Source organism: Paramormyrops kingsleyae, chromosome 17 (assembly GCF_048594095.1).
Source record: "Paramormyrops kingsleyae isolate MSU_618 chromosome 17, PKINGS_0.4, whole genome shotgun sequence".
Taxonomy (NCBI): Eukaryota; Metazoa; Chordata; class Actinopteri; order Osteoglossiformes; family Mormyridae; genus Paramormyrops; species Paramormyrops kingsleyae.
Window position 1 is genome coordinate 11,480,075 of NC_132813.1, and position 138,734 is coordinate 11,618,808.

The window sequence follows — 138,734 nt, forward strand, 5'->3', positions numbered from 1 at the left end:
GAATTATAAACATGGCTATAAATATTTAGAAAAAGGCATAACACATTAGCCATGTTTATTAAGCATTATGACTGCCTTATGAAGCTCTCATTTATAATGCACTATACAGTATATACCTTTATAATGCAGTACCAAGCATCCTTAATTATTGTATCGACTATTATAATGCATTATAGATGAACGCATCATCGTATAGCTATAATGTGTTTGTAATGGCGTTCGAAATTTATAGCCATGTTTATAATACTTTATGAATACATTATTATGTGTTATGAATGTGTTTATAAATTACTAAAAACATGGCCTTAAACATGGCATACTCCCATGTACTGTTTGATGTATATAAACAAACAATCATCATTTTCCTCTCTGCAACGCACAGTTTCATATAAACTTGCTCTCCACTGAAAAAAAAGTGAGTATCCTCACACCTGCCTGAGGTCATTCAGTTTGTGGATCCCCAGAGTGGGAGACACTCCACCCCGGATCAAGACGTTTGTTCCAGCGGCAGTTCTGGGGGAGGCCAAGGGGGGCCAGTGCCCCTTCACAACATATATGGCTCCCTAAATTCGTATGCTACTAAAGTCTGAAATAAATAAATATTATTGTTATTATTATTGTTATTATTTTTACTACTACTACTATTAATGTTATTATTACTATTGTCTGTATTATTATTATTTGCATTATTATTATTTACATTTTTATATGTGGGCTCAAACTTTGTGCACTGGGTACAGGCGAAACACAAACGTAAACACGTTTTCTTGACGGACTCAACATGGTTGCGCCGGTTGGTCGAGTCGCTTCAGTTTGGTGAAAATCAAAGTTAATAACGAAAAAAAAAAATCAAGCTTGTGGAAGCAAGACCATCTAAAGTTGTGCTTTACTTCTTAATGCCAATCTAGTGTAAATAATACATGGAGGAAATTAAGATCAAATGCATCCAGCCAACAGAACCACTGGCCTTAGTCTAACCCCCCCAGTATGGTCTAGAACAGTGGTTTTCAACCTGTGGGCCGCGGCCCCCTAGTGGGCCGCGACGGTATTGCAGGGGGGCCGCCAATTATTATTAATAGAAATTGTAATATTGTTAATATAATAAAAAATGTCTAGTCAAAATCAAATAAATCATAATTTGATATATAATTAAATAAATTACCAGTTTATTCAATAAAGACAATTAACAGCCTTGCTTCCGAGTACTTAGTTAACCCGACACAAAAAGCGGGATCGTTTAAATTCTTTTGCAGTGGGCCGCGGAAACATATGTGTTTGGCTGTGTGGGCCGTGAGTTAAAAAAGGTTGGGAACCACTGGTCTAGAAGAACCGCCACTGGTTTGTTTCCAGAGCCAACACTGTGCGGAGGTAAGGGATACGAGGAGTCACTCCTAGAGCAAGGCCTGATGTTGATGTTTGCCACCAGGAGCAATGGCTACATAGAGTCATTTTGTGGGCTTACCTCCCACAAGGTAAAATGTGGGGGTAATGTGCTGTGCCACTTGGCTAGCAAGCATGAGTGGAAGGACCCAAATGGATCTGACCTTGGAAAGGAGCAGTGGTTCTGGGAATGTGGAATGTTACCTCTCTGGCATGTGTGGGCCACAAAAGATGTCATTACCGAAAAAAAAGCCATTTGAAAACACATCTGGACTTTGCCAGGGAGAGTTGCTCAAGGTTGTTCAGGTCAGACGACTGGCACATTCTGTCTAGAATCACTAGGTGCCTGAGACTGGGAAAAGATTTTGCTGTCAGATAAAACCAATATGATTTTTTTTGCCTAAATTATTTTAGGCAGCACTGGGAGACCAAGAAATAATACCTTAACCAAGCAGAGCTTAAATAAACTGAGTGCAAGAGTGGGTGATTACATATTTAAATCGTCTGGTGGTAGGCATGGCCACAAGGAGCAGTTAACTTGTTAACTAGATTCTGGACAGTATATGGCAGTCATTTGAACTGAACAACCTGCAGCAATTCAACCTGTTAACCTGTTAAGTAGACTTGGGGCTGCAGACTGAATGGGTGGTTCTAGGTCAAGGTTTATGTAAAGTAGATTCAACGGCAGAGTACTGGGAAAACCAGGAACAGAAACCAGGAAATGAGAATGAAAATAAAAACAAGACAATCCTGCTGGTTGTACAACAAACTAATCAGAACTCCAGGTACCCGACGAGCAACGAGAAACCGATTCAGTCCAACCATAAAACCCGACACAAAATGCTGCCTAATTAAACAGCGAACCCCGAAACAGGACACAGAAAGCTGGTGACAAGATGCTGACAACCCTCTCTAGAACCTAGAAATAAAACACCAACAGATTATATCCAGCCTCACAAACCCAGAAAGACTCCAAGCTGATCCTAGCACTGACCCATACGCTCCATCAGAAATGCCAATGAAACTGAGTGTCAGGTTGACTGGCTCCAGTTCCAGCCTAGGTTTCATAAATTCCATCATGCCTTGTGAGGTATCGCATGATTGTATTGTTTGCAAAACTGAGCTGTAGCATTGTAACTATATCCTAGTTTCTGTTCCCTGACTTTGATTGTAGTACTGTCTGGATTTCTCCAATTTGACCCCAGTGTCCAGCCTTTAGACTCAGTTTAGGATTTTGTCCTGTGTTTTAGTTTTCTAATTAAGTCGTTGTTGACTTTGGACTTCGATTCCATGTTTATCTTGCGACATTGAGCCCCAAGACATATTCACTGCTCGGATTTTGAGTCGGCTAATTCCAGTTCGTGAATGTTGCTCAAGTCCATGACTGAATGTAGTGGCAGTCTAAGGAAAGGTTACAAAAAAAACTATACAGACCAAAAAAATTCCATTGAAATATGTTTTACTTGCCATTACTGGACATCCCGGTGTTCAGCTATAGTGGTTAGACCCAGACGAGTATAGTGTGGGTGTTGCTTTTTACATTAACATCCTCTTTTACTTACTGTTACATACCCATTCAAATATACATGCAAATATTGCATTTATTGCTTAGAATATATTCATAAACTAGTGAACTCATTTTAAACAGTTCAGCACACTAGCAGAGGGGGTATTTTTGTATTTATTCTTCTAAGAGGAAATGCATGTCAATGCTAATGAGTTGCCTGGAATCAACACAGGAAACAATGCTACCTCAAGGCCCTGGGGTGTGGGAATTCTACTGTTTCAAGCCTTCAATTGTCAATTTCTGGGAACCATAAGACAAAGTTGGCTTAAAAATCACAATCCCCTTTCCCCTATTAAAAGTGCTTATTACAAGTAATCTTACAGTGTGGACATTCCTAACTAAATTGCTAAATTTCTAGATTCATAAATAAATGTGCACGATAATAATATGGAAATTTTATTCTGAAATTCTGAAATGTGCTGGTGGGTCTTGAAGTACAAAAACAGCTAGCAGCTGTGGGAGACTGGAACAGACCAGTTGGACAGAATTTTTCATCACAATTTTACCACTTTTTAATCATACTGCATGTCTGAAATTAGACAAGAAGGAACATTAACACATGATGATTTATGAGTTCTTTGTCAAGTAAAAACTGAATATAAATAAAGGATGTAGTTTCGAGGTGCAGGGAACTTCTCGAGCAATTCTGACATTGTTACTCCAAACAATGCTATTCATCTCAGATTGCAGCTGTTCTGGATGAAACAACAGGGTTAAGGTAATGGGATCCCTACACGTAAAGGTGAGCCCTCATCTCAATTTAGCAATGTCTCTTGAAGTAATGGGTTCTGGCTGAAACCTGCTTTTGTAATTGATGCGAATACTTGGAAAATACTCAATATAATAAGCATGGTGGCACTGTGAGTAGCACTCACACGTATGGCGTTAAGGACTCAAATCCCACCCCTGCACTCTATGTGGACTTGCACATATTGTCTATGGTGCTCAAGTTTCCTTCAGATACTCCAATTTCCTCCTTCAGTCTAAAAACATGCACTTAGACAAATTAGCACTCTAAAATGCCCAGAGTGCGTAGTCATGTGTGGGAGGGCCAGGACTGTCTATCTGGCATAACGGGTATTTTCCCAATATGCCGTTGGGTTCGTGAGCTGGTAAAATTTACCATGGGACACCCACCAGACACCCCAGATGGCAGAATTTCTCATAGGTATGTTAGTCTGGTGAGCCTGTTTAGGCGAAAGTCCAGGGCTGATGTTGAATGCTAGACCATCATGAGTGAACCTTTCAGAACACTATCCCTGTATGATTTGTTCTTTCACCTCCCTCTGTGACTTACAATGAATCACTGTATCTTTGAATATATAGACTAAATTGGTTACATTTTTTATCTAACTGTCGATGTGGCTGGAAACTCACTAGACAACCAGGGCAGTTATGAGAAAAACCATGTGTGCTTCCATGTTAAGTGATGGTATTGTTATCGTAATTTTTGCGATCACTCTCAACATGACTGATCATCACAATGTCAAGGTTCAGCACTATCAGGAAATGAGCTCCTGACTAAACCCCTGATTTCCCATTGTTAATTCTGAAGTAAGACATTTGAAAGAAATCTTTTTTCTTTCAATGCAATGAATGACGAATGTGAAAACGTTATTGCAGAATGTTACAGCATCCAGCTACTTGGTGTTTCTTCAATATTCAGGACAACAGTCATTGAATGAACGGGGTGTTCTGTGACTGTGGATAAGGGCTTGCTGGCTCTGCAGGTTAATGCCTGTGATCATAAGGTTGCCGACAGAGTGATGCCTCTGTTGGGCTCCGGAGCAAAGTCATTAAGCCCAATTGATCTGCCATAGCTGGACATTGGCCGACCCTACACCTGGGCTTGCTCTGGCCAGTATGCAGCTCTGGAAAGAATTAAGAGATCGCAGCAAAATTTTCAGTTTCACTCATTTCTAAGTGTTTTGGTATATGCCTGTGTAAAATATACATGTTTGATCAAACTGGCTCTTCCCTGCTTCTCATTGATGAAGGGCTTCTTCCTTGCTTCATATGATTTCAGTCCTGCTTCTAGGAGCACTTGATGTTTCCCATTCTTTCTGAAGATCACTTCAAGTCATCCTATGATGATTTATGAGGCACTGCCGGATAAGTTGACGGTCATCTCTGGCATTAGAAAGTTGCTTCTGCCCTCTGCTTGGCTGGTTTTTGGTTATTGCCAGTGTCTCATGCTTCATCTTGTTCCTGTGTCCTGCTGTCTTAGAAACTTTGCGCCTGGAAGCAGCCTGCCTCGCAGTGCAGCCCTCTGCCAGCAGAAGCAGGACTAAACCAGCATTTGAAAATGCAGAGTGGCCTCTTAATTTTTTCCAGAGCTGTATGTGTCTGTAGAGAGCAAGATGGGATGGATAGTAAAGTCATCCCTATGGGGTGAAAATAAACATCCCTTTGGTAAATAAAGTATCACTATTTTACTCTAATCGGTGAAACTTTCTACCCTTACACAGATGGTGGATAGAGTACAGGAGCACTGCTAGAGATTTTGGGCCCCATAAAAGCATGTCATATTGGGCCCCCAACCCATACCTATCCCATATAGCAAATATTTTAGAATTATCTCAACTTTCCTTGTCAGGTTCAGCACCCCTCTGATCCCACCCTCTGTGACCTTTCCCCGTTAGACAAGCAGCCATTGCTGATCATTCTGCCTTTCCCTCTCTGTGACGTATAGTCCTTCAACCCTTGTGTGTTTTTGCCGCTTCTGGGACTGTTGTGTAGCTCAGTGTTTATTGGTTTTCTGTTCACCCCACGTTTGTTATGTCCTATTTTGGATTCCTGTGGCCTGTACTACCAAGCAGGGTTACTGGCTTATCGGGGTAACTTGTCGGATTTAAGGTAGTCTGGGGGAAATTTAAGTGAGCGAATATGAAGTCCATTTAAACTGTGGTACCTTAAATCCGACAAGTTACCCCGATAAGCCAGTAACCCACTGGTCTTAGGTTTGCCCTGTGTGTGTCTAATCATTTCTGGTCCTGTTTGTTTTATGGTTCTGTGTTAATTATTCTTAGTGTAGTAATCCCCAGTGTGTGATTAGTACGTCTCCGTTTCAGGCCTTGTCCACACACACACGGGTATTTTTAAAAACGGTGTTTTCCTCTTCCCATATTAAAAAAAAAAACTCCTTTCATATGAAAACCCTAAAACACTCTTTTTCAGTAGATTTAGGTTGAATCGACAAAACAATCACTGGATTCTTAGATTTTCTGCACTCGTTTGTTATAAGATGGGTTTCAAAGGCCTTTCATCTATTAAAGCCATTGGCTCAATGTCTCCATTTCTGACACCGCGGCATCTCTAGCTGTAAAGAGAATTTCACGCTCATAACAACCAAAAACCCTTCAATTGTTAGTGGATTTTCCAAGAAACTATTTCATATAACTATTTTTTGTATATAATTGTCATAGGAATGAAACAGATTGAAAACACAGACTCTAAATCAGGCTGAGTTATTTGTTTTTCCATTACAACCAGGAGCCCAGATGGGGGTGTTTACAGTAAGGTACTGTAGTGATGTAATGGGGAAAAAGTGTCAATGATGATCCTAGTCCATTAAAGTATATTTTTTGTCAGCATGGGCATAGGAGCGTGTCAAATATTTGGGGAGAGGGAGCAGGTTGTAGAGAAATACTCTAGAGAAAATGCTTTTAATATTCCTTCACAATGGCTTTTCAGGAAATAAGACAGACACAGCTTGAAGCCAAATATGAGCCTTGTAAATGAGCATTCCTTTTAACAATGGTGCTACTCTCATTTCCCAGTAAAGGGAAACAAACTAAATTCCTTCAATCAGTCAGTCAAGCAACCAGCCAGACTTAGTGAATGTTGGGTAGCTAGCTAAGTACTTTGCTATCCTGATACCATCCAATAGTTAGCAGTCAGCAATGTAAATATAAAATCACACAAAATTGGCACAATTTATATACATTAGCTAAGGTGTAGATTCATATAGTATTATGGTCTGTAGAATACAAACAGTAAAACTTCAGTTGGACTGAATATTCTAAATCCCACTAAGAGAATTGGTGTTACTGTATATTGTTGCAGTTTTGCAAAAGTTGCTGAAATCCACTATCCATTCATTCATTTTCCTTCCCTGCTTGTCGTATGAAGGGCTGCAGGGTTCTGGGAGCCTATCGCAGAAACAACAGGGTGCCGACCCGAACCCAGGGCACACAGACCATGCCCACATACAGTCACATCTACGGACGACTCCCTAACTCCTAATTCACCTCAGCATGTTATAGGACTGTGGGGGGAAACCGGAAAACCAAGAGGAATAACCCACAACATGGGGAGAACATGCAAACTCCACACACACAACCAGGATGGAGACTCCAAGCCCGGTCTCCATTTCATATTTAAGTCTCTTGTCGATTGTATAATTATCACAGAATGTCAGAAGGGTGATTTTTAGTTCCAAAGACTCCTGAGCTGGTATGAGCAGGGAAGAAAAATCGATGCACTGTTATGGGATGTCACATTTGTGACCCATACAGTATGTCCTGTTACAACTTGCAATGGAAAAAAATAATCTCACATAGAATTTCTAGGAATATAATAATAATAATAATAATAATAATAATAATAATAATAATAATAATGATATCCCATGAGAGGTTATTTGTCTTTGGAGGAAATAAGACATCTTACAATTTAGATTTTTTCAAATGTATTTTTATTTTTAATTTCACAGCATGTCCTCTTTAGTGTACAACAGGAATAAATATGTTTCCTTACATCAGTGAAAAGATAGATGCAAAAACAAAATGTCCACTACAATGGACCTAAATGAATGGGTGGGGGCTCATATATATATATTATGTTTTTGACCACTTTCTTACTGGTGCTTACCAACCTGAACTTTTCTTCTTGCCTTAAGTGTATGTTCCTTTTACTGATGTAACTTCCAACTTCCAACTTGCTCTAACATTTAATCAATTTCCCATTCGGATATTTTTAAAATATATAATGTGTGAATTTTCTCTACCCTAACACATTAATCTGAATGCATTACTTACATATTATTTGCTTTTTTTGTGTGTGTGTATTTGCTTTTTAATGCGCTTGTGCTTGGGCTTGTAGAGCTCATACAGGTAATTTCCAAGAAAAGTCTCCAAAATGAAATGGCTGATGTGGCCTTTCCTGTGAGATCTGCATCATTTGATATTGCTGGTTTCCAGTATTTCTACAAGCTAAAATTCCTCAGAATGTGGGTTCACAACCACAAAAACACATGTAGCGGCCACCACAAATATTTATCACACGAGTTTCCAGACATGAACAAAAACTTCTAGCACTGATCTCTAAGCATTGTAGTTTATTGCAAAACTAAATAAAAAAGAAGGACAGTTTTACATGGATTTTTACCATGATGGCCTGTCAGCATGTCATAAACTGTCTGGGGCAGAGCTTTTCAAATCTGGATCTTGATTCCAAATCCAGGCATTGTTTTCAATTCTCATGAGACCTTTGCCACTGTTTGCTCCTCACTGCTCACTGCTGCAGTGAACTTTTGGAGAAAAAAGCTGGAAACAGAGAAATGTGCTTCTTTTCCGCAAAGATAAAATCATGAAAAGATTTAAATGTTTGACATATAATTCAGACTAGCACATGTCTGGTTTGCAAAATGTTCCAAAATACCTTCTGGCTGTTTGCTATTAAGACCATTAAAAGCTTAATGTTTTGCAGTTTTGGGTTTGACCCATTTTCAGTGAATGCGTAAACAAATGGCCAAACACAACTATAATTCCCAGCCCTACACTGTTTTCTCACTAAGTGCTTATAGTCTATATATTGATGTATCCATCCATTTACCCATCCATACATACAGACTACAGCCATCTGGAGGTCGGCATGGTCATGGAGGACAATCTGCCCTATGGCAGGTAGTTGGTGAGCTACATTGTGCACTGGAGATGACAGTATATATCAGGGCTTCCTAATTTCAGTGCTGGAGGGCCAGAATCCAACACAGTTTGCAGATTTCCATGCTCAAACACATCTTACCCGGCTAATTACCAGGTTTTATAGGTGTGTCTGAGCAGGGAAACCTGCAAACTTTGTTGTAAACTGGCCCTTCAGGACCAGAATTGGGAAACCCTGATATACATTATCGGATCATTTGAAGACAGGTGGGTTTAAAATGGATAATTTAGTTAGATGTCATTAGTATAGATTTGTTGTACATTGTTAATAATACATAAACTCGCACACACAGGTGATATACACCTCTAACCATCCATTCATCTTGCAACTGCTTACCCAGTATATGGTGGCAAAGCACTTGGAAAAAGCACATTTCGTTACATATATTTAGTTTTCTTTAGGCTGAGTATACTATGTGGCAAAGTAAACAATTTTTTGGGTGAGTTAGCTCTGGCATTGGAAAATAAGGTTTTAAGCAGTATAACTTTATTAGGGCAGAGTGCGGAGTATACTCTTTTTCAGCGTGTTTTACATCAGTGTTTAAGCCAGTTGAATCTGGATATACTCGGAGGCACAATAAGTCTGGATTCTATGCTTAAGAAATGTCACAGAGTGCCACTTGTTACTCCGCACAGCAGCTATCAAGCTGTGAAAAAGTAAAAAAAAAAAAAAAAAGCCACCAAACCACTTCTTTTATAATAATTGTACACAGAACATGCATATACACAGGAAACAAAGCAAGATATTTCAAATCAGTGTGTTGCCAGTATCATAAACTCACAAAATCGGTGTCAATTTTAGGTGTTAATAATGCTACTTCCAAAGCAGGCATTAAAAAAAGCATTCAGTCAACACTCCAAATCCCCATAATTATAAAGATACATTATATACATATAGATATAGTGCAGTGCGAAATCAATGAATGGATGCATAATTTTTAGCCTTGTCTATTTAATTAGCTGAAAGCATCAAGTGAAAACCGTGATGGCCGTAGTGGGTGGCATCACAAAAGCTTTCCTTACATTTACTCGTTAAACGGTCTATTCCCCTACGAAGCAGGCTTAGCTGTGGTTCTGCACACTAATGTTGTTGCTTGGGTCAGACCAGACAAACCGCAGCCAATAGAATGTGAGTGGGCGGGGCCATAAGGCGCTTCTCCCCTTAAAAGCGCGTCATACTGTGGGTCTCGGGAGCCGCTGTCCGAACGTGCGGTGCGGGTGATGTGTGTGTCTATTGTCTGTTTGTTAGGTGGTCGAACCTTTGGAAATAAATTACTAGTATCTCGCTAGTAATATTCACTAACTATTTTAATGATATCCAGCAGGTAGCCAGCAACCAAGTGTGTAAAATATAAGGCTGAGAGCTAACATCACCATCTAAAGCATAAAACAAAGAACAAAAAATCGATTTGCATATTTTCAGCTGTTGCTTTAACTCTGTGATACTGCGAAAAGTATACTTTATTGCACTTAAAGTATTTACCTTTGCTGTTTAACACAATATTTCAAATGATTGTAAGTTAACACAACATACATCAAAACCACCGTCAACTACTGTAAGGTTTTGCAGTTACGGGTACCTTTTTACTGTGGAATTAGCTTATCGATCTAGCAGGTCAGACAACAAACGAAATTTCTAATAGAGGTGACAGCAATTATTGTTCAGGCAACTTTGACATCGGCCGTGTTATTTACTAGCAAACATCTTTTCCTAAACTAGCCTGTTTATTTTATTTCAAAATAACAGCCAGAGAAGTAAACTGTTGTAGTTATGGTTTGTAACGAATTCAAAAGAGAATACAAAGGAAATAAAAGAAGCAAATATTGCAATCAAAACAAAAGCTTTCTTGGATGTTGTATAATATCATTCAATGAAAAATCCCCGCCGGCTGATCTATTCTGGTATTATTTTTATAGTGATGTTTTTTACTTGTTTATTGATATAACGGCACCCCCCCCCCCCCCCCCCCCCCACCCCCGTGTGCATGTGTGACACTGTTTCTAGCCCATGCTTGAGGGTGGGGATTGGAGCTCCTGCCGTCTCTAGATTCTTCGCCTGAAATGTTTTGCACTGTTCAGGGGAAGTCTGTGCATTTCGAGCACCACGTTTAGCCATCGGATCACCTACTACATGTGCACAGCGTTAAAAATGGGGAGCTAAAGACTTAAAAGTAAGTAGTAAAGTAAGTTTTCTTGAATTATCCTCGCTTAATCGAAATCACCTGTTTTTGTACTGGTATAGTTCTGCAAACCTTTCTGATTGAGTTCTTTGAGAACTCAGAAATTGTGAGGTGGTATTTAGATCGTGACACATGGAACGAGAATGATAACGTGGTGTAATCATGTAGCCTTCGGAATCACTGATCATATATATGCATCTTCGGCAGATCAGAATGAATAGTACTGTAGCTCCGTAAGTTCTCAGGCTATCGGGATTGATATACTAGACTAACATTTCGTTAGTCTTCTCTAAAAGAATGTGGCTCTTTAAAAGGCAGTGTATGTTATCTCATGCACTGTTTCAGAGGTGAAAATGGGGGGAATGCACTGTTCACATGTACGATGCAAGATCTTTTACCCTAAATATTAAATAAATGTTATGCTTGTTGTTGGGTTGGATATTCTTGTTTTTGTTTAATAACAAACTGACACCCCATCCAGGGTATACCCCTCCCTTGTGCCCAGTTCTTTCTGGCCTGTAATCTAGCCCTCAACTCTGACCAGAATAAGTACTTTGAACAAGGATGGATAAAACATGTTGATTTATTTGCTGTTGTTTGTTACAGCAAATCTGAAAGAGCAGAAGTGCTATTGCTCCATGTATGTCTTTTTTTTTTTTTAAAGTCTCCCATTTTATGGAAGAATTTGTTAAAAAGGAATAGAGCTGCCATGAATTCGCTGTTGTGGCTCATTTTGAACTGGTAGCCAAGTCTTTTGTACTGCCAGGTAACACTTTACATGAGGGGGCATAAGTTACTTAGTAACTCTGTTACTACTCAAGTACAAATCATGAACAGAAATAGTAACTGCTTGAAATACATGAACCATTAAGACTGATTAATGATGAACAAACATGGAATCAGCACGTAACTACCACTTAGTTTCTGGTTACTTAGTACATCAATTAAGTGTGTACTGCTACATTATCTGTGCCCCCTCAAGTAAAGTGTTACCTACTGCCACTTGCTAATTTCGGCAGTGCTGTTTAATGGTTTGTGTTGTGGAAAGGTTTATAATTTTATCTACAGAGGTATTGATGTCTTTGTATTATAAAAGGTTTGTGCAAATTGCATCAGTATTGACCACAAGACTTATTGACAATATATTTTGAGCTAAACTTAACAAAATCAGCTAGGCCTCCTACACCTGGATCCATTTTCCCCTTTAAACTTAACAATGAATTTTTAATCTTTGTTACCATGTGCTGAAATGTTTATTATGGTGCATGAAATCAAGTTCAGTACTAAGTTGATCATATTTTGGGAGGTACAGCGTTCTTCTCCCCTCCTTCTCAGCAGAGACACATGAAGTTAGCTGAATGGGTGCCTGTAGATTCTCCATATTGAATGTGAGTGTGTTCTTTGTGATGCATACTGGTGCCAACTGGGAGGATGGGAGAGTGAGAGGTCCATGAGCATGCGCAGAGGGGCTGCTCAGCACTAGTAGTCAGGCACTCGCTACCAGTTTTTCACGTGACACATTTTGTGATTGTTGTACATGCTAGTTTTCCATGTTGTTTTTAGTGATTTCCAAGATAAATATTGGAAAAAAGATTTAGTTTTTGCATAAAGGAACTTAAAGGTTGAAGAGGGAGGCTGGAACTTTTCGATTAATATCAGTTTGTCAGGACAAATAAATAGAAATGCCTGTATAACTCACACGAAGTGTATTTTAATCCTACTGTTTGGCAAACACTGATGCTTAGTGTATTCTCCTCCAGTCAGTGTTGTACGGCCACTGTGCTCATATATGCAAACAGTTTGTCCCAGACCAGTTATACCAAATAAGCCCTCTAGACCTGAGAAAAGCAGAAGAATGGAAGTGCATTATACCATGTGTCATCCAAACAAGTCAGCATGCATCACCTAGAAAAATAAACTTATTGAATGACTGCTCTAGTGTTCGGATTATTAGAAAATGCCTCAGGAGCCTAGGCACTGTCTCTTTGTGTCAGCCTCTTTTCTTTTCCCCATGGACAACCACTCACACCTCATCAAGAAGCCCTTTGAGACATAGGGCACATAGAGATGGGAAGGACCCTCAACTTACCATGTGAAACTGAAATCAATATAAAAAAAATGATGTGGGCAGCAAGTTTAGATCTGCTACTAGTGGAAAACCTTTGGTATTAGATGATGATAAAAATCTGTAGTATACACTGAAACTATAAAAGTAAGACAAACCATAAGCTATGGAAGATTCTGTCGCAAACGTAAAGAACGTTTCGGAAGCAGCTATATTAGGACATGGTAATGTTAATGGTAACTATGGTAACAATTATTTTTCATTTCATAAATAAACTGGCAGTGGGGCTGTACCTCTGTCTTGTGACGCATGGAATCCATTCCTGAACTCCATTCCTACCCTGCATTGGATAAGGTATTGGAGGAGGAGTGGACTGAGGGATAGCTTCTATATGGTAGAATCAGGAGACACATCGGAAGGGGGTAAATAGCAGAAGAACCAAGACCAGGCATAAAACAATGTTACCAAAACAGAGTTGGGGGGGGGTACCAGTTCACCACAAGGAACACACACAATGGGCTAGCTAGAGATTTTCTGTCACCTAACTGCATGTCTTTGAGGAGAGCAGAGTGTTGAATGGACACCTGAGCAAACCATGCAAACTCGACACCCAGAGGAGATTTCAAACCACCGACGCTGGAGGTCTGAGGCAGTAGTGCTGCCCTCTGAGCCACCACGCCTCCTAACCCTTACAAACCCCTGTAGGATTATCTGATGGAATAGCTTCCCGGGATAAGCTCTGGACCCCCAAGCCCTTGCATGGGATAAGCGGGTACAGAAAATGGCTCGATGATGGATGAAATTTGAAAGGTGTTCCGGCCCCGGCAATGTTTTTTGGAGAGCAGTCGTTTACCTTGCAGTATCCTTCAATGAACTATGATTCTTATCATAGACTCATGAACACGCATGTTGACTTGTGCGGGAGATATTGGCATGTCCTTGGTTACGCTTGACTCATTGTGCATTATGATCTTTGCAGCATTCTCGCTCTCAGGGAGAGTGGCAGCAGTACTGAGTTCCTTCCATCTGTTCACCGTCCGTTTGACTGGATTGATGGGGATCCAACACTTTCGTAGCCCTTTCCTACTGTATAAATATGAGCCTTAACAGAGGTACTGCTGAGAGTCGTTGGTTAGAGGGTGTCTCACTTCAGCAGATCTCTGTGGTTTAATCAGATTGTATTTATGTATTAACATAAATGAATGCCACAGCACATTTCAGAAGCAATTAATGCAGGAATACTGATAGTTAATTTTTTTGACAATTTTTGTGTTAAATGACTTTCGCATTTTGACATTTTGTGCGAAGTGACTTTTTGCTGGTTTTCTCCCGGAATGTATGAAAAAAGGTTTTGTTTTTACGTATAGGAATCACCAAATGGAACTATTCAACTAATTTATTCATCTTAGCTAAATGTTAGTATTGTTTTAGAATGATCATAAAATTCTGCTGTTTTCACATGCTATGCTGAGATATAGCATCATTTGAAATCTGTGTGAACACGCCGAAGGGTGGTGGTATATCTGTAGTACATAATCCAATTGTAAGATCATTATGTTTGGCTTACAGCATGGGTGGCCAATCTTATCCACAAAGGGTGGATAAGGATTTTTGCTGCAGCTCCCTAATTATATTACTAATTAGAGGACTGATTGGCTGAGGAGTCCTCACACCTGGGTTTGAACAGCTGACCTAAAGGTTATCCCAAAAACCCGCATACACACCGGCCCTTTGCGGATAAGATTGGCCACTGCTGGCTTACAGACTCAAAGCACACAGTAACTATCAGCAGCATCCATTTGTAATAAATATTCCAGTGTTTATCAATTGCCACCCCATCTTGTGAAGAGTTTTGAAATATTGGTGCTAAATTTAGTTGTGTTCCTAATTACTGTAATTTCTAACTCTGCTGATTAGAGGATACTCTTGTGGAGGGAATGTGTCTTTAACTCTTTATTTATTGACATTCCAAGTTTATTTCAACTAGCACTCTCCTCGCTAAAGAAGCACAATGCAGCACCTAATTTTCAGAATTCCTGCGGAGTTCCGTATAGCAGGACATATCGTGCATTTGGAGAATCCGGATCACAATATCATGAACTGATCTGAGGTGCTGAATTGGTTTGAAAACTTAATGAATATCTTTGCATTTATCCCTGTAAATATGGCCAACTGTAGCAGTCCCACTCACTTAGGCCGACTCGTGATTCTACTAGAAGTAAACAATGCTGACTAATGAGTGCAGTCTCAGTATTTCAGTACAGTTATACTGTATTTAGTTTTCATTGCATTTGTTCCACAGGTAATTACGGAATGTTGAGTATATTAGTTACATCAGCACCCTTTACAGTTACCTCCATCCAGATTTGAGCTTTGATTTTTGCTTCTCTGTGTAAAGAGTTTTACTGTTTTGAATTTAGGTTATTTTAATAATACAGATTTTGTATATACTGTAGATGTTTCATTCAGTTCATGAGAGCTTTATCTTAGGTTATGGCACTTACAAGTGTTGTAACCCCCCCAGGCTGAGAATACTTCAGTTTTATCTGAATGCATCAACTGCTGGCAGAGAAATGTGAGATTCTGAATATGGCAGTTAATCCAATTGTAGTGAAAATGCAGAGAGAAACAGAAAATAATCTTTGCTACCTGAGACATCAGGGATTTTATCTCGTAATAGTGACAAATTTCCCTGAAATGCTATATTTCTAATAGCATAATTAGAAATACAGAACAGTGCATTAGTCTTAGGCTGTCAGCAAAAGTGTTTAAAGCTATTTATCTGGTAGTAAGTGTGTATGTTCAGCACAAAATCACAATTTAACATGATAACATATGCAAATTAAGAGCAACAGTAAAAATGAACTAGAATTTCTTCTGTTCTTCAAAAGGTTGATCAAGAACACAGATTCAGTTGCCAAGCCTCTCCTCTGGGGTACGTCATCCATATTCTGCATTTAACAACCTGCTCATTTATTTAATCAAATAAATTAGTTTAAAAGTCAGTATTGATTCGTCATATGAGGTGTGGTCAAGTCAAAAAATACATGGGTGTATTGGATGGTTGCTACAAATACCAGGGTGACTTTAGGAGAGGTTTGAAATTACTATGCTGGCGTGCTTTGAGAGACATGATATTATAGTTTTAAACCAACAGGAAGGTCATTTAAGCATAATTTTGTTTGACTGTCCAAGACGTTTTGCACAGTACTGTATGTCACATGTATGTGAATTCCAAGAAGGAGTTCATGTTTTTGTTTACCATTAAAACTGTCTGTTTCTGGGGACGTGTGAAAGGAGCCATAATTTCTCATATTGAAGGCAGTCATCTCAACGTGTTATGGAAATAATTTCTTTAAGTCTTTGAAGTTTTTTTTGTTGTGTTGCTCTGTGCCTGTGAATCCTGGGCTGCTGATTCACATATCAACCCAGACACTTAGTCAAAGGTGCAGAGTAAGCTAAGTGGCTGCTTGGAGACGTTAGATAAGCAAGGTTAATAGCGGGGCAAGTGGTTTGGATACTGCTAAATAACAGAGGAAGAGCTGTGTTTTCTTGAAACTCGTTTACCTGATAATCTGCTTCTGAGACAGGTTTAGGTAGAGAAATATGATTTATGGATACAGTTCAGTGTAGCATATATTTAGTGGATGACATACGAAACCTACACACTAAGGAGAACCTTTTTGTTTTTTTTCTTTTCACAGGGTGATCTATACTTAGGTTGAAATAGTAACCTCATTTGTAGTAATGCCAATAATGTTCTTTGGCAAGAACGTGGTATACTGTTGTAATAATAAGAATTAAAAAAATAAGAAAAATCTGCTCTTCCTGTTGTTACCTCTGGACGTTTGCACGTGTTTGGCATAATTTTTGAGAAGATTTATTTAATATTCCTAAGATGAACCTTTCTATTTGTTGCAGCAAATTTCTGATATTTACCATTTTGTTTTTGTGAGCTCAGTCCTGTAAAAGAAAATGGTTACAACGATCACTTAGAATTTTAAGAAATTACACAGGATAAGAAACAATTTGATTTCATTTTTAAAGGGAACTACATTGAAATACTGTACTTAAAAATAACTATTTAAATTGATATAATAATGTCGCCGGTCTGGTGAAGCACACCTTAGTTTGCGGATAGTTAGCTGGCTACCTCAGGAATTGCTCAGGATTCAAGGTTCAGGCTCCTGTGTGACGTTCTTATCCGAAACCCAAGTTTATTTTAGATACCAAAGGAGTATGTGTTAATAGTGGTGCTATTAAAAATGATTCGTTCTAATTAAAGGCAGACATACATTTTCAAATAAAACAAAACACAGCTAATTCTATCATGTATAATAGTTAAATTAATATTCGGTGCTTTTTTATATAGTGTTTTTAGAGTTTGATTTTTCCTAACCTGGAGTACTTTTCTTTGCGTATGGTATTCATGTTAATGTGTATTAATATTCATGGCAAGAATTCTTATGATTAAGGCAATTGATGAAAGAATGATCAGAAATGCACTTCCTAAAACTGAGAAATATAAGATGCTAAAAGTTAACAGATTGCTAGATGTGAACTCTTGAAATAGGTGTACATTTAGTTCGGCAAACACGCTCACAAAGCAGCAATGTACTTTTGTTATCGTGTTATCATGCTCAGTCATGCAAGCGCGAATCCTATTCCGGAGCCAACGACGTCTCGTTTCGCCATTCCGAAAGAGGCTAATCACTTAACCGAAGCCTGCATGAATGAATTAATCAAGGGCGTACAAGTGGGTATGGATTGTAGGTACATGTCCCTATCAAGACTGAGGGAGTACCGTGTGTTTAGGGGGGGGGAGGGGTTCCAGGCTGATTTGGTCCCTACCAGTGTTGAAACCAAACATGAATGAATTGAATAAATGAGTTCAAATCCTCTCTTGCTTTTAGCGAGAGTTCATATTTAAAATATTGAAAGACTAACAAACATCTGTAAGGTTGAGGTAAGCTGCATGGTTTAACTGACATTTTGTATAAAAACAATTATGTGCTCGGAGATTCCACAATTAGATTGACCTTACTACAAACAAAACGTTAGCTCTTTACCAGCAGAAACAAGAGCTCTCTGATTGATTGTTAGAAACGCAATTCAATTGCTATTTGTAATTTGATGCGTAATATTTTTTAAATAATCATTTAAATGTCACTGTGATGGGTTGGAACCCCATCCTGGGCTATTCCCTGACTTGCACTCGTAGCTTCTGGGGTCAGCTCCGGCCCCCCGCGACCCTGACGAGGACAAGTGGGTACAGAATATGGATGGATGGATGGATGAAAATAAATGGACGGATAAATTTACAACTACCCACCAAAATGAAGAGCTCTCCTCAAAAATATCTATAAGTTTTTAACTGTGCAAATTAAAAAAATATATAAAAATTTGGAGTGGCGGCAGATGAAGTCATGCATTGTCACTACTGAATATTAAAAAGTGGATTAAAAAGGTGAAAGGGAAAAAAAACTATTATGATGTTTTGTGGGGGGCGGGGGGCTGGAAGCTTCAGTGATGTTTTTGTGGAAGTGTTATCTGTAATATGTCTGTGTTTTTTGTTAGAGAATATTACATAACATTAGGACTCTCTTAGTGTTTAGTAAGTGGCAGTACTTTCTGTATATTCAGGTCAAATCCTGGGAAGAGGTGTTTAGCATTTAGTGGGTATTTCACTTTTATTTGTCTCTTTCCTGCTCTATTTTCTACTGACACTGACACCAGGAGCAGGCATATACCCTGGATGGGATGTCAGTCCATCACAGGGTGCACACGCATCACAAGTTGGAGAAAGCAGTTAGCCGCTTAGGAATGTGGGAGGAAAACAGAGAACCTGTATCTCCAACTCCAAACTCCGCACAGGCCGAGCAAAGGTGAGGTCCCTGTGCTGGAGGTGCCACCTTCTAAAATTAACATTTCATTTATGGATAGAGGAATCTATACTGATTTTTGTGAGGTGAAGTAAGTCATGATCGTTTTTGTTTTTGCTGTATGTGAGTTCCCCGTTTGGCCAGCAGGTGTCGCTGGCCATCTCATTGTTCTTAGCTCCTTTTGTATTCTCCTGTTCCCCAGCCTGCTGTGTCGCTTAATAGTCTAAGCGGTCAGCTATATCATCCAGGCTCATGTTATGATTCTGGCTTTATTGTTGTGTTAGTTATGTATTGGTGTATTTCCCAGTTTGCAATAATGTTCAGTTACCTTTATTATTCTGATCTTCCCCTGTGTTTGATCCTTGGTTTCTTTTGATTGCTCCACATCTGTTCCTCTGTGTTCTTAGTTCTTTAGTGCTTCTACCCACAACTTTCTTGTGTTGGTCCTGGTCATGTACGTACAAGCAGACTGTATTTGTCTAGGTCTTCTGAGAGCTCTTTTGTGCGAGGCATCGTTCATATTAGGCAATGCTTCTTGAAAAAAGCAAACCCAAAAACTGGTGTGTGTTTTTATAAGGCAGAGCAGCTTTTACCAACACCTCCAATCTCATCTCATTGATTGGACTCCAGGTTGGCTGATTCCTGACTCCAATTAGCTCTTGGAGATGTCATTAGCCTAGGGGTTCACATACTTTTTCCACCTGCACTGTTAATGTTTACATGGTATGTTCAATAAAAACATGAAAACATAGAATTATTTGTGTGGTATAAGTTTAAGCAGACTGTGTTTGTCTATTGTTGTGACATAGAGGAAGATCAGATCACATTTTATGTCCAATTTGTGCAGAAATCCATATAATTCCAAAGGGTTCACATACTTTTTCTTGCAACTGTATTTAAGTGCCTGCACATGCACTAATCTTTAGTCAGTCACTGAGTGTGTCTGTCAGTTGCTGGCTTCGCTGTGTGCTTTTGCTTCTAGTTCCTATGTGTGTTCTTGCCTTTGTTTCCTGCATGTTCCCCATAAGCGTTAGAATCAGTTTTGCCTTTTGTTCACCGTAGGCTCTTTGTGCAACTGTCTTAGTTTTCCTCCACTTGTTTTGATCCCTTGTGGTCCCTTTTTGTTTCCTGGTTCCTTTTGAGTTCAGTTTATTAATAAAAATGTTTTTGCATTCTGGTAGCCACACATATACATGGGAATTAAATTGACGACAAGCAACAAGATCCATCCATCTTCCGGCTGCTTTTCCAGTGAAGGGTTGGAGCCTTTTCCAGGAAGCACAGGTTACAAGGTGGGGGGGAATGAGAACTCCACACACACAGAAAAGGGGGAATCCCTTTAGCCTGGAGGTGAGAGGTGACAGTTCTACTCGTATCTCATTGTTTATCTCAACTCGTTCTCAGCTGGTTTATCCACAGGATCCAGATCATTATTTGGTTAGTTAGTGATGACCCAAATTTACAATACAACTTGTCAATTGGGGGTGGCACGGAGGTAGAGTGGCCAGCCCTGTCTCACACCTTAGGGACCTGGGTTTGGGTTTGCCCCATGGCTCCATGTCTGTGCAGTTTGTGTGTTCTCCCTATGTCATCGTGGGGTTTCCTCTGGGTACTCCGGTCCCCCCCCCCTCCCCCCAAGGTCCAAAAGCATGCTGAGGTGAATTGAAGTTGGCAAACTGCCCATAGGTGTGCTGGCACCCCCTCCTGGGCTGTTCCCTGCCTTGCACCTATAGCTTCCAGGATAAGCTAAGGACCCCCCCTAATCCTGAACAGGACAAGCGGTTACAGAAAGTGGATGGATGCAAATTGCCAACTGGGCAGGGTTTTTTTTTTTTAAACGTACACTCCGTGACCCACTGAAAATGGTATGATAATCCACAAATCTAAACCATATGAAATACTTTATACATAGAATGAATGCAATTTAATGCAATTTAAAACATGTATGATAGCTTTATTTCATGTAATACTGGGCGCTTGTTTTAGGTTTTGTTTCTGAGTGCACATGAACTTAGTAAAAATTTATAAGGTTACACTGCCTCATACATCCAAAATAACATCTGTAACTTTCCTTGTGGTGGACTGACAGTCTGTTCAAGCTGTCCTCTGTCACATCATTTGCTACCAGGCATCAGGATGACTGTAGTCCTGCAAGTCCCATGGATGAAATCAATGCATCCACAATAGACAGTAGTTACTTTTGATCATTTTTCAGTTGTGTTTTTTTTCTTTGTTTTTGGAGTTTCAATGCTTAATTATAGTAAGGTGAGAGAGTATGTTTTGACATGCACGTTTCAGTATTGTTTTAGTTAGATGCCTGCTTAATGATTTCTGTGCATGTTAAAAGATGATATTCTGTAAAAAGATTGTATGAAATGTTTGTATCATCCTGATTAAGAAGTACAACGATCAAGTTGTCTCCCTAAATGCAGGAGGCTAGTATGCCAAGGAACCTTAAATAATTACTGATAACGTCTATGAAGTTACATCCACTGTATGACTTGGTTTAATACCTAAAATGCCTCATAAAAGCATGCAACAGGATGACATAAAAAAACAAGAATTTCCTGAGCTTGTATTTTACACAGTAAGCAGCATAACATTACCTGGAAAAACCAGCATAATTTATGTGCGGGTGGATGGATAATCCACTAATGGCAGCTGATCAAACAAACACTCACGGACACTGTGTTCCAGGTTAGCTGCAGCTCCCTCGCTTTTGTCTGGATGGAATTTGTACCCAACTTAATAATGCCCTTGTTTACTGTGTAGTAGGGGGTTTAGTATGAGCAGGACTTGTTTGTTCTCCTTGTCTCAGTTAGACCTATTCTACCTGCACACTGTGATTTCCAAAATCCATTTACCTTCTCAGTTGTGCAGCTCACAAATGAGACCGGTAGCCATTGTAATATAGTTTATCGCTGTCTGGAAATTGTCTCGTGCCAGAACACTTGTTTTTGTGACTAAAATCAACATTAGCTCTCCTCAACTACGAAGTAAAACGTTACTTTTTATATATTGTTCATAAATGCACGTTTATCGTCTTTCTGCGTATTTTATTATTTTATGAGTCAAGATGAAATTGTACCCAGCTAAGTAACATCATTAAAGCATTTAAGCGTGCTGCCAGGTAATTTCATTTGTATTTTGCAATAAATTACACTTAGATTCACTGATACTACAATACACTCACTAATATTCTGAGCGAAGGTATCAATGTCAAAACAGGACACAAACCTACAAAATCCAAACTAAGACGTCAAACAAGACCAGCGAACAGAAACACAACTATGAATCATGCAGGACTAGACATTACTAGAACCATGCATCAGACTCCAAAATAATTCAGCCAAATGACTGTTTCATGTTGTTAATGTTCCCTTGTACCCCTGGCTAGGATACGTGGAGGTACAAATGGCCCATTTAGTAAGGAAAATAAATAGCTGCATTGTTTTACCTCTTCCTGACCATATTTAGTTCCTGATAATGTATACTGTAATATTTTATACAGTCACATAGGGGAGTTTTAGCCAGCTGAATGCTGTTTGTTATGAAAACAACGGCATATGCGTGTTAACCTATATAGGAATGTCTAAAATGTAAGTAATAATTGGTGTGGTGAAATTTCCATCAGATCTAAGGCTGATTCCAAGGCGCACTGGATTCACTCAGGTGATGTTAAAGGTAGATTTGCTTCAGTCCGTAAGTCGGACATTCTTAACCCAGGGGCTTCCTGTACACTGGCACAAAAAAGAACCATGTTGATTGTTTTATTGATAAATTGAAGTTTAAAGCAAACATCTGTTTTTCCTAACTGCTTAAGCAGTACAGGGCTGTGGTGAGTCTGGCACCTATCCTGGGCAGCACAGGGCAGAAGCCAGGGATCACCCTAAATGGGATGAAGCACATAACCATCCATCTCCTAACCATTTATAGTGGTCAGAGTGATGGGGAGGCCTGAAGCCTAGTCCAGGCTGCACAGGGCACAAATCAGGCGCACACCCTGCACGGGATGCCAGCCCATCATTAGGCAAATACACCCAAGCCCTACGCGTAATGCAGAGACGCCAATTAACCTAGGTACACAGAGGTGGGGTGCCTTCAGCTTCACCCTGGTAGGTATGATGCAACATTGCTTGCAAAAGCTTATTACCAATGCAAGGCAAATAGTAAGAGGATTGTAAGTGTCAACATTGCTGTATAACAAATGTAGAATGTACACAAATATATATTTCATATTAGCATGTTTGTATAATGTAGTACAATTTTGGAGAGAACCTGCGTTAAAGCATCTGTTTCTGGTAATTTACTAAATGATAGTATTAATATATTGATACAATATATTACACATGATGGGTAATCGTTAATTAGCAGCTAAGGAGTAGACCTGTATTTCTCAGGAATAAACGATTAATAAAAAACAGTGAGTACGCTTACTAATGCATTGGTTTTTTTTTGGTTGCAAGTGATTTACAAGCTTTCTAGTAAGTCCTTTGTGAGAGAGGAATAAGATATCTTTGTAAAACATTTCAAAATTTGATTAGCAGTGACTGCACTGGGTTGGCGCCCTGTGTGTTATTCTGTGATGTTCTGTTGTTCCCTGCCTTATGACTGTAGCTTCTGGAACCGGCTCCAGATCCCCACGAGCCTGTATAGAACAAGCAGGTACAGAACATGATGGATTGTAAGTTGCTTTTAAATTTACTAATATATTAACAAATGATTAGAAACAGTATATTAATAGTTAAAGATCAGACCTTAAACTGATATTATATTACCAATATTACTAATATTATTAATTTAATATTAATTCATATGAATATTATATAAATATTATCCAATTTCTAACCAACCTCTCTTGGAATATGATGATGTTATCTGCTGAAGTGAAAAGAAACAGAATTAGTCATTTCTGCAAGTTACTAGAGAAGCAACTATAAATGGCAGAGGATGACAGAAAATTTGAATAATTATTTTGACAGATATTAAGTGCAAAATGGACAAAATGGCATTTTGGTTTTAGTTCCACTTATAATTCAAATCAGTGCCAGTTTGCTCTTTCCTTTGAGAGCATTTAGGTAAAACAGCCCTCAGACAAAACAGCGTTTTTGTTCTAAAGGCCTTTGCTTTTACGAGATGAAGTTGATACTACTTATATTTAAACATAATAATTATATATTTGTATCATTTGTTTGACATGAGACTCCAAACAGATCCATGTGGCACTAAGGGAAGGAACGGGGAACAGGTTTACAATACCATGCGATGAAAGTAAAACAAAACCTCAGAGAAATTAGACTGACTCCTAGATCTGAGAACTGATATAACGTCCAAGCTATTGGGACACACGGGCTGTTGAAAGACAATGCAGAGCATATATTTTGTCATGGGCTTGTCTTTGCTCCAAGCAAATAAATTTAGTTCCATTGATAAAATTAGCTTTTTACTATATTACTATTTTTTCAGTTTTGTTTCCTGTTGCCGTTTAGATTTACTTTAGTTTTATGAGTTATTGACCATTTTTATTTTAGGTCATATTTTTGCTGAGCTTCATAATTTCGGTTTAATTTCAGTTTTTTAATAGAAATTAAAATATACGGCACACAGTGCTTCATGAATAATGACGAAGCTTTAATAAACATTGTAAACCCTAGAGTATATCCATAAAATCTATATTTCTTGCACTTCCTTGACCTCTTTCTAAATGTATTTGTGGTGCCAGCTTTAAATGAGTTGGTTTGCTTCCCTTAAGCTACGCACCACAGACTTGACTTCTTACATGTACGACACACTTGCTCTTACTGGAGTTTGCATCATACCGAAAATGATTCCCCTGTTCTTTTCCGTTTGTGTCCAGCTTGCTGCATGTCCATGTTTAATTCGGAATTGGAATTTAGAGATCGGTGGTCATTGTTGACACACCGCAGCACACAGCGACTAAATGCGTCCTCTGCATTTAACCCATATGTCACATCGTGACATAGCAGGGGGCAGCTAATTCAGCGCCCGGGGAGCAGTGCTTGGGGGCGGTACCTTGCTCAGGGTACCTCAGTGGTACCTTGCTGGTTGGGGATTCGAATCAGCAATCTTTCATAACCATCCACCCACCACTGCCCACCTAATCTAATTAATCTAATCTCTTCAAATCTTGTGGGGACATAAAGAATTTTGACAATTTTATTTGTTGACCATTAGTTTCTTAGGGGAGGGGTATCTGGTAGGTCAGTATAGGCTGACAGCAAATAGGAAAGGCCTCTGACCTCAAAAACAGAACTTTAAAAGGAGAGAAACCACAAATTTTCATTTGTTAGTTTTGAAATTGGTTGTTTTAATTTCAGTTTAATTTTAGTGTCTCACGCTGTTAGTTTGGTTTAAATTTTGTGTAATGAAATGCTTTCAATACCATTGTAGTTTCAGTATTTATTAATGATACAAACCTTGGCTCTAACCCCACCTACCCCTCCCCCACTGCCAGAACCCAGTCATTCCCTGCTGACATCGTCCCTCCCTCGTCCCAGCTGAGGATGTTCACACAGACAAGGTCCCACCCTGGTTGGTGGACCACCTAGAAGCAGAAACAAAGTCAGATAAATATGTGTGCTCTGGGGCTGCTCCTCATGCAGTGGAGTCACTGAAGTGGGCATTTTTTTAAAAGAGGGGTGAAGTGCCGTCACAGGAGGTGGACGTGGAGGGTGAGGAGAATTCACGTGATCACTAGACATTCTTTTTTCTTTTTCACTAACGCTGTATTTAGCCGATAGCTTTGACTGATGTGAAATGCTGGACACTCCTCCTCCTGCTTAAATTATATTCTCCAGATATGCCTTTAGCATAAGCAGCACAGGGGTGAAATATGCAGCCCATCAGCTGTTGGGGAAAAAAGGTTCTGGTTCTTCATGTAAGAGTGTATAATGGGAACAAACTGGATAGAGTGACAAAAGGCTGTTATTTTTTTACTTATTCCCTAATGTTATTGGAATGTGTCAGCAGCCCATGGATAATAAAAGTGAGATGTGCAGATCCTATCCACCAACTTTTCCAAAGTGCATGGCCTATGCATTGGATTTCCACACTTTGTTTGATGAGGTTTCAGCATGAAATCCAGCTTTTATGTTCTTGTTGATGCTCCTGGGCATGGAGAAAATAATCCTGTGAGAACACGCCTAGTGACCGGAGTTTTGCTCTCCAGTCCAGAATGTCCTGATCGTGTGGGATTGGACTTTCCTGCCAGTCTTCTTTAGTGAGGTCTGAGACACCCTGCAGCTACTGGCCCTATAAAACGCAAAGGGCAAGACAATCCAGCTGACGGCTTGGGAACAACAAATAATCAAGGTTCTCTGTGTTTGTAATGATTTCTTGGATCTTTCGCAACAAATTTAAACATGGATGTTAAGCCTTAATTAAAGTGTGTGATCGGGATGTCTATTCATGAGTGATATATGCTAACCTTCAACACTTGATTCCATACAGCTTTATATTACTTTCAGTGTACATGATCCTTGATCATGTACCTGGGAGAAAAAGTGAAACAAAACCCCGACAATGCTTTTATGTAACAAGGAAGTATAAATAGCGCAAGGCAGACACATCCTAGGGATGTAATACCACTGTGCCACATTATTTAATGTATCACTGGGATGATAATGCTCCATTTAACACATGCCAAAATTGCCTGGAAAAGGTTAGCAGATTTATATGAAATTAAGTGTATAACTCAAATGATGTAGGCACAGGGAATTCTCATGCTTTGTGATCATTCTATTTTTATATCAATAGTTAAGTTGATTTTTCAATTTCTTTAATGTGAAATGAGTATTTCCGTCATGCATTAGCAAGCTTTACTTTTTTTTTGTTGTTTTTCTTATACATGTGTGGATTTGTATATATGAGAGAATATACAAGATAAAGAATTGTTTATTTACCCTGATTCATGAGTCACAAAATCCATATTTTGTACATTTTAAACTTCATACAATAACGATAAACAAACATGAGATCAGTAATTCACGTGTTATTCATGATTTGTTCCTTCTGTAGTTCCTTCAATAGTTCACAAAGGTTTACAGAATTAACAGATATAGTAACAAATATAGTAATTGCTTGAGATTCATTAATGATCAAACATGATATCAGTAGGTAACTAAGACTTAGTTTGTGGTTAATTAATACATAATTAATAGCATAATACTGCATCATTTGTGTCCCCTCAAGTAGTGTTACTGCTTTTGTTTTTCACTGTGTGGGTATCTGCAGCAAGATTACTGGAATTAGAGTATATTCCAAGCCAAAGTAACTGTGAAACCTGTAAGGAGTGGAAAGGCCAATCAGAATTTTAAATACCACTCATCTTTAGTATGTCCATATATGGAAGTGTCCGCAGTCGAGTACATGGGAAAATATCACATACTGCTTCGCTCTGTTTGTCTCTTGGGAGTATTTCACCCTGTCTGTTATGATGCACGCACAACTAAAACACACCCTGGGGTTTTTTTTTTCCAGATGGGCTAAAGACGAAGGAGACAAAGAAGTATTGCTGTCGGCTTCTACAACATAACTCCACCAACTCAAGTCACAGAGGCATTTAGGATTATCATGACCTTGACTCCAAATCAAGGAAACTGAAAACTTCTCAACGGCTATGCCCAGTGCACTACTGTCCTGTGATGATGCTTTGATAAAGGCCTATTTTATGAGGGATTTCCTTTGCTTAAAAGTTTGTTAAAACCAGCTATGAAGGACAGCTGAGAAACATGGAATTCACTATGAATCCTATATCATACATAAAAGGTTTCCTAACCTTTTGTCTGATAGTCCTCAGCCAAATCAATGTACTGTAAATTCAGTTTTCTCTGAAAATTATGTATAGTGATAATCGACTGATTTAGAACACCTTGACATCTGGTGCATACACGTGTATCTATTGACAACATCTGACAAAACTTGAATTGACAGGAAAGGGCTTAGAACAAGAGGAAATTTAAGACGAGTAAGCATAATCGATCAGACAATGTGCAACATCTCTTTCTGCAATGTGGACTCAAGGATCGATCATCTTTTTCAGCCTACGTTGTACATAATTGTGATTGTGCTTGGGCTGCCCACGAATTGCATGGCACTTTGGGCTGCCTACTTGCAGGTCCGACAGAAGAATGAGCTGGGTATCTACCTGATGAACCTCTCGGTGGCTGATCTCCTCTACATCGCTACACTGCCCTTGTGGGTTGACTACTTTCTCCATCTTGACAATTGGATTCATGGCCAGGTGTCCTGCAAGCTTTTTGGTTTCATTTTCTACACTAATATCTACATTAGCATAGCCTTCCTCTGCTGTATCTCGATGGACCGGTATTTAGCCGTAGCCTACCCATTAAAGTTTGTGAGGATCCGTTCAATAAAAACAGCAGTGCTAGTTAGCGTGATTGTATGGGTGATTGAGATCGTAGCCAATTCGGCTCCTCTCTTCCACGACGAGCTCTTCAAAGATCGCTTCAATCATACATTTTGTTTTGAAAAGTATCCTATGCAGGACTGGGTGGCTGGAATGAATCTTTATCGCATTTTCCTTGGCTTTCTGTTCCCTTGGGGTCTCATGATCTTCTCTTATCAACGCATCCTACATGCTGTACGAGGAAACATATCTACAGAAAAGCAGGAGAAAGACAAAATCAAGCGACTGGCCCTTAGTCTAATCATGATTGTGCTCTTTTGCTTTGCACCATATCACATACTCTTGCTCTCGCGTAGTATAGTTTTCCTTAGTCAACCATGTGACTGCCACTTTGAAGAGAACATTTTCACTATATACCATATTTCACTGGCACTTACCAGCCTCAATTGTGTTGCCGACCCTATACTGTACTGCTTTGTCAACGAGGGCGCGCGCAACAATGTTACACGGGCACTGGTCACTATGATGAGCATGTTTAGTCGGGTCTCAGCACATGATATGCTAACAACTGGCTCTATCACTGTGGATACACCACTTTCCCTCAAGAAACCCAACTTCTACACGGAAGTCAATGCCAGCAGCTGTAAGACGGAGCTTGTGGCCCTTAGAGAGGAATGCCTTCAAATGACAATCCTGAGTGTTAAGAAATGAATAGCCTGAAATGTTACATTAATTTTACAACATTTAAATGTATGTTCTCTCAAGCTAGTACTGTGAAAACTGTGCTTAACAGGGTAAATAAAAATGTGTATTTTATTAAGTTTAACCCCTTCCATTGTAGGGAGAATAAATCTGAGAAAATGTCTGACTTGCATTATTAATGTTATTGCCACATTTTCTAATTAGAAAATAACTTGAAGACATTCTGCTGAAAATTCAGCAATTTACCTGCTCTTCTGATTGCATGCTGGTGTATCACATGCTGTCTAGGTCAGACACTTCATTCTCAAGTTGGTTGTCTGACAACGTTTTACTTGGGAAGTCTTAGTTTTATCTACATTAACCATATATTTTTCAAGAAGTACTATATTCCCATATGCATCCTCATTTATAAAGTTTTAAAGTCGACTAAGATGTGTATATATAGGTATATATATACATACCTGTATATAACAGGGTAGATTAGAATATATATATTCTAATCAAGGGCACACATTGTTGATAAAGTGCAGAAAAATTAAATCCATCATAGAAACTGGCTGTATCACTAAAACAACTGACAAATGCATTTTTTTGCAATATTGTAACTCACTTGTTTAAGTATTTGAAAATATGTAAATAGTATAAAATTCTCAGGTTTAAGAAATTGCCAATATAATTACATATTTCTCTGTTTTATATTATTGTACCAGCTTGCAAAGTTAATGTATCACATAAAGTTTCAACATGGCAATATGGATATATGATGATGTCACAGATGAAATAAAAATTCAATAAACTAAACTAATGCAGAAAGCCTAACTGGCAGCAGTCAATACTAATAAATCTGAATTCGTATTCTTTATAATGAATGATGGTATTGTGGTATTAATAAAATGCACACTTGTAAGATGCCACTTTATGTATTTATATATGATTTAAAATCTGGGAAAATATATAATATATTCAGAGAAGTTTATATTTAATTCGTAGTGATAACTGCTGTACTCAAAATTAACCAAACTGAATTAATACTACTATTATTATTTTAATTCCAGTATATTAAAGCACATTTGAGCTCTAAAAGATACAGTCTGTATATGTCTGTATAGGAGAAATTCAGCATGTACATAGGAACTGTTGTGTTTAATCACAAACCAGCAAACCACACAATGTAAAAATGACTGAATCATTGATGAGTGACCTGTTGGATGACAAGAATATGATCGCTAGAAGTACCAGAAAATTAACCAGGCAAGTGGTTCTTGGAAGCTATTAATAAATCATTAGTGTCTGCATCAACTACTGACAATATGTGAATTTTGATTAGGTTACCTTGAGTCAGTCATCTGCATCATCTAAAATTCTATGTACACACCAATTCCACCCCTGTGTAAGTATAGGAAACTTGATTGGGTTGAAGAATTTGACTCTTTGCTCTGTTTGCAGGCACACACAATTACAAGCCAGACCCCCCCCCCCCCCCACACACCCTTCAGTTGGTAAAATATACCAAGATAGACTTAACAGTAGAGTTGCTGGACACCCCATGAAATTTAATTCTAGTTGCAGCACTGGTCGGCACTCCATTTGGGTTATTTTGTGTAATAAAATTTTTAGTTTGTTATCATTAGAAGGACAATAGCCAAATATCACTTTTTTAACCAAGTTGCTTGGCTATCTTATAGGTTTAGTATTTTTTTTGTGTGGAAAATGGATAAGGTCATTTGATATGCAGCTCTGTTTATGATAAAGTAGATGGGTGAGTATGGCCTGCATAACAACTACTGTGATAATTAAAATAATTTAATCAATTAAAGATACAAGTACAAAAGTCTACTCAGCCAGAAGGAGTTTTGCGTACAGTTCTCTGCTAGGTTATACCTGGGAAAGTTCATCTAATCTATTTTTAAAAAAGTAAAAATAAAATACTAAATCATACTGCAAAAGAATGAATTCTGTCTGAAAATTTCAACTTTTAAAATGTCCTGCATCTCTAGGCAGTTTCCACCAGCTTTAAAACAACATTCAATAGAACAAAAATAATCCTCTTCTCTGTTATTGATAAATGCCTATAAGATGATCTCGGGGGAAGGAAAAATTGTGGCAGGACATTACTGATCTAAATAATTAAGGCAGATTACAGCTTAAACTCAAATCTCTAGATTTTTAAATTGATTATTCATGAATATCTGATATATAAGCAGGTTGTTTGAGATTTATTCATTTATTTCCACTTCAGGAATTCCTGAACCTCTTGAAAGATTAAGATTTCAAATGCTTTACTTCTTGACCCTTACGTAATATTAAAGGTCTTATCTGTTTTTCTTGTCATTTGTATAAGGAGATCAAAAGATAATTTACCCTTTATAATGATATACGTACTATTTTGTGCATCACATACACTTTAAGACTTTAAATGGACCCTCAAGACCTACCCTCCAATAAATAACTGACAGTTTTATATAAAGACGCAGTAGAAGACTTTTGTCAGCACTCACCAGAAGTAGGTCTACGTATGGAATCTGGACCTGGACCATTAGTTTGTTTATGTAAGAACATAAGAAATTTACAAACGAGAGGAGGCCATTCGGCCCATCAAGCTCGTTTGGGGTCATAGTTGTGGGTCATGATACAAAATAGCTGGCGTGAAATTTTACTTCCACGTCACATTACGCAAGTAAGACCACAGAGAATATTATGAAATATATTTGTTGTGTTGATTCATACATACATTTTAAATAAAAGAAACTTATTTCAATGTATCTCAGTCTGAGCTGTGCATGTGGCCTCAATTACTGGATTAACCTGAGGTTACAATTACACAGGTTACATTTATAACTGTAATACAGTCTTTACTTTTCTACACTTCTACAACTGTCTCATTTGTGAAATAAAGAAGTGAGTGTTTTTCAGATGGAGTGGTAAAATTAGGATCTATAATATATCATTCTTGGTGAGGTAATATGCAATTAGACTGTTCTTTTGTATTTACTGCTGAAGCTTATTAATAAATGCATTTTCATGTCATGACAGAACATTTAACTCATCGTCTCATTTTCTTCCTTCTCGCATGATTGGTATGCTTGTCTTTTGACTTTTGTGCTTGTGTTACTAAGTATACAGTTTATCTTAAATATGCCGTGGTATTTAATCATTTCCGTGAACTCTCAACACAAGGAGCACTATTGACCTAAGTATTGTATAATCATTGTATATGTTAGGTTGTAGATTTTCCCACAGAATTCCAAACAAACAAAAAAAAATACTGATACAACAAATCATTATAAGCAGGAAAGTAAAATTTATATCATTGATTCTCCCATAAAATAGTTCCTTAGATATTGTCTTTATATCATACATACAGGGACTCAGTAGGGGCATGGATGGCCCGGCAGGATCAGAGATCCCAGCACTTTACAGGGGCCTTTGGATACATAAAATCATAAAATGTTATAATGTATGTCTGGGCAGGCATGGGGGGTCAAGGTGACATTTTGTCAGGGTGCACAGAATTTCTAGCTACTCCGCTGCCTGTACAGTATATTTATGTTTGGTAGTGGTGAAAACTTTTGGCAGTTTTCATTATTATTATTATTTGAATGTAATGAAATCCTGTTCATACTAATTAATACATACTTAGTTTATACTAATGTGTGTATATTGCCATGATGACACTGGAATGAGAAAAATACTGAAAGCTTTGTGTGTTTTTTTAATTCCCAAAGACTTGCAATTCAAACCAGTGGACAGAACCGTGTCCATTTAGGGTGCATTTAGACCGATTCCTTTCAAGCAAAGTATCTCTAGTGACCTCTGGGGACTATTTATATAAATATCTGTCCTCTGCCAAATGTGCTGTTTGGATTTTTCCTCAGACTTCAAAGACATAAATTTCTGAGTCACTGTCTCATAGCTTGCATCTTACTGAAAGTTGCATCTCCTTCAATTTTTAACTGTCATTCATTTGTTTGTACCATACAGGTTTCACAACTGCAGACACTTGAAATATGCAATCTATATTTGAAAAGATAAGTATATTCTTGTGCATAAGCTATTTTTAGGAACACAGTTTTCACTATTAAAATAAAAGGTGAGACTTCATTTTCCTTTAAGACTGTCAATAACCTACCATTTAATTAAACTCTTGTTTTAAACTGAAACACTTAAGTTTGAATCCTAAATAATTTTGATTTATTTTTCACAGTAAATAATCCTTCATTCTCAAAGTAAATTAATAGATAATGTTCACATGCTGAGTAAACTGCTATTCCATTATGATTATCAGTTATACATTTACGAATTTTTCCAGTTTTATTACATTGTACAAATTGGTTGCAAATGGTTTCATTATGAGTTATCTATTTATGCAAGTAATACACAGTATGTTACCACCGAAATAGGTGTTCATTGGTGAAGTTGGGCAATTATTTCCCACATATATGTTATGTTAATAAGGTTTAATGTAATGTAATGACTAAACAGGAATATATTTTTTTATTATATTAACCGTTTCATCATTAACCATCTCAGCCACCATTTTAAAACCTTTGTTTACAGCTTCTCTTCCGGCCAGTTTACGAAGAGCATCCGTACGCGAAAACTGTATTATTTCGTAAGCAAATATCACTGTCCTTTCGTCACTGTTGTCGCTACCTGGTTTTTGCATGCGCACTCGGGCTATAGCCGTGACAAATGTGATATGATGTACGCATGCGTTAAATGGTGCGCAAGCGCAGCGCAAATCGGACAGGGAACGCAGTCTACGCAGATCGGGTCAGTAGGGTCGTTTTTTGCTCTACCCTCCTGTACAGTAGGTGGCAGTAAACGCAAAAAGTGAATCACAGGAACACGTGGTTGTAACTAGAGTTCTGGTAAAAGGCATCTTTGCAGTATTTTTGTAAAGGGAGCATTTGTACATGCAGTGTTTGTTATATAAAATATGTCAGTAAAATTGAAAGATGTGTCGTCTTCCAGTGGAGCAGAGTCGGATTCTGAAACGACTGAGAAAGAGAAAAAGCTAAGTAAGTTAAAGTGGATTATTCGTTTAGTATTGATATTGGTTTTGGTATTAACTACCACTAGCAGCAGTATTTATAAGGCTGCAGAAAACAAGTAATCTATGGGTGATAGTTTGGTAGACGCATAGAAAATTGATGTCATCCGCCTGGCGTATTTATGGTGTACAAAGGTACGTGGTATTTTCTGACTTACTCTGTTTTTGTTATAGGTACCAAATACCGTTGCCCCAGCGATTTCGTGCCCTGTACCTACCGGCCATGTGAAAACATTCGACTAGATAATCTTAATGACAACTGTACAGAATTATGGCTCATCAAAGCCCCATTCAGTTTCAGTCCAAACAGGTAAGACTCAATACGGCAATAACTAATACACACAAAAAGGACAGATCACATGTGTGACAACTTCTCTAAACATACAGTATTAGCAAACGGGACACTACAGATTCGTAATACGAAAATGAACACAGCACAGTAATGTTTTTAATGATAAGTTATGTATTTTACTTTTTAAAAACAAAATTTGTTAATTGATTCATGTTTTCCAGAGAGACAAATGAAGGAAATCCTATGAATTCTAAATAAGTAGGTATAAGTGTAGGGAACTAAATGCATCATAGTGATGCATGCAACTCTTTGAAGAGTTTAATCTTAATACAAATTAATTATAATTCATGTGTGTTGACTTTTTTGCTACCTCAGTTGAATATTGCAGTCAAAAGAACAGCAATATCAGTGTTGAACAATTAATCTCCATTGTATCAGCTTCACATAGTATGCAGTGTGACAACAATGACAACGATGATTCATGGATTAGCCTGTCGTTGATGGTATTTTTGATTTAATAAAGAGGGATGCTGTACCCCCAAGAATTGTATATTGAAAAATGCCCTTGAATAAATACATGGTGATGGAATTAGTAAGGAATGATAATTGGAGGCGTGATTCGTGAACAAGTTTCTCATAACCAGATACTTTTGTTCACAACTATGTCCATCCAAAAACGACCCCATCAAACAAAAACATCTAACTTGTCCAAAAAGTATAAGGTCATAGCTGTTTGTGTTGATTAAGTGAACTAACATTTAATATCAGAAAGATTTCCTGCTGTTGTTGCAAATGCACCAAAGACACATTTTACACTCCCTAATCACATCTAGTTGCAATGCTTTGTAAATAATCAAACACTATAGTACAGTTACATGTTTTCTTTAAAATCTCATATATAAAAATTTTATTTATGTATCGTGCATCTTTGTTTTAAAATATCTTAGAATGGATTTATTTTAATAAAGTGAGCTCTGATGGTATGTCTTTTTTATTTATATATATATTTATCTTTTTGAAGTTTCTCTGATTTGAAGATTCCTCTAAGGGGCTCAAAGTCTCTCCAGGCTGAGAGTCAGAAGATGGAAACCTACAGAATTCTAAGCAATACTGTTGGTACTAGATCAATGCACCTCCTTTCAGCTTGTGGCATGCAAGATGGCATTGTCTGTGGACCAACTATTTCTGGACTCATCAACATATGTGAGGACAGTGGGGATATTCTCAGTAACCAAATGATCACGCCTCTCCCAGCATCTCCAGCACCTAGCATACCTGAGGGTTTGAAGCAACGCTTCACTCCCTTTGGGTGCACAAGTCCTCCAACCCCGACCACAAGAAGAGACAAGGGCAACACTTCTCATGGTAGATCGTCCAGCAAAAGGGCAAAAAAGGACTTGGAGGAAACGGAAAATAGAAAAAGCAAGAAAAAGATTAAGTCAAATATCAAAATGGAGGAGGAAGAAGGTCAAATGGATGTGCATCAGAATCTGTCCTGTGAGGCAGTAACAAAGAAAAAGAAGAAAAAGGGTAAAGAAAAGGACAAAAAGAAAGAGAGGCTGAGCATAAAGGAAGAACCCGAAATAAAAACTGAGCCTGAACAATATGCATAATGTACAGAAATGTTTGATACTTAAAACATGTCAAGCGGTTCATATATTTAGAAGATGTAATTTTATGTAAAATGTATTGAATGAAGATTAAAAAACTCTGATGATAAAAACATTTAATCTGATTCTATGGTGTGTTTGTACTGGTGGTTGCGTTGGTCTATAAAAGCTGATTTGTACTACCGTGTGGAATGTACGCCGTTATTAGCCGCGCAGCCGCGTACCCTTAGACGTAGCTTTCATGGCAGCCGAACTCCTGTAGGTACATTTCTGGGGGGATGTGCCAGGCAGTGATGTGAGGTACGCGGCCACACCGTACCAGTGGTGCCGATTCTACACGGAAGTGTTAATTAGCATTAATACCGAAGAGCGTGTAACTTTTAAAATATAGCTTTTTTTCATTTGAAAAATGATCTTTCCTGACAGAACAATGTGCTTTTTTGAAGAATTTTTATATATATATATTCATTAGCACACAGTTTTAAAATGCGGATTTCATTTGCAAATACTGTGAAGCGCCAGGCTCATGTTAGTTTTAGCTTGGCGCTACAGTTTAGCAGAATGCAGTACACAACAGCTGACAGTAGATGGCAATGTATAGCTATTTTTGCGGCCATTAGAGGATGTATCCTATACCTAAAATTACCTCCAAAGAAAGGAAAATTGCTGCTATTTAAGATTAGGGATTTTTTTTCTCAGAACCTGTTTCAAAATTCACATTGGATAGGGCCTTTTTTATGACCTTTAAACATATAACTAAAAAGAGTAATGACATCCATATAATTTAAATGGTTTAAACAATCAAGGTCATTGATGGAAAAGATATGTTGTGCCTGGTCAGATATTTACAGTATTTAGGCCGTACTGTAAGCTAACAAACAAAACTGGTGTCATTTAAAAATGTGAGCAAAATTATTATATAAAATAAAATATAGAAACATCTGTAATACATTCCAAGTTACTGCTTCAGTTGTTATGCTGAATCAAATTGATTACAAATTGACATGTAATTTGCAGACAATCTATGTTCCATTTTAATTCTGCCTAAAGACCTCTGGTTTGCATGTGAGTAGCCATGATAGGCATTAGAAATTAGATAGATTAGATTATTTGATAGCTAAAGAAGCTGCAATAATTTTGGTATTCCTACAAAATCAGTAAATGCCCAGCACGTCTCTAGCAACCATCGTAAATAAGTATTGTAAAGCATAGTTGCTTGAGTGTTTAGATAGTGTGTGGTTTATTCCAGCAACTACACCATAATCACAGATTATGTCCATGATGCGTTATTTTCTTGAATTGCCAAATATATTAAAGCAAAAATATGTCCTTTCAATTATGACAAAATGTCTTTCCTGATGAACACCGGGCACATTATAAAAACATTTATGGTTTTTCTTCTCATCTGAGATGAATACAGTTCAAAGGAGAATGAGAAAATAGCAATAGGTTACTAGGGAGACTGGCCACCGTGAAGACTGCTTTCTTAACAAATGTCTGACTTGGCTCTTAGAGTCCACATAGCAACAGATTCTTTCTTTGTTAGGGGAGCTATCAGGAATAGGGTCAAAATCCAAGTTTAAAACAAATTACAAACAGCTAACAGTATTTAGCATTTTTTTTTTGCCATTTTAGTGGTACTATACTGATACAACCCAATAACAATTATAACCTGTGAATGGGAAATGCTACTCATGATGGGAATGCACTAAATCTCCCAAGAACTACATTGCTTGTCACTCACTGCATCAGTAACCACCATCTGTTTAAATGTTTTTTTTTTTCTTCACTTTGTAGAGGTCACAATGGAGGCTCTAGAAAAGTTTAATTTTATGGAAATTCTGCCGCGTCCAACATAACAGCATAACACAGAAATGAATTTGGATGCTCACCTCAAACCACAAATTTGTCTTATTAGATTGTGGAAATGCTTCATTTTGTCTTGCTCAGTTTCCAGGTTTGGTGCAAATTGGTAACCATGGAAACGCCTTCCTACTTATAACTGGAGTGCAGGTCAAAAGGAGCCCAATTCTGCAGGGTAAAGAATTGCTGCAGAGAAGGGAGCAAGGCTAGGTGAAATTGACTCAAATTTATTAGGCTGCTCCAAATATTTTTCATTTGCATCAATTCAGTTCTTACAGGCCCAATCCTGTCCGATAAACCGGACACATTGTACTCAGCTGCGGCACTGTAATATATCTTGATACCCAGAAAACTGTACATGCTTGACTGAAATATATATTTAAATGACATGCAGAACAATGGCTCAGTGAATCATCGTATGGATAACAGCTAGGCTCTTATTGGAAAAGGGAAGCTGCGCTTTTCAGCTTCTCCTGTCTTTATCCACATGGCTTTATTTTACACGCTAAGTCAAATTACCATGGCTGCTCCTGACAAGCAACGGCAATCAATCCTGGCCATTTCCCAGCAAACAACTTGTACTGGAACCGTATAAAGCCTCTCATAAAAAAATGGGTTAAATAAATATATATTGTATGAATTGTTTATAGATGTTCTCAGAATCAATAACAATAAATTAAGGATTTTAGATAAAGCTTTATGCAAAAGTGAACTAATTTTAATTTTAAAACTCATCTGCAACATGACACTGATTTTCAGTCATTGGCGAGTTCCACACATATAATCGCGTATGTGTGCATATGTGTGTACCAATATTGGGTATAAGCCATTTTTGCCTCTTGAACTGCTTATAGGATACACTTGTTTTACATTTCAAGAAGCCTTTCTGCGCACCACTGTTGTGCTGAGATGTTATTTTTGCATTTGTGGCCTTCCTGTTAGCTGTATTGAGTCTGGTCATTGTCTTTTGACCCCTCTCATTAACAAGATGATTTTGCCCACGGGAATTCTGCTGAGTGTAGGTTTTTTATTTGCACCATCTTCTGTAATCTCCGAACACTGTAAAATCACTGTAAAATCCATGAAAGGTGGCTGTTTCTCAGATGCTGTAAGATCTGAGTCAGTATCTACCAAAAGTGGTCCAAAGAAGGTCAATCAGTGAACTAGTGATGGGGACTTAGGCTCCGAAGCCTCATTGATGCATGACCCCTGACCCCTGTCCATCGCCGGATTGGTCTGATGAGTCCACTTTTCTGTTACATCATGTGGAAGGCCGGGTGCGTATGTGTTGTTTACCTGTGGAAGAGATGGCACCAGGATGCACTGTGCAAGCCAGCGGAACCAGTGTGATGCTCTGGGCAATTTTCTGCTGGGAAACCTGGAGTCCTGGCGTATTGGACTGTACCTCAAGTTCTTTGAGGGATAGAGGAGGTGGAAATCTATTTTGCACTCAGCACTTTAGAGCTTCCCATAAAAGTTCAATGATGATTAGATTCTGTGATTGGGTCAGCCATGGTAAGCTTTTGACTCTATCCTGATGTTCATGAAACCAATCTTTAAATTGTTCAGCAGTAAGTATGGAAGCATTATGATCTTGGCATACAGACTCATCATGAGGGGACAGCGTCTGCACAATAGGGTGCACCTGGTGTGATTATATAGAGCAATCAGAGTACCTAATGTGTCCCATGAGATTGCTTCCCTCCCCATTACAGATCCCCACCATGTTTAACAGCTGGCGGCAGACACTGTGAGTAGCGACATCCTCTTTTTTGCTTAGGATTAAATGTCTTTGTGCATTGGCCTTGGATGCAAATGTTTTCTGGGTCACAGAAGTGCCGACTCAGTTCCGTTGTCATTTTTGATGCCGTACCTTTGTGTTGTTTAGCAATTGTCCTGATAATGTCTATACCTGACATTGACATTAAAACCGTTCCACTTTGCCAGTGCAGTTTGTCCACGTTTTGGCACATGCGGTTGTGACTTTTGAGACATTAAATAATTTAGAAGTTTTTGTTCCTGATATATCTGTCATTTGAATGCAAAGTGTTCGGTCTCACTGGAATTATGTGTTTGAAAATTCACATATCAAAGTCATCATAAACTGACATTATAATCATATTTTCCTCATTTTGTAACTACTGATTAATGAGCAAATTGACATCATCTTAAGTCCTGCATGTGTGCACTTTACATCATTGCTTATCACCTTTGAAATGTCACACCTTTTCCCAGCCAGAAACTTTGCTATGCACAAGGTTTTGTTCAACCCTACCACTGGTGTGATATACTACGTCATGGGAAGCATAAATAATTTGCAAATATCTACGCACAAAAAACTAGACAACCTTTTTTTCCCCCATTATCTTTACATGATAAACACAATAATGCCAACCAATTAAAAAGAGAAAACATCAGGCCACTGAGTGCAATTGCTTGAAATGAATTGTTAAAAGACAAAAGATGATGCATTGAAGGAGGACGGTATTACATGCTTTAACCACACTTCTCTGTATTAAGCACTTATTTATTATAAGTGATTCCGCATGAAGGGGTGAGGAAGATCACTGGCTATGGGAAGGTGAAAGGCCTTGGTAATGCCACAGGGCATGGCGGGCAAGGAGGCCCAGGAGACATGGGTGCAGGCAGATACCCCTTACGGGGCAATAGTCCCAACAGGGGGTCATTCTCCAGGGTTCATATGCAGGAGCACGAATCTGTGGCTGGCCTGCTAATCATCTTTCACCTTGGTTTCTCCCCTGTGTGAGGAAGACTGCCCTGCCCCCCCCCCCCCCCCCCCAGGTTGGGGCAATTATTTGCCAGCCGATACTGTTGGCAGTCCTTGCAGCCAGTGATAAGAAATCTATGTCTCCCGATGGCTGCCATGGTGCTGATCGCCCCTGCTGGTGCGAGACAGATTCCCAGTGGGCTGTTGCAGCACGTCGGAAAAATGAGTTATACCTGGTCTTTAATAGGTTTGACAGCAGAGTCCACAGCCCGGGGGGTGGGGGCTTCATCAAGTATCATCTATTTTGGTTCCCCTGAGCCCCTCCCCCGAGGAGTCCAACTTCACCCTCCCCTATCAGCATCTGCCTTTATCTCAGGTCTGCCCATCTCTTCTGAAACGTAGCTAGGATAGCTATGCTTGGGCAAGGCAGCAGCCCCTCATGGAATCAACCCCAGAGTGAGTGAAGCATGTATTCTAATTGGTAGATATTCTGTAGCACGTTTAATCTATCTTGGTGAATACAAAATGCCCCCCACAATGAAGCTTATGTATAGTCCTTGTGTCCAAAAAGGGATGTTCCAGTGCCCCAATGACTACAGAACGCTGGCAGTAACATCCTGTATAATGAACAGAGTTGGGTAATTCAGGTCCAAAGAGTAGAAGTCCAGACCGGGATTTTGTTTGAACCAGCCAGTTGAATACTCTGTGACTGTGACTCTTTATGCTCAACTGGTTGGTTGAAACAAAATCCCAGTCTGGACTTTAACTCTCTGAACCTGAATGACACAACTCTGATAATGAATATATTTGAGAGGCTGGTGCATTAGCATCATACGCCACAAAGGACTTCCTAGATCCACTGCAGCTTGCATACCGGCCACATATAGCTATGGAACATGTCATCCTGCACCTGCTTCTCAGACCCTACCTGGAGAAGTTGAGCAACATCACGAGGATCATCTTCACTGACGTCCCCGTGGCGCTCAGCACCGTTCAGCCTTCCCTGCCGGGGAAGGTGCTCAAGGTGATGCAAGCTGAGGATGTCATGGCCGTGCCTCATCAACTGCCCAAGGTTTATCTGCATCACACTCTACAAATCGAAAATGGCGCAAACCAATGCAGGGGTGCCCCAAGGGACAGTACAAGTACCATTCATTTTTACTCTTTACACAACTTACAAATACAAGGATTTCTAAAGTCTTCTACAGTTACTTGATGATTCTGGAATTGTGGTATGTATCAGTAAAGGTAAACAAGCACACAGATCTGGTGGACGGCGTACGGAAAAACACTTGAAGCTCAGTGTAAGATTACTGTCATCATCCAAGGAGAGAGTTCATTGCTATAAGTACCTTGAGTTTATCTTTTTTTTACTATTCACTGTTGAAAAACAATATTACATCTGAGTGAAGGAAAGTAATAGTGACATGGTTAAGTAAACATTAAGACAGTATTGCATATATGATACTACATTTGGGTGGTGGAAGAGAAAATATTTCCACTGCAAGATTTTAACCTAAATTTAACAAACATAATTTTACAGATTTCACCAATTATTAAATTTGTATTTCTTTCTTCCTACAATATCTATGGAATGCTTACACTGTTTTGTGTACTGTAAGCTTTTTGTGGTACACAAGGTTTCAGTGCTATAATATATGACATACTTGCAAAAAGTGAGACAAAAATTATGCTCATGTTTCTTAGAATAGGTCACCATTTCCGATCCCTGCTTCGCAGCATATTCTGTCAAATGTTGAAAGTCACCTGTGAAATTTTATTCAAATTAACCATTTTTTAAAACTGTGTTTATTATTTCAAAATAACTGTTTGGCACAATTCAAAAATTACAGCAAGTCCTTGGCTAATTTATTGGTTTAATGTGATTTTAATTAATATTGCTTTAGATTAGCAACAAAATTAAGAAATTAAATTTGATCAAAATTCAAGCCTAATCTAATTAAGACCACTGAAGACTAAGAGAGAAGGTAGAATGTTCTGGAGGAAATCCACCTGTTTTCCTTAAATTGATGATAATTTAAAGGAACCTAATTTCTTTAAGATCTTTTCCCTGGAATGGGTGTCAATCATGGAAAAGGTCCTTCATACCATGCTTCTCTTTCTCCATGCTGTGTGCTGAATCAAGCATTCCTTAGGACTACATTGGAAATAATATACATTTAAATATATACTTATGGTATGTGTCTTGTTAGCTTGCTAATATTTAATCTAAAAATGAAAAACTTGATTCCTGCTTGTATAACTAATATATATGAATATATATTAATTAAACGTTTAATAATCATTTCACCATATAGTTTCATTTTTTTGTCATTCCACCTGGGTAAAGATTTGGATTACCTATAATTGACATACTTTATACAGCTCCCCGTATTACCAGATCACTGTTTCAAACATTTCAGTGTCAAACATTGATTGGATACAGTTGTTTCTCTGTGACAAATTAGAATCACGCATTGTATTTTAATTAGCCACAAACAAAACATATATTCCATGAGAATATTGTAAAAAGAACCTGTCTGTTGCATCAGTTGCCTATGCCATCCCTTCACTTCACAGACGATTCCTTAGTATTGCATAAACAATAAATTGCAAAATAGATGATTCTGCCACTCCAGGCCATTATACTGAGAATTAAAAAAATAAATAAAACACAGTAGCAGGAAAAACAGTATCAGGAACCCGATACAAGATGTCCTTCTCTTGTTTAATTCACAAACAGTTTCTTATGACAATTCTTGTCTAAATTGCAAGTGGAATAATACAAGTTCTGTTTATGATTTATTTTAGACAGTAAAAAATGAGTTTATTAAAACATAGGTTCAACAACAAAAAACCAGCTGCAAGATTGCAGAACACATCTTATGTACCATAAAATTGATAAAGAAATCACTGTATCACCTACAGTGTTTAAAATCACAGCTTTTGCATTGCAATTTCAGTTATATTTATTTTATACTGTGTCTATACTTTTATTATTATCTTTACTCATTTCTCCTATGCTGTATTCAAAGAAAGAAATATAGATGATGTTTGTTATGTTGATATATTTGAAGAAACTTAAGAATGCTGTTAATGAAACGTATTTAAAACAAACAATAGTGAATCACGCAAAAATTACACTAATGCAAAAACAGCGACAAACACGAATGCATAAAAACTCGTACAATCATTGTCCAGAATTTTGCTGAACTGTGCAGCTTAAAAACAACTAAAAATAAAAGTAAAACAACCAAATAAATATATAAATAATTTGACCTGCTCAATATAACATTCTGTTTTGTCCCATATACATTTGCCATTTATGTCCATCCAAATTTTTATTCCATTTATCCAGTGAAATTGCTTTTAAATGCATTTAATGTACTTTTAAACACTATTTAGCTGAATTGTTTCATTATATATAACTTTGTTCTTTATTCAACAAATGGAAATATGCAAATGGGTCATTTCAAATAATAAATAATAAAAAGGACTATTGGTTCAGGATTTTTTTGTTTGTTTGTTTTTAGTTCTAGAACTATTTGTTGATATTAACAGAGTGGTTCAAAATAATTATGCAGCCTAGTCCAAGATGGACTACTTCAGTTTTTAGATTGTTTATAGGGTAGATTTTAGATTGTTTATAAAGTACAGATATGTAGACAATAGACCAGGTATATAGACACGTAATAAAGTAAAAACAAACTGGTTACTGAAGTAGCACTTCAATAAAGAAAACTCCTTTAGTAAAAGGACATTAAAGGACCATTTTATGACCTCTAACAATATTGTTTACTTACAGTAAAAAAAAATATATATATATATATATATATATTTAAATGCTGTAAAGCAATTAATGATAATTCAATTTGCTTTAAATGACCTTTTTAAGGAACTTTAATGATTATATGTGCAAACAGAAGCTGAAATTTGCAGCTCGCAAACGTTTTCTATTTGAAAAAGCCAGCTTTCTGGCAGCACTACAAAAAAAAAAAAAAAATACAATAAAATGAACTAAGTTAGGTCTGAGGTGAAAGGGATCCCTTCCTGTTTGGAATTGGAAATTTTTTTAGATTCCATCCATTTGCTTTTCATTGATGATCAGAAACGTGCAATGCTTTGTAGGTGTTGAATGAAATGCAGTGGTATCTGGAGGAAAAACTGGACACTAACTGCAATTTTTTTTCTTAGTTAAGAAATATCTTTCTAGCAATGTATGAACAAACAAATCTGTTAACATTGTTATATGCTGGTCTGTTTTGTTGTTAAAATATTCAATTAATAACAAGCAAATTTAAAAGTTTGTACAAAATCCTCCCCCCTTTTAATAAAATCTCTCCATGTTATCCTCTGTAGAAATGGACGTCCGAAGCATGCTTGGGAGAACTATACAGCCTCCTTTCTCAGTACCTAAGTGTGGTACCAGTGTAAGAAAAATATTTTATATTATTTGCAGGTTGGTTTTGAGGAAAATTCATGAATTATATTGTTAGCAGCATTTTTTAGCTGTCCTTCAGTAACACAAATCTATAATGATCAGACTCCTAAACTGCTTGCAAATTAAATAGGTTTGTGGAAGGCAAAATACTGTAACTAGAACATTATCTTATGATGACAAAAATCCTTAATGCTTTTCTACATTCAGAGATACCATTAGTACCATTAGGCATGAAAAAGCAGACGGTGAAAGATGCATGCATCACCTGCAACTCAAGTTTTTGCTGCGCTTTCATCCAAGAACAGATAGTGGACACACGCAGCATTACCGATTTTCATGATCTAGCCAGATATAGTTATGGTGTCTAGGCAGAATGTCAGAGAAGAGACAAGTGGACAATAAGCATTGAAAGTAAGGTTGTGTAGGCTGCAGGAGTACATTCATTCACTTGACTGTGTCATTATGTAAGACTGAATTCCATTATCTCTCACCTTCGGTAAAGATGAATTGAGATGAAGAGCACATTTGTTGAATTCCCCTGTGTCAAAGTCCCAAAGACGATAAAAGACTGAATTGTTTTCTCATCTAGTAAACAGTCCTGATGTCCAACCCGGAATCCAGTTATACCCAGTTTCAGGACGTGATACACATCTGGTTTTCTTGAGTTTTCCCAATGCCCCAATAAAAAGTCTGAAAAGTCCATCTTGTTTATAATTGCCTTCACCTTTTTTGTTCATTCCATCTCCACTAACACCCCCCACTGAAGTTCCGGCTCCTTATTCCTATCCCTGTGTCGCGTGATATTTTCACAGTCCCATCTGATGCAAGTCTTTCAGTTCAGTACCTTCTATCAAAACTTCGCACCTTCATTATCAAGACAATATCAGTAATACATGCTATGTTGTTTGGATAGTCATTGTAAAATTCACTTATCTCCAGCTACATATAAATGAATTTTAAAAAATCATTATTAAATCATCACGTATTGCTAAATACAGTATTTGTAAACCTGTTGCAGTTTTTTTTCCTGCAGCTTGAGTAAGGTAGAATATAATCTACATAGCCTTTTTCAACTAAATTAATTTATTACTAGTTACGAATCCATTGGTAGCCTTTTCTTTCAAACAATCAGACAATTGTTATTTTGTTTTTTTTTTTTAAGGATAAAGTAGCCAAAAATATTTTTTGTCTAGCAATTCTCTAAAGAGAATGCATAACAATATTGAATTTCAAGTCTAAACATTACAATCATAGTACTGATGAAAATTAATAAAATAACACAGGACAGCTATTGAGGTTCACATATTTGTGTTTTGATATTTTCAAATAATCTATTCGCACTATCGCCATAATATATACTTTTAAGTTGTTCTTTGCATAGATTGTGAAGTAAAAGGTACTGGAAGAAATTTGCTACATTGTGCCATTTGGCTGCTCTCCATTCTGAATTTAACCACATTTCCTAAATATTTGTCCTTTAATATGAAATTTGTTTCCAGACCAAAGTACATTACACAGCAGACCAAGGTAAACAATCCTGCAAAATTTTGATACACTTCAGAATATCAAAATAAAATAAGGCAGGATCACATAGCTGGAAAAATTTTACGCTAAATGCTGAATCCTGAACTGAATTTTTAGTCAGTCATTTTAAAAGTTTTACTATTGCCTATTGATACACTCCTGTCTCAGCACTTATTAGTTATTAATATGGAACTTTGAGCAACAAGAAATTAAGCCCATGCAGCAATATGAGCAGCGTATAGCCTTGGTAAATAAATCACAATGGTTTCCCTTAAAATTCTAAGCTGATCACCAAGGGTCTTAGATTTAAATGAAAAACATCCAAAAAAAAGGGGGGAAAAAAATCAGCCGATGTAGTTATTTGTGTACTGCTCCACAAATCATCGCTTTCGGCATTAAAAACTTACCTTTCCAAACAGCCCATCTTCCATTTTAAAGCAATTCTTTAAAGTAACCTTCATAAAATTTCAAGAAATTGACATTGTCATTTGGTGAAAAAAAACTGCACATCTTGCTAATCAAAAGCATACCTAAGTTGACATTTTTTTGTAAACTCAATTATAAACATTGGTTAGTCAGATACTTTTCTCTGTGAGTGACGGTTAGGGTTATGAATGCATGTGATTGCTATTGACATGTCTGACTAAATTTATCTGTCATAAAATCTGCCAAATTCTCTCTCACCCTGAACCCCCGGACAAGGTGACCTATTGTGTTTGTTGTATAGAAACTCCTCCCCCTGGACATTGTGAAACAGACTTTTTAAAATATGTGTTGCATGTAGTCATTTGCATGCCACTCAGCCAATATATGAATCAGTTGGTTAAAAATTAGTATTAAAATGATTTTTAGATACATTTAAGTGTATGATAAATTATAATTATTGCTAAGGGTTACTTGTAGATAACTGATGTGAATGCAGACTATGAATTTATCTGTTTGGATTGAGCTCTCAGTCAGGGCACAGAAACATTCAACCCATCGACCTACATTTCCCATTTTTAAATCTGCTTGTGACGTTATGAAGGTGATTCTGTGGATTAGTAGGATCTGAAGCACAAGCAGTTAAAATGCCACACATTAGTCGATCCTATGGACTGTAATGCTTTATTTCTATATTAATGAACAGTTTGGCATGTCTGGGTTATATTTATATATAGTTTTGATCTATTATAAAGGCAAAGTGTAAAGTCAATATAGCGATGTTTTCCTTAACTTACCTTTTATATCCATTACATTCAATATTTCACACTCTACAGTGATTCTATTGTCCTAATTTAGATGAAAATTAAAACAATATTTATTGTCCTAATGAAGATGAACAGATTTCACTAATTTTATATTCCTTTTTTTTAAATTCAATGAATATGAATAATTCTGTGAACACTTTTGGCCATCTCAGAATTTGTTTTCATTTTCTCACTGGAGGTAATGTAAACACTGACACCAATATATTTATTATCAACTATTAAGTAACCATTAACATTCAAAAATATTTTGTTTTTTTTTTTTTGCAAAAAAGTAACATCATGCAGTGTTACAAATGCTTCATTTATAAATTCCATATAATGTAAAATCATAAATGTAGGCAAATAATTAAATAATTTACCCCTAAACATTCATTGAACAGCATTGGTCTCATATTTTGCAACTTGTTTCTTTAGCTAGGTTTATATAGTTCTTTCAATAGACTGTAAGCAGTACCATACATGTACACGTAGTTTGTCTTTGGGATCCTAAAGACATATTCGGACAAGCGTAGTAGGAGGCTGCTTAGCACAGGATAAGGTAGATTGATTAGACACCCTGAGAATCCTTTTCTGCCTTTTAACTCTCATTTGTATTGTTTGAGCTTGGCCACAGGAGTAGAAGAGAATGGTTGCGTTTTATGAGGGAAGCAGGCAGGTTGGCATGCGATCAACTCCTTGAGGCATGAATATACAGGAATGCCGGTGTAGTCAAATATGTTAACGATGGAGAATGTTACATGGTGTAGCGGTTGTGACTGGGGATGTCTCAAGGGAGAAGGGAGGGATTTTGGTGATGCAGTGTGGTTATGGACAATAGATAAGACTAAAATCAGACAATGACTTTTAGCTAATATCAGCAGGTTCCATTTATGAATGGAACCCAACAGCTTTTAGCTTGGACATAAAAGGAACACCTACCCACTTGGGCCCCTTGCAGAATTTTCATACACACACTCATTCACTCGATATGGCCCCGCCCCCAGACTGAGCACATGGTTTCAGGCACGGACTTGCAATGTGTTACTTAGATGGGACTGAGTGTCGTAGGAGGGTGAAGAATAAGACAACAGAAGACAGGTGATGCTAAAATGAACATTTATAATGACTCTTATTGTCGGAAAATAATAATCCTTAAAAAACGATTTAATGTATATTACCACTAAAATGCCGACTTCACTGATAATCCACAAGTCAAGAACACACAACTCACTATTTTTTTTTTTTTTTTTTTACAAACACAATGGTACAATTACATTAAATATCCATTACTCATTTAGTCAGTTAATGAATGGTGTTAAAAGAAACCACTAATTTACTAAAAACAAAACAATGATTCACCTTTCCAGTCATTCCCTTTTTGTAGTAGTAGTAGTACTTGTTGTTGCTGTTGTCGTCACTTATTAATAGTTAGATTAAAATAAATAGCTCATGAAGTGTTAAAGAAATACGGCCGGCAGCATAAATTAACATTTGTTTGTTGAGGTTAAATTATACTTATAGATATTTTACCTGCTATAGGGTCATAAATGCAAAACTGACTATCTCCAGGAGAGAGCAATATGTCATTTTTGGCACTTTTAATGCTTTCAGCCTTACAAAAGATCATTTAGTTATCAAACAGTAAAGTGTATAAAGAATGTATAAACTCCCATTTCTATATTGCACAAAAGGTAGGAGCCATAATCATTTAATTGGGAAATATCTGATTACTGTCACTGAATGCCACGAACCAACTACACAGTGTAATAATATGGTTTGTTCTACAAGCTGTGTATAAATTGAAAGCATACAACCATGTAAACTTATTTAAAACCACTCATTTCCAAACATTCCACCTATCGAGATGATGTAATGCCTAATACACCTTGTATCTCACTGTAGTTCTATTCAAAAAGATAGCAGTAGCATTTGTAAACAGTGACTGCTTTAGTCATATTGTCCCTTTCTCAGTTCTCATGAAACCTGCATTCATTAATGTGAAACATGTTTTACAGATATACACCACGTAACAATTGCTAATTAACTACCAGGAGAAGATTCAATAAGAATTGAGTGAGGAATGGAGAGGAATCCCTTTGTATGTCAAAATTCCACAAAGCTGATTTTATGCTGCCGGCCACATTCTGTTGAACACGCTTCTCTTTACAGCTCAACAAAATCAGGACAAAAAATATTTACAATGAGGAAAAAAATGAAGGTGTGGAAAACATTTGTTTGGGTTTTTTGTTTTCTGTATTTTTGTTTTCTTTTTTTTTATTTTCTTATCTCTGAGAATAGTCCAAATGACAAGAAACAAAAAAAATCCAATCAAATCAAACTAAAATTGCACAGTCTCAAAGAGGTGATGGAATGGGGATTTAAAATCCAAACAGTTTGATGAACATAGAAGGGAGGAAGAAGGTCAATAAAGTTCATGAGGGTGAAAGTTCAAAGTTCAGAAGACAGAAGATGGCTGCGCATCTGGCGTTTTCTACTCCTCACACCTTTTAATAATAAAGAAAAATTGTTTTTGTTTTCCCCTTGAAATAAAATGGAGACTCAGGGTGAGGAGAGTGACGTGCCCTGAGAAAGATGGCACACTATCAAGGATGTCCTGGAGGCTGAGGGGATAAAACAGAATTAGGAAAAGAAGTTTATGAGAGGTAGCCAGCCTTTAAGGTGTTAATCCAGGTCTGCTTTTGATTTTTCTTTTGTATAATGTTGAGGCATCATGACTGACATCATGTTATGGAGGAACATGCTGGCTTCATGAGTGCGTCCGATGGATGTCCGACATACAAGAAAACTCAAAAAAGTTTGGAATGGTATTTTTTTTTTTTTTTTGGCACTCAGAAATCTGGGAGGAAGTAAGGGTTGGTGGGGAAGTCGAGGCAAAAGTGGGGGTAGTGGGTGAAAGTGGGGGCAGTGGAAGTGCAGGGAATAGGGGTAGTAAACAAGGTACATATGGATGGCATTTTGTTATAATTGGTCTAGGTTAGATAGCATAGTGTGAACAAAAACAGAAGCCTGAAAATGATATATAACAAATTCTATCTAACATTGCTGGTGTTTTGAGGGATCAAGCTCAACAACTGGACCTTAAAACGTCAAGCAAAGGGGCGTGGAAAAGTAAAGCTTTCTAGAAACACAGACACCAATAGCTATATTAGTGGTAAGTAAGCTTTTGGTTTGTGTTTTTTCTCTTACTCCAAATACGAAGTCCAGCCCCCTCTTTATACAATAACAGCATGAATCTTGCCTCTCATAGGCATGCAGACCAGATGATGCCCAATAAAAAATGAAAACACAATAATCTATCATAAAATGTAAGGAAAATACGTATACCCCACCTCCCCATCTATTTCAGCTGTCTGCTCTTCCTACTTTATTTTCACTTATTACTGGTTATAGACTGCAAACTGATTGAAGTGCTGTCATGCAGTTTTCTGAATTCTTATGCCTAAGCGTCATTAAATGTAGAAATGTGATCTTTTAATCATTAATTTGGCACTTTTTCATATATAGCCCCCTAAAGGACAAGTCTGTTGCTGTTATATTTTATATAAACCACATTGCATTAAATTAAATTCACAAAGGTAAATCTTTTGAAAAACAAATTCTTAACTACAAATTAAAAACTCTGTATTACATATTTTGTAATTACATACTCATGCATTGTCATTGTTTTTTAAAAGATGGCTTGATTTCTCAATCCCTTTTCACCTCTGAAACAAGTTACATGAGAAATCTGAACTATAGAAACATGATAATACTTACATAACATATACAGCAACAAACTAATTACAGGAATAAAATGGTTTGTTCAAATGGAATGCAGTGCTGATCATTCTAAAAAGGAAGCAGCGAAATAAAATTCTGAAATGTCTGTGAATGAATAATGAGAAAGAAATTATTAGATGGAAAAACAAATCACATGCGTGCCTTTGCAGCATTAACCAAAGATCCAAAAAGAGTGAGAAAATTGAACGAGCTGAGCACCAGCTGTAAAACTCTTCTTAAAATTCGCTAACAGGAGACGGGGTATTTCTGATAAAGGTATGACTTGCTGAACTTTAAAGTGCGTATTTATGTAAAAGAGGATCATGTTCAGGGTGAATTAGAGATGGTAAAGAAACACACTCTGAAAGTGAACAGGGCCAGAGTCAATCTATAGCTGTTCACACAGAACACGACACATACGCCTTGAAATCATATCCAAAAATGATAACATGCTTTGACCATGACTCTTTACAAGTTTATGCAAAATTGACTACATTCATTAATTAAAACTGGGTTTCAGTGGTTTAAAAGTATACTTTCAAAACCACATTATCTTTAGTTTAGTAAACAGCTATAGGAGAACCAAAACAAAACAGCAATTAGATTACACACAACATATTAAAATAGCAAAGCAACCAGTGAACGATCAAATTTAAATTTGAATGATTTAAACACTACTTTCAGTATGCTTAAATAACTAGACCCTACATTTTGTGATAGCTTTGTAAGAAAAAAAAAGTCCGGCTTAGTTGAATGTGACTGACAAACTTCGGTATAAGAAAATAATAATTTAAGAATGTAACAAATAAAAGTGCTATATCTTTGTTGACATGCAAAGATATGTATTTAAAATGAACAACACATACCTCCTATTTTTATTATTTTTGTTACTTTGATTTTTTTCCACGCATTATTCGATATCATGCAATACTGACGTGCAAAAAGGTTAACATCTAGCTTCACAAAATACATTTTTATAAGTTTAAAAGACTGTGTAAAGAAAACTAATAACTTATTCAGTCTTAACTATGCTGATCCAACTAAACCTTTTTGAACAACAGCTGAATCCAAAACTAATCAAGGAGACATAGTTTGAATCTTTCATTTTGCTAACGAATTAATTCCCTTAGTTTGCAATCTTTAGCTCTTATGTTAGTTAAGGGGAAAGAAAGCTCTCAACTAAATGACACTAAAACATTTTTTTTTTGTCAATTTTAAGCTATATTTTTTCAATTTTTTTAATTTTTTTTATAAATGCAACACTACTTTTATATAAATCATAAATATGGTTTGTTTGGCACTTTTCATATTTAGTTGTTTCTATAAAAGTAACTTAATTTTGTCTAATGTTTAAATCACACATTTACATTTAAGAAGCTGTGAAGATCTATGTTGGCACAAGTTTATATTTTGTTAATATTATCTTATTAGTAATCAGTATTTATTACACGTTATTTTAGTCTCTTGCAACTTCAACATCCTGCTGACAAACCAGGTGTTTATTTTTAGTTTTAGTACATGTCACAAATTAAATAGCAGCAGTTTCACAACTTAAGAAATTGTACGTATGTAAACCTATTCAACATCTAGGTAAATCCAAATAGCTCCTACAACAGACAGAGTAAAAAGACAAGACAGAACAACATGCTACGTATATTGCTTCCAGTACTCACATTTTTGTATTTCTACCTAAATTACAAAATAAAAAAAATCCTTTTGCCCCTATATCAAGGGTTACCTCTATTATGACATAACAAGGATGCTATTAGTTCACTAGCTTTGCTGGCATCTTCTCCAAGTATCCTATTTTATATTGTTCACATTAAATTGTCACAGTTGTAGTTAAGTCTATATACAGTTTTCTTTTCATAACGCGTTTCCCCTTCCTTTACCTATGCCTGCTTGAAAATGTAGATACTCGATGCTTTTAGTGGGCTTAGTTAAAAAAAAGAGCTAAATCATGTCAGATAAAAAGTATGTTTGGCTTGGTAACTGAACCTCAGTTTCCCATTTAAACTATGTCATGTATACAAGCAGCATTATTTCTTCCAATTCTGGGATGAAAATTGTAAAGAATAATGACATTTGCATTATTCTCTCAAAAACCACCTCAGGCCTGACTGGTCTACTGTATCCTATTAAAAGTTATGACTTCCCCTGATTCCAGAAAAGTGAGTATGACTGCAAAATATCCAAATGTTTTGATGTGTAGAATATTAGTGCAACATATGTAACGACCTCAATGCATATTTTTAAAAAATCTGTAACCCAGAGTTTGGGCAAGATTTGCAGTGGAAGATATTGGCTTCTAAGGATGAGTAGAGTACTTTCTGATGATTACTAGAAATTATTTCACAGCATATTTGAGCAGTCATTAAGGTTAACAAACCAGTTAAGCCAAAAGCCTATTCACTCATACTTGTAATTTCACATGGTTTGCCTTTCAGTAGGACAGAGTATATTGACAAATTTCATGTGGTTGTCAAAAAACTCTCCCATATATTATCTTTCTAACCCAAATTGGTTTTCTAAATTTTCTTTAGAATCCAGGCACTAATGAGCCATACATTCCACTAAGCTGATCGGAGATTATATGATAAATGAAAGTGTCAATAATCTGTGGTCTGATTTATACTCATTTATCAAGCCTTCAGTCATCAATGCTTAACATGTGAAATGCATTTAACCAGGCCTGGAGTACAGTTACATTTAAGAATCACAGCAGGAAGCTACCTTGGCCACACCTACTACACCACTGGATATTACCAGCATATTATTTTCATAACAGTTGAGTTTGGGAAAGGAGCTGTCCAGGATCTGTGTACCTTCTACACTGGCGTCTATGGCACGGTAAAGCTTTTGCCTTATGGGGGCAAGCAACATGCACTTCAACATCAGCAAAGTCTGTTCATGAAGAGATGTGAGGGGCAACTGGAGGGATGTCGTTTGACTGACATGTAAAAATGCAGTGTGTTAAGATGCAGGGTTGAGGGAAGTGGATGGTTCTGGATTGCAATAAAGAAGCCTCCTTACCAAGCTGTTGAAATATGTACTCACTGTAGGTTTATTGGCAATTTAAATATGACTCTACGATTTAAAAATGCTGCTTTAATTAATGATATTTTTATCTATCGAATTGACGATATAATTTTACATCTTAGCCCTTAGGCCAATAAATAAAGCCTCAAACAAGCTAATGCTTCATATATAATGTGAATTTACAAAAAAAGTGTCAATAGTTTTAGAGAAAATTCACACCAGGACGATATGTTGTTCCCATCAATGTTTTCGTTCATACAGTAAGGGCAAAAGTAGAGTTCTGTCTATTTTCCAGCTCTCTCTGACTCCTCCTATTTCATTTAGTCTTCCATAGTTGCTAATTTGTTGATTAGTTGATTTCTGTGCTTAATTCTAAAATTATGATTTGAAGGTTCAAATGAAACTCTTGAAACTTTAAAGAAGGTCAGTAAAATACCGGATCAGATTAAATTTCGAAGATAGGGTGAACGAGTGAAATCAACATTTCATGCTAATGCCCTTTTTTTTCTTGGCTTTTAGCTCACGTTAAAGAAAACTAAATGGAGTGCTAATGTAGTAGCACATATATCAGAGCAAAGCGCTTTATGGAATTTTCCTCACTGCTTCAACTTGGTATAATAATAGAGAGCTACAGATTTACTACACAGTGAAGCTTTTCAGATATGTTTTCCCATTAATCAATGACTAAATTTCCATTCCCTGGATGAACGTACATACAGATAAGCTATGAACAATATCCTACAGCATATAACCCTCATCTCCTGGCTCCAAAGAATGGCACCCATACTTCACAGTGCATTAAGAAGAAATTCAGTGTACTTCGATTGTGAAAACATCTTTAGCAGCAAACGCTTAGCAGGGCAGTACTTATTTGCAAAGATAAACTTATAGGCGGGTCCTTGCCATTTGCCAGAGTGAAAAAAATATATACATTGACGGCTTTTTTGAAATGACATCAGAATGAATTGCAGGTAAATGATGTATGTTAATTTAAGACCTAATTAGTTTAATCAATATAATGCATAAATATTGGTAGATAGGAACTGGCAAGTTGCATGGACCCTTCTATACTTCAAGAAAAGGTGAAGTTCTCACAAGAAGTAACTACCATAATACCTCTAGTACAGTGTTTTCCATCCCGGTCCTCAGGGACCCACAGACAGTCCATGTTTTTGCTCCCTCTTTATACAAAGCTGGGAGGAAGCAAAAACATGGACTGTCTGCAGGTTCCCGAGGACCGGATTGGGAAAAACAGCTCTAGTATGCTAAGTGCCACACCCTCAAGCTTTTAGTGCCTTTTGCTGTCACACACAGTAGGGCTGCATTCATACTGTATCTTGAATGGAGTTTGGGCAAAGAGCAATTAAGCTCAGAGGTAATTGAATTTAGATAAACTGGAAGTGGGGTGTATAATTTCAGGATAATTTAAGGGTTTGTAACACCAGTATTGTGTACTCCATGTGCTCAGGTATATGAAGGCAGCACTAAAGTTTGAGTTAGAACTAAAGTTCATTTGATCTCCTTCAACCTGCCTTACAAACTTTCAGTTTACAGATAAAGTGGGGAGTACGGAGAATCCAAAGTGGTTTCATTTCAGGTTTAAGCGTAGATATGTTTGATTTGTCATCATAGCACCGAAACAGAATTTTAAACTTAAACAACTCAGTTCATGTGTTGTGTGCATGCATGCCTGTTGCTGTATACAAGTCGTTTCAAACTGGATATCTGATCTAACACTTTGACCCTTCATTAACTGATGGTGCTGAAAATGCACGTCCCACCGGGTTTTAAATTAGACATATATTACACTGTTTAACAGACTATCAAATCCACTTAAATAATTAAAAAAGAAACTAAATTAAAAATATAGCATTTACATTCATGTCAACCTGATTTCTCAGATTAAAAAATTAAAATACCACAATCTTAATGAATGAAATTATATTAATAAATAATGATGATGGAAATGACAATAATAATTATGATAGCAAAAATAGTAGTAAAACCAGAATTCGGACCCTGTCGAGAAAATGCCACGAAAATCTACGTGCTCTAGTACTAGAAGCAGGATTCCGGATCCACTAGAAACGTGCGTGTGTGTGTGTGTGTGTGTGTGTGTGTGTCGTAGTGTCTTCAACGAATCAGATTTTTGTTATGCAAACAATAAGAGCTGGATGTGCCTATTTAAATCAGAATCCTGGAGACGTAGCTAAAAGGAGTTTTCATCTGAGCCATTAGCATTTCTGCATCGCACCCCCTTTGTCGTAAGCTGAGGGCAGGTGGGTGAGATGCACGAGAGTGATCACTGACTGGTGGGATTGCCCCTTAGATCTCAGGCGTTTGTCTGCAGGCTCAGAACCCCCAAAGAGGGCGGGGACATGGGAGGGGAGAACTAAAGCCTAAAGGCAAAGTTGGAAAAAAAAAACCTGTGAGCTACGAAGTGATGGTGCGTGTTTGAATTGAGTGATGATAGTTTTCCCGTCATCCAGTGGAAAAAAAAAATAACTAAAAAAATATCCCAAAGATCAGGATTTGAGTAATAAAATCATATTTACATTTTACACATTTTCTTGGTTTTTCTTGGACAGTTATATCCTTCTTGTAGGTAGGTTTGTTTTGCCTTATCCTTTGTTTAAATACTGAAAAAAATGGTTCCTTTCTGCTTTCTTGATTTCCTTCCTCTTTCTTTACCCCTACCCCCCTGGGCCCACCTTACTGCTTTTCCTCCACTTTCCTTTTAGCCCACCTTCTGTGGATTAGTGGCTCGCACGCCCTGCTCGTATGTGATCCGCTGGCTGATGAGATACTGAGCGGCCTGTGTGGCAGCAGGTGAGCCAGTGATAGTGACTTTACGGTTCCGGGTGCCGGGGATGAACTCGCCCTTTTTGGAAATTTGGATTCGGGCTCCTGTTAGCTCCTGGTACTCCACAAGTGTCTTCCCACCCTTACCCAGGATGGCACCAACCAGGTTCTCGGGGACGGCGATTTCCACCACGTCCTTAGCTCCTTCAGCTAGCTTCTCGGTAGCCAGGAGGGAGCTAGCGACCAGCGGCGAGGCGGCACTCAGATACCCATTGGTGGCCCCCGTGGCAGCCGCAAGGGATCCTAGCGTAAAGCCGCCCAAGGTCGCGGCGGGGTGGCCGGCACTGGTAGAGGCATCACTAGCATAGGAGGCCAAGAGGTTAGCGGCAGCTGCTGCAGCAGGATTAGCACTAGCCGCCACGGCAGCTAAGACCCCAGAAGCAGCGGCCGGGTTGAGCCCCAGGCCCAAAGAGTTGGTGTTATATCCATAACTGGCCAATGTATTAAGAGCAGATGTAATGGCCAGGAGGTCATTACCTGAGAAGCTGGACATGGTGGTGGGAAAGGGTCCAACACCAGCCAAGCTGGCTTGGCCAAGAAGGCTCGAGGCAGTAGCAGCCGCGGCTGCTGCGGCCGCGGGCATCACCTCCGCCGAGTTGGCATATGGTGAACCGGTAGGATTGGAGTTGGCAACCGGGCCAGAAATATTAGAGTAGCTAATGTTGAGACAGCTACTGCTTTGGGGGTCCTCTTGAATCTTTTGCACAATGATTTCCACTGCTTTGCGATTTTGCTCTGGCTCCCCACTGATAGTCACCACACGTTCCTGCAGGTTGATGCCCTCTGGTTTTTGGGAGAGCTGGACCCAGGCGCCGGATTGCTCCATCACGGCTTTAACCGTAGCCCCTCCCTTTCCGATGATAAGCCCCGCAGTGCTGTTGGGCACAATCAGCTTGGCCTGCAATCGACACAGAGAGAGAAGAAGGTTTAGCTGATGTTAATGAATGAAAAATTCTTTAGATTTCATATTATTACTAATCCTATTGGATCAGTCAAGATATATTTTGGATTTAATGTGAATCTTTCTTAACAACCTTCTTGAAAGTGCCATGCATTTCTGCATTTCCTGTATAGCTTATATGAATGTTTGACCTTTTCTTTGCCCTTGAAACCCCTTACTTGAAAACGAATGTGCTTTCGTTTTTTAGTATGGTCTGCTTCCTACTCCCATCAAATAGCTTGAAAATTAAAAAAAAAAATCCAATCAAACAGAAAATATTTCATAATTTAAGATGAAACGAGGAAAAAAGGTAAACAAGTGCAATCACAAACAAGTGTTTTTGTTTTTTCAAAAACGTTAGGGAGAAGAAAAAGAAGGAAAAGAAATGAAGTAAAAACCGAATAATTGGGTACAACGGGCCTCATTTAGAAGCATCCACTCCCAGGGGTCAAAGTTGCCATGGAAACCTAGCTCCAGCTTTCAAGAGGGGTGAATGAAAATGTATGGCAACCCCCACTGCCTCACATACAAATGCACAACACCTCAGCTCTTACTCCTAATACAGACATTCTCTCTCTCTCTCTCTCTCTCTCTCTATCTATCTATCTATCTCACTCTCTCTTTCACACACACACACACACACACACACACACCTATTAACCCAATCCCCCGTTTTCCATTTTAAATTGCTGGTGTTAAGGAAGAGATACAGCCACTAATCACTAAATAAAGCACTTAGTATAGTTTTTAAACTTGTTTTACAATTGCTGTCACAGTGGAAATATAGGCAAAATAGTAAAATAATCAATGGAAGAAAGGACAAAGCTGCACCCAAAATCCTTCATTCGGTGTCGGCTGACAAAGGAAACGCAAGAAGGAACAACAAAGCAGGCTGAGAGCGGAGCACTGCAGACAGAATAGCTTTCGTGATATGCACTCCAATCTCACAACTTAGATTAAGTCCAAAGGCACCTGCATGTTTATATATGCATTTATCTGTGTGCATTCTACACTATTCCCTGGGAACCCGTAATGGTTATCCTTCATAATCCTGAAATAAAAATGAACTTGCTACAGCCACAGTGTTATGCTATTTAGTTTTGTTTTTGTTATGATCATACTTGTTTTGTTATGCTACACATAAAAGTAAAATATGCTAGAGACTATTAAAAATGGGCAATGCAGGAGAGAAAGCTTTTTCTGCTACTGTGGAACTAAGGAAGAGCTCTGCTTTTGTCTTGGTAGAATTCTATCACCAGTCATGAAAGGGTCATAAAGTAATGCATAGAATAAAACATAAACAACAGGAAGACTTTTTTTTTCATAAACTTGACTGTTTGTTTTCTTCAGATACAGGTGAAAATCCCAAACGTATAATGGCCTATCACATGCAGAACAAAATCAAGCATTCACACTTAGGAATCCTATTGTCTCTATCATTTATGTTACTTAGAATATTCTTAGGTAGAGACAACACAAATCACCTATAATAAGGATTCTTTTAGATTCTTATGGTTTGTAGTTTGAATATGTTAAATGTTAAAGTGACAAGGACAAGGTTGTAGTGTCACAATAAATGACTGCAGAGATGCCACAGTTATCTTTATTTTATCCTACATTTTTTGTTAATTGTCATGCGGATATTGTTTTCTTGTCTATGCCAGCAGGACTCATTTCATTCTGATGCAATCCTGAGTTATAGCTGAAATTTCTGCAGCAAGAGGAGTACTTTTGGCTACAGTTGCTGATTAAATTTTCACTCCCTGGTGGTGCAGAAAAAGCTGCATTGACTAATACACAGTAATTCTGCTGAATGCATCTGAGTCGAAGACCCCACCCCCACCAGAAAAAAATGCTGATGTGTCATCAGTCATCTTAGACAGGTAATTTAAGAGGGAGTGTGGGTGTAAATGGTGAGGGGAGGGATGTCAGACACTCTGTGTTAGAGTACACGTCAGTTTTAAGAAAAAAGAATAGATGTTATATAGGATATTCGTAATAGTTTATGTACTGTCATTGGGTATAGCAATTATTGTTTTTGGTGGAAGGGGGTCTCTAAGACTTGGTCAGGGTCCGACAGTGAACAGAATCACATTACAGGGAGGGGAGAAATAAACGAGGGGTTTATTGGGAGGGAGGTAGTGAGGTGTTAAGCCAGACATCAAGGTTGGGTCTGTTTACTAGAGGTGAGAGAGAACATAATTCAGTCTCTCATAATTATTGGGACTAAGACGCAGGAGAATTGAATGAATGTGCTCCCAACTCCCGATAATCACACCCCCACCATCAATGTAATATAAAGTCACTGGAATCCAAATAACTAAGTAACAACAATGTTTTGGAAAAGTGAACCCCAAAGAAGTTAAATTTTAAAGCACAGCTTTTGTGTTTTCCACTTATGAAATACTGTTGGATTTATTTTCGATTTTCAGTTATAATTGAAGAGACAGCCCTCCCTTTCATACTCAATTGTATTAATGTTTTCATTTAATCAGCTATGTAAACTGATTATGGGTATTCATTTCTTTACTCAACAATTTGTAAGTAGCATGTTTGTAAAAAAAAAAAAATCGGTTTTCCTGTCAATGAACAGTAAATTATCATACTTAAAAAAATTCAAAAATGCCTTGGTTGCAAGCAATCAGTTCCAAAAAGGAACATTTTTCAATTTTCAGTCTTGTTTTACATTGTTATTGTTCAATATCTGTTAATACTATCTTTCTTGATAATCCCATACAATATAAATATAAATTTACAGAAAACATAAATTTATAATAAAAAAATTCATTTTATGATGTGAGAACTGACACATTTAAGCCCAACTGGTCCGATTTGGTACCGATAACAGCAACGTCAATTGATAATAACAGGATGAAATATTTACAATAGATGTAAAAAAAGTCTACGGATATGAAGTAGAATACAAAACACCCACTGGCTACCTTTGGCTTTAATATCTAGTTCTGTAACAGAACAAGCCTGTTATAATTACAATTACCTAATTTTTGAGGTATTCTGCAAAGAAAATTCTGTTTTCTTTTCAACTAGTGGAAGTCCCCTACAATTCCTCTCATTTCTTGTTAAAACAAAACATTAAATTCTTCTTTTTATTCTTTAATTCTCAGGAGAATACCTTGGCAGTGTATTTGCAAGCCCTGATGTTTTTACCCTGGATTTAGAAGCGGCAAAGTACCATACATTCGTATATATTGACAGCTAAGAAAAATTAAACTGTAAGGCAGACTGGCAATTTGTGACACTTTATCGTTTAGACCAATAACAACAGCCTGACATACAAGCCCAAAACATTAGACACAAACCCTTTAACAAGTACGGTGAGTAATCCCACTTATTGGATTAAGTTAATAAATTCACAGAAAAGATCCATGCAGGTTTCAATTATTCAGTTAACTGCAAAATGATCAAAGTAACAATCTAGTTGCAGAATACGCTGATGACACTGGGAAATGCTTGGAAAAGGTCTATCTGCAATCCCACTGGGATGAACACTGTTTGCTAATGGCAGGTTATTAACAGCCACAGTTAAAGAAGCACAATAACGGCTTCTGACACATAGGAACCGTTCAGTTTGAATTTTTGCTGGTAATGCTTGATTTCATTATCTTCCGTACATTCACAGAGACAAAGAGAAGGCCACACACAGAAGCCTCAGTCCTACAAATTTCTAACCTTCCATTTAGCACAGCCAGTAGCATTGGTTGGACCTAACTCTTTATATAGAACAATGTGCTACTTTCAGAATGCCCCAGTTGGTAGAGTCCTTAAAGAATGGCTTTAGAATTCCTCCCACTCTGACTGATATCCTTTCAGGAGAAGGAGTGAAATACTTCAAATAATGAATAAATAATAATAATAATAATTAATTTTGATGTAGAAATGCTTCTTACTAGAATGTCACTTAAACTTTTTTCAGTCGGTGGGTAATTTCTGTTCTACTAGCTACCGGTAGACTTATTCTATTTTTATTTACTCACAAAATTCTTCCCAAAATTCATGAAAAACTTAAGGATTACACTCTGTAAAATCAAAATGACCCAAAGGGATTTTTATGTTATGACTTGTGTTATGTTGTCCAAAAATCTAAGTATTATATATATGGCGAGAATGATTTTGTTTTGAACCATATTTTCAATATAAATAGTATTTGATGACTTCTGCACAGAATTAAACTCTAACCCCAAACACTCATCTGACTACATGAAAACTTTTGGTTTAAATCAATGCTGTTAGGAATTTAAAAAAAATCTTTTAAGACTGTGCCTAAACAGCTGGAGAATATTAGCACTCTGGGACCAGGCTTGCCTACCCCTGGTTTACAACACACCAGTGACAAGTTACATCAAATAATACTATTTTCTGGACTAAGACAGAGGAAGACATGAACACAACACAAAGATGTCAGATTTACAAATCTCCCTATCATGATTGATACACTTTCCCCCCTCTTCTAACAAATTCATTCTAGCAGCGTTTTAATCATGCTAATGGATTAAACGGTTTTGAACAGCACTTAATCAAATAAAATATCCTTATTAGAATTCCAGCAGCAGCATTATGAATGAGATTCAGATGTCTGATTGTCTTTCTAGGATGGCCAGAGAACAGAGCAGGGCACTAGTCCACCCTGCTGGACATGAGATAGGATGGCCAGAGAACAGAGCAGTGCACTAGTCCACCCTGCTGGACATGAGATAGGATGACCAGAGAACAGAGCAGTGCACTAGTCCACCCTGCTGGACATGAGATAGGATGGCCAGAGAACAGAGCAGTGAACTAGTCCACCCTGCTGGACATGAGATAGGATGGCCAGAGAACAGAGCAGTGCACTAGTCCACCCTGCTGGACATGAGATAGGATGGCAAGAGAACAGAGCAGTGCACTAGTCCACCCTGCTGGACATGAGATAGGATGGCCAGAGAACAGAGCAGTGCACTAATCCACCCTGCTGGACATGAGATAGGATGGCCAGAGAACAGAGCAGTGCACTAGTCCACCCTGCTGGACATGAGATAGGATGACCAGAGAACAGAGCAGTGCACTAGTCCACCCTGCTGGACATGAGATAGGATGGCAAGAGAACAGAGCAGTGCACTAGTCCACCCTGCTGGACATGAGATAGGATAGCCAGAGAACAGAGCAGTGCACTAGTCCACCCTGCTGGACATGAGATAGGATGGCCAGAGAACAGAGCAGTGCACTAGTCCACCCTGCTGGACATGAGATAGGATGGCCAGAGAACAGAGCAGTCCACTAGTCCACCCTGCTGGACATGAGATAGGATGGCCAGAGAACAGAGCAGTGCACTAGTCCACCCTGCTGGACATGAGGTAGGATGGCCAGAGAACAGAGCAGTGCACTAGTCCACCCTGCTGGACATGAGATAGGATGGCCAGAGAACAGAGCAGTGCACTAGTCCACCCTGCTGGACATGAGATAGGATGGCCAGAGAACAGAGCAGTGCACTAGTCCACCCTGCTGGACATGAGGTAGGATGGCCAGAGAACAGAGCAGTGCACTAGTCCACCCTGCTGGACATGAGATAGGATGGCCAGAGAACAGAGCAGTGCACTAGTCCACCCTGCTGGACATGAGATAGGATGGCCAGAGAACAGAGCAGTGCACTAGTCCACCCTGCTGGACATGAGGTAGGATGGCCAGAGAACAGAGCAGTGCACTAGTCCACCCTGCTGGACATGAGATAGGATGGCCAGAGAACAGAGCAGTGCACTAGTCCACCCTGCTGGACATGAGGTAGGATGGCCAGAGAACAGAGCAGTGCACTAGTCCACCCTGCTGGACATGAGGTAGGATGGCCAGAGAACAGAGCAGTGCACTAGTCCACCCTGCTGGACATGAGGTAGGATGGCAAGAGAACAGAGCAGTGCACTAGTCCACCCTGATGGACATGAGATAGGATGGCCAGAGAACAGAGCAGTGCACTAGTCCACCCTGCTGGACATGAGATCGGATGGCCAGAGAACAGAGCAGTGCACTAGTCCACCCTGCTGGACATGAGGTAGGATGGCCAGAGAACAGAGCAGTGCACTAGTCCACCCTGCTGGACATGAGGTAGGATGGCCAGAGAACAGAGCAGTGCACTAGTCCACCCTGCTGGACATGAGGTAGGATGGCAAGAGAACAGAGCAGTGCACTAGTCCACCCTGATGGACATGAGATAGGATGGCCAGAGAACAGAGCAGTGCACTAGTCCACCCTGCTGGACATGAGATCGGATGGCCAGAGAACAGAGCAGTGCACTAGTCCACCCTGCTGGACATGAGGTAGGATGGCCAGAGAACAGAGCAGTGCACTAGTCCACCCTGCTGGACATGAGATCGGATGGCCAGAGAACAGAGCAGTGCACTAGTCCACCCTGCTGGACATAAAGGCATGTATGAGATTCTTTGTTTCACTTGTACATGAACCCCACCATCATCCTAATATTTTTGCTAAACATAAAATCTGAATCCATTAATCATTACACTTATGGTTTCTAACCTTTTGACTTTCGCAGATGTACTTATGCATGCAAAAACTTCACAGACTGGTCAAATGGCTGGGGGGTGGGCTGGGGTGGGATTGTGCCCTGGCAGATTAATCAGAGACCTCATAAATTTAACCATTTCCTTTTCTGTCCAATGCAAAAAGAACATGCAAATATGAGGGGTTCATTTTCGGAAATTAACTAACCCATCTGCAAACCTCTGGTGGAATACTGACCACAGACTGGATGGAAACCTTAAATTACAGCACCAATATTTCTTACTTGGTTTTTAGTATTTAGAGAGCAATAATGTCAATGTTGCCAAACAGAATTATTTTTGTCTTGTCTTTAAAAAAATGTTGACACATCCGAGTGTCTATTCTATTGGCATAGCTACAGTATGTGAAGCAGTCTTGTTGTTTAGCAAGATTTGGCTTAGAAGGAGCATTTAGAATTTGGAAATGTGTCTTATGATGGTCTTTTCAGATTCCCAATTGCCAATGCCAATAAAATAACCTTCTAAATGCAGTATAAGACAATTGAGGAACCAATATATTCCCAAACCAAAATCAGTATTATGACTAATGTCATATAGCACCCATGAATTGGTTGAAACAAAATCTTGCTCTGGATTTTTTTTTTAATTATCCATCTCTGATAGTACCTTTCTAAGAGCTGTCTCAGTGCTAGCCTATCATGTAGCTGGAAATAGAACTTGAAGTTGTATAAATACTCATCTACGTTTAGAAAGTTGTTGCGTAGATTACAAATAATGGTAGCATTGTGGATGATGCATTATAGATACCATTATAATGCATTATAATGCATTCATAAAGTGTTATTAACATGGCTAGAACTATTTATAAAATGGCTTATACATTATAATGCATTATGAAGGTATCTATAGTGTATTACAGATGAGAGCTTCATAAGGCAATCATAATGTATAATAAACATGGCTATAATGTGTTCTGCCTTTTTATAAATAGCTATATCCATTTTTATAATACTTTATGAATGCATTATAATGCATTGTGAAGGAATCTATAATGAATGATCCATGGGTGCTTTAAGTTAAGTGCTACCAAAACAGCTTTCTGAATAATTATGATGGGGGGAAAGGGTCTATAAAAATAGGTCTATAATTAGTATGGGCATCAAGACTGCTCTTTTTGGGAGGGGCTTAATAACTTAATAACTGTTTTGACTGACTCTTGCAAAATGCTTGATAGGACTGAGCCATTCAGTATTTGCAGAAAATCCATTGCTACGCGATCGACAACGTTTCTCACTAAGCTGGCAGGCAGAGCGTCAAGACAGCAGGCTTAGGATGCCTCATTATTTCTTTTAGTCTTTTTTTAATTTTACAGTCAACAGAACTGAATTCTAACATCATGTACATTTTTTCTTCAAAGCAGTAAAGATGCCAATGTTTCACTGTTTGACAGGGAGGTATTAATGGCCAGTCTAAAATTTTGGATTTTACATGCAAACTCATTACACATTTTGAAGGATATGAGACAGGGGTGTAATTGCCTTGGAGGATGTATTTCCATATCAGGTTAAAGATTTTCATGTTTACTAATGTGGAAAAAAAAAAGATTGCCCTTACTTATTTCAAAGTTATAAGTATGAAGTCTCTGTTCCTTGGTGCTTTCTGCTTACCAGAGATAGTTTTACATCTTCAGGTGAAAATGGCATCAACAGCATTCAGAGATTTGGAATTAAAATTATAGAGGAAGGCATCAACAGAGTCTGATGCTATGCTTGGGGACAGACATCGTTTTCATAAATACAACACCTGCGCTGTCATTTATATGCCTAGTTTGGCAAGAAACAGATCTGGTTTTGATATCAGTGTAAACTGAAATATGAAAGATAATACAGGAAGTCCTTAACAGTGCTAGAATATTGTAACCCTTAATGACCAAATGCGGTGTGACTGGGCCCTTTCACAAGCTGTAACAAACTCATGATCGCAATTTGGTGAGGTGACGTGGATTTAGTCACAGGCAACTGTGGGTTCCTTCACTTTCCCAGACTAATAGAAACACTGCTTCTTCCAATGCCTTATGGATGGATAGCATGTATATGAAATGCTAGACCAATGCAAGGTCTGAGCTCACTGAGAGATAGATGTAGCCCTTAGTCTAGCATGAGGGATCCTGGAGAACAGTCAGTTATGGCTTGATTAGAGGTCCTGTGGTGAAGCACAAGGCACAGCTGCAGAAGAGAAACTGAATGTTACTCACTTATGTAAGTCTGAGGCTGTTTTTAGGGTCTGATTCAGCCTCTCAACCCTGTAACTATTCTGATAGTCATAGAAATCCATCTAAATCGGACAACATTACCCCCAATCAGCAAAGAGACTATCCAAGATAATGACTGTTGGGCTCATAGAAACCTGTGCTCCACTTCAAGCTATCTGGAGTACAAACCACAGAGGACACACTAGTGGTGCTGTATAGCCTCTGACCAAGGATTCTATGACACTGTCCATCCCATAATAGGTTGTCATAACACTGCTCGAATCACAGAATTCCCAAATGGCGCTCATTTTCCATGCTGAACATATGTTCTCGAAAGACCACCAGGCCGTGCAGTATTCTTTCTAGGAGAGATCCCCTATAAGTGGGTTGTAGGAAGATGATTCATGAGGAATGTCAACCTACGTAGGCATGAATGTAGATAAGGAACTGAAAGACTAGAGGGTTATCTGGAGCCCGAAAAAGATAAGATTTTAATGTCATGAACAAAACATCTGAATGAGGTCAGGCTCCACAGCAAAAGGCGTAGAATCAGACGGACTTTGCATAGAGGAAAATAATGCAGTCAGAGGTGACTGCTCCACATCATTCTGGGGCAGGTGTCAAGTTATTAGGTATTATTGCTTTATTCACCTCCCTGAGGCAAACACATTTGCATAGGTCTCCACACTTCTTTGCAATCAGATCATTAGCTAGCTTTAGTGCTGCATCGACTTGCCGAACAATGCTGGCCTTTAATAATTTACTTACAAACTCAGCACATAAGGTCAACGCGGTTGCTGGATGACTGAACACACAAAAAAAAAAAAAATCAAGGAAAGGCTGATGCTTAAATGCAGGGAATTAGCTTATGCTATCAAACTTTTAGAATGGTGGATCTTTTGGTATCTCAGACAGCAAAATCAAAGGCGACAAATAAGAACAAGGAGGGTATCACTCTACGGTTGACAACCATATAGACCTTTTTGGAGCTTACAATAACAATCCAATGAGTTGCAGGTTCTAGAAAAAAAAACTGCGTAACTATAGAAGGATTCAATGGAACAATGAATTTGACAAAGGTCAGCTTTCCACAGCAGTTGAATAGATGTCTACAAGAGGATATCTTCTGAGCACTAGTCTCGTGAATAGATATTCGTTATAGCGCAGGGCTGTTGCTGACTGCTACCAATGATCTGACATCAAGGAAAATGTGCGATCAGGCTGTGTTTCCGATAAAGGCAGTAATAAGAGAGAGGACTGGCCTGTTAGTCTCAAGAATCAAATTTACTCACATGCCAATCGCAGAAAGATGAATAAGATCACCAGGAAGGGTATCAGCAATCAATTCCTGGCTGTTGGGTTATTAGAATTTTAATCCCTGATTAGTTTGTCCTATTACTGTATGCCCAGATTAAGAACGAACTGCTAAGACACACAAATTAGCTACAACCTGGTCTACTGACTCATAAGGCTCTTGGCTGCTACTGTTGAAAAAGAATTTGGTAGTGAATCGACACCCTGACAGGAAGTGAGAGTGCAAAAGAGCAACGATGGCGGCACTTCGTCTCGGTTCCGAGGGCCTGATATCACGCCGCCTGGCGTGTACAGTATAAGGATGGCCTGTTTGTGCTCTTCGCTCATGGCTTCTAATCCAAGAGCAACCGCATAAGTCTTCAAAGAATTCAAGTCACAGCCCCCAGGATACAGCAGACCTTTCAGGAAATAAGGAGGAAAGGGGGCAGTGGTGCGTATCCTTAGTGACAAATTGTTTCAGCGGTTAAGAGGTGGTGAATTGCACACTCAGCTCTCTCTCCATACTGCTTTGTGCTGTAATACACTGGCACTCGTCATGATTATTGCTCTTAAAAGAATAACAGAGAGCTAACAGAAACTGTGAGCACGTAACATTCCAACATTTAAACTTTTTTAAACCTCTCGTTTAAAATAAATGATCAAAGAAATAACTTATATTATATGCTCTTTTATTAATGTTGTTGACGAAATACTATGCTTTCATCATACAGCATATTTTACCTACATTAACCAATAACTAGATTCAACTATATAGGAGTGCTTAATATTTTAATACTTCACACTGTAGTTTTTTGAGGTAATACTCATCCATTCAATTTGTTTCATTCAAATAACACAGGATATCACATAAAATCGGATTTATTTACATGACACATCAGTGAAAATAAGCAGTAGTAGCTAGTGTAGGGAGGGGTATATACAGGATTGCAGTGACCAGGAACTTAAGCCAACATTTTACTGGCCCGGTGTGCTATTCTGATGTTTAATAATGAAAATACAAACCCAGCGACAGAGGCGCGGGGGGCTTGGTTAGGATGACTCCAAGGGCTTCTGAGGGGCCCTAAAATATTTGGAACGACGTAATTGGATTGGTCTGGGTTGGAGACCCAATATGATATGGGGCCCAAAGCCTTTAGGGGCGTGAGGGTACAGTGCGACTCTCTGGGACGACATGCCACTGCTACTCAACATCGCACAACACCATTATTACCAAAAATGTCATCAAAAAGGAACAGATCTAGCTTATGTAATTCTTATTAAGACTATGAATGCTAAATAGCACTACATCTGTTAATTTTCTACCATATATAATTTCTGTTTTGTATATGATTATTACAATTTCAACACCTATCAGCTGAGTCCAATGACTGCACATCAAAATTAACATTACATGTAACATATATAATATAAAAGAATCTAACCAGCAAGTTTTAAAGCGCATTCAGTGCGTTTAGTGCATTAGCTGGTATATGTGTTTTGTGATCATATGCATTAAAAGTAGAAAAACATAAAAATAATGTTACTTATTAAAATTATGTTACTGTGTCCGCTGGTATGTCTTTGAAAATTGCATTAATGATACAAGCTTGTTTTCAGGATACTTTTCTTCTTTGCATGATTGCCAATTGAAGCACATCCAGATCTCTTCCTTTGTGACTGTTGCAAAAACAGGAATTGGGAAACAGGTGGTTTGTCTGAGGGGAAAAGGTTACAGGAAACCAAAGCTTGCTTGAGGAAGTCGCAAAGGGTGGACTTTGAAAAACAAAACAAAAGGATAGTGCTTCCTGAGTGGACATTTCTTAAGTTAATTGTGAATTTAGTGTTATGTCCATCAACAGCGTTAAAAAGTCCAATACAAAATAGCTTTTACAACTATTTCAAATCCTTTATGCATTTGATTAAACTTGGCTGGCCACATCAATTTGTAAATCTTTTGGTGTTACAGAGAAAAGATAATAATTATTAGCAGAATAAACTATAGAAAAATGGTGTTTTGGAGTAGAAATCTCTGTATCCCATACAATTAAAAAAGAATAACACAGCCTGACCTGCATAAGTGGTTAAAATATAGGATGACAGCCACCAACTGATTATCAGCATTGGTTATTTTACTGCCCATGTTGCATGATGACTATATTGCTGTTTGGTGAACAATAACCCCTCCCCACCCAAAAAAAAAAAAAAGCCACACATACACTGCGCAGTGAACCATTAGCTACTTATACAAAAATAAATATTAGACAAGAGGAACCCTGCTTTGGTGGACTGCAAACATAACAACTGTCTCCTGCCTGCCCGCCACCACTCAATTCTACAGCATCTGCTAAATCTGGGCAAATTTTACTAGAGAAGTTGTGCAGCGCGGCGTTGCCATACATGCACTGAATAGTTAATATTCTGCTGTTCTCCAAAAATCCACATGATTACAACTTATCAGTTCCTCAACCATTTCTTATCTAAATAGAGATTGGACTCAACTGGCGGATATTGGAATGAAGCACAATTTCATCCGGACCACACATTCATTTCCTCTGCGTAATGCCCCCCCCCCCCCCCCCCCCCCCAGCTAAATTCTATCCTCAGGGACCCCCCAGCACTGCCACCACCCTTGAAATAACTGTACACCATTACAACCACCTCCCAGGACACAATATAGAACTCGGGCCAGAACATCAGCTTGAACTGAGGTCGATTCCAGGTACATTTGTTAAATCTCAGATTCAGATTCAGATTCAGACGCTTTATTGTCATTGTTGTTTCCACAGCAACGGAATTTTAAAGGTGCATCCTCTCCAGTGTCACATCCAAGCAGTAGTCACATAGTAACAATGAAACATCAAATAAATAAGCAGACAAACAATAAATAAAGCAGGAGTATACTTCTCTGGATTCCAAATAAGTACCCAAGTTTTAACCATCACAAAATTTCTTATAGTGATATTCATGCTGGTTTTGTCTACAGACTTCTGTTCCATATGAGTCATTTTTTCAGGTTCAATTATTTCATTCCTCTGGTCTAATTTGAGCAGGGTTTATGCTTTATTGATTTTGTGGTAGTGATTCATGGGATGCAGTCCTAGCTTGGTATGCCACTCATGATCGGTTCTATTTTAATGGCCCACTCCTTATTGAACAAAAAAGCCGAATGAATTTTCACTAATTGTGCTAAGTTTTGTGGTCTCTTTAAACACGACTGAAAATGTTGTCTTGCTTTTTAGTGTTATTTTAGTGTTATTAGTCCAGTGGATGCTAGAATGCAACTGATTATTTTCACCATAATGTAATCGCGAAATTGGCTAATTAATAAGCAGGAAAGCTGCAGAAGTCAACAATGCAGGCCTGGCCAATCAATGACGCATAGCCATAAACTGGCCAGCAATGATAATCACTTAAAGAGATTGCACTGCAATCAATTAATGGTCTCACTGAGCTATATTAAAGTCAGCAAAATGTATAACACCAATATACCAATGATTCCTGCAACCCAATGGATTTACTTCAGATGGTGATAAATGAGTCCACATATATAATTGGATAATTCTATTTACTCTGTACTGAACCTTTGCCGTACGTCTGAATAATGTCTTATTACTCACGATTGCTTTTATGCAGCTGTATCAGTTTTTAGAGCAAAAGGGTCTGTTCCTAAGTACTAGAAGATTTTAAAAGCAATTACAGAAGTTGCTGTGTAGAATAAATCCAATTTCAAAATCAGAATCAAGTGGTTTAAAATTTTCACTTTAGATGTCATACCGATAAGACAGGACAAACACAGCAGTATTGGATATAACATTGTTACGGCTTGTTTAGGGGCAGCCAGAGGGTGGCTGTGACCCCGAGATTAGACTCACTTGTTTGATGCGGTCTGGGTTGACAGTGGTTTGGGGCTGCAAAATGCCCACCGGCTCTGTTTTCTGGGCGCTCTGGGGCATCTCACGCACTTTCTCGGCAATGAAATTGTGGACTCCATTCAGCGCTTCTACTGTCCCTTGAATAAGACACACTCGCTCTGTTGTTCCTGAAAGTAAGAAGTGCATAGAGAACATATTAATTCATGTGCAATATTCATATCTGTATTTCATACTGATGTTCCTATGGACTTTTTTCAACCATTATATTTTCATTACAGCAATATTACTTCATGCTTTTACCACATGAAAGTCATAGTCAATTAAAAAACATAGAGGTATGCCAGATCTCAGATCTGGAATTAAATGGAACAGGTCAGTATTATTAACTATTTCAAAGAAACTGGCTTTTAGAGATCTTGACATAATGAAAACTTGCTATGACATTCTGTCAGACTGTGACTGAAGGTGACACATGCCTCAGGAATAACATCAAAGATGTATGTCTGATTTAAAATATTTATCATCCTTGCATCAATAAAACTATTAAAAAGTAAGCTGAAATAGATAAATTGCCCTACTTTTATCCAAAAAATTTTTTTGCCCATTTGCACAGATGTATACTGTATTTTGTTAAAAAAATTAAAAATAAAAACTTTTCTGGAGGGTACAACAGCAAGACTATGGACCTTGGCATCTGTGGATTACACGGACATATTCTCAATCACTGTGGTAAACCACTGATTAAGTTTCGATATGATTTCGAATCCACAAGGTTTCTCAATAAGACTAATAAAGCTCTCTTACACAGCATGTACTTGCACAAAATACATTCTGAGAGTGAAGATAAACATGACAGCCTTTGGCCTTTATAGACAACAGGGAGGCTTCACAATGGCTATATAATGGGGAGTGGGGGAAAGTGAAATTTGAATGCGGTTCAGTCCTTATCGCCAGCATACAGCTGGGCTTCCGGCACCCTCCTTTCTTCTTGTTTTAACTTAGGTCAGCTGGGTCTTAGCCATGCAGTCATGCAGTGATATTAATAAAGCCAAACTGAGAAAACTCTGGATTTGTAAGAGGTTTCACGAGGCTGTGACAGCTGGCCTCCCGTGGGTGATCGGGGAGGAACAAATCAGGCTGTGAATTAATTGAGTAGAGATTGCCATTGCATTTGGCTCAGAGGTGACCATAGGTGAAAGGTTTGTGCAAGGTCAGTGGGGACTATCCTATCCCATCCTGTCCACTGTTTGCCATACGCCATTAATGTGGGGTTACATTTTTCAACTGTGTTTGAGAAAATGAAGTACGAAGAACAGGATTAGCCTGTGGTTATTTTTGAATATTTCTCTACCTATGTATACGGTGTAAATCTTGTGTTATTCCCAGAGTAAAAACTGACTCTAAGGTCTTTATATTGGACCGTACCTCAGCCTGAAAAGGTAAAGCCCACCAGACGATTGGGGAAACAAAAACCTCAAGTACTGATCAAAATAATCAAGGTTACAGGAAACTGAATTTGAGCAAACAGCCCACAAGCTGAAAAAACCTGCTACATCCAGGTCAAATTTTATGATCTCCACTTAAGCAATATATGAAATAAAACTTTGTCCCATAAGATTATTTTATTTTAAAAATCATTGTAATTGCATAAGCTGTTTATAATGACATAATTGCTCTTGGCAAGAGAAGTCATACCCAGAAAGGACACAATTTGTGTTCCCAATAACGTGAACTTTTCTTTAAATGGTTCATTTACTGTGGATTATTTTTAAAATCACAGAAGGTATACTGAATGAATGGTAAAAAGCCTTTAGATATTTTTCATTAAAATTGGAGACCTTTAATGACTAAGGATTTAAACTGGTTTCCTTTGACGGATGTCTCCATTTGCATTTTGTTTATATATTGCATATTAATAAATATTAATTGAGGAGAACCAGGAGGGGTATCAGCAAGAATTATGTATGGATATGTTTGACATACAATTTGATTTCAGAAAATATAAAGCTGTTTACACAAGAGTTTTCTTGAGAGACATCATGACTGGTGTTATTGTGGTTATTAATCATTGACTGGCATAAAACAATCAGCACTCATTGTGTAAACTACTGAAAGATTTCAAGATCGCAAACCTGTGGGTACTACTTTATTTGTGCCTGTGGGAGTTTGTTCAGAGAGATAACCAATTAGATTGTAGCGGAGGTGGGTCCAAGCAACTAGAGGAGGCGGGAACAGCCAATCAGTTGTCTTGGTCCCGCCTCTTCTAGTTGCTTGGACCCACCTCTGGCACAATCTAATTGGTTATCTCTTTGAACCAATCATTGTTCCTTCTGCTGTAAAACTCTCAGGAGCTTTATTTGCGATTCTTCATTTTATGATTTAATTTTCTGCCTTTGTCTTATTCCACGGAAAGCCGAAAACCAAAAATGGTTATATTAACAAATCAAAGTTTGCAAAAGCAGGAAATTGCTATGCAATAGCTGGTAAAATGCAGACTAAATAAAAGATGCCAATTGCTCAGGCAAAGTTTCTTCCGCTGTAATACCAGCAATTTTCGAACTGAGAAGAAAGCTACAGCTCCCTTTACCTTCGATGTAATGCTTTCCATTCTGGTTTCTTTAGTACCATCAAGCTGCAACAGTGTGCAGTAACACAAGGCCAAACCATTGAAGGCATTACAGATGTTTCCAGGCTCCAACTTTGAGAACGAAGGCCTCGCCCTTTTCCTTTTTGACTTATATTTTCCAGTCCGCCCAATGTAGTCACTTGATTGCAATTTATAAACTGATGGTTCCTCTGGGAGTCTCACGTATTGTTTCAGCGTAGAGTGCTGATAATGAAAGAGTTCTGAGGGACTCAAAGGACGCGGAACCCAACAAAGGGAGACAGTTTATTCAGAGCGAATGACAAGTTCTTAGTCTCCATGGCAACTGGCACCTCACCCCTACCCCCTCCGCATGAGATTGTGGGGCAGCTGTTGGTGAGGTAATGTGTTGTTACATTGCCATTAGATGCAGGAGATGCCAATGACTTGCATATGCTTATGTAATCATGAATGGGGGGGGGGGGGTAGAGGTAGTCCTGGGACTGGAAAAATTGGGAATGATTTCCATGCAAAATGCTTTTTTGCTGTCTTTGGTCTTTGCTGACAAAATTTTTCACTTTCAGTTTGCTACATCATTACATTCACAGTGAGTGGGTTACAAAAAAATTACTGTCTAGAATTTCGAACATCATAATATTAGACCTAAGAAAAAAATGAATTCTTCTTCAGCGATGTCACTTTCAGCAACCCTGGGCTTTATCATCACTCAATGTCTCCCCCCCCCACTTCAGGCCAAGCTCAGCTGCAGCAGCTAACTGCTTCTGCGCCCACATATAACCCCCCACCCCCGTAAGCACTCGCAGCAAAAACAAAAATAGGCCTTTCGGCTTTAAAGGTCTCATTTCCGTTTTTTCACTTTAGGCCTCACCCGCCCTGAGACCTAATTTCAGAAGAGTGAAAGATCACACAACGACCGCTAACTGCATGCAGGGATTTCTATGTTCTGCACATTCAAATAACTAACAAGAAGTGCAGCCTGGGACATAAATACATACACATGCACTCCACGGATACTTTATTAGGACGTAAGTATAACCCACTTTACGCACCAGGATTGTTTCAAGGGTTGATGAGTGGTGCATTCAGAGAGGCCATTCTGCATACCATTGTTCTGCCATACTTTTGTTTTTCTACTTGCGACCTTCCTGTTTCTCATTGTCTGGCCATTCCCCTCTGACCTCTCATTAACAAGGTACACACAGTAATGTGTGCTACCCATCTCAAAACCTCACCCACTAGCGTAGCATGCTTGGCTAATCAATACCTCAAGTTCATTAGCTAATTAAGCGAACTGGTGGTGAAATTTAGCAAATGCATGGAATGGCCGGGGTGCCCGCACGGAGAAGTTTGGGAAAAGCATTCTTCTAGTGGTCCAACAAATACCAGTTTTTGGAGAACAGAAGGAATTAATGTTACTGTTTGTTGTCTTCCAGTTCATTTGCAGTTATTCCAATGTGTTTTTTCTGAGCCAATAATAAATTTTTTTTCACTATATGGATATAGAAAACAGATGGATGGATGATGGATGGATGGATATAATGCATGATTTCATGCATGCACACACATATTTTACTGCATTGCAAGCTTATGTAAGGGAAATTAATGTATGTATTTGCAATAAATATCAAAAGAACATATTGGCAGAAACTGATGTTGCACAAAAACTTAATACAAATTCTACATAATTTTTAGCTCATCTTTATTATTTAAACTGTATTTAATATATATGTGACACATTTTAATGTAGGCTTTTGCAATAGTAAATATTTATAAATGATTTTCTTATGTATAATTATATTTATGCTATGCAAAGTTACGTTTATCAATATGAAATATTAAGCATGATTGCTTGGATTTAATTAATTGTATTTAACATAAAATGCAGCTTTTTAGACATTTTGCTATAAATATGTTACCAATATTTCACAATTACAACTCAATGGCTTCCATTGTAATACACCAAAAACAATGAGTTTGTACTGTAATGCAAGATGACGCCCTCAGAATATCTATTGATTGCTATGTGTCTGGTTCCCGCAGATAAGTATTGCCTCTCTATCATTTCAGCCTCGTTGTAGAATACTGGACTTTGCATCAAACAAGCGAGAACTTCTACGGAGCCAAAATGAAGTCTTCTTCACTCAGAGAAAAAATACAGTAGTCAAAGGAAACAATGCTTGGATTTAAACCCTTAGAAACAATAAGACTAAGCAATGAACTGAGCTGAAAAAACAGAAGTAGCTGTACGTGTGTGAGTTCTTGACCTTCTATATAAGTACTCCCAATAGAATACGGTGATTAAAATGGACAATGGTCCTCCAAGTCAAATAAGCCTCATCAATTATCACAAAATCAGAATTGCTAGAACGGCTATAGTGCTGACAACTGGCTTAAACAAAGAAATATAAACAATGACATTTATGGCCAGATGATATGCCACAAGACTGATTCACAACACAATAGGAAATGGTCCAATATACAGCGAAGCTCATTTTCAACACAGCACCCAAAGGCTCATGTCTTCTATAAACAGTCCCAGTCTCTCATGGTTACTTGATTTAGACAGAGGAAACAGTTTGATACTAAGCATTTCAAATCTGTTTAAAGAACCACTGCCATAATTCACGTGGAGGGTTTTCCATGAAAACAAGGCATTTTGGGGGGCACACAATGTTTATGCATGGATACTGTATGTGTGAGGGAGACTGCCTTTTCCTTCTTCCTTTACTTACTGTATTCATGACATTTGTCAAAGGTAGGATGACCTTTTCTTCTATACTGAATCCATAATGACCCATTCAAAGAGGGTTGGCTTTTGTCAGGTATTTTAACTTTTTATAGCTGGGGAAAATCATTAAAGGGTACACTACTCCCCCTGGTCAATGCCCCCATTTCGGCAAAGCTAGTTATGCTATTCACACATTTCCCACATTGAAGTTACATTCTGCAGGGTTAAGCAGAAACTATATAAAACACAGGAATGTAGCTTCCCAGAAGGACACACTTTTCATGACGAGACATCCCTAAGACCTACCTCTAGTGCATTCACCCCTACTAAACTGGGAACTGTGAGGTCATATCTGAACGTTTGTAAATGACTTATGAAGATGAATGAAAGAGTTTTGTGCCTCCTGAGTCCACGTAATATGCCAGGTCACCCCTTTAGCCACGGCCATGAAGAAAGAAGCTAAGGAACTGAACTGTCTGAGAAAATGCAGACAGAGGTTTGTGAATCCAATAAGCTACCTTTGAAATTGGTAGGCAGAAGCGGATATTTCAGGTCCAGAAAGTAAAAATCCAAACCAGGATTTTGTTTCAACCAACCAGTTGAGCATAAAGAGTCACAGTCACAGAGTACTCAAGTGGAAGGTTGAAACAAAATCTTGGTTTGGATTTTTAATTTCTGGACCTGAAATGTCCACCTCTGTTGGTAGGGGCTAATCATTCCAACTCAGCCTTCATACAGTATTCTGAACATAAAGACCATAAATACAATGCAAGTAGACTGCATAAGTAGAGGCTGATACTGTTTCTTAATGGTGATGTTGTACAGCCCTCTGTATGTACAGAACTCGCAGAAAGTCATGGGTCACTTGCTAAACTCAGTAAAAATGTTGCAGATTTATTGGTTTCATAACAAAAGTTTATGACAAACTGTATTTAACATATGTGGCTTATCTGAACATATCTTCCACACAGACACTTTCTTTTTATTGAGTGTCATAATTTTTTTGACTGAGTCATTCAGTTCTGCAATTGTAGTCACTGGCTCCCAAAGAGATACTAAACACAAATGCCTGGTGTTTTATGTAATCGCAAAGGTGTTACTAATTGAAAAGCACCAAGATTTTCTGTGAGTGTTATATATACAAGAGGCATCAAACATAACCTAACACAATCTAGATACTAAATTAAATTTGAGAGTTATACTCAGTAGATGGTTTATTATACAATTACGGGAACACAGATGTAGCAATATAGCTTCTTTATGTTTACTAAATTACAGATGTAAATAATTATAAATCAAAATAATGAGCATTAATGCATGATTACACAAGCTTGCCATCATGACATGACATGGTTTAGCACAAATGGGGATTGTAGCTGATATTATGTAAAAGTGTGAAACGTTTAAAAAAAAAAAAACTTTAAGGGACATCAAACTTTTAGACAGATGCATATAAGGCAGTTTAGTGATTTAGTGATGCCCTACATTATTGTGGTATAAGGGTAATTTTCTGGTCAGATAAGAAAACACACGGTTAATTACCTGTGGTTGCTTATGGTTAAGGTTAGAGATGGGTAGGGGTTAAGGTTGTCATGTTGGGATTAGATTTGTGCCCATGGAAAAGAATGGAGAGTCCCCACAAAGGTATAATTGCAAACCCGTGTGTGTGTGTGTGTGTGTGTGTGTGTGTGCGCGCATGCCCTGCACTGGACCAGCATCTTCCATGCATGCTGACCCCTGCCTTGTTGCCTGTATTTTCTGTGATGGACTCCTGGCTCTCTATGATCCTATACTGGTATTAAAATTTTTTAAAGTTTGACGGTTGAGAGGTTAATTTTGTTGGGGTCAAGTGTTACCCTGCCTGCACCTGTCCAACATAACATGTTTGCACTCATTGCTTTGAAATAGCAGTGATCTTTTTTTTTTCTTCATAGCCATGGATTACTGTAGGTGCACTTAGGTGCACCAGGCCAGCTGTTAGGTCAGAATCCATGCGAGCCGACTGCTTTTGTTAACTGGACGCGACATCTGCTGCTTGCTGTCCTTGCAGACCATGTGTGATGTCAGGTATCGCTAAACTGCCTAAAGTTCATCTGGCGAGAGATGACTGATGCCCCTTAAAGAGTTTCAAAACATTCAACCTGGGGGAGTCATACAATATCAACTATCTTGCCCATGCCTTACAGATATCCATATTTCTCACCGCACGACCTTGGTTACAAAGAACTGTGTACCAGGGGGGCATGATTTTCAACAATGGTGTTTTCTCAGTACTGGTTAGCTCTCGTACCGGCAGAGACTAACTCCACTTGTATGAGAATGAAGAACTGTTTCATCCATGTGAATTACGAAAGTAATAATCAAAGTCATATGGAATGCAAGCCTTTCAGGGATATTCAGCATCTATAGTAACCTGTGTTTGCCCATGGGCTCAGATCTGCTGTTGAATCTTTGATCTTGATACAAAAGTCTGTTGTCTGTTTTTATTGGTCCAGTAAAACCACACCTGGAGAAGTGAGACAGTTTGTACATTAAAATGTAAGCTGCCCTAGATAAAGACGTCCCTTGAGCAAATTAATTATGCACATAATGCAATGCTTAGCTTCTAGGCCAAGATCTTCCAAGATGGTCTTGTTTTCAGGGCAAAATTCAGCTTTCAGGCGATTTGGCAGTCGGTTTTGTGAGCCCGTCGGCCAGGATGGCAATGTGAACTGCTACTGAGAACCTTGGGGTCCCACATTAGCCCCCTGCACCTGCTTGAAGTGGGGGGGGGTTGGGCATGAAAGCCCCAATTGTGGCGAAGGAGCTTGGGAAGCCTCCGCTGACCCCCAGCTTCTAAAGTTTCATTGTAGCTTGAGATAAAGACAGGATGGAGAAGCAGGAGTCCTGTCAGTGGCGCCTCTAGACCGAAGGAAGAAACCTTCCCGACTCTAAAGGGGATAATCTCCCATTTTCACTGATCATGCTGAGCATGTGAGGGCTGTTTAATGCAGCTGCAGAAGCTGAGACAGAAAACATTAATTATCTCCATTGTGGGTAACAGCGGAAAGGCTTCGCCATTCTTCTATACCTTACCAACCGAGCATTTGAACAATGTGAATAGTGAAATATGTAAGAAGATTCATACATAAAAAACGCAATAAATACAAATAAACACTGGGTAGCTTTTAAATGAATGCCAGACATATTAGTGCATGATGTTAGTGTTCTAATACTATCCATGGAACTGCTCTCACACAGTCATTTATATCTACAAGAAAAAGAAAAAAAAAAAAACATTCTCCGGCTGGACTTTTTCCTGGTTTTTACTCTGCTGCATTGTTTGCCCCTCTCCAATCACCTATTGGCCTGGACACATATAATTAGAGACCCCCAATCTGCTGCAATTAAACCAAGAGCACAGTCCTGTATGGAAATAGCCATTTGGGAAGCTGATGTCTTTGTGGGCTGTCACTGAAATGAATCATCAGAGCGGGAGGGCTTTTCAGCAGCGATTAGAGATAATGGAGCGAAAAGGGGGTCATAGGGGTTGGGGGCAGGTGCACGGTCTACTTGAGGAATGGTTCAGATGGGACACAGAAGGTAATGTAAGAGTGCCAGTCAAACCACAAATCACAGGTGCTGAATGGAATCATTTTTAATGGACACACACCCCCAGACGGCTTGTTAAAAGACAGCACTGCGCATCAAACCCTAAGTTTTCCTTTTTACTGCAGCCCCCCAAGTCATTTAATTAATTCATTTTCCCTTCTATAATACAGAATGGAGGATTCTGAGGCTGTAGCCTCAGGCCAATCAGAGGATGGACAATCTACGTTGGCAATGGCATCTTTTGATTACTATAACTGAAATTGTTAAAAAAAAAAAAGCTTAAAACAGGTCAATGATGAGTCACGGAATGACGCTGAAATGTATTAAAATATAAATTGTTCTGTCTCATAAACTGTTTGGACAACAAAGGTCCACAGCAATAAAGGAATTTTTTGCTCTGCTGACTAAAACAAATAAGCAAGCAAAGTCATGTAAACAGAACAGCCACTTCACAAATATTTTTGCTTATTTCTTTTTTATATAAATTACTTAGTTATCTGTAAAATAATGACGTCTTACAGCCAAATGTTAGCATTCAATATTTGATTCTAACACCATCAGAATCTTCTGGAATCCTAACCCACAAGAATTAAACCCCTACTCATTTTTAATCCATCTTATTTACTTTTTTGCTGTAATAGTCACATAGTAACATGGCATAACCAGAACACTATGTCAGCCCACGAACAGGCTCATAAATTAATTCCCCTTCATAGCCACCTTTCAAGGGTAACTGTTACACGTCAACAGCATTTCTATGGATGAAACAACCAAGAGTCCCCGAGGTAAAACCACGCAAACACAGGGAGAAAATGAATTCCTTACATATAAGACAGGGATCAAATAAATTCAAGAATCCTAATTTCTCAAAAAACACAGAAAAACAATTATGAATAACTTGAAAACTGTAAACACAAACAGACACTCAAATACTAATAGACACAAATACAATACAAACACCCAAGGTATACGTTACAATATAATTAATTTATAATTAATTAATAGAAAATTACTTTTTTTTCCATCATGTAATGCACCACTGGATCTTTCCTCCAATCAATATCCATTTACTTGACTGAATATTTAAGATATGTCCTATAAAAAAGTTATTTATAACCTACTTTTAGAACAGTCTAAAGACTATAGCCATTTCATTGCATTTTTAACTGAATAAAACCTCAATTCTACAGTGCAGGCTCAGCCTATAATAGTATCGCCTAATCTTGGCATTGGATAAATGTGGACCTGTGAAGTCACAACGTGAAGATATGCACAAATATTCCCACAGGAAAAATACTGGGTTATGGGCCACAAAAATGGTATATATAGTCCCTGGTAGCTGTACTGAAAAAGAAAAATTCCTTTAAAATGTCCCAATATTCTCTTAACAATGACATTGTATGATTATAATGCAATCAGGTGATAAGCTGTATCTCTTTGTCTGTCTTTATGTCCATGTCTTAAATGTGGTATCTACATTATATGCCAGTATTTATATTCTATTATTTCTCATTCCGCATTATGACCAACGAGAAGGACATTTCACTTCAGTGTATGAGTCATATATCTGATGCTGACAATAAGACATAGTTTGCTTTTGACTCTGTAATTGCATTAAGTACCACCCTTTCTCACTTCTCCGATTCAGTAGTCACTGGAGAGCTATATAATGATGCACTACAGCATCAAGAAAATCTCACCTTTCTCTTGATAACATTGCCTTTGTTTCCGAAGACTAGAAATCAAGAAAAACTAGATTATCCGTATCTAACCGTAAGTGACTAGAATAACAAAATAAAACATGAAGAACTGAACCCTATAAACTACCTTTATAAAGAAGCAAATTCTGCAATAGAATGAAAATTTATCATTTACGCTGTTCGCGTTCAGTGTTCATCCATTTAAAGGGTCATAAATAATTATGAAAATACATAAAACCAATTAATAAACATAATGTGGGTTACAGTGCATTGCTATATGGAGGGAGACTCCAGTCTTCAGATGGCTGATAGCAATTACAGACTGAATCACTGGACCTTTTCAACTGTTATAACCGATCGACTGAGGGGATCCTCTAGTGCTGGTGGATTATAAGACAGGATAATAAAATCATCCTTGTAACTACTATCTTTGAGTGATTATAACAGTACTGCCTGTATGCATTGGCTTCGGCACAATGGGATTGCACAGGCACTGACTGGCACACAGGGAGAGGAATTATTCAACCATCTGAAGACATGAGCCAGTGGCTACTGGGGCAGCTGTTTGTTTATACTGACGTCACATATGAAAACAGAACAAAAGCTACTGGGATCAAGGGAACCTCTTTTTATTTCCATCCTCTATCTAATCCTGGAGAATGGTGTCATCATCAAATGCCTCAAAATACCGGAAAAAAATGAGATTTGTTATTTTAAGAAAATATAGGAAATTTATTATTATAATACCTATAAGTGATAGCAATGCTATAAACCAGTGACAGAATTTGCAATTATGCTTTCAAACCCAGTATTTCACAGATTATGTAATTCGCGGGCAGAGGTTAAATATTCTAAAGTATCATCATTTCATTTCTGAGTTCCTTCCTCCTTTTTCTAGTTTTCAGGAGTGCTGTCATGGGATTTTAAAATGTACTTTTGCGGTGGAAAAAAAAACAAAAAAGTTTGCCCCTATGCAGAGTTTGTACTTTTCTTAGAAACCACTTACCCAGTGTAGGGTTGTGGCAAACCTTGAGCCAATCCCAGAAACAGGAAATGAAGCAGAGGACATCCTGTAAGGTCTGCCAGTCCACCATATAAGTACATATTTTTGGACTGTGGGAGGGAAACCCGTGCAAACTCAGGGGGAACCTCCCTAATGAGATCCCTACACACAGAGAGCCAGGGCTGGACCAGAAACCCCCAGCTCTGGAGGTGTGAGGCTACTGTGCTGGCTAATGAGGCGATGTACTGCCAGAAAAATATGTTGCCATTCAGAACCGCAAGTGAAGCCAAGGTATAAGGTATAAGGTTTATTAACTGATCCAAGTGATATTATGCATGCAAATAGTTTATGAAGAATTCTCATGATGTAGTTCATTTTTTATAAGATATAAGTGGGAAAGAACATTGATAGTGTAATCCTCAATCCTCACATGAAGGAATGATCCAAGGTGTGTTGTTGTCAACTAAAGAAATATATGATACCTTAACAACATTTTGCTAACGTCTGTGGTCCAAATGGAACATTGAGCTGTAAACGAAATATCCTGTACAATACATTTTACCTAATTAAGCTATTCCAGTAACTCATGCTCATCACTAGCAGTGCATATAAAGATGAGCAATATCACACCAAAACAACTGGTAGAGCAAATCCAATAAGTCGCTGACTAGATTCTTGTAATAATGCTACATATATAAGCCTGAAAATGTGAAATAGACCTGTACTTTGTTAGATAACTGCCATTTTAAAAAAAAAAATGGAACCAAATCTGCTTCGAACACTCACGGTATTTTGAACATAGCACTTTTACAATTACCAGTAATAATTGTAGTGCTCACTTCTCTTAAGGAGAACAATAAACCACCCATCTACAGATAACCATTTCACATATAAGCAGGAACATCTTTTAAGGTATATAACAAACAGAGAACTAGTTTGGGCTATATGTAGCATGCAGGCTTTTTATCTTTCAGTGAAAAGGCTTATGCGATAAGAGGCTTAAACACAGAGAAAATAGGTGATGTCTATAATGCAAGGGAACTGGCAGGGTATTACATAATGAAAAAGCAATCAAAAGGCAGAGGATTAAAATAAAGCTTTAATATTCTGCTACGCTTTAGTCAAAGGGTCAGGGAACTGTGGGGTGTAGGAGCATGACAGTCAGAATAAATGAAGTGCAAAAATCAGGGTTCTCTTCTTTGTGAGAAGAACAGTATTTCAAATGGAATCTATGCCGCGAGAACCACAAGCAAGTAAAACACAAGAAACAGACTTTATAAAAAGCAAATATCAGCATTGTTTTCTCTTTTGTTTCCATGGCAAAGGTAAAGCTGACTGATGTACAATATCAGAACTTGACAACACTTGGATAAAAGTCTCAATATTGTTTATATTTGTTTATCCTTTACTAACACTTAATCATCAGTTAGATTATGTCAGATTTTAATGCTGGTATTCTATGAATGAGCGTAATCCCTGCACCGTTTCTGCCTCCGCGATGCACATTTCCCAACAGCCCAACCCCAAATCCCCTTCGGCCGCTCAACAATCGTCACCCCCGCGCTCCTTTCCTGGGGTATTCAGCAGGTGCACTCTTTGACTTGACACCCCGGAAGAACCAGTTCTTATTAGCATTTCTACTCTCAGAAGGAAGCAGTCCGCATCCCCCCACCCCCATGCAAACAGCACCCCCCACCCCTCTTTTCTCACATAGAACAAAAGTTGCCCCATAGCCATCACCCCCTTTCTTTTCCTCTTTGCATATCAACTAGCTGCTTCTCAGCACCAGCTGCTCGCGGCTGCCAACTTTGATGAAAGGGGGACAGCCCCGCATCTGGCATCTGCTGTAGCTAAGGCCTTGGCTTCCCAATAGGGAGACGGGGTGTTAAGGAAACAGAGAAAGAGCATTAGCCTGTATTGGAATCCCTTCTATCCAACCGTGACATGCGCTGAATGCGGCGGAGCTAAAAGCAATACAACGGTTTAGGAGCAACATCTGAACAGAGAGCTGCTAGGCAGGGCGGCAAGTAAACGGTATTATTGTATGTAAAGCAGTGTGCAATTATACTATTCCATGGTAACGTTTAAATCTCCCAACATGCATTCAAATTTCAACATGCATTTTAAAGGGAAATATTAACCAAACCAAAAAAAAAAAGTCAAGTTAGAATGAAGATCCTTTTTCAGCTACTAGCAGTCCCCGGATTAAGAACATCTCACTTTTACATAAAGTCATAAAGCCTATTATATTTAAAAACTTGGGTTAAATACAATGGCTCATAATAACAAACACATGCACTACTTTGTGACGCTCATGAAAACATTGCGTGGCTTCAGTGGTTCGTCGACTCAAGGTAGAGAACAGTATGCAGTTACTTTTATTATTACTGTATTGTTATTAATGTTAATATGTGCTGTATTATTATTTTCCAACTTACCAACAGATTCAACTTAAAGACAGACTGAGGGAACGTATCTTTTTCATAACCTGGGGACTGCCTGTATTCCAGAGTGGAATCTTAACTAGATGGTGAGAATGTAACACGTGACTCCCCAGATGCAAAGCAATTCTGCATGAGGCGCTTACCCGGGTAGAAATCTTTGGATTTGGACAGTTTGATAGTGGCACCTGTCTCTTTCTGCAGCTGGACAATGGTCTGACCCCCTTTGCCAATGATGGAGCCTGCTGCGTAGCTTGGGATCAACACTTTCAAGAAGTATTCGCCTTCCTCTGTAAGACAAAAATGAAGGACATAAACAGAGGCACATTCTACACACACCAACAGAGAGCATGTTCCTGGATGGGTTCTTTCAGGGCCAGACTACTTATAAATCAGGCAGGTCCAAATTATGTCCTGAAGTTTCTGCTGGTGAAAATCCCCTTGGAAATCAATACCAATTAATTAAAAGAATAACTCAAGAATTGTACTTGTTTTTTTCTTTTCAATATTTTCTTCGCATTATATTTTTAAGGAAGAGGATTAGGGCCACCATGAATTTGAATTCTGACTTTTTTCTCAGAATTCTGACTTTAATGTTATAATTCTGACTTTAATGTCAGAATTCTGACTTTAATCTCAGAATTCTGACTTTAGAAAAAAAAGTCGGAAATCTGAGATTAAAGTCAGAATTCTGAGATTAAAGTCAGAATTCTGAGGAAAAAAATCAGAATCCTGACATTAAAGTCAGAATTCAAATAATATTTTCATGGTGGCCCTAATCCTCTTCCGTAAATTTTCATGAAAATGTAATACAAAATATAAAAGTGATTCTAGAGCTGAGAAACAAAAGCAACTTGATCTCCAGCTTAATTTGTAACTTATACTTATGAAGGAGAACAGAATATGGTTTCTGTGATGACTCCCCAAGTTTACGTTAACACTGCATTCCTCGGTCATCTACGTATATTACCTACATGTCAGTTACGTTTAACATTGTATTGGGTTAATGCAACTAACCGAAAGATAAACTCTTTTATGAAAACGTTTGGTAAAAAATATTAAAAATTAACGACAAAAAGGTATTGCTAACAGTGGCCATTGGTGACAATTTTAGTAGTTTTAACTTTTTGGTGTTTTTAACTTGCCTATTGTCACTTTTTGCTGCTGTTAGTGTCTTTTTAACGAGAAATCACTGCAGCCACTGTAATTTCTTAGAATTTTATAACATAAACTCTCTCATTTGCCACTGCATTTGAGTTGTTGTGTTTCTATGCTACAGCATACGGAAGGTTAAATAATTCAAAAGATTGTTCCAAATGAGTTACCATGTCAGTGCAAGTCCAGCACTGAAATACATCCAGACATGTGCTGATTAATTCAATTTGTATATCAGGCACCTAAAAATGGAGATTTTGAAATGCAGATAAAATCAGAAAATTCACTATTTTGCAAGTTTCATGAATCAGCACTAAAATAACTGTTGATCCAAATTAGAATTACTTTTCAAATTGCTAATAATAAATATAGGCTACTCAAATCACTATGAATCACTACAAATATAAACAACACATAAAACCAGTCTAAATACATACAATTTTCTCTCTCTTTCTCATCTCTCTTGCTGTATTTAGTCTTTCACGTTATTGTAGATGACTTTGGACAAGCTTTGCTATGCATTGGACATATCTGTGATATCCCCTGGGTCGCCTACACTATCCAACTGGGTCCTGTCGTAGCCATCTGGATGCGTGGTGGCTTCAAACTGGGCTGTGCATGGTAACAGGATGAGTTTATGGCCTCTGACTGCGTTGTGTACAGCTTGGAACAACCTTTTGAGTTAGCTTGTGGGAGTTCTACTTACATAAAAATGTTCTGAGGTCAGAAGGAACAATGATGGGTTCTGGGAGCTAACCAATCAGATTGTACAGGAGGTGGATCTAAGCAACTAGTGGAGGTGGGACCGAGACATCTGATTGGCTGGTCCCGCCTCTTGTAGTTGTTTGAAGCCACCTCTTCTACAATTTGACTGGTTATTTTTCCTTCTGCCCTCAGAACATTTTTGTGTAAGTAAAACGCATGAGCTTTGAGTTGTTTAGGATACCATAGCAGATCAACGGGGAACACACACACAAAGCACGAAGACTCCAGCATACAAGACAATCATAAGGGCACAGAACACCATTTGAAATGAGACTTTATGCTATATGTTCGTCATGTTTACGTTTACCAAACAAAACTACTCATTTTTACTATTGCAATGAACTTTAGCAACAGACATTTGCAGGTTTTGTTTCTGTCATGTGAATTAAGGTCTTTAGCTGTGAATGATATAATACTATATTATAAAGTTATACCATGATTTAGTGGACACTGGATTTCTGTTGCTGATGGAAAATAGTTCGGGGCCCCTAGTTCAGATCATTTCTTTTTCCATATTACCAAGGATTGAGGGGAAGCTAAGGATTAGAAACAATAAAAGTGTAGAGCTGTTACTTTTAATATAAATATATAGCGATATTTATTTAAAGGTCCAGCTCACTATTTAAGTCATATGCAAAAAAAAATCATTTAGACATGCAGAAAACTGCAAATCCAACTTATCATTTTTGGATCTTTTAATTATGAATAACATTCTCGAATGTTCAAATCGATCTTGTAACCAATTCTTCTGAGTATTCCAGTTCACCCTTGAACCAGAATCTGTTTTGCAGTGACCTAGATTCTAAATAAAGGCAAGACTGGCCTCATTTTAGTTTGGATGGAGTTAATTTTATCTGTTCTCATTACATGATGTATTCACAAATATTCTGATATATCCATTTCCATCAATTTTCAGTAACACCACATCCAATTACAGTTGCCATGATCCATAGCCCATTGTAGGAAGCATATAGCTGAATGTGCGTACACAAGGGAACACAATCTCTAATGCAATAACACACCAAGGACAAACTACCGTCTCTAAACTACCAATTTCTGAGAGAAGTTATACATCCCAGAGCACAATAACGTAAACTTGATAGATTTCTTTCAAAACTTGTAATTGTAATATAATAATGCATGCCTACAATGGCAACCTTAGGCATTTCTTTGTCATAATTGTCCAAAAATATTTTCCTTCAAATAATTTGTAGTTCATTTGTGCCAACATGCCACGTCAAACATGTGTCACTCATGATAAAGTATTAGAAATGGAACCATAACCTTTGGTTTTGTTATTAAGGTTAGCCATTTTTATTAAAGATATTCAACCCGTCCTCTCAATCAAGCAGTATGAGAATACTTTTAAAATTCAAGTTTTGCATTGTTTTCACAGAGCAATCACTGTGCTCAGTGCCTGTACTGGACATATCCCTGGGTGCTCACTAGAAACATCAGATGATTAAGTAGCAGAGCCGTTAGTGCAAAAATGTCCTGGCTGCTCTATTTAACAACTGTATACAGGTCACTGACAGCCTAGAAACGTGGCAGAAGAGACATCCCACCTTTCCTGTTCTTGTGTTTCTATTCCACGAGCAAGCCATCTTGTCCACATATACTAAGACAATATCAACAATGCAGATATGTGGGTATTTTTTGGCTCCTATTCCGTAACAAAGTTTCACTGTATAACACTTAAAGTTTCCGAATTATTAATTTTGGAGCCAAAAGCCAACAATGCTTACAAAATAGAACTATATCAAATTTGTTCTACTGTACAAATAGAGTTCTGGATCAGAATCCCATTTTCTCTTCTCCCAACTTTGACATCACAAAGCTAAGCATGTTACATATATTTCTCCCATAACAGTCTGACAAATGATGAATCTTTGTTCGAGTAAATATATATAATAGTTTCATTTACCATTCCTTAGGCAAACAAAATATTAATAATGGTGTGTCTTCAGAAAACAGCCCTACCAGGTCAGTTAATCAGAATTTTCAAGAATGGGATGCTCCTTTTATGTGAACACACAATTTGCAATACAGAAATGTACTCCAAGGACAATGGGTATTCTTGAATTGTAAACATATTATGCTGGAAATAGTAGTTAGTTATACATGCCCCATGGCACAAAACATCAACTGCATATCCAGAGTCAGAAATCTCTCCATACTTTGAGAGTACTATAAAGATAACGATACTGATTATAATTCTGTTTAGAGTATTCCAGAGCTAAATCGAGTCTAGACTAGCATAATAAAATGCGAAGAGTTGAGTTAATTCCAATACAGTATGACTACATATATAAAAACAGTCTAAAATTAGGATGACTATAATCGACATCACTTTCCTGGGCAGTCAGCACAAGTTTGGTTCTTTTCTTTGTCCAAAATAACACAAATAAATAGACAGATATAGGCAAAAACCAATTAACCAAGAGTCAAAGAAAAAACTAGGACAAAAAGCATTTCAGCTGGAAGCTTTGTGTCTATGTTAGCTACCTTATCTTCTACATATTGCCTAGCCAGGTTCCTGGGTCTTAAATGATGCTGGGTTATTAGCAAGCCTAACCCACTCATACCACAAAAAATCTACAACATGTTAACATCGCATTTCTCTCTTTCTATTCAAAGGGGTGAGGGGCTGTGCTATAGTCACTATAAACTCTACCTTGAGTTTCACAAGCGATTACCAAAACCTTTTAGGGCACAATATCACTATTATACATTAATTTTCACTACATTTAACAAAAATTTGGCAAAATGAAAAATACTGTGTAATATACAAGTATGATAGAAAAATCTGAAAACCACATTCATACATTAAGGTTTGGGCTGGTTCAGTGCTAAGCTCTTGTCCTTCGAACCTGTAGGGGTTTTGCTTTGAATCTGCAATGAAATGACATCAAATATCTCCCTTTATGCATTTCTCATTTTTTCTCATCATTATTTCAGCCGACCTGATGAATAAGAAGCAATAGTTCTGGTGAAACACAGGTGATTTTTTAAGATCATTTGTACTAGTTGTTCACATAATATTCATATTAAAAAAAAAAAAAAACTATATATTTTATGTTGAACTGTAAATATATTTATAATGCATTTAATATATTTATTGTCATTTGTAAATTTTTCATGAAATTAAAATTATGCCAGTGCCTTAAAAATCAAAACAAATATCGTGGGAGTTGAAGTCCAGCCTTAGTTAATTCAGGCGAGTGTTAATTTACCCAGTGAGTGACGTTTTATGTAACTGAGGTGCCCCTCTTTAACCGTGACCAGCTGCTTGGGGTCCCTTATTCTACGTAAGACAGTGACTAAGTGGTTAAGGTGGTTATTGAAAAAACATGCTTCGTGGCTCCCCCCAAAACCACCAGTGTGAAACAAAACTAATGAGTATCTATTTATCTTCACTTATCTTTTCTTATAAAATTCTTATTAATTTCAATAAACAGCCAAAACATGCTATATTTCCCATTTTTCTTCTCCTTGTTCTTTTTTTTTAAAAAAAAAATTGTGTTTATTTTTGTCCACCTACCATATAAGAAATAGCTATGTTGTTTGTTTTTCTTATGATTCTCAGATGTTGATTACTTATTCATTGTTAAAGCGATCATGCTTATGGTGACAGAAAATAAACAATGACACACTTCAAAGTCCCTTTAAAAACACCTGTCTGAGAGATTTTTCTACTTTTCCACGTGCCCTTCGTAAATATGCACGCTGATGTCTAAATTGAATCAATTCTGTGAAATCCACCGCTAAAATCCACCGCCAATCAATTGCATTTCAGTTGTTGGAATGTCTGAATGGGAGATCAATTATTGCATCGTGCCTGCTCGTCTATCCTCCATTGCCATCCCTCGTTTTCATTTTTCCTGACCAATAATGGGAAAAACAGAAAACTAAAGAAATAAAATAAAATGATACATTAATAAGCGTAGTTAAAATATCTTGATCATTTATATATTGCAATATTTTATTGTTTATTTTTTATTATCCCTATTTCTTGCAATCATTTTGTTGTCTGTCTTAAATAATCACCAATTCAATGTTTTAGACCAGTTAGCCAAAAAAAAAAAAATAGGACAAGTTTTGTTTGGGTGGAAGAAAAATAATAATAACAAAATAGTTCCCGTAGCATAATGCTATATACTGTTGAACACGTTCTTACTCCTGGTAGTAGAATTACCTGCCAGTTGTCTGCATCTTGTGGTTCACAGATTAAAAATGGCTGTAATAATAGTGATTTATTATGTGTAACACTGAGGTAACCACTGCCATAGTCTGGTATTGTAGTTCATGTTGGGTTTCAATTACTGGAACAAATTTCTGGTGCTGACTTTAACTGCCTTGCTAGTGGCAGCATATCTAGCTAACTTGAGCTAATCTAGGTTATAAAAGCTGAAGTTACAACCGTATATGTGTTTGCCCTCCTTTGGCCCCACCTTTCAAATAATATCTTTTCACATGTAAAAGTGTCCCTGACTGTGTCAAAAGAAAATAAGAAAAAATGAGATACAAATCTGAAGAAAAAAAACATGAATCCAACATAACAGGACGGAAAGACACCCATTATTCAGCTTACAGCAAAGAATCTGTTTGTGTTCTGCCGGAGCTGAATGTTCCCTAAACGTCGAACATATGAGTTTTCGAAATGGTGGCATGCATTGTTGGAATCGTGACTGTTCACAGTGTAACGTACCTCACTGCAATGCTCTTTTCATTGCTCTCATGCATATTCATCGAGCGTTCTCTTCCAATCTACCGCAATGTGAGGACAGGCACCTTGGATATCCAATAAAACCTCTTCCTTCTGCCATCTTACCCCGCCTCTCACACCAAACAATACATTTTTTTTCTATTTGACGCAGTGTTTAAAAAAAAAAAGAAGAAAAAAACGAAGCAGCGCCCCCTTTATGTTCAAGCGAGCATCACGGATCGATGGGATGCGGCGACTGCGGCTTCTATACTCATCAATGGCGGCGGATGATGGACGGGGAGGTGGAGATATGGTGGTTAGTGGCGAACAAAAAGTACGTTTAAACAATGGAGCCGGAAAAAAAGCATTTTTAAGTCAAAGAATGCAGAAGGAAATATAAATAGCAGTGAAGACATTTCAAACTGAGAGCTGTGGGAGTGAGGGTGGCAGTGAAAATGGTATCATCTCGCTTTGAGCTAATTTTAGAGGTTCTGGAAGAAAATATATTTAGGACTATAGGGGGATATATTGCTGTCTGTATACAGACAATATTCCAAATGCATAGCTTTTTTATTGCCTAAAAATCTGACGAAAGTTCTCATGCAAATAGGGCATATTTGTGAAGGAAAGCGATGTAGTAGTAAAATGTTCAATAATATTATTGGTCTTGTGATCAAAATTCTGTTGCAGCACAAGGTACAAGTGGACGAGATAAACACAACCCTCTATAGCAGAAACCAATATCCACTTGTCTGTTTCATTCCAGCTTATAGTCACCTGGCATTTTTACAGTCTCCTCACGTCATTCAGCAAGGGCATCTACATCCCTTCCTCATCATCTTCCAGAAGCTAAGCACATGCCAGTGCTTCCATTATCAAAATTAGCAAAGTACACCTAGAGGTTCCAAGACAACACTATAAGCATAGTCGAGGCAAGGTGGGGGCTATTCAAATAAGAACGCTGTTATCATTCAGACTAGAAAAGCTGTTTTTTTTTTATATATCGGTAACTATAACGGAATTGTTCATTTACAAGGGGCTTCAGCGGGTCTCTATTGCATGAGCTGTCATGATCGACCAGAACTTCAAAATAAGCAGAATCACTCATCTGGTATTACTGACACCTTTATGAAAAGGGAAATTTGATTTAGTAAACAGAATGATGAAAACGGAATGAAAGCATCCCACTGACATAGAACCCCATAAGAATTTATAGGAATTAGAGCCTCATTTTCCCGTTATCAGATTTGGTGAGAGTAAGGAGTGAGTATGCTTCTATGGACCTAAAAGTAATGTTTATTATAGGGAACCATTTTACGTTCCAAATTATTATAACTGCAATAGCAACAGTGAAACTTCCCTAGCAAAAACAATGCCAGCCATGTTCTAAATTGGTCTTTATTGAATTTCATACTTCTTAACTAATTTCTTAATTCAGATTTCTGCCTACTAATTTCACAATACATTAGAATTGTAGTTGTCTTCCGTATAATTACATTTTTAAATTTACTGAAGTATGTAAAAAAAGTATTTCTGGGATGGAATTTTGGTGAAAGGATTTTCACTACAAAAAAATTAGACAGCACCTGCAGGTTGTGTTTCAGAATTTGTACCTCTGATATTTAAAAAGGCCAGTTTTAAAGTGAATTATTAAATTTGAAGTTATTTTCTATTTTCCTTATTTCTATGTGTTAAGTTTTTTTAAAGTATCAGTATCGTTCTGAATCATGTATTAACATCCGTTGTTGGGCAATGATTAAAAGGCCTGGAGGCTTTATGGGATGGAATAGAAATATGTAACTTTCTATTTTTATTTTTATATATCAGAAATAAAGTGCAGACATGTATACTTTCAGTTTGCATGTACACTGTCCCCTTGAATGATAGACTCAATTTTTTATAGTCAATTGGGCAATTGTTTGTTGCACTTAAAAGAATAATCATTTTCAGATGGATACATTATCAGATTATTTTACAAAAACAATATAAACCGGAATACTATTTTCTACACAGTTTGAATTAATATTATATAAACAAGGTTCATTCATTTCTGAAATACTCAAGCACATCACACACTAGGTGTGAATAATAAAATGATACATTTATATGAATATTTGTTTAGGGCCGATTGATTACTGAAGCGTTACGACAAAGGGTCCAAAAAGGCATGGTTACCATTGTTGATATAAGTGTTGCAAATCCCAACTACCTACATCACCTTTTTTTAGTTTTTATTAACATAATTCAGTTTTATCACGTAAAATGCTCCAGCAAGGTAAAATTACATGTATCACACTGTTATTGTCTGTGGATTATTTCTGTATTTTCATTAAATGTACCATATAAACGACAGTACATGACATTACCATGAAATATCGTCAGTCAAAGAACGAGAGTGCAGACATGCCGCCACTAATATCAGCAATCACGCAAGAAAGACAAAAGGGAAAAGACAATTAAAGACAGCGCAAAATATACAGGAATATATACTGATTTCCGTTCAGTTGTAACAATCCAGCTTTGCTCACTTTCTTACTGATTCCTTATAACTGACCTCTAAGCCTCCAGTTTCCTTCTTACCTCCGGTGTTTGTGCGTTTTGTGCTGCTGGCTTCTGTCGGGGTCTCCAGCGGTCTTTTGCGCGAATCTGGGGGATCGGACTCCATGTGCGGCTGTTGATTGTGATGGTGAGGATTCGAGAAAATCCCGTTCTGTTGAACTGCCCCACCTGCCATCATTTTCATAGTATTTTCAATGAAACTAGGTTTTTGTGAAAGCAATTCGAAGGCGAGCGCGTCTTGGGAAAAGCAAACTGTTAAACAATTAGAATGGCGTATCAATTCGAAGTTGACGTTGTGTTCAATGAAGGGCTTCGCACGCTTTATCCCCTCTCGCCAAACAGCAGAATTATACGTTGTGTGTTTGTTGATGCCTTATTCAAGGAAAGCTTGATGCTGGGTAGGAAAAAAAAAACGTCACGTCTGTATTAAAAAATCCAACGAATGCCTTTCCTCTTGCTCTCCACTCAGTTAATGTGCAGTTCCAAGTAGAACTAATAATAATAATAATAATAATAATAGTAATAATAATAATAATACCTATGTCGTTACGTTCTGTAGTTTTTCTTGGTAATTTTATCTCACGTATCCGTTTCAGGCTCTGTGAACGTTCACGGTCTTCTCGCAGAAACAAATGCTACAAAAATGGAAAACAAAAAAGGCAATATGTCAGATGTGAGGAAAACAAAGAACCCTGGGAAATGAAAAGAAATTGATGAGGAAAAAATCAAAAAGTATTCTCTAGCCGGTCTTCGGTTCTCGCATCAAGATACTTATTGGGTTGAAGATAAAGGGTTTTAGATGGGGGGTTAATGCAGAGGATGGATGAAATATCAATAAAGAGATGCTATGCCGGAGAACCGTTCAGTGAAAGATGCCGCAGTCTTGTGCTCAGAGCATCCCTGGACTGACTGACTGTCAGCGCAGGGCATTAGTGACGTCATGGCATCGGAACACATCCTTGTCAGAGTCGAAACCCGAGCCGCCCCTGCCCGAAATCTATTGGATAACGTTTGCTGTTTTTTCAACAAGGCATGTATAAATTTCGATTTTCACGTGACATAAGAGGAGGGATGACTGACTCAATCACTGGTCGCTGCGGAACGTCTCCAAGTACGTAACACGAACTTTCGGTACATCTGCCCCTGACTAACGTGCTACCTCATTCCATAGATTTCCGGTGGTTGGCGCTGTGAGAAGAAAAGCTTCCAGGAAAACGATCTTCATACACCAGCGATGTAGATGTTCAGATGGCACCGTTCGTATTAAATTTGTCTAAGTGTATAAACGGCTATTTTATTACCGCTGTACGCATTTTAGTTATGTTCTGCCATCTGGAGCTGATCGACGTTAAACACGTGAGCTGGGCACCGTGTTAAACACCAGCGCCCTATTATAAAATTATGTAAGTCTTAACATATACTTAAACCAAATACTGGAGTTCTACGTCAGGTACTTGTGCAGTATTATCCACATAATATATGGGAAGGCCAAACGTACACCACCAATATAGCCCAAAATCAGAAATTGATGCTCATTACACTCCTTAGTTTTCATGGTTTGTCAAGGGGATTTTTGGAATTCTATTAACTTTAGCATATGCATATGTTATTTATAGTTTTGTCTGTGTGACACAATACATATATATTAAAAAAAACACGTTTTAACTTTGGATTCAGTGTATGTCCCAGACAGGACTCCCCAAACTGCATACACCCAGTTTTCTGTTGGCTGGTCCGTGCCTCCACATACTAAGTGCTGACATGACTTGGGTTGCTCTCTGTGAGGGTCGCAGCTGAGACGGCTGAAAATAACAGATGTTACAATTAGTATTTAAAGGTTGAGGTACTAAACAAGGTTGGGCAATTAGAAACCATGATCCAAGACATTGAGTTATACCAGAGAACTAGAGAACAGACACAAAATCAGAAAACCAGTAAGCCTAATCAAGAAACATAATAGCAAGTCTGAGTAAGCAGAACTAAATCTCAAAACTCAGCAACAAGACTTTCACCAGGCATAAGATAAATATATTGAGAGCAGCTGTGGGTGATTATGCGTTGAAGTCATTCGGCTGGGAGGAGAGACCATTCCTGTGGCAGGTAGATAGCGAACTAGATCCTGGGCCAGATGTAACAATAATTATAGAATAACTTATTTCCTGAATATTAAATATTAGGTTATTATTAAGTGAAAACTTACTCTTGGCACCCATATAAACTGCATTTCTCAAGAATGTTCTGCCTTCTGTCTTGGTCTTCATGCCAAATACCAGTTTCTGAATTAGATCTTGATTGCTGGATTATTTGTTGTTAATCGTTGTTCTAAGGAGGCAGAAGCTGTCTCTGTTTCTTCACTGTCAACAGTATGGTTAGCATCCGTTGCCATGGTCATAGGCAAGCAGCATCAGCCACTGTTTCCCCTTTTTCTTTCTAATTAAGCTTTTGTTTTCACATCTGGTCTTGGTCCAATTGTTTCACTCTGTTCTTTAGCTGTTATTTAAGGGTCTTCAGATCTTTTTCCTTTTCCACTGTAAGTGCCGTGTCATCAGCATATTGAAGGCTGTTGATGTTTATGATACCAATCCTGAGTCCACGGTTACCTTCTTCCAGCTGAATAGGGAATATGGAGCTATGAGGCCCGGCAAAATGGTTTTAGAACCCGTGTAACATCCATCCATCCTTCCATTTTCTGCACTGCTTGTCCTACTCAGGGTCATTGAGATCCAGGAAGCTATGGGTACAAAGCTGGGAATAACCCAGCATGGGGTATCAACCCATCACTGGACACACTCATACACCAGTCACCTACACATGAAACACCTATGGGAAATTTTGTAATTCCAATTCACCTGTTTTTGGGCTGTGGGGGGGAAATTGGAGTATCTGGAGGAAACCCCATGACGACACAAGGAGAACATGCAAACCCCCACACACGGAACCAGGCTTCTCTGAAACAGACCAAAAATATGCTAATGTGAATACAGTGCAAATCAGATACAGTTCATTTTTTAAAATGGGCACCTTATTGGATATTGATTTTTATTTCCTTGAGAGAATATTTATTTTGATTTACTTTTAAGTACATTTTAGTTTTTTATTAGTATGCTGCAGTAGTATGACTTTTTATTTATGAAAGACGGTGATACTTTGTTCAGTAAACCACTGTTTAATAAAGGAAAAAAGAAGCAATTTATGTTTTGTTTCTTTTACACCCGCTATACCAAAAACATACCGAACCGTGACTTTTGTGTACCATTGCACCTCTATTAATTACACATTACAATAATGAAGTTTGTTGTGATATTCTGCCACCCCGGCGGTACTGTTCCCCTGCGCTGTGCTCTTTGCTGCCTGGGACCTGCTCCAGCATCCCTTCATACTGGATAAGGAGCTAGAAGATGAATGGACAGATAGCGCTGTGCTGTGTCCTTGTTTTGTCTGTGTGTGTATGTGCGTCTTTACTGTATTGCTGTTTCAAATACAGACTTGGATTAGTAAAACATTTAGGCCTCAATGTGAACGATGAATTTTAGTTCTATAATATATAGGATCATTTTTCAGGTGTCAGCAATAGAAAATAGTAAGGAATCTCAAATGAAGACTTGGAATTCCCAGAAAAAAATGAGGAATTTATTATACAATCATCTGTTGGATCATATGGATCCAACTACAACACTATGAAGAAGCTGTCTTACAAAAGAATTTCCGAATTGTGGAAACTCCCTCACAACACGCAATGAACTTACAAGATAAAAGATTGACAGGAGTGTATTGAAAGACGGCATGGTGGCCCCGTGTCTCCAGAGATGTGTGTTCAATTTCCACCCCATTTACCGTACACATGGTAGGTTTCCACCCAGTCAAATATAACACAGTTTAAATGGATTAATTGTTATGTCCTCTGATTAAGCTGATATCTTAGGAAACCAGCAAGTAGCATTTGATTAAATAAATATCACCGTCGGTGTCACCTGGACTGGAAAGAAAACCAGATACACCAAGGTACTATTTACAAAATGTATATATTACAAACTGGAACACTACTGAAGGCAACCAAAGCCAAATCGCAATCTTCAGAATCAGGGCTGCAGAACATTCAAGAACATTTAGTGCCAGGTATCCCAATAAAAGCACAAACTCTCCAAGAACGACCCATCTCGCAGTTTCAATCTCTGCCCCGCCATTTCAGACACTGGCATCGCTCAAATTTAACGCGTCATCCTCCAATTGGGCAGATGCTACCAAAGGAGAGAAGACCCAGCACCAGCCCTTGCTTAAAAGTGACGGGCCAGTAAACCAGACAAAACAGGAGAGAGAATAGAGTAGGGAAGCAGATGAGCAGAAAGGCAATGGGATAAGAGGACAATCAAAGCAAGACAAAGTGTCTAACATAGGTGCATCTTGGTATTTTGTGGTATGTATGCATGGTCAAGGGTGTGCTGTGCTTTGAGGATGCAAAATTGACAGTAATATATGGTTATGGAAGATATACAGACTACAAAGCCCAATACAACATAAAATTAACACAACAGAAGCCATCCACATCAATGTTTGTGTTCTATTCAAGTGATCGCCTCCTGACAAGAAAGAAAAAAAATGTGTATATTTCTTTTTTGGGGAAAGTTGTAAAACAAAATAACCTGCTTCTCACAGTTTATAAAATTAAATCACCATGTACTTAACCTCCATTGTGGAACTTCTATTAGGAAACTTATTGAATTGCATTGAAAATGTTTAAGGGTTGGGTATGTTATAGTGGACAGGCCCAGTGTATGTATCCTGCACGAACAACAGCCTTTGTGTCCACGTTACTGCATCTCTGCTGGGCAATGAGACAGTGGGGGAAGGGAAGCAGGGTCATGACCTGCACAAGACGAGGGGACAGTTTCTGAAGAGTCAGGTATGACTTGCAAAAAAAGACTCACATGAATTGTTCTTATTTTTATTTTCTACATATAAATGCTGCTTACAAAATATGTATTTATTAAATACTTTGACCCAAGTGAAAGCAACAACAAAAATAATATATATGGAGACCGGATGATCCCTATTTGCAAGTAATTATGCACTTTTTTAAATTTTACATTGTTCCTCTGCACCTCCAGCTGTCCCCTCTATTTTCATCAGGAGGATCGTTGGTCATGCTGCTAATAAACAGAACAGAAGAAACTTCACAGATTGTGGAACATCTGGTGCATTTTACTCATCCATATGTATGGTCTGATATTGATTTTAAATGATTGAATAAACAGCAGAGTCTAAGACTGAATAAAATTATATAGAACTTTCTGGGATAAAATGACTAAAATGCACAATTTAAAAAAAGGTAGCTTTGTCTCATATTATTTGTAAAATTCACCAGTTTATCTCTTGAGTATGCTTCTTTTGTTTTGTTCATTTTCCTGCACGGAAAATACAAATAATACAAAAATATACAGTGTTTATATAATTCTATGTTCCTAAGGAATCCAAAATAATAGTCTTTTATATTTGCCGTCCCTGTTGGTACTGAACATTTTGAATTTTTGAAAAGCACAATACACTTTTGTTACCCATATAATTACCATCAATTTCTGTACCTTAGACAAATGCTAACTGTTTTGTCATTATCATTTTTAAATTTCCCTCGTCCATTCATAAAACCACACAGTATGACCTGAAACCAAACCATAATGTGTTGGTAGTGTCTGACAATGCAATGACGATTTTAATTTGAATCTGAAAGCTTTCAATTAAAATCAAAATCCATATGTCTCTTCAAATACAGAACCCGGGGCTAACATAACTGATGCTTTGCACCCAGTTTGCAGACTGCAACATTATTTTCGCCATTTCACTGCATGGAAACAGCAATAATACGTGTGAAATTTGATTAACAAAAAGATACATTATAATAGGCCTACTGCTTGGGGCAGCTATTTAGCACCAGGGAGGAGGGGGTTGGCCTTTTTGGCGTCAGCTACTGCCCCCAAAATGTCTGTGTAGGGGTCTGCTGTTGGATACACTATGTGCATTGCGTCTGCTCTTTACTTGCCATATAGCCCAAGGATGTATTCGAAATGGTTTACTCACTTACTGGTCTCCACAGAGGAAAATCTACAGCTAACGATGCTGGGAATAAGTGAAACAAGTCGACATTTTCAGAGACTAAATTCCAAGACGATCTGTGTTGGTCTCCTAGCAACCTCTGAAAGCTGACATTTGCAAATAAAATATATCGATAACATAAACGGAATAAAGGAGACGGATGTGTAAATCTATAATTAATTTTAAATTATTATCATTAAATTTTACCCGCGGCGGTGACCAAGTTGAAAGATGAATGGATTATTGTGTTACTATTAATTATTGTTGTTCAGTCTTTGCAGAGATCGGTATTACCAGTCCCATTTTAAGATAAAAAAAAATGTGCTCACATTTTCATAGCTACCCTCTCGCGCCATCTTGTTTGCATTGCGAGAGGTCAGTTGACAGTAGACGTCAGCTTAGCATTGCATTGTGGTATATAGGAGTATCCTAGGGTACATCGTCTGTACACTATGCATTATGGGTATTTTATAGTGCACTGAACAGTAACATTTGTCATTTAGAATTCCTAAAGCAAAACTGACAGGGGAAGGTAAAATGAATACCCAGAAGTGTTCATGAATGTGCATCATCGCCATCTGGTGGTAAATTTTGTAACATTACTTTTAAGATTGATTTTGAAACGGTTGATTCCGCATACTAAAAACAAACACAGGGCTAAATAAAAACATTAAGTATGTACCATATGTATGTAATGACGGAATCTATTAATAATCAGAAAAATTACATGCTGCATCAGAAACAGATTTACAACCATTGACAGATAGAAATACAATAGTAGGAAAGTGTGGAGACAGACCATTTTCTTCTCCAGAACCACTGGAAGGTGGACACATCATGCAAGCTTAGCCGTTCTCATCTGACTTAACATGGTGGCCCTTTTTTGGACTGGATTATAATTTTTTTATGTTCCCACCATTCCCTGTGAACCCCACACTGTAGTATGTGAAAATCACAGGAGAGTGCCTCTGTCAAGTGTGTGTGCCTCTCTGCCTCTCTGCCCACTAGTTAAATTCCCACGGCTGGCTGGGTGATGCCATCAGGCTTTTGAGCAAGACCCTTAACTTCAATTGAACAGCAAATTTCTAAAACTCACAGTAATGATGTATGTATGTAACTTTGCTTAAGTCATCTGAACTTTTTATCATTTACCGATTAAATATCAATGTCTCTGGCATTCGCAGAATGGTAAAGTATGACAAAGTATCAATGCTTGAAAAAAAAATGTATCGATTTAAATGGCTGTAATACTATATCACACTACAAAAATGTTTCTTTATCATTATTGATGTCTGCTTCCAAGTCATCAGAACTATTACTGTTTGCTGACAAACCATCGGTATAGAAGTCTTTAGCTTTTCTGGAGATGGCAAAGTAAGACATCAGCTTTTCAACATCTTTCTTTTCTGCAGCTTTAACTTTGTTGATTGTTGGTAGAACTCCTGTTTCATCAATCTCATTGATCTTCTTCCCTCCACGTTGTTCTTTAGGAGTTCCTCCATGACTGATAGCATGTTTGGCAAGTCTGTTCAGTCGAAATCGTGAAACACACGCTATTGATAAGAATGCAGCAGAACATACACGTACTGGTGAACCGCTGTCTGCTTTTCTAATGAAATACTTAGTCTGTATTGGTCTTTTTCTACCACAGTCGGCACGTGTTCTTTGACGTTTTGGGATGCTTGGTGACAGATGCAGAAGCAAGAATGCATCTTGATCAGCTTTACCACTTTCATAAAGTTGATTGAAGAACTCTACAAGTTACAATATATGAAAGTTATAATATATATGAAAGTGCCTAAAATATTTTAAAAAGCAATATTAAAGCAGTAATAAAATTTAAAAAAACGACTTGAATGGTTAATGCAAAAGCATTCATGCCTACTAAACTATATGAAATTTTATAGAATATTAGTACTGTCATTCAGCACATTAGTGTACAGACGACCTGTCCTTACTGGACATAAAACAGCGACATCAAACAAAAGTACCAATATTAAGGGTATTTTATTTCCTTTCCAAAGCAACAAAAACGTTAATAGCTTTCGGACCAGCGTTATATATGACAGCACAGAGTACGTCGACAAAATGTTAGACCTTAATACTTACGCTGGACATCTTTTGTTGTTAGCTTGCTGGCCTGACAAACAATCTTTTGTCCTTTTGCAGATCTGACTCCAGTGTGTTCACACGAAATTTTAGGCTGTTTCCCTTCCTTTTTATATTTTGCACTTTTATTTATATTCTTTTTCCATTTCTCTGGTTGTCTTTTCCTTTTCCTTGACTCAGAAACATTTTCACTAAATTCAACACATTCTTCATCCGCCATTTTTTTTACTAATTTTGCGTGGTTATTATATCGTGAGTAAATACCATTTCTGTGTACTTTTTTGGGAAATTTAACTTAAGTACTTCGCTGGATTTCATGAGGACTGAGTGAGTTTCAGTTCCCAGTATTGTAACATATGATGAGGAAGCATATAACGTTAGGTCATTAGCGATCTCAAAAACATAAAAAATACAAGTTTTGGAAATATGCTCTTCAGTAACTCGGGCTGACTCTGCTCTTTGATCTTCACCTGTCGTCGCTTTTGACAAATGCCTCCCAAACAATTAAATGTAAAATATATTCATTTAGTCATCGTCAGTGTTCAATATTTACAAAAAAAAAATAATAATAATGGGAATCAGACTGACTGAGTTCAAATGTCGGTTTAGTTCTGCCGGGAGTGGGGACCCACGAATTACACATAACTGCGCCGAATTCTAGCGAAGAACGTTCCTTTGCGCAACCGAATATAGAGGCGGGAGAAGCAGTCGCGTCAGATGTTTTTATTGCCGGTGAATTATGGGAGTTGAAGTTAACTTGCCAGAAACATGAAGTTAAGGACCGAAAAAACAGTGCAGAAATCATACAACAAAATTGTGTGTAGTAACGTTAACACTGGCACTGTCATTAAAATTTCATAAAAACTGAAGTTGTTAGATTCTAACTACTGGTCTGATTCGTGACAGTGAGCTGTAGCGTGGTGAGTTAATTATCTAGCTTTATATAAGAATTATTATTTTATTTTTTTTGTTAATTTCAACATTATTACTGGCAAATAAGGTGGATGTGGGAAATATGAGCAAGTAAATACGCCTGTTACTATTTTCGATTCTGAACAGTAATTTTTGAAAACCATAAATGCATTTTAAAAGCAGTAGTTCTTGTCTTCATGAGTGCGAGTGCACAGTAAAACAGCATTAGTTATAAAATATAACGGTATTAACGATAAAACTTCACAACAACCCCTGCTCGTCTTCCCTGCTTTCGAACACTGCGTAATACGTAGAACTACATCTCCCAGGAAGCAATGCCGCAGAGTTGTGTAAGTTTCCACCGTCTTCCAGGAGAAGTGCTTCCACTTACCCGAAGACACGAGCGACAACAGGGGGGAAAACTTCAAGTAAAGAAGGTACTCCAGAAACTATAGGGATCTGCTCAGCGAAGAGGACGAAGGAGGCGCTGGAAATACGGTAATTAACGGAGACAGTGCAGGACAGGGAACCCGGAAAACAGAAGTAATTCAAAGAAAACGAGAGGGAGGCCCTAATAATGTCATCAGCTTCACAGGCATCATCCAGGCGGCAATGGTGTTACCTTTGTGATCTGCCAAAGATGCCCTGGGCCATGATATGGGACTTCAGTGAGACTGTGTGCCGGGGATGTGTAAATTATGAAGGGGCAGATAGAATTGAATTTCTCATTGAAACTGCTAGGCAGCTGAAAAGAACACATGCAATGCAGGAATGCAGGTCTCCGGGCCCTCAACCGAGCAAACACGGTGCAGGTGGAAAGGATGGACCTATGGAGGGTGGCAGGCAGTCTAGTGAGCGCTTTGAGAGAGGAAGAGGAGAGTACGGGGTCCCCCCAAGACTCCCAAATGGTCTTTCCAGGCCTGAGGATGTAGGCCCTCCTGAAGTAAGCAGGCAAAGTCCTAATGCCAGGAGGGCTATGGTGGGGACTGTACCTCCCAGTTTAATGGCACAGGGCATAGTGGGGACGCCTCATGGTTTCTTGGCAGCCGCATCAGCTCTTAACCCTCGACCTGGAGGGACTCTTGGTATTGCTTCTCCTATCCTGCATGACATAAGCAAGCGTCAGGCCATGGGTTTGGGAACGAGTATGGCCTCCTTTATAAGTCCTGATTTTGAGAAGGAACTGAAAGAGAAGCAACGAAATGCCGAGGCGCTTGCTGAGCTTTCTGAAAGCGTACGCAACCGAGCTGATGACTGGGCAGGGCGTCCAAAAGCTGTGCGAGACTCCCTGATGACACTCACCAGCTGCTCTCCTTTTAATGTGCGCTTCAAGAAAGACCACAGCCTCACTGGGCGGATCTTTGCCTTTGATGCCAAGCTGAATGTGGAGTTTGAGCTGAAAGTCTTCATCGAGTACCCTTGCGGTTCGGGCAATGTTTTCTCCAGCTTGCTCAGTCTTGTCAAACAGATGTTTTATGACAGCCAGAAAGACAGCGGAAACAAAGTAATCAACTCTGGGTACAAGTATGTGGAATATGAGAAGCGGCACGGTACTGGCGATTGGCGTCTTCTATCTGAGCTGCTCCCAGATGGAGTGCGGGCCTTCAAGGATGCCCCTGGGTCTGATACACTCCCCCAGCCCTACCTGGATGCTAACCACTCCATGCTTCCCACTGCTCTATGTAACATGGGTCGCTCAGCCCCATCCCGTGTGCGCCGGCGAAAGGCATCTCCTGAACCGGAGGGTGCCGGCGAAAGAGGAGTGAGTGAGGAGCATATGCGACAGCAATGGCCGCCTGGAACATCAGTTGGAGGAATTTACCCAAGCATGACTGCGCATTTACCTGGAACCAATATGATCGTTGCCGGGGTTCCGTCCCTTCAGGAGAGTTCAGCTCCCCACAGTGATCCTTCTCCGATCTCTGCGCTCATGAGCGTGGCTGATAATCTGGGCACGGCCGGCCTTTCGCCCAAAGATGGACAGGCGAGCAGCAGCGCTGGCAGTCTGGCTCACTCTATGGGGGCTCAGCATAACAGCGGCAGTCCATCCACAGCCATATCTGCTGGGCAACAACGCCGGCTTGCCACTCGCAACGGAGAGCCTCACGGCAGTGGAACTTCATCGAGCACTAGTTCCTTGTCCCTTGCCTCTGGAAGCGAGCCTGGCACCTTTACTGCCGAGTCATCTGTGGGTGTCACAAGCACCTTGCTGTGCTGCACCATTTGTCACGAGCGGCTGGAAGACACCCATTTTGTCCAGTGTCCCTCTGTGACAAATCACAAGTTCTGCTTCCCGTGTACGCGGAACTTCATACGCAGTCAAAGTGCCGGAAGTGAGGTTTACTGCCCCAGTGGAGAGAAATGCCCACTTGTGGGCTCCAGTGTGCCTTGGGCTTTTATGCAGGCTGAGATCTCCACCATCCTGGCAGGTGATGTGAAAGTGAAAAAGGAACGTGACACCTAACTGATCGGTAAGACTGTAGCACGCTCTTAAAAGTTGAAATATCATGTTAAAATATTGAGTAGTAATAGGACTAATAGTATAAACTGCATATTTTTTGGGGTGAGGCACCCTTATACTTTTTATGTTTTTTCAAGTTTAGTGCTGATGTTTGTATTTTAATACATTTAATCAGGGGATACTTCAGGTCCAGAAAGTGAAAGTCCAGACCAAGATTTTGTTTCAAACAAACCAGATGAGTACTCTGATTGTGTCAAAATCGTGGTCAGGACTTTCACTTTCTGGACCTGGACTATCCACACCTGTAGCAGACACATTCAGATTTATTTTGTGAAGGTTTTCTTTTTCTCTGTCCCTTGGGTTGGGTGTTAAGATCTCACCCCTGTTCGTTGTGAGTGAAGCTTGCCTGTAGCACAGTTTTTTATTTTTTCGAGGCAGCCTGGATTTCATCTGTGACCTAAAGACATACAGTTAGGCAAATTAGCATCTCTAATTTTTTCTTAGTGTGTGTGTGTGTGTGTGTGAGAGAGAGAGAGAGAGATATCTGGCTTCCCATCCAGGGTCTTCCCCTACCTTGTGCCCTGTGATGCCTGCTGTAGGTTCTAGACCCTTTTGTAACCCTTTCCTAGATAAAGGGACAATGTTAGTTGATGGATGAGTGGATGAATGAATGTTAAGCAGTAAGGCATTCTCAAATTTATATGGGACTAAAACATTGTAGAAGTCAGGTGGATGTAATTACCGTAATAGTTGAAATTAATCTTTCTATATATTCCTTGAACAGGAGATACCGACCTTGGGAAAGTATTGCTCTCCTCGTTCTCCCCCTGGCAGAGACACCGACGCGATACTTCAGAGATGCAAATCCATTATTCCACCACCTCTTCAGCTCGTGTTTGACGGCCTGAAACCACCAGTCGTCATATAAGTGTAGGAGGTCGAAGGTCACAGACACCCTCCTTCCAGATTTTTTCAGGCACCCTCTTTACCCCATTTTTTTTCTTTCAAGCTACATCCCTTCCCAGTCATTTTATGGCTGAATCTTGAGTATGTGTTTTTCAGAACCGTTAAAAGTATAAAAGAAAGAAAATAGTTGTTCACTATACCCCTGAAAAATAGCTTGTTTTCACCCTGCCATTGTTTATAGTTTATTAGTCTTTCTTTGTAATTAAAGCAACCGCCAATATTCATGATTTTGACAATCCTGGAAAAAAATCCGTTCTCTTGATAATTTAGTTTTCCAAACTGTGATTCTTATCTAGCATGTGTAATATACATCTGTATTTTTACTATGCACATACATGTATAAATTCTCTTTAAAATGTAATATATGTCCAATTTCTAGTTTTTTTTATGTATATGATACTTTATGTACCACAAAGTAAACGAGTATAGAAAACCAAAGATGGCTTCATGCAGAAAAGTGCAGGCTTTGTAATACTGTATTCTGTATTTCGTGGCGTGTGGCGTTTTATATTTTGAGAACAACAGGGAAGTTAATATGGCAGTAAAGTTTGTATCCTGAACAAGACATAAATATAAGAAGCTTTATTGCTTAACCCTTATTCTGGTATAGTTACTTGCATTGTTTTGCTTTATTCATAACCACAGAATATGGCTCATTTTATGGGGGGGGGGGGAGAGGCAAATGATTTGTGCATGGATCGTAAGAATTTATGAATCTCAATAACAGTTAAAATGAAGATTTTTTTTGGTTGTGTCTGTTTTCCTAATCTTACTTTTTGTTTTTTAAAATGCATAACATCTAAAATGCATTAGGTCCTTAAAACTTATAAGGTACAGGATGAAAATAGATAGACAGTAGATCTTGATGAAAATATGAGTGATTTTATTTGTAGGACATCAATTTGTAGAAGAAAGATTTGTGTCTTTTTGTCCATGGCAATACTATGGCACCGGTCGATTTACCAATCAGGGTGAAAACATATTTTAAAAATCATGCAAAAAAAATCTCTAGATCAGTAATTGTAAAACAAAAGCTTATTGGTTTAAATGGCTCTGACTTGGAGATAAAGATGTCAGGATACTTTCTGTAGCTTAACTCCGTCGTTAGACCTTTTGTGACTAAAAGCATAAGAGTTTCCTTTTTGGAATTAGTTTTTCACTAGAACACATTTTATCATGCATTTAAATGTAGTCGGTTGTCTGCTTTTGCAATGTTCTGTATTCGACGAGAAAATGTTTTCCTCAAAAATAGATATATAAAATCAGACGGAATGTGAGATCTGTCTACTCATCCATAGTACATTTTCCATGATGGGCGTGTAAGTCAGAGGCTATCAAAGCCTCCTTATTGATTTATCTTATTATTATGGAGAGCCTGGTTATCAGCAAGATTGCCCATTGATGCAAAGTAAAAATTCTGATTGTTTCTTTTATATTCCGATAATGTCCCCTTACTAAGAGTATCATACTTAATTGATTTTCACAGATTAATCATTGCTGAGATAATTAGGCAAAGCAAGTAGTTTTATTGTGGTTGCTACTGTATTATAGCATTTCTTTAAATTTTCATACTGTGAGCAGAATCTAGGGATACATGGAAAAAACTTGCCAACAGTTATGCCATTTTATGTATGTATGACAAACGACAAGGCCATTTGTGTTTATATTGGTTTCGTTTAGTGCTTACCCACAGACTTGTCTGTTGTGTTAATCTAATCATGCCTGTGCCTGAATTACTCAAATGACTTTGTTTGAATATTACTACTTAAAAAGTATCCATTTGTTGAAGCAATCATGTTTCAGATGTGGTTCAATTCTGGGAAATGGGCATAAGCACTTGCTGCGTTAGTCCCTAACGTAGTCAAGGTTATTATGGCCCTTAAAGCTGTTGTCTGGTCAAGTCCTTTGTAAGCAAATACTGAATTGTCTTCACAATCAGTCCAACTTATTTGCAAGAAGCAAGGTTATTGTAAATGTGCATCATTAGGCTTTGTATCATTTACTTTGGAATGTGAAAAATACTCAAGTTAGATACTATATGTTGTAAAGATTCTCTTATGGTATTCTTAATTTCAGTTGTTTGGAAGCTCATGAATATTTTGGTTAGACAGCAGCAATAGCCTGTATTGCAATATATAAGTGTAAATCATACAGTGTATTTATACATGTAATTGTCAAAACTTTTGGGGATTCTTATATATTCCTGCACATAAATTTTTTTCCAAGTACAATTGAAGTCCATATGGCTTTAATTATGTAATACCTTAACCAAAATCAGGGGTGGGCAATCTTATCCAGAAAGGGCTGCTGCTGTGTATGCGGGTTTTCCCTGCAGTTCCCTAATTAGATTACTAATTAGGGTGCTGATTGGCTGAAGAGAAATCACACCTGGGTTTGAACAGCTGACCTAATGCTTATCCCCGAAATCTGCATCCCCACTGGCCCTTTGTGGATAAGACTGCCCACCCTTCAATGATATGCATACATACAACATATATACATGCATAAATACTCACAAGTGGATCAAAATAAAGGAAACCCCTGCCCTATGTAAAGGACTTAGTCCAGAAGATCCCATACTAATTCAGTGATATTTGCATCTGCTGAATGGACCCTGGATGTTGTGGCACCCTGGACAAGATTATACTGAAGCCACCCCCAGAGCAGCAGAAAATTAATTTTGTCAATTAATTTATATTAAAACATTTCATTACATGGTTCATCTCATTACATCTGACTGTTAACTAGCTACTGCACATTTGTTTCGCAAGAAAAGTAGTGAAATATTAAAACTAGTGTGAATAACTGTAATCTCATGGAATGCCAGCAGAGGTATTTCTTCTGATTTTGTTTTTCCCTCTTTTGCACCCCCAAATCAAATGGCGACCTAGACTGCCCGTTGCCTGTAGGGTGTGCCAGCCCTGTGTGTACCCATCAAGATACTGTACAGAAGTGTGAAGGAAGACTCATTAAGTGATAATACTTTTCCCATTGTTTTCAGGGGTCTAGGTTTTGTTCTCCTTACAGTCTTTGTGCGTTGTGCTTGGCTACAAGTCGTTTCCAACCAACAGACCAGCCATAAATTCCACACTTGTGAACTTAAAATTTTAAGATTTTTGAATGAATCAACTGAAATTCTGATACTGAATATTAGGCCTTGGTTTCTTACTTATTTTAACTGTTGTTTTGAAAAAAAAGTTTTTCCTCGACTTGTGCTATTAATTTCCTTCTGAAAAAATGCTAATTATATTTCCAATATTTTGAGCTTCCTCCGCAACCCCAAAAAATGTTCTCAAATATTAGTATAAAAATGTAAAAACTTGTAAACTCGACAACCAATAATCCGAAATAAAACATTCATCCATCCATTTTTCTATACCCACGTAACCTATTCAGGATCGCGGAGGTCCAAAGCCTATCCCACAGGCGCAAGGCAGGGAATAACCCAGGCCAGGGTGCCAACCCATTGCAGGGCACACACATTGATAAAGGCTCAACACAAAAACATACTATGCAAGCACAGAAGAAAGATCAAATGCTTGCAAACAATGCGTTCATCCTAAAACACACTTAAGTACACCCAATGTGTGTTTAACCAACACATGATGCACTTTTCAACTATATATAAAAAATCAGAGTAGTGACTGAAGCTATTAAAATAACGTTTTTTGGGACAATTTGTTGTTCTGTTATCCTGTTTATAGCTGTTGTACACCGTAACGTGAATTGCCAATGCAGAATGCATCAGCTTGTATTACTGTAAATTGCATTATCATCTAGACTGCAATGCTGTCATGGTCTGGACAAACACACTCCCTGACGCTGTCAAGTTGCGCTGACGTCTGTCCCGCTTTCATGAAGTGCCTTTTTCTTTAGTTTTATGGTTCAACCATTTGCATGAAACAGCTGTTTTCAGTTAAGGTTATCTGCAGTTCTTTGCTTGTACACACTGAGACAATCGCAATTTAGCTTCGCCCGGTTTAAAACAAGTTTAAACAGTTTATTGTGAGGTCGAACATGTAGCTGCATGTTAAGTTAAACCTGAATGCTCTGTCAAAAGAACCGTGACTTTAAACTGCAGTTACCGGTTTCACTATCAAGTTACGAAAATGTCTGAAACAGGAAATTTCTTCTTTGCTCGTTCAGGTATCTCAAAAATATTCATACCATGTATCAAATGTCATAAAATTAACTCATCAAACAACTGTATAATTTTCTCCTACATTAAGTACAATAAATTGGAACATTAGTCGTCTCATAGTTCACTTTCACTTACAGCTGTGCTGAAAGGCCCTTTTGCCTGCCTCACCTTTGCCCTGATATAACTACGCCATTATCAGCGATTAACTGCAGCGTCACCTCTGCGGCGCTGTACCATCTGCCCATCGAGTGGGATCATTCCCTTTCTTCCATTTCGACTGCGGTGCTGCGTGGGTCCAGATGTTCCTAATGCTGGTGACGTTGCATGCATTCCACTTGACAATGACTGTTAATCATTTTTGGTGTCATTCTTTGTAGGTTATATGTTATTGTCGCCACAGGCCTGTATGTATGGGGTGGGGGCTACAATTGAAACAGAGCCGTAGTCAGGATTTTTAAAATACTGAGGTCAATAGTGTTAGTCTGTCATAGGTGCGCCCCGTAATGGATGGTGTTTATTGAAATTTGCAGAAAAAATATTGAGGACTTGACCTCAATGGTAGGTATTTATGCACAAGTGGAAATGAAGTTGATGAGAAAGTGAACTTTTAATCTGTTGAGAAAATGCAGATGTTACTAAGATTTCGAGGTTATGCACTAATGCAAGGATGCAGTAAACAAACAAATTCACTTTAGGATAGGCAAATACAGTTTATAAAATTGTAAAAGCATTTGCAAATTAAAACCTTAGTTATTGAATTAAATATCCTGAATGACTCAATTTTGTAAATAGGCTAATGATTCATTCACAAGCCTGTTTTTGTTAATCTGAATTTGATTAATTATATTACGTTTAATACTAATATCTGCAAATTTAATCGTTGTATCCAGATAAAATACCTATAGAATATAATTCTGGTTTGTGTGCTGTCATAGTATAATATTGAACTATCCGTTATGCTAAGTAAAATTCATTGTGCTTTATTGAAGATCGTAATGGTAGCTTACTGTAGCCCAGTCACCTAACGTGCGTAGTGCCGGGGGTTTGCATCGTGAATTACCATTCATGGGTGGGGTTAGCATGTTCTCCCCATAATGTGCGCGTTTTCTCCTACAGTCCAAAAACAAGCCAGGGGGCAAACTGGCGTTTCCAAACTGGCCAGGGTGCGTGAACTCCAGGTCCTCCCCAGCCCTTCCCTGCATTTAGTTCAACTGTCAATGGATGTATTAAAACCAGTGGGAACACTGCAAAGAAAGAATTATCGAGGTAATTTATAGGAGAGAGTTTGATAATCGGGGGAAGAGACACAGGTTAATAATTTAAATACTAAGGTAAGGACTGTTTACTGTGGGTGGGGGAGTGAATAAATCCAGTATTGAGGGGTACCCGGCCCTCCCCACCGTCGCCTCATAGTCGATAGTCAATGATACAAGCAATGTATAGGAATGTGTCATGTGACTCATCTGACTATATTAACTGCCGTAAATCTGTTTTTTAAAGTGTTTCCGTTGACAAGTAACAGAAAAAGCGGTGCTCATGCCGAACATCTTCACAGTGTGCAGTGCTTACATTGACCAGTAGATGGGGTAGTTGTATTTAAGAATCTGTAGCCATTTACTTCCGTAAGGGAATTGAAATCAATGGAATATATTAAAATGTATTTTACTTTGTAAATTACATTAAAATTAACAATGGCAACAAAGTTTACAAGTTGCAAGTTATTTCCTAAGTTAATCAAGTTATAATAGATTCAAATCTCTGGTTTCCTCCTTAGTTCTGTTAGCTCATTAAATCTATTGTTAACTAATTATTGAGGTGTTAATGAACTATCTGAGTTGCCCTATCTTAAGCATCTCAGACGCCAATTAGCATTTTAACGGCCAAACATACAATATAAGTTGTAACCATTATAATACTAATAGCCTGCGTTGATAACATAGCCTATGTCTCGGACCTATTCTGTGTATTCCTCACAAAAGAATCAAACTTTTATATTTTCATTTTAACATCGGAAATACATCACAAAACGAATTTATTTTTAAATGCGGTAACTGTGGTAAATTTGTGTGAGGGAGAGGCGTCAGATTAGTACCCTAATTGGTGACGTGAAAGTATTGCTTTGATTTATGCTATGCCTATTTATTATCGTTCAACCCTTTAACTCGAACTCCCCTTTTCATTACTTTTATATTTAAACGAACGCGATTACAACGTTAAAACATAATGTCGTCAGCTGTTTCCAGCTAATCCCATTGACCATATGCATGCCTATCTATTACATCTCTTTTCAATGGCAATTAGGAAATGCATTGATATTCAGATTTCACTGTCTACCGTGGATGAACTGATGTATATTCTAAAAAGAAACGGCACTTCCATGCAAGTTAGCTATGGGAAGTGGTTTTTCAATTAGTTTCCTGTCCTTCCACATGCAGACCTAAGAATAAAACAAAATTACAGGAATGAAACGACTCTTTTGTGTTTTTATTATTTTGTATCTATTTTAGTCAACAACAATCCGTGCTCTATATCACTCTGCACCGCGTTCTCGATTAAACAGAATTCCATATTGCACGCAGGAAGTGACTATTAAAATAAATACAAAAACAGCGTGTTTTACTAATAAATGCAAAAACAAGAGCATGCAACAAAGTGAGCTCTTACCATATAATTGCTATACTTGTTATAGGCTGCAATTAAGCTTTTATATAGGCCTAAATTGTGAATATTTTGTTGACTATAACTAGGCCTATAGAACAAAACAACTATAGAAAGGTCTAAACAACAAACCTATATGATTCAATATATGTTATTTCAATACTTTTTAAGATATTTTTTATTATATTTTATCATAATTCCACGTTCTGCAGTGAAAATAGGGTGTACATAATAGCATTAACGTGGAGAAGCTCTTGAGTGTACTGTGGAAATTGATCGTTGTTCTCTTTGTATATCGAGCAAAGTGATAGTCTGCGGGAATTAACAAGTTTCCTTCATGACACCTCAATGCACCCATCAGACAACCCGCTGGTATGAAGTGTAGGCTACTCCCGGAAAAAAGAAATGCCTTCATTCGAGCAGAAGGTGCTAGTGCATTTATAAACGGGATCACATTCCCTGAATCGAAGTTTCATTTCATCTTATACTTATATTTGATTTTATCCCAGACACTTGCCTTAAAATATATCACATAGGCCTAGTCGGATGTGTGGTATTTTACAATCAAAATAAATGTGTGGGATTTTTTGCGGAATAAAGAATAAATAAATAAAATTCGTGCGATACAAGTAGGATTAACCTACATTAATTGTTGTCAAATGATTACCCCTTAGCGTAGATATATGTTAGACAAGTTCTATCCAAGATATTGTGTTTTATTGGCTGTTATATGGTAAAATGGTGTCTGTTTTAAAATAGTAAATAATAATTGCTACACGTAAGAGAAATACGCGAAATATAAATTATACAAAATAAGAGACAAATTAAATATGCAGGCTGCTGTGTATATGTAGGCCTACATAACACCAGGTGGCAAAATAATCAAGAGAGTAATAAACTTTTTTTTTTTTTTCTTGTCCCGGGATATTCAAATTGCACATCGGGGCGGGCCCTTTACCTGCGTTTAAAGATTGAACGTCAGACCTTTATTATACTTGGCTAAGTGACTGAGTGAATGACACTGGATTCGGGGCTGTAATCCAACTGCAGGATATACATGACCATTTGAGGATTTCATTTGATAGAAAAGTATTATTCTTCATAATTCTGCCATAGTTACTGAATTTTTAAGGAACAAATGATTTTTCTCTTATTATCGAAAGTGAGCAAATCGAATTTTACAAATACGTCTACTGAAACTTAAATTTTGCGCCTACGCAACTTTTTTCTTGCTGTGGATATTGACCACTCTCCTGAGACCCGGATCTTCCTGAAATGCACGGTTAATGGAATCTTGTTTTACCACGGTTACTGAGCGTTCAAATAAATTAAGCGACTTCGAGACATAATTCTATTAAATCTGTGTAACTCCCACCCACACACCCCAAAAGGACGCTCTTCTTGGGATGTTGAGTTCAGTGAAGATGGAGTCTCATGAAATACCAGATTGGAATTCCTTCTACAGCGAGGCGAACGAGGTGAGTCGTAATTGTATAAATGGCTTTTGTATCAATATTAGGGTAATACTTCAATTACTTGGATAGTTAAACATGAACTATTTTTCTTTTTTATTTTGAATCGCAGTTGATACTTGAAAAAAATAACGATATTGTTTCACATTTAATTAGCCTACCTTTTACAAGTACACGTCTTGTAGTTTGTTTTGTGGAAAATGTTGTGTTAAGTTTATTTTCAGATATCGGCAAGTTAAATCGAAACGTTGTTTTTTAAATAATGACGGTAAAGGGAGGCAAACGTGAATGCTCGTGTCATGTTGATTTCACCATACAGAACCCAGTTTAAATCAGATTTACAATGTTACATATAATAAAATTACAGAATGGGAGATTAAGAGAAATAAGCAATGGCATTTCGTATTATCTGTCTATAATCGTATTATATATAATTTCAATGGATCTATTTTGGAAGTACCTAGTTAAATAAACAGAAATTAATTTTAGTGCTTCACAACTAAACTGACTGTTATCGCAAATCCTCTGATATAAAATGTTCCAGCTGGCTGTCGCTTTAAATGCTGTTAATTCTATTTTTTAAATTTGAAATACCCAATTATTTATTAGGCCTATAGGTGCCGAATAATGAAAAATTAAGACACTGATTTTCTTCACACATCTTATGAGTGGCCCTTTCACAGAATTCGACAGAGGAACATTTTACCTTTGAAAACAGCCAGGACTTGTTGATTTGTTGAACAATGTATGCATTCATAAATCAGTTACATATTAATTACTTCTACTTCAATTTTGAACGTGTTTTTTTAATTATTTTTATTTCGCTTAAGTCGTGTTATTAACGGTGGTACACATTATTGTTCTGCCAATTTTTCAGTTTTTAAAGTGCAATTTAATGTCAATAAAAAAAACAAACTGGTATTTCAGTTACAACTCCGGGTGTTTAAGCAGGGTTTCTGTTTCGACTGGTCGCTGTATTCATTTTGCAATAAAGCTGAAGGTTTAAATAGTTATGAAAAAGTGAAGAAAAAAAAATTAAAGTTGTTTTTCCATTATCTCCTCAGATGTACCCTTCTCCTAGTACAATGAATTCCAGTCTGGGGACTATGAACGCCATCAATAGCTACATTAATCTAAATTCCGCTGGGTCCCCGGCTGCCATGAATATAGGTTACTCTACAGGTAGCTTCTCCACCAGCCCCCTTGCCCCCATTGGTGCAGGCAACAGCCACATGAACTTGGCCCCAGCCTCCTCTTCCCTCAGCTCTGGCACCCTTACGCAGATGAACTCTCCTGCACCAACCCTCAGCTCCCTTTCCCCTTACCAAAACATCGGCCAATCCATGGGACAGCTGAACTATACTTCGCCAGCTACATTAAACAGGACTAAGGAAATGCCAAAGACTTACCGCCGTTCGCTAACACATGCCAAGCCGCCTTATTCCTACATCTCACTCATCACCATGGCCATACAGCAGTCCAACAGCAAGATGCTCACCCTCAATGAGATCTATCAGTGGATAATGGATCTGTTCCCCTATTACCGAGAGAACCAACAGAGATGGCAGAACTCAATTCGCCACTCGCTGTCCTTCAATGACTGCTTTATCAAAGTGGCTCGTTCCCCTGATAAGCCAGGCAAGGGGTCATACTGGGCTCTGCACCCCAACTCGGGCAACATGTTTGAGAACGGCTGTTACCTCCGGCGCCAGAAGCGTTTCAAGATTGAAGACAAGGCTGGGAAGAAGTGTTCTGGGAAATCCCAAGAGGGAGGCAAAGCAGGGCATAAGGAAAACCTCCAGAACGAATCTAATCTTACCCCAGGCTCAGAAGGGGCAGATTCTGGCCATTCAAACAGCTCCCATCCGGGATCATCCTCTGAAGAGCAGCAACCACAAGGATTAGTGCAGTTGGAGTGTCCCCAGTCTCTCGTTCAGGGAACACCTAGTATCTCCTCAGCCCTGTCCTCGGTGTCCACTACAACACACCTCCACTCCCAGACTGTGAGTGGTAGCCCCCTCCTCTCAAGTGTCATGCAACATATGGACCCCCAAAATGACCCCCTAAAGTCCATGGACCCACACTATAACTTCAACCACCCTTTTTCAATCACCAACTTAATGTCCAATGAGCAGAAGATGGACCTCAAGTCCTACCAAGACCAAATGATGACTTACAATACCTACAGTGCATCCTCACCAGTGGCTGCTAAGCAGATCTATGACAGCAATGGGCCCTCTGCCATTGACTCTGGAACCTACTATCAAACCTTGTATAGCAGGTCAGTTTTGAATGCTTCATAGAATGTTGCCCTTTGAACTCGCCCTTCTAATACTCTTACAGTTACACTATTGGGTCACACTATTCAGCCTATATAAAACATGCAAAGTTGGAGATACAAACAAGATTGGTGACCTCCACTGGATAGTTAAAAGCCAGGTTAAAGATAATGGATATAAAATGAGCCGAAGATGAATGTTTCCCAATCTGGTCCTCGGGGACACAGTCATGTCAGACAGTCCACGTTTTTGTTCTGGGAAACTGGGAGGGAGCAAAAATGCGCACTGCCTGGCACGTAGCTCAGAGGGAGCAAAAACATGGATCAGCCTGGACCCCCCAAGGACCAGATTGGGAAACACTGCTCTAGATTACCAAAGAGGTAGGTTTTTAAAAGTGCATGCAGGGTTATCATAGTGAATATGCACCTTTGTTACTTAACTGTTACCTGGGAGTCATTTTACAGAATAAAGAACAAAGAACATAAAAAGCTCTTCTTAGGCTCATGCACAAAGAACTGTAAATATTGTCAGTAGAGCTGCATTTATTTATAAAATGAAGAAATTAATATATCTTGTACAGAGTTGCATTTAATCATATAAAATGGAATAAAATAATTTCTGAGGTTGTGGCGAACTCATGAGGTTCATGTTACTGCTTTTTTCAACTGTTGCTGAATAAGAACCCCTCAGTGTGTTACAGTGTAATGCTCCATTGCAGTTTAAATAGCATGTTGTTTTCATTGTGTACTTTTCACTGGTTTTATGGTAGAAAATGTTTTTATTTTTTTAGTGCTGTTCTTACCTTTGCTTCTAGCAATTGCTGTTTTTCTTTTTTTTTAATAGGGAATTTTCTCTTTTATGATCAAAGAGAAAATCATGGACTTTGGAGGAAATGAAACAATTTATTTAAAATTTAATGAAACTACTGTAGCAAATCTATTTTCAAGTTTGTTTCTTTGTTCATGTTCCGGATCATTATATATTAAGAAAGACATAAGACAAGTTTCTGAGTTTTTTTTCAATTTTTTTTGGATAAAATCATCAGTTAACATCCCAATTACCCCACCATGAAAAAAAAAATTCAACCGTAACTTGTATGTATAAGATTTGATTTCCATAGTTACCATGAAAACAGACTGATAGATGTTAAATAATTTATCATCAACATGAACAGAAAAATAAATATAAATGAATCATATTAGTAATAAAAATAATACAAATTCAGGTCATTTTTATGGTTGTTATTATTTATCATCATTATTATTCTTATATGTTTATTCAAATGGATGAAAATAATGTGTATGTACCATATTTTCTGAACTTAGAAGTGTTTTAATATCTGTATTTCCACACTGTTTTTAGTTTGATTTTATTGTGTGAAGACAATAGGTAAAAAATTGTTGGATATACTGTTATTTTAGAATTTGTAATGCTATCAGTAAGGCTGGTTTTTGAATTACTGGCTGATAAACAGTTTTCTAACAAAAGTCATCTTGTTTTCATTTCAAAAATTTGCAAAGGACACCATATCCCATGCTAACTTTTTCTAGTACTGGTGTGTTGTGAGGATGCTTAATTAGATGTGAGAATGTTTGATTAGATGTGAGAATGCTTAATCAGTTAGAAAGTGTATCTTGACAGCTAAACACTTGTTGTAAAATCACATGCAATGCATACATTTGCTATTGCACAATTTCAAGGGCTATGTCAAGGCATCTGTGTGTGCTTGGTTTATATGACCTGTGTCATATGTGACAGACTCACACATACCCAGGATTCTCAAGTAGGTTTTATTTTGATTCTTTTACCTTATGAAGATAATGAAAATAAAGAACCTTAATTTGAGCTTATGTGGGGGAAAAAACATTTTAAAACACCAAATGTACACATTACATTTTCTGGGACTGAATTAAAGTATAATAGGATTTGAAAAAAGCGTTTTCAATGTACATATATGTTAAAATGAGGTTTAATGTTTTAAACAGTTTCTTCTAGACCATTTCTGTTTTGTGTTTTGTGGTTTTTAAAATTGTTGCGCTAAATTCATTAAATAATTTAAATTGAAAAACATCTTCTTGCCTGTCTTTAAAAAGAACTGAGAATAATGAAATTCGAATTGTGTTCATTTTAACATTGATACTTGATTGGTGCTAGTTCACGGCAGGGTACAAATTTACATACTATAGGCAATTCAGAGGCACCAGTTCATCTAATCGCATATTTTTGCCCTTCTGCCTGGGGGAGGGGGTGGGGTGGGAGACATGCAAATTCCACACACATGTAGCTGGGTGGGAGATCGTACCCACGGTACCTGAGGTTTGAGCCAACACCATGTCCAACTGAGCCCCCATGTCACACCCATCTATATGAATGATATGTTACATTGAATCATTTTGGTTTTTACAGATAACGTATAGTTTCTTTTCACCAGTGAAACAATGGTCGTAGAACTAGCACAACTCAAAACAGCTGAAAGACCCCAGGAACCCAAAGAAATTACACCTTAGAGTTAGACTTCAGAAATGTGACTGTGAACTATACACAGTGAGTAGGGAGTTAATACATTTAAGCTGATAAGATCAGCCACTTCCACTGATACGGTATCCATAGCTTCACAATGGCATACAAGGCCATACTTTAAAAAAAACATTAAAATGACATATTTTTCCAGAAAATTGTTACAGTTTATGCAATTTGTTCATTGTTGTTTTTTTTGGTCCCACAAAGAATGGGCCAAAAATAACTCACATCTCAAATTGTAAATATTAATTTAGATAATTATTGAATCAAATCAGAAAATGAATAGTGAATGTTATCTTGGTGTGTTCTTACAGCTTTGTGAAAACAGACTTTTAATCTGCCATACTCAAGAGACACCTGAACATATAGTTGTCCAGCAAACTGAGAAGAGAAACAGTTTTGTTTGGGATATCTGATGAACAATTCAGTTGATTAGTTGGAGAACCACAGCATCTCTCTAACTTAATTGTATAATGCAACAGTTCTCCATCTTTTTACTTTAAATTGTATGACATTAGCAAATAAATACTGGAAAAAGACTGGAAGTTATGTTTATCTATGGTATTTAAAATGAAATGTTGTATACTGAAATGCAGATTTGTTTTAATTTGATTTTACTTGAATAAATGTGTAAGAGTGTAATTCTGTGGGCTTCCATATACTGAATAAACTAATAATTATCATTATAATGAGTTTAAGAGTGTTTAACTGTTTTAAAGAAATTTTAAAAGCTGGCCCTATATATCTTATGGACCTGCTGTTCAAGTCTTGAAAAGTTGAACAAAAATTGAGCGTTGCCAAAGTGTAACTGAGGTATGAAAGTCCTTTTCTTATAATATTGTATCATTCATTTATTTGTCAACATAGGAAAGGCAGTTCATTAACACAAACTGAGCAATAGAAAGATGAGCCTGAACCAGTTTTATAATATGTAATTTCACTGTTTGGATAAATAAATAGATTGTATTTATAGCTATGATATTAAGTTAATACTCCATTGATGGTGCTGATTTATAATATATAAACTTTAAATGCCCTGTAAATTGAGAAGAGTAAATTAGCCAGTGCTATTAAATAAATTCAATGTTACTTTTTAGATTTGCCTGTTTTAGTTTTTTTATGCTGGCATAAACAATGATTAACGAGCTGTGCAGTGTAAAAGTCTGCCGAACATAAGAGACTGGTGGACAGATAACATTTTGGACTTTGTTCTTTGGGCTGTGGGTATTGTTTGGTGACTCCTGATAAAATTGAACTGAAAAGAAACACAGAAAAGAACCAAGATGATTAAATTTTCTAGTGAAACACCATTGATATATCTGACTTTAATTGGCGTGTTAGCAAACGTACAAGTTACAGAGGTGATAGTATCAACAATCCCCCATACAATGTCCCTATACTGGTGGTATATTGAATGTCCCCATACTGGTGGTATATTGAATGTCCCCATACTGGTGGTATATTGAATGTATATTGAGCTCAAAATCAAAAGCAGTGGACACAACATTTGAACTACACATTCAAAAGGAAAACATCCAAATAAAACAGAATAAATGAGGCAGGAATATGATAAATGGCAAATGAATAACCCAGGAAATTATTTATAATCAAGGCAAATTTAGCTGAGGCTGAACATTGTATCTTCATATATTAATATGGTTACCAAAGACGTGTCCTACAGTTTACTCGATTGCTTTGGAGCCTTTCTCAAATGACAATTAACATCTGCAGAACAGCTTTTGCGCCACAATGTCACTTGTGCACAGCAGATTGTCATTTCTCATTGTTTTATGCAAATTTTTGCAAAAATGTTTTAGTACATGAATGCAAATGTTCTTGCACAATTGTCATAATTTGGCACAATTTTCAGTTGCTCTAGGTCAAAATGAATGATGTAGTTTCCCATCGTAGAGTTATACAGTACAGCCAAAACTATATATTTAAGTAATCATCATGTAAGCCATCACATGCAAAACAGGTCAATAAACTCTGAAAATGACTCAAAAGTATTTTTCATAAATCGCGATATGGCATTGTTGTGCTTTCCCACAGCACGTGATTTTGTTGCCAATTTGCTGTTCTTGTATTGCCATTGTGAAAATGTTAAATATATTTCATGAAATGGTGGAACTGACTAATTCATTGATAGAATTATTTGCTTATAACACAAGAGTTGTTTTGGGTGAGTGTTGCCCTTTTGCAGTTGTATAATAGTGTTGTGCTATATGCATAAACTGTTTTGAGACATGCTCTTAGAGTCATGAGAATGTTAAGTACGTTTCATTAAATCGAGAGAAACTGTACCCATGAGAATCAAAATGCTTAAATATATTGTCAAAATGTCAGTGTAAGTATGCTCCTGAGCTGAACCAGTCTGAATGACACTTTCTAAAATGTTACATGGTACAGTATAACACAAAAACAGCAAAATGGCAACAAAAACATGTACTGTAGGAACAAAAAACACAACAGTGGTCTATTCCTGCAAATTATGGAATACATTTTTGAAAAATTTAGAAAATTTGGTGAACTGTTCTGCATGCGGTGGCTTATGTAATTATCACTTATATTCATGGTTTTGTCTGTTATATTATTACAGTGGGAAACTACACAATCTCTTTTGACCAACTACACTAAAGCAACTGAAAACCGTGTCAAATGAAGACAGTTGTACAAAACCACTTGCATACATGAACTAAAACATTTTGAAATTTGTGTGAAGCAATGAGAAATGATGCTCTGCTGTGCAGATGTGACATTATGGTGTAGGGATTATACTTCTTGTTTTATAAATATTGTCATTTGAGAAATGCTCCAAAGCAATCGAGTAAACTGTAGTGCTGAGAGGGTCTTCGTTTTTGCTCAAGAACTACTTCTGCTCCTTTTTATGTCATTAAATAATTACTTGGTAATTTAACTTAAGTAACAGCTCATCTGTCAAGTCCCATTATACACAAGGTTGGACTTTGGGACTATTCCCCACCCATCTAAATTTCAAGGAAACTTATCACCTATATATCTGGGTTTTAGTGTCAAGAACATAAATTACTTCCTACCTGTAAGTGCATTACATCACCACATAAAATTTCCATCAGATGGACTTTCTTCTTGTCCTAGATAGGATACTGAAAAACTGAAATGGAAAAACTGGTTAATTTTTTCAATCAATTTCTAGTTAAACAAATTTAAATGGAAGCCGAGTGTAATCAAATGTTAACCAATAACAGCCCTCACAGCTATGACATCAACTCACAGATAAAACAGTTGTGTCACGCATTTTCAAGTATATCTGGAATGCAAAGTAATGTGTAAAAGTATAAAAATAGATTATACTTTTACTGTAACATTACTTATATTACTTTTACTTTATACTTAATTTATACCTTATTATTCATAAGCTTTATATTGTTTTGCGACACAGCTATGCATTCCCCATGGTCCTAGGCCCTACCATGCCCAGGGTCACAGCCAGGAAACGGTTCTTACTAGATTTAATTTTTATGCCCCTGCAATTACGAGTCCTTCTCGTTAGTGTCAATTAACAGTGGCAGCTACCCAGATGGGACTGTTGACAGACCTGCGGCGTTCATCCCAAGTTACTGGAACTGAGAATTTAACACATCACCCATGTGTGAGGAAGAAGGAAAGAGCATACAACAATGAGAAAGAAGGAAAGATCATACAACAATGGCACTATTGAGAGAAACTAATGCCTTTTGGAACCTTGACTTTCATTTACCCACGTGTCGCCACTACACAGCATTATCTTTAACTTTATTTTTTGTTGTTCGTTCTCTTTTAGCCAGACAGTACTTTCACATACCCCAACAAGGCTGGAGAATAGACTGCTCTCTAATTTATTATACCCAGACAGGATTTTCACTTATTTTATCTGTTTTCCGTACTCAAGGGCTGCAGTTTTACCAGTCCCCTCTCAGTCCTTCTTTGTGTCAGAACAAAGTCCATAAAATAGTATGTCTCCCACTGGGATCTTCATTGCACTTTTATATGGGTTTTGTCATCTTAATGAAGGCCAGCAGAAAACAAACATCACAGACAATATGTAAACACAAAACATGTAAAGATAAAAGTCAGGTTTTTTATTTTAATGCTAAGACGTGCCCAACTAAAATAATTTGTTCGTTAATTCTCCTTCATTCTGTCTGTACGTTTAAATGCAGCTGTTTCCAGGGATGTCACATTTGTTGACAGTATAGCTATGTTGTATACCTGTACCCTGTATTCTTCACTTGATTTCTTGATTTGCTTAAAGCCTCTGCAACTAGAGGAGCACAGAAATCCATCCACTTCCTTTTTCAGGTGTTATTATTTACCTTTGCAGAGCTATTTAGTGGCAGTGAACATGGTAACCATTCTATGCATCTTTAAGGACAACCTCAATGGAGCCTTATTTTTAATGCGGAGGAATGTCTGGTCCTAAAATACCTTCTCTCTCTTTCTTCCTCTGACTCGCTGCTTCAGAAAACCAAATAAACAGTCTGAGAGTCTTAATATTGGTATGAATACAGTAATTTCCAGTCTACATCTGCATGTTTTACTACAGGTATTTATACACACCTAAAAGTCATTTTTGAAAGCTATCTGTCATAACAAGGTAAGGTTTTACTTTTTCCTTCTTGGTTCACTATGTACGTTCCTGGCAGATAGGGTAAAACCAGCACCAGGGTAACTTTCCTAGTTCCACAGGACCCCAGACAATCAGTCCTTTCATACCAGCAAAAATTCGGCCCCTGGCTCCTTCCTAGCTGCTAGGCCGCAAGGAGAGTTTGTCTGCCTCTCACATTTACTCTCTCTCAAGGCATTCATGTACAAAGCCAGCTTTTACTGATTTAAATTTAGAACACCTTCCTTTCAATGCTGAACATTTCATAGGTGGTGGGGCTGTCATGGTAAAATTAGATAGATAGATAGATAGATAGATAGATAGATAGATAGATAGATAGATAGATAGATAGATAGATAGATAGATAGATAGATAGATATAATTAATCTTGGTTATGCTGGGGCCTTGATTACTTTGTGTAAACAAATTAGCATCTATTCAAATCATATGGGTTCAATGTCAAAGAAAGTTTGGCAAACATGTACATTGCAAAATGAATAAAAATAAATGTATTTATACTGAATGCTCATTTTTATGGGAAAATTATTCAACATCAGTATCTCTTGTGCAGACCAACTTGGCAAGGATAAAATGCTAAAGATATATTTCATTTGAATTTTTCATCTACCATAAAATCTTTTAAAATACAGTCTTATATAATAAACAGTCTAATATTGTTTTCATAAAAAGCTCCCATAGAAATGGTAGGAGACCTAGATCTGTTTGTATAAGCTGACTGGTATCCTGGAGTCTGGTAAGATGTCTTTTTCCATAAGCTTGTGAGGATTTTCAGGCTCCGCTGACTAACAACTTCTTTTCCTATCTTTTCAAAATAATAGAAAAAGGTTTAAAAATCCCATCAATTAATATCTTAAAGGCCAAATTTAATAAGTAAAAATAATGTTATAATAATGTCATTGTCCCTTTCTTCAAATTGTTTTTGTATGTGTTTATTCCAAGTGGTTAATGTAAAAATGATCATTAATTCCTGTACAAATAGCTGACTATGAATGTTACTAATAATTTCTTATATTTCTTATATTATTAGCTGAGACCAAACACCGAATTTCTCTTGGTTGTTCTTACACAGATTTATGTAATAAAAGAAAACAGTACATCAGTACACCTCAGAAACTTATAACTATTACTTACATTAATAATAAATAAATAGTTTTAACCTTGAAAAGTTCAAGCCCCAGCTTATGTAGCCTTCTGAGAGCTCATTTGAACAATAACGTTTGCCAGGATAGCATTGCCCTATTCAGACATTTGTCATGAATTGTGAGGGACCGCAAGAAAGTGCAAACACACGCAGAGTAATCTCTGAGAATATCAGTGTGGTGCTGTGTGTGTGAAGGTACACTTTTACCCTTGTTCTTCTCAGCAACCACAGTGGGGGAGGAATGAATTTAGACCCCAGCTGGAACAGACAGTGGGTTAGTGTGAAAACAGGGGAAAGACGTGAAAACTTAATTTAAGAAAGACGACAGGCAGGATATACATTTAACTTTAATTTCTGCTAATGATCGATGAGGCCAGTAACTCAACAAATGGGCTGGCTTGCACATCATCAGAGATGTCTTCTGTTTTTGGACCTTTTCATAGGTTTGTATTCAATAATGTAATTAAGCAAAAATAATGACAAATTGACATCATGGAAAATGAAACCAGCATTAGACCTGGATAGACAAGACAGAACATATTATGCCTTGAATCCCCATCAAAATGAATAAAATGTAGCTTTCCTTAAGATCCATAAAGGAACAATGTGCATTGTCATTATATTACGGTAAAACTGACATCTGCAAAAACAACTTCAGCGCAAAGCCTCAGAAGTTTCGCACTGGAAAAAAAAAATCTCAGGCATTTTTATTATGAATCAAATGCATTTGATAAAAGCAATGCCGGCTTCTTTAGAGCGCAGGGTAGGGGCGAAAATATACGCCAGGCAAAAGAAAAACATTCACAGTGCAGGTCGAGCAGCAACATCTGAGGACAGTTTCCATCAAAACATCCAGTGTGTAAATTAGATAGCTTATTCACAGAGCTCCACCTCTGCTCTAAGCCACACTCCCCCTACTACATAATTTTCATCCACCCCCTTTGGCCTTTATTAATTCAATACTGTGGTGTGTTTATCTTTCTTGCCTTTAGAAATAACACAGGGAACACTTTGCTCTTTGTTTCATTTGCACACATACAAATTTTATATATATATAAATATAAAATACATTCTCTATATGACTATATATATGCTTATATACTATACCTATACATATAAATATAAATGTCCCCTTTGCAATCAGGGGTACTATTAGAGAATAGGAATATCAAATAATACATACACAACTTTTGATTTTGAAATTCATAATGAAATTCTTTGTGAAATGTTTCCTACTGCTACAATGGCAACCTGGTTGAAGGAGCCGGTGACTCTTCTGGTTAATGGATAACACTGCACCTAGGCAGCCATGATGAAACGCTGACATTTCCGTCCAATTACTCATCCCCTTTGTTCAGCATGTGGTGTTTGCTCACAGCCGGGTTGCAGAGCAGAGAGCAGGGGCTTGGTGAATGGAGCGCTCCAAAAAAAAGGGCTTATCTGAAGCACTTCCAGTTGTTTGCTTGCCCTGTTTGCTAAATGTGGGTAGGTAACAGTACCGAGGGGATTTGGAAGGGGGTCGAGTCGAGAGGTTTCTGATCTTGGTATGAGTCACCAAAGGGTGGGCACCTTGAGCAACCTGAACGGCAACTCCTGAGAAGAAGCATATCCATAAATGAATCTAGCCATCTATTAAATAAAGTGTAATTGGATGTATACTAAAGATTCTTAATTATTTGTCCAAAGGTACACACAACACTTTTCATATAATTTTTTTAAATTGTATGTTTTCTCTCTCTATCTGTCTCTCATATATGCAAACGACATTATGTCTTAGGAAATCAAATAAAACGTTTTAAGCTATTTTAACCAGGAAGTAAGTGTATAACAATAAGCATAGGCATAATGTATATTTTTTTATATGTTCATGCACACATTTTTTCTTCTTAAGGTAAGAAGTATGAAACAATGAAGGAAATATGTTGGATATGCCAGTATTGTGACTTGTTTGCTTGCAGTGTTTTTTTTTTTTGTCCAGATAAGATCTCCATTGCTGTTCTGCTATAGCTGTGTCAAGAAAGAATGAAGTAGCGTGAGAGCAAATGATGCTGTAGTAAGCTGGATTTATTTGTCTTTTAATTGCATACGAGCTAATGTGTCAATGGCAACAGGAATGCTTGCAGAAATACACACTTAGCAGGAGTGCTAATAGCGTAGCATAGCATATCAAGATTTTTAAAAAGGAAATTAAGCTATAGCTTTTACTCCATCACAGAACAGCTTGGTTGACATTTTTGGCCCTTAGCATTACGCAGGCCTCAAACTCTCTTTAGACGTTACAGTTTTTCTCAATTGCTTTGGCACATTTCGTAAAATATACTTAACATTCTCAAGACTATAACAGCATTTCTCAAAGCAGTTCATACAAATGGCACAACACTATAGTTTAGGCGCAAAAGTCTGCAACTTACCCAAAACAATTAACTCATGTCTCAAAAGCAAATAATTCCACCAGTGTCACCAAAGTGAAAACTACAATCGGCATCATTTTAACCATGACAGTCAAAATGCTTAGATACATTGTCAGCATGTCAGTGAAAGCAGGCTGCTGAGCTCCACAATTCTGAATGATAGTTGGTTCCCACTTTGTCATTGTCACTGACTGATCGATTTGTCTTTAGCAAACTGATACATATTCATGCCAAACACACCGGTTTCAACATTGCAAGGCTCTACATTACAGTATGTAAAGTTTACTGGCAAGAGAAAGCACTTGCATGCATTTGTAACTTCTTCAGATCGCGAGACAGTGTGCAATAGCAAACAAAAAAGTCACACAGCACCGTATAACACAAAACAGCAAAATGGCAATACAAGAGCAACAAAATGACAACAAAATCATGTATTGTGGCAACCAAAACACAGCAAATTGTATTACTACAATTTATGAAATTTATTTTTTAATCATTTTGAAAGCTTGGTTAATTGTTTAGCCTGCAGTGACTAACACATTATTGCATACATATATCGTTTTGGGTGCGAAAATTATTAAAATGGGAAACTACGTAATATATTTTGACCAACAAGCCTAAAGCAAATGAAAACTGTGCCAAATGATGACTTGATGAATTGTACCAAACCATTTGTAAATATGCGCTGAAACATTTGAAAATTTGTGGGAAACATTGAGAAATTAAGTTCTGCTGTAAAGAAGTGACATTATGGGGTGGGGATTACACTAGCTGTTTTGCAAATGTTGTCATTTGAGAAATGTGCCAAAGCAAACGAGAATAACTGTAACAGAAACACAAATCATAACAATGTCAGCTGGATGGAAAAAAAAATAAGGATGGAGTTCTGCAAATTAACAACAATGGTGCTCTTGGGTAAGGCTACAACCAGGCTTTCAGTTATCAATACAAATTTCAGAATCACACTGTACTGGATGATGTCTCTCAGGTTTGATAATTACAGGAATAAATTACAGTTCTGTCATATTCTTTTACTTCCCAGAAACAATGTAGAGTAATTGAAAATTATCAGGAAGCACAAGGCATGACTAAAGATACAGCTTCAATGTGCTGATGATTACCATCTGTCTTCATTAAATAATTAAAGCAATTTTAAACTAAATCTTTACAAGTAACCAGACATAAAAGCCATTTAAGGAACACAACTGAAAAACAACAGTAAAAATAACTATGCAATGTGAAATTCATTATAACAACTTACTTTTATTAAAATCACAAAGTTATATAGTAATTAATTAATAGTAGCCTATTCTGATACATTTAAATATGTTTTTATAACCCTGCTGGTGTGCCCTTAAAGAGTCGCTGCGTGGGGCTTTAGAGGCATTTAAGGAAAGATTTTCTTTTTTTTATGGGTGACAGGGTAATAATGGTGATTGGCTTTAATAGAACAATACAGGGGGTGACTGTGTCTCAGGTCTTTGACTATTAGGGAGTTGATTGATTACCCTGTGTTTATCCAGACCAGGGTGCCAATTCATTGCCTACGTGAAGGTGACATAGCACAGGTAGCATCAGAATACAGTGCTCCTATCCCCAGGGAGCCAACTGTCCCCCCCCCCCCCAGAAGAGAAAATTCGAGGCAAAGCATTGTGTGGAAAGTCGGCTCACAGATTGTATCACAGCATAGATAGCACCTCACTGATATTCTCCTAAGTCTACACCTAGTTACTGCATTAGTGCTGATAATAAGACAAACCCATCAATGAGAAAAACACCCATATAATTTGGCAGGGAACCAGGGAACATCTAATTTTCCAGTCACTCCTCCGGGTTGCAGCCACAGTGGGGCTATACTGAGCTGGTCAACCCCAAACCTCTTTTTCCATGGCCACTGACTCAAGCTTTTTCTGACGGATTGCTAGACATTCCCAGATCAGCTGAGAAAAAGAATCTCTTCATAGAGTGTCCTGGGTTTTCAGTGGGATTTGCCCGGAATAGTTTCCTTGGCATGCTTGTAAGACGCTCAATCTACCTCATTCGAATTGTCCCAATACCAAATATCAGTGGCTCTATTTTGAAGTCCCATGGATGTATGGACTTTTTCACCACAACAGACCACCTCAGTGCCTGTGAAACTGTAGTCACTGAATTGATCCGAGGCATGTATTAAGGCCATAAAATTCCATTAACTGTACTAAATCCACTAAATACAAAGCAGATACAGATGGATCGATTTAAAAATTTACTAAATTCAACCTCCATCCTAGCCATTCCACAAAAGAAATACCTTCACCACAAAACAAAACTCCCAAAATACAAAACAAGCGAAACAGACTATCCTGGGTGAGCCCCCAATTATGTTTCAACCAGATCTAGGGTCAGACCATAACACAAAAGGGAGGAGACAACGTATGATGAGACAATATATGATGAGACAATACAAACATTTATTGGTATATGGTTGAGGCATGCCAGAACAACAACAATAATCTGAACAAATAACAATCAGAAACAAAAACAAAAACCAGCAATTACAATAATCAGAAAACAAAAACGTAAATGAGTACCATACAATTACAAAATTATTGTGACAAGAACCATCATCTCTGTTGTCCATTTCACAGATACTGTACTTCCAAGCAACATAGATAAAGTGCATCAACCACATCACACTAACAATATTATATGCTTTCAACATCACCGGATGAATTTCGTTTACCGCTGTAGCCTTTTCAGTACAGCAGTCTCATACTAAGATTGCAACTTCAGCTGCAATGATAGACTTTGATCCACCAGAAGTTTCAAAAATTGCATGCTGGTGAGAAGGCATATCCGCTAGGTTAAAAAGATCCTCAAAATGTTCTTTTCACAGCTCGACAACATCCTCAGAGTTGGTCAGCACTTCCCTACCCAGACTGAACACGGTCTGAGCGAGGTCCCTCCTGGGTCTTCAGTGGGACTACAGAGTACTGGTGTCACTTGTACAATGCTGATTGTACTTTTCATTTTGGTGACACTGGTGGAATTAGAGTCCATAGGCAATTCTCTTTCAAGCACCTTGCCCAACTTCTCAAAGAAAGCTGGATGCTCCACTATTGTGCTCTGGATTTTTCTCCTGCAGTGTGGGACAGTCCTGCAGAACACAGAAGAGGGGCACCTACAAGATTTCTCTGTGCTTTTAGTTTTATTTCAGATGAAATACTTTTAATTTATATCAAAATATTGTGCACACAATTATTGCAAATATAATTAGAATGTAATCAATAAGTGCATCCTTACATTTAATACATACAATAAAAATGCTAATCAAAGTTATAAAATCCTTTAGTTCGTGGTATTTTGAAAAGAATAGAATATTACATCATACAATTTCACTCATTATATTTCCATGTCAACATGGACCGTCTGGAGGTCCCCGAGGACCGGATTGGTAAACACTGTCTTATGGTATTTTTATGCTAACACCAAGATTAGCTATCATCAAAGTCACTATTCATTTTAGCTGAGCTAGTCCTGTGACAATTGTTGGTTTTTAATTGTTTTTTTCTGTTTATCCTCCAGTACATACAGTTCTCCATCTGCTGAGAAGTTTGGCCCTTTCAGTCATACCTTATTCACTCACATACAAAATCAGGAGGTGAGATCTGAATCTTAAGAGATCTGTCCATCCTATGGATTGGATATAGTCAAACTGCAACTGATTTAGAAGTAAATCTCTTAGTTCAAGTGCATTGATATTCGTCTGGGATGAGGATAGAGATCGACATGATATCTATAGGTCTATCTGCCCTTCAAGTGGAAAAAACAGCCATGTCCTTCAATTCAATGTTTTTATTTATCATATTATCTATCGTATTTCAGCCTATATGATATTTAGAAGTCTTAAGAGCTTCAAGAAAGTTGCCCTTAAGTATTCTTTCCCAATTGTTCATGCACTGCAATGTAAAAGTCTAGTCAGAATCTGAGAGAGCTAACATACCAGATCTAAAATGTTCAAATGTGAACTGATAAGTTATTTTTTTGTAATCTATCAGTCTCCACATTGGCGTGGCTTTGGTCCAACAGATAAAGAGGCCACATACCACATTTATTAATGATTATTCAACCCCTCCACCTAAGCCACTACTGACTTTGGAAACTGCTGAGATTCAAAGCATAAGTAAAACTGAAATGTATTCAGCTAATGATGTATAATCAGATCACTCAGCTTCCATGAAAAAAAGTATTTTAGCATACTCCAGATTTGTTTTAAACACATAATGTGTGTATGTGTGTGTGTGTGTGTGTGTGTATGAAAATAACCAAAAAAGATGGAGAATTGGAAAATTTGGACAATTCAAATTACAACAAAATCATATATGGTAACAAAACTGTTTTAAAGTGTATACATGATATATTAAATTATTATTGGGAGTCAAAAAAATTCCTGGAAATCAAGTTAAAAGTATACGATTCATGGTGTGGTTTAAAGCTAAACGTAAGCGTTTAAAAGTAGGAAGGCATTTGAGGGGCCCACCACAATGCCTGGTCTACTCGGCTGATGTTCTAGCTAATGTTAGAACTATTCTTTGGTTTTCAGCTGCTGCTGGATAAAAGGAAGTACTGGTTAATGAGTAGCTTTTGTTGTTCTGGGGCCTGCAGTAACAGGTGTGGGGGGCCAAGGACGAGAACAGATAAGGAAATAAACTGCACTGGGACAGAGGAGGAAACAGTCTGGGAAACGAGTGCAGAGGATTGGATCACCTTACGGACAGATTGTGACTCCTGACTGACCACGTCTGTCCAATGGTTAACCCAGGTCACTAAGGTGAATAGGGCAGGCAGTGATAAGTGTCTAAAGTCTGGTTTTCAGTAGAAGCCACAGCCACTATGTCTTGTTATCTTTGACCTCTGAACTCTACCCCAGAGGTCCTCAATTTCCTTTTAAGCAGTTAACTGCCGACAGAGTTAAGCGGGCTACAATCTGAAATGTGATTTTTACATACGTTTTTCTGCACTTATAAAGAATAAATGCTTTTCTTAGCCAAAGGCTAACTTTTAGAAGTTAAGTATTGCAAGGCAGAGGTCGTGGCAATGAAAGGGTAATGCTCAATCCATGGATAATGTGTTTTGAGCTCATCTTTCAAAAGATAAGTTTATAATGTTATTTCTGATATAAATTGTTTCATACTCATCGAAGGAGGTTTCTCAATGGTTTGGATCCTGAGAATTCTTGAGATAGATAAATATAATTATTGATTGTTTAGGTTCCTTTGGAGCTTTGTCTCATAAACTGGCTTGGCATCATCTTATATACCAATATTTACTTCCACTCATTCCCATTCACTATAAATTTCACAGTATATCCTAGATATTAGTTCTACTAGACACCTTACTTATAAAACTTACAAACAAGTTACCTAAATATCTGTACTCTTCTTTGCTTGGCTATTTAATATAGAAACCCAGTAGCCAAGGTGTGGTCTCTGGAGTAAACAAGGAGAGGATGTTTTGCTAAAGTTCAGGGTATTCCTTTACATTTGTTAATTTATTCATGCATCTATCTATCTATCTATCTATCTAACTGACTGTCGGTCTCGCTGTCTGTCTGTTTGTGTGAAAATATTTGTTTGCCACAAGACCACTATTTGGAAGTTTACAAATCTCCCTTTCATAAGATATATATTAGGCTTATATTAATTAATATAATAAATCATAAGTGTCTGATCAGGAGTCTACATAGCAAGAACTTGGGAACTGAAAATCAGCATGCAGCAGCTGAGGCAGAACTCCTGAAAGCTAGCTTAGCTTACAGTAGCTTGGCTTAATTTAATTGTGTGTAGTAATTTCCTTTGTTATGCAGTGAATTTAAAGCTGACTGAATATTAAAAATATTAATACATGTTCACAACTAAAAAGATGAGAATGGAAATACAAAAATATAGGCAAAACACAACTATAATGCATAAAAATGGCTTGCAGAAATTGTGCATGAAATAAATGATATTTAGATCCCAGCCTGTATGGTAGTTACATTAAAAACAAGCAATATCCAAGCACCCCAGTGAGATATGAAGATACGGAAGATGTTGCATTCAGACAAGGAAAACCAGGTGTATTTTTTTTTTTAAAGGGCAAGTATTATATATAATGCAAAAAATGAGCTGGATCAAGTCAACAGTCAGGTGGCTAAAATATTAGATAGAAGTAGGACAACATTACTATAGTATTTTTTGTCAGCTGTCTTAAACATCAGTAGTTAGTAGTGATGGCAGGATGGGCCATCAGCCTAGTATTAGTGAACTAATTATTTTAAAAACTGTGCTGATGCTCTGATGATATTCAATGTCTTCCTTTTAAAATGTGTAATGCTTGGAAAAAACAAAATGAGAATCGTTGCATTCTCTTTAAGAATGTAAATACTAACAAATATATAGCCAAACGCTTATTATTATAAGGTCCAGTTTAAAAGCTAAGATGTCAAAAAGTTCCCAGAATATTAACTAGTATGCATTTGTCTTTTTCATTTGACTTCAGGCCATGGGGGGGCTATTTTGACAGTGGCTTCAGTCGTAATGCAGGGAAAGACCAAAGTGGCTTGCGATTACAAGGCTGGTCCTTTTGATTGGTGCTTCTGTGCCTCCCATCAAAACATTTTTTGTTTACTCCTAATATTTACTTTACTATAAATGTATTTATTTGTTTGTGTAGTGGATACAAATTAGCAGGTTTTTTAAGGAAAAGAATATTTTAGAGTAACAAATGCATGTTGTGTACTGAAGTATGCCTCTACTGAGAGGGATACTGCTGCTGTCTTTCCAAGTTATTCCATCCATCCATCCATCCATTCATTATTCCATCCATCCATCCATCCATCCATTTTCTGTACTCGCTTGTCCTATGCAAGATCATGGCCAAATTATTCCACAAGCTTTAAATATTAACACTATCTCTCCTTCCCTTCTTCCCATAAATTTCATGCTCACAGCTGAGTTTAAGGTCTGGATGCATAAAATTATAGGCACTGCTTATCTATGTCATTTTGCAAAACCACCAAATGCCATCCCATAGAGACAGTTAGCACACTGTATATAAATGTAAGCGATTGAAATAACTGAAGATGTTCATAATCCCGCGAACACAGCTGATCCTTGCTGTCTCATTGCTGTGAGAAGAACATGAAGTGGGCTGTTTGCATGTGAACATAAGCTCATTTATCAGCACTTCTCCACATATAGGTGGTTCAGATACACAGCCCACACCCAGATAAATGGTTTTTGTTCCTGCTCCACCTAATCTCAACCTTACAATGCTTCATGCTTCTCAAGTCTGAGGATTAGGGCCAGATCAACTTTTGTACCCCCTTTGATCCCAGGAGCATTTGCGTATTCTGTATATATGTATATATATTTTTTATGGGTAAACGCCAAAACTTAAAATACTTTCATTCACTTATACCTGTGGTACGCTCACAAATGGTGGACAGGTCTATTTGTTTATTAAGCTACTTCATATGACAAAATAACATAATCTCTAACTTTTGAACCCCTCCATGATCAACCTCAATCGGTATATTCATAAAGAAATATTGTTCACAGAATGAAAAATTTAGTAAACAGATTCAATTTTTGCTCATTTATTACCAAACAATATCGATCATCAAGCAATATTTATCTTCTAGTTTACCCTTTTCCCAGAAAAAAAAGTTTATATAAAGAAAGCAAAACTGCAGGTGCTACCTAAAGTATATCGAAACGTATCCCATATGGGGCACGCCTTGTTTTATGGCCTGTGCTTCTTGGGCGAGACTCCAGACTCACTATCACCTTGTACAGATAAAATGAGATAGATGGAAGAATGTTCAGGTATAACTCTATAACATATTTTGGTGTTTTTTGAGAATGAACTGCACTCTATATATGTTTTCTACATTTTCTACATAGATATTTCTACGTTTCACACAGAGTAACAGATTCATAAATGTTTAATAACAACAATGATTTGCAAGAAACTGATGTGGGATCTGATCTGAAAGACAGTTACAGTTGCTGTGACGTATTTATGATAAATATCTGTGACTATTGTTTTGGTCTCCACAAGTGGAAACAAAAATAAAACAAAAATGTATTTTGTTTTATTTACTCCTGTTTAAGGGGATAGGGTTGTCATTGTTGGGATTAGGGTTTTTGTCCATCATCTTGCAATGCTTATTAAAAACTTTCAGACGAAAGAGCTCAAAAAGTAAGCGTTACACCGGCCTGGGAAGAGACAACCCAGACTGTGCTGTGAGTTTTCTGTAAACGACATCTTCCACCTGTAACAACCATCCTTCTCTATTTGCTGAAGATTAGGCTGCTGGACGTGCACAAGACCTTACTCCCCAACGCACGTAAATAAACGAACACAGGCGGAGCCTGCAGGGCGGATCCAGGTGCAACTGTAACTAAGGTGGGGCGTAAAGCTTGATCAAGAAGCCAAGGGATTAGGAACCAGGAAACTTCACCAGGAACAAGATTAGAAGTTTAAAACAGAGTAGAGAGACAAAACAGAAAACTGACACTAATAACCAACAGACTAAAAACTGGCACTTTGTCTGAGCTGTATATACAGCCCCCAGAGCTTGGTATACGATAATACTTATGAGTAGGGTTGCAGTTGTAATCCCAACTACTTTTGCAACTTGAGCTTAGATGTAGCAACAAGTAATTTATAAAAGGAAATGTATTGTTTATAATTGATATAATTAAATACTGCCACCATTAGAAAAAAATTATAATCGGATTTATCATCAAATTATCAGTGCTTTTCATATTCAATGACACGTTTCTACTACGTCACATTTTGCTTTCATATACGACTAGCTGTGAAAATAAAGGAAGCACAAAGAATATAGAAAGCAAAGGTTTCCTTACATTTGTTTCAAAATTAAGCAACTAATGTAGCAAAATTCACTATAAAAATTATATAAATGCTGAAAACACCTAACTGTTCATTGTTTTAGCTCTCTTGGATTGAAGAAGAGATTTCATGCTTTTAATATTTTATGGACGCATCAATGAAAAAAAACTGCTAAGCTTAATGTTTCATAACAAATAGCTATATTGAAGGTGGTATGGAAGTCTGAGACAACAACATCTTCAGCTAGGGGTAACTCTGAATGTAGACTCCACGTCAGTGTATTGTTTTGGGATGTACGACAAACACATGAACATTTCTGAATCAACTGATTTCAAAAATTATTCTAAAGCATAATTAGACAGTTTGATCAAAAATACATAACTTCAAGAACTTCACAAAGATGGTATAGAG

The 138,734-nt window shown here is 37.8% G+C and overlaps 5 protein-coding genes and 1 long non-coding RNA gene across 9 annotated transcripts; 4 read left to right on the top strand and 2 right to left on the bottom strand.

The window, feature by feature from the left end:
* Positions 1-10,909: 10,909 nt before the first annotated feature.
* gpr4 (G protein-coupled receptor 4) lies at positions 10,910-29,270 on the top strand. 2 transcript variants are annotated; one of them, XM_023812244.2, is made up of 2 exons: positions 10,910-11,063; positions 27,519-29,270. In XM_023812244.2, the coding sequence occupies exon 2, from the start codon at positions 28,027-28,029 to the stop codon at positions 29,116-29,118; it is 1,092 nt and encodes a 363-aa protein (XP_023668012.1). In that variant the 5' UTR covers positions 10,910-11,063; positions 27,519-28,026; the 3' UTR covers positions 29,119-29,270. The 2 variants fall into 2 exon arrangements, with proteins under 2 accessions (XP_023668012.1, XP_023668013.1); XM_023812245.1 differs by lacking the exon at positions 10,910-11,063 and adding an exon at positions 18,912-19,022.
* Positions 29,271-33,888: 4,618 nt separating this feature from the next.
* On the top strand, positions 33,889-36,189 carry polr1g (RNA polymerase I subunit G). The gene is made up of 3 exons (XM_023812121.2): positions 33,889-34,130; positions 34,337-34,472; positions 35,476-36,189. Exons 1-3 carry the CDS (start codon positions 34,049-34,051, stop codon positions 36,065-36,067), a joined length of 810 nt encoding a protein of 269 aa, XP_023667889.1. The 5' UTR covers positions 33,889-34,048; the 3' UTR covers positions 36,068-36,189.
* A 7,175-nt stretch (positions 36,190-43,364) lies between these two features.
* Positions 43,365-96,581, bottom strand: nova2 (NOVA alternative splicing regulator 2). The gene is made up of 5 exons (XM_023812139.2): positions 96,180-96,581; positions 95,663-96,035; positions 86,604-86,747; positions 72,390-72,556; positions 43,365-58,428 (listed from the first exon to the last, which is right to left on the bottom strand). The coding sequence occupies exons 2-5, from the start codon at positions 95,823-95,825 to the stop codon at positions 57,406-57,408; spliced, it is 1,497 nt and encodes a 498-aa protein (XP_023667907.1). The 5' UTR covers positions 95,826-96,035; positions 96,180-96,581; the 3' UTR covers positions 43,365-57,405.
* Positions 96,582-100,569: 3,988 nt separating this feature from the next.
* On the bottom strand, positions 100,570-104,542 carry LOC111844091 (uncharacterized). Its single transcript, XR_002838305.2, has 2 exons — positions 103,838-104,542; positions 100,570-103,482 (listed from the first exon to the last, which is right to left on the bottom strand). It is a non-coding gene; the product is annotated as an uncharacterized lncRNA (long non-coding RNA).
* Positions 104,543-104,620: 78 nt separating this feature from the next.
* Positions 104,621-110,407, top strand: irf2bp1 (interferon regulatory factor 2 binding protein 1). Of its 2 annotated transcripts, XM_023812223.2 has the most exons (3): positions 104,621-104,757; positions 105,122-107,220; positions 107,995-110,407. In XM_023812223.2, the coding sequence occupies exon 2, from the start codon at positions 105,327-105,329 to the stop codon at positions 107,211-107,213; it is 1,887 nt and encodes a 628-aa protein (XP_023667991.1). In that variant the 5' UTR covers positions 104,621-104,757; positions 105,122-105,326; the 3' UTR covers positions 107,214-107,220; positions 107,995-110,407. The 2 variants fall into 2 exon arrangements, with proteins under 2 accessions (XP_023667991.1, XP_023667990.1); XM_023812222.2 differs by lacking the exon at positions 104,621-104,757 and having other exon boundaries at positions 104,895-107,220.
* A 5,558-nt stretch (positions 110,408-115,965) lies between these two features.
* Positions 115,966-121,935, top strand: foxa3 (forkhead box A3). Of its 2 annotated transcripts, XM_023812111.2 has the most exons (3): positions 115,966-116,453; positions 117,512-118,728; positions 119,570-121,935. In XM_023812111.2, exons 1-3 carry the CDS (start codon positions 116,382-116,384, stop codon positions 119,586-119,588), a joined length of 1,308 nt encoding a protein of 435 aa, XP_023667879.1. In that variant the 5' UTR covers positions 115,966-116,381; the 3' UTR covers positions 119,589-121,935. The 2 variants fall into 2 exon arrangements, with proteins under 2 accessions (XP_023667879.1, XP_023667877.1); XM_023812109.2 differs by having other exon boundaries at positions 117,512-121,935.
* The last annotated feature ends 16,799 nt before the right edge of the window (positions 121,936-138,734 follow it).

What these genes read in the sequence shown, in the direction of transcription:
- gpr4 (XM_023812244.2), top strand. Translation starts at nt 28,027, where the DNA reads ATGTGCAACATCTCTTTCTGCAATGTGGACTCAAGGATCGATCATCTT.
- nova2 (XM_023812139.2), bottom strand. Translation starts at nt 95,825, where the DNA reads ATGAAAATGATGGCAGGTGGGGCAGTTCAACAGAACGGGATTTTCTCG. An exon ending in AAAACGCACAAACACCGGAG is followed by an intron (nt 86,748 to 95,662) that starts GTAAGAAGGAAA and finishes TTTGTCTTACAG; the next exon opens with AGGAAGGCGAATACTTCTTG. An exon ending in ATCCAAAGATTTCTACCCGG is followed by an intron (nt 72,557 to 86,603) that starts GTAAGCGCCTCA and finishes TCTTACTTTCAG; the next exon opens with GAACAACAGAGCGAGTGTGT.
- polr1g (XM_023812121.2), top strand. Translation starts at nt 34,049, where the DNA reads ATGTCAGTAAAATTGAAAGATGTGTCGTCTTCCAGTGGAGCAGAGTCG. An exon ending in TGAGAAAGAGAAAAAGCTAA is followed by an intron (nt 34,131 to 34,336) that starts GTAAGTTAAAGT and finishes TTTTTGTTATAG; the next exon opens with GTACCAAATACCGTTGCCCC. An exon ending in TTCAGTTTCAGTCCAAACAG is followed by an intron (nt 34,473 to 35,475) that starts GTAAGACTCAAT and finishes ATCTTTTTGAAG; the next exon opens with TTTCTCTGATTTGAAGATTC.
- foxa3 (XM_023812109.2), top strand. Translation starts at nt 116,382, where the DNA reads ATGTTGAGTTCAGTGAAGATGGAGTCTCATGAAATACCAGATTGGAAT. An exon ending in TCTACAGCGAGGCGAACGAG is followed by an intron (nt 116,454 to 117,511) that starts GTGAGTCGTAAT and finishes TTATCTCCTCAG; the next exon opens with ATGTACCCTTCTCCTAGTAC.
- irf2bp1 (XM_023812223.2), top strand. Translation starts at nt 105,327, where the DNA reads ATGTCATCAGCTTCACAGGCATCATCCAGGCGGCAATGGTGTTACCTT.